The sequence below is a fragment of the Lipophrys pholis genome, assembly GCF_963383615.2.
Source record: "Lipophrys pholis genome assembly, chromosome: 5".
Classification (NCBI taxonomy): Eukaryota; Metazoa; Chordata; class Actinopteri; order Blenniiformes; family Blenniidae; genus Lipophrys; species Lipophrys pholis.
In genome coordinates, this window is record NC_137628.1 from 13,866,159 (window position 1) to 14,009,160 (window position 143,002).

At 41.9% G+C, this 143,002-nt stretch overlaps 2 protein-coding genes across 8 annotated transcripts in view; both read left to right on the forward strand.

Moving 5' to 3' along the window:
• Nucleotides 1–20,732, forward strand: part of tab1 (TGF-beta activated kinase 1/MAP3K7 binding protein 1) — a 20,740-nt gene extending 8 nt beyond the window's left edge. Inside the window, exons 1-11 of one of the 6 annotated variants that reach the window (XM_080463768.1) lie at nt 1–138; nt 1,971–2,104; nt 2,806–2,959; nt 4,331–4,426; nt 4,799–4,937; nt 10,292–10,408; nt 12,233–12,344; nt 13,792–13,936; nt 14,625–14,838; nt 16,567–16,720; nt 19,090–20,732. The exon at nt 1–138 is cut by the window's left edge and continues 8 nt beyond it. In XM_080463768.1, coding sequence (XP_080319894.1) covers nt 112–138; nt 1,971–2,104; nt 2,806–2,959; nt 4,331–4,426; nt 4,799–4,937; nt 10,292–10,408; nt 12,233–12,344; nt 13,792–13,936; nt 14,625–14,838; nt 16,567–16,720; nt 19,090–19,312 — 1,515 coding nt within the window. In that variant the 5' untranslated portion in view covers nt 1–111 and the 3' untranslated portion in view covers nt 19,313–20,732. Of the gene's footprint in view, nt 145–1,970; nt 2,105–2,805; nt 2,960–4,330; nt 4,427–4,798; nt 4,938–10,291; nt 10,409–12,232; nt 12,345–13,791; nt 13,937–14,624; nt 14,839–16,566; nt 16,721–19,086 lie in introns of all 6 variants that reach the window. The other 5 variants (XM_080463769.1, XM_080463770.1, XM_080463767.1 and 2 more) reach the window with 5 other exon arrangements.
• A 5,288-nt stretch (nt 20,733–26,020) lies between these two features.
• On the forward strand, nt 26,021–114,769 carry mgat3b (beta-1,4-mannosyl-glycoprotein 4-beta-N-acetylglucosaminyltransferase b). 2 transcript variants are annotated; one of them, XM_080463772.1, is made up of 6 exons: nt 26,282–26,374; nt 37,274–37,655; nt 102,280–102,730; nt 106,378–107,045; nt 109,507–109,789; nt 110,613–114,769. In XM_080463772.1, the coding sequence occupies exons 3-6, from the start codon at nt 102,281–102,283 to the stop codon at nt 111,108–111,110; spliced, it is 1,899 nt and encodes a 632-aa protein (XP_080319898.1). In that variant the 5' UTR covers nt 26,282–26,374; nt 37,274–37,655; nt 102,280; the 3' UTR covers nt 111,111–114,769. The 2 variants fall into 2 exon arrangements, with proteins under 2 accessions (XP_080319897.1, XP_080319898.1); XM_080463771.1 differs by lacking the exon at nt 37,274–37,655 and having other exon boundaries at nt 26,021–26,374.
• Nucleotides 114,770–143,002: the final 28,233 nt, after the last annotated feature.

Sequence of the window (143,002 nt, forward strand, 5' to 3'; positions counted from 1 at the left end):
GATTGTTTAAGAAATCCTATCAATAATAGCCGCTAAATCTGAGATTGCGTTCTAGAGTTTATAAAGTACGACGTTTACAGTGAATCATGAACGCAACACGTCCCGTCCAACATGGCGGCGCAGCGCAGGAATTTGATGGTAAGTGTAAGTTTTCTCTTTATTTCTGATTTCTCACTTCAATTATCACTCTTGCATCTCTTATGGAGGTTGATCTAGTCTCGGTTATCCCTCCTGCTGGTCACGTTGGCCTCTTCAGTTTCCGTCCATGTTGAATAGCGTCTATCTGTGATGCTAACGCTAGCTGGTTTACTTGAGCACATTAGGTGCTGTTAGCTGTTAGCCGGCTAGCATCACTTTAAAATGAGTCAAAACAACAATTGATGTGTGAAACTTTCGCCTGTGAGTCACGAAAGAAAGTCGAAGGTGTTTAGGGAACCTTGCTGATAGTCATCCAGAGGCAGATGTGAGGAAGTGTAGCTGAGGAGATTCAGAAGTGAAGGAGTGCTTATTCTGCAAACAAACTAACCACATTAAGGTGTTAAAAGATACTTTCCACCTTCACCCAGGCTCTCATCTGCCTCATCAAACACACTGTTGTCCTCCAGACAGGCTGTCAGCTGTTCAAACTCTAGTAGTAGACAGGTTAAAATCACTAAAAGTTTATCAACTCGTCTCTGTGAAGCTTTGCTCTTCTACAGATTTTAGAGAAGCGAATGACAACACGAGTGAGAGAAACACACCTCACAGAATCTTCTATATTAACTCAGTGAATCCCAGCTGACTGTGGGTGAAGGCAAAGCACATCCAGGACTGGTCATCAGCCCTCCACAGGGCAATCACAAATAGCATGTAAAAGAAACGGTATAAGTTTGGTGACAACTATGGACAGTATTTAAACAAGTACTAGTGCAAAATTAGGTAATGAAGTACAAATGATGAAATAGGATTAATAAGAAACATCATTTTAAGAGACATTTAGAAGTGATAACCTCATTCAGGATGATCCGTTTTAAACTTTTTCAATCATATTTTTCTTCTAAAAAAAAAAAAAAAAAAAAAGCAGATTCAGATCATTTGAAACGTTTGCTGTTAAGTAGGTTATTTCAGTTGTTCTTACCGGAGAGATTATGCTTGATATTAACTCCCACACCGAGCTGCATTTCTTTTGTACGAGAAGCTCGTCGTCATTCAACATTTTAATTAAATGACTTAAATAAAACCTACTATTTCTTGTTTTGGGCATTGAGTCAACCTAAATCTGAATTATAAGAATTAATTGAGGACTTTTCAATTCAGTTTCATTCATCAAATTGGAGTCATACTTTTTGGATGATGGTACAGCCCTTCTGTTACGGTAATATTGATGAATGTGGTTTTCTTTTGTCGGTAAGATTTAGCTTTCTAAAGAGAAGTACTACCAGCTGCAACATTTACAGTTTTATTTATCAATGTTTGGACACTAGGTATATTCACACCCAAATACACACATCTTATATGTGCTTTTTAAAGGACCAAAATACACCGAATTTGCAATTTGACTCATGATCAGATCAGTTTACAACATTTGTTAGCCAATCCTGACTGTGCATGGGGAAGTACTAATGTCTGCTATTGAAATGAGGTTAACACATACAAAACATAGAAAACAAAAACAACAAATTAAACACATTGAGAGCATAAAGATTGATCAATTGTTTTAGTATATAAAACTATATATTAGTTTTACAACGCAATGAGTGTTTAGTCTGATTATGTTTATATTTGTGATTGTTGGTTATAATATTTATCTCTTTGATTAAAGAAAAATGGGGAAAATGGCACTCTTAAGGTAAAACAAATCATCATTTTTTTTTTATAATTTAAAGGGATTATTTTACTGGATTATTTAATGAAAACTTGTCTCTGTCTGATCCACAGTTCACAGATTATGATTTCTTTAATCTTGACTGTTTGTTCTTTGTGCTCCTCAGCAGCATCAGAGCTGGACGGACGACCTGCCTCTGTGTCAGATGTGCGGCGTCGGCACGGCGCCCAACTGCGTGTACGGGCCCGATGGCAAGGGAACTCAGAGTCACCCCAACGAGGACGGACACCTCCGGTTCAGGTAAGAACGGTCGGGGATCAAATCAAAACCGTAAAAATAAGAAAGCCGTGACAAATCTGGAAGTGTGCAAGAATTCATTCCTCTTATTCTTTGACATTTGTGCTGAATTTACCCAAACAAAACTGATTTTTTTTCTGCTTAAGAGCCAGAAAATGACATCAAAATGTCAAATTAGGACACCACGCATGGAAAGATTCTATTAATATCGAAATTTCAATGTTTATTTTTGTTTCATGCAGCAGATTGTAGTAATTCAAAATGACCGCTAGATGGCGCCATATGTCCTTTAATCGTGCAGAACAGATGCATTTTGAATACTAAATATCAGTGAAAATAAATAATTTCTGGACAAATCGCATCAAATAAAGGTATTTTTAGGATTTCAATAATGATTCAAGCACTGGTGTAATGTTATATATACATGAATCACATTGTGATAATTGTGAAAACAAAAACATTTCTATAAGTTTAAATGCCTGTAAAAAAAATATTTATATGTCACTAACATTTCAAGTCATTATTAAAAAATAATTAAATGTGTGTGTATATACATATATATAAACCCTGCATGTTTAGTCCTTAGCTCTTTTGCACCACCTCTCATGTCCCCTCTGTTCTGCTCTGAATGTCCCAGCTAATAAAACATGTTGTGATATTCACTGATAAAGGATGTTTTATCATTTTGTCCCTTTTCCCCTCAGAGGCGAGGACGGCTGCTTCCTGTACGGAGTCTTTAACGGTTATGACGGGAACAGAGTTGCCATCTTCGCCTCACAGCGTCTGACGGCCGAGCTGCTGCTGGGGCAGCTGAAGTCCAGCCACACGGACAGCGACGTCCGCAAGATCCTCACACAGGTCAGAGAGGGAGCAAAGCAAAATGTTTCAATGTCTCACATTTAGAATGAAGAAAAATGCAGCTACTTCAGTCAGAAATGGGCTCTTAACTTCTCCCTGTGCCAGTCGAAGCATTTCTCCGCACAGTGACTGTTGCATTCAACTCCTTTTTTTACTTCATCGTGACGAAAATAATTCTGCTGCTCAAAGTCATTTCTTAAAAGTCTTGTGCAAACAGCCAGAAATAGACATGTTAATTTGATTGATATCCTTTGTTTTACCTGGAATCCTTTCTTTTTCCAAGGACATATGCGGCGTGCTTGTTGCACTACAAAAGAGGGAGATACAGGCCTTGTTTACAAAACAGAGTTTCGTGTGGAAATGAATCATTTTAACATTTTAGTTCCAGACAAGTTTTGCGTTTACGCAGCAATGTTCTGAAAACGATATCTGTTTCCATAGAAATGGCAGAAAAGCTGAAATCAATGTAGTTCACTTGTCAGGACACGACTTGGTGCTGTTCTCTCTTTTTTTTTTTTTGTCCTTCATTTTTTTTTGTCATGAAACCTCACATGCATGCGCACAGAGAACAATACATTATAAACATTAACAATGGCGAGTTCAAGGACGTTCGCCTGGACAAACCATGAAGTTGGATTGTTATTCCAGGTGACTCTCAAATATAAAACTACCAAGTCCCAGGAGAATATGGGACTGGGAGTTATGGCACTCTAGAGGCTGTTGTTGTTGTTGTTGTCCATCTACTTGCACATGTGCAGAAGAACTATTTACTATAGCCGGAGTGCCAAGTAGCAGCACAACTGAAAAGTTGTGTTTTCCACTGAGACCGAGTCGGAGCGATTTCAAGAAATCGCATTTTCCTGGTTTTCACGGAGCTGAAGTCGGAACATTGTTGAATAGTTGCGTTTTCCCCTGTTGCCACGGCGATGACGTCAGAGCCGGAGCATTTTTGAAAATGTGCGATTTCAGGGCCTCTGAGCACCGTCATGTATGCTGACCCTGCTGTGACTCCAGCAAAAAGGCTTCTTTTTTTCCAAGTTCAAAGTGGATGTTGGACATCTGATGTGATGTGAGGACGACATGAGTTGCCACAGATGAAGGGAAAATGTTCTCAATGTGGCGCTATTGTGAATGAATTCAAACCAGGGCTGTTGTCTCAGTGAAGACAGTTTGTCTTTGATTCATTCGTTCATCAGTAGCCCCTTAATGCAAAACACTACAAGCTTTTTTCTGTCGTCTCATTAGTTTTACTCCTCGTGCTCGGTAAAAGACAGTTTGTCATGAATCTAGATGCTGATTTGATGATAGCACTTTAGTATTTCCTGATTTTTGTGTTTGCGATTGTTTATAGTGTGTTGTTGACCTTTTCAGGCCTTCGACGTGGTGGAGAAGAGTTACTTTGAAACAATCGACGACGCTCTGGCTGAGAAAGCTCACCTGTCCAACTATGTCCTACCACACAATGAGGTATACACACACGCACACACATTGACAGATCGAGATGAAATTTGAGAACAGACGATCCTCTTGGTTTCCATAGCAACAGCAGATTTGGGCGTCGGTGTGAGCGAATGCTCAGCCGTCAGAGAATGAACTGGTTTAGGTTTTAATTGGTCTCATCAGCCTGTTTGATTGAATAAGACAGCCTCAGGTTTCTCTTCATGCTTCTCTGCTGCACTTCCTCCTCCTTTTCACCTTTTCTCTTTCTTCTTTCAGACTCTGTTTTCCTCCCCGTTTGTTTTCTTCCCAGTTTCTTTCACGCTCATGCTTTGACCTCTCGTCTCGCGGTTCCTGTACTTCTTCCTCACCATCGTCCCGTCTCTCCCGCCCTCTTCCCAGAACGTGTCGTTCCACCAGCTCTCCCCTCAGAATCAGAAGGTGCAGGAGCGGCTGAAGGAGCTGGAGCAGGAGGTGTCGGGAGGAGCCACGGCCGTGGTGGCGCTCATCCTCAACAACAAGCTCTACATCGCCAACGTCGGTACGGAGACGCACACGCTCACGCCGTCGCTATTTGACTTGACAGTCAAATAAGGGTTTTGATCATCATCCGACTGTTAATCTGTTGTTTTTTGTTGTTTTTTTTTCAATAGTGCCATCCGAGCCTTTAAATTTCAACTTTAAAGTTTTTCTTTGTAGACGGAAAGTGACTACATTCTCAACATAAACCAAATTGTATTGAAACCTTCTGTTGCAAAACACAGAGAAATGTCCACAAAGCTTCTTCTATAGCTGTTGCATTATACGTGTATACGTGTACAAACTGGCCTTGGCAGCATGACTTTGAGGCTGATGCCAGTTTGCTATCTTTGATGGCAGCATCACTGATATCTCAGATCTGGTTGTGCTACTCTGTAGAGATTTATTCAAACATCTGTGTTTTCAGTAAAATGTTCACGATTTTGTTGGTGGTTTGGCCGGATTGGAGCCTCTTGTGGGCAGATGTTGACCCTCAGGCCTTCTGTTTGACACCTCTGGTTGAAAATGTCTTGTGAATAGAATAAGGGTGAAACCCGAGCTTCAGGTCGGTGAGAGCAAACGGGTCAATCTCATTAAAGTCTTTTATCATTTTGTAACTTAAAGGTGCAGTACATAGAATTTAAACGATGCCACTTCTGTGCAATGCAATAGTGAGCACTCGGTTTGTCTGGAGCCTTTTGTAATTTCTTCTATTGTGTTTATGAATAGAACATGGACGGACTGCAGCTTGCTGGTTAAATAGAAACTAAACCATGATACAATTAAATAACATCCTGCTTCCTATATATTACACACTGTACCTTTAAGCTCCAGCTATTTCCGTCCAATTATTGACTCGTTTTTCTTTCCCTTTGCTCTTCCACTGTGGTTACCGTGAAACATTCTGAACCAATTAGTCTAATTGTGTTTCTAACCGGGTCGCTTTCTCTCTCAATCAAACAAATGACTTTTAAATTATACGATTCTTCCATTATCCAGAAATGTTATTTTAATTGATATTCATTCACCCTCTCACTGTTTCAAATACAGGCTGTTGTAAACAATAGTTATATAACAAAGGAAGGCAGAAAGAGATGAAAGCTGGTGTTGCTCTGTTGAGTTTCTAAAGGACGTCGATGTGAAAATCCCACACGAAGACCGAGTCGACTCGAATATCTACAAACTCCACAAATGGCTTTGCCTCCAATGATGCTGCAAACTGCTACGTGACGTCATCCGTGCTGCCGAGCTTCTGTTCTCAGGCCATGCAGACTCTTCGGAGGACACGGAGGCTATTTTTAGTGACTCATCGGCCTCGGGCAATATGACCAGTCCACTTCTTTTCTTCTTATTTATTCTTTTCAAATCGTAACTTTCTCTCGTCAAAATACAGCTTGTAGAATTCTTGCTTCTTGCGTCTTGAAATAACATGGTGACATACGTACATTGTGTTTCATGTCATCCTCATTCTTGCTGCTTCCGATTCACATTTTGTCGGTATGAACAAACGTCTCCTGACCAACCCTCTAAAGTCAGATTTTAACTTTTTTTTCTTATTGTACAGTGTCGATCTTAAAGGAAAACCTGCTTCCAAAAGACTTGGGACTGATGTGGAGGTTCGATCTTTCAGATTTGAATATCGGCCAATACTTTTGTGGTTTGATATTCGCATTGCTCTTCCGAATATACTTATTGTATATTATTTATTATGAATTATTGTAAAGCTCACTTACAGCATCTAAATTCTTCTCAGTTATGTCAGAACTTATTTCCATTTTCCTCAGTCACAGAAAAGAAAAATCACCCTGTCTTCTACAGAAGAGATCGTATTTATTTGGAATCTCTGTTATAAACAACTTCATCTGAATTGTGACAAGAAATTAAAATGAAGAAGCATGAATCCCACTTAAAAGTGAAACAGAATAAAATACGAAATGGATGCAAAGGGGTAGGATGAAATAAGTTAATACTTCTTTCTACCTCTTTTTGATCATGTAAATACAGATTAGCACATATCAAAGATAGATTGTTGTCTTTTCTTTTGTTTTTTTAATTCTGTTTTTAACATGTTCGAAAGAAAAAAAGATAAACCACTCTTTCAAAAACTTTAATAAACTACAACATAAACAGTATTCAGTAAAACCAATCAAAACATCCCAAATCCACTCCAAAGTGCCTTAAACAGGTTGGCTTGAAAAGAAAAGTGCAAATGGAATCCACACAGTGCTGGAGCCCTTGCTGCACACACCCCGTTCCTCCATTGCCCTCTTCATATTCTCTGCGTTGACACGTACAATTGAGTTTTTGCTTGTAAATGAGGCCTAAGTGAGACAAAGTTAACCATGAAGTATCAGATTCATTTAAGAAGAAAAAAAATCAGGTTTTAGTTCGTAACCCTGACTATATTTACTCTTTTAAAACACTGCGGGCCGGGGAAATGCATAACAAATACAGTGAATCCACTCAGAACACACCAGAGGAAAATGTGTCATGTATGGGTAATATGGAGTTGAAATGAAGCTATGATTGCTTAATTATTCATATATTTTCATCTTGCTCAGGCTTTCAGCAGAATCTCTTGAGATCCAACGTAAACATAAGTAGCTTTATCTTTGCAAATATGCAACAATTATTTTCGAAAATCGATGCGTCTAATGGAGTGGAACGACTCTCAAACATTTGAGAAGCATAGCCCCTTTTTTTTTTTTTACAATGACCACATCTCAGACACTGCTGCAGATATAACCTTCAGAATCTGCACAGAAGTGGGTTGGTACAATCGTTTTAGTTCAAGTGTCCAGCGATTGGGGAAAATGTCCTCACAGTAAGAGGTGGTTATATTGTGAGATTATTCTTTATATAGCTCATTGTTAGAAGTCCAGGTTAAAGCTGTTAGAAACGGAGTCCAGACAGCTCGCTTTGTGTTTTCAAGGGAAGAAGGAGGAAAAAAAATAGGAACAACAGTCGGCCTAAAGATGGTCAGCAGATGTGTTCTACATACTGCACAGAAAGTTTCTCTCGAAAGAAACGTGTTCCTGAGGGCGGTGCTTCCTGTGGCCCTCCGACAAATATTGGAACGCTCCCAACTCTACTAATTTGAAACATGACGTGCGTTTGTCTCCTTAATATTCCACCACACAAACCCGAAAAGTAATTATGGAGGCAGTGGGAGACGTCGGATATTCCTTCGAAGAATCATCAGAGCTCTTTCCAAGAAAAGTTATTTATTTATTATTTTTTTTTTTTTAAAGAAACAGGCTTTTTTGATATTTTTTATTATAATTTTGAACTTTATATTCTCATCTTATTTCATCAGTAATCAGAGGTCTTGTGGAGCACTCGTACATAAATCCTTCCTTAAACATCTTTTTAGGTGTTGACATTACTTACATGTTACTAAGGAAATGGGGGGGGGGGGGGTGCTGAGGGATTCGGGGGAGTAACTATTAATGCGCTGAAAGGTGTCCCGTGAGGGAGGTCAGAAGTTCAGTGTTGAGTCGTAGAGAGATTCCAACATGAGAGTAGTAAGTGATCAGGGCTAAAGCGCTCCCAGCTGTGTGTTGATGTGTGTATTTGACAGGACCTTGAGCTGGGGGGGCACCATTGTGTGGGGGGATATATATATATATATATATATATCTTGCTCATTGTCTGTGATGGTATCTTTGCAAACCAGGAGATTTTTTTTTGGTCTGTTGTGCTCATTGCCAGAATGTTTTCACTCCTCAAAAACAACGTCGCAGCTTGACAGAAGCAAAGACCAACTTTCTTTTGGGCCCCATTGAAACACAACTTTACCAACGAACATGTTTTTCCCCTGTTTTTGTTTTCTTCTTGTTTTTCTCTACGGGCCTGGTATAAATAGTGCAGTATTTTTAGTGGTTTTGTGTGGATAACTACATTTCTTAATCTCTCGAGAGTCCTTTTCTAAGAATCTGGCTTTGAGTTAGAAATGCCTGTAATTTGACACCAGCACCACACTTGGTCAAAACAAGATGACTATATATAGACATTTGTGATGTTCAGACTATAAAGCCTTGTTTATACGCTTTAAGTTGACTATGCAAAACGTTCATTGTGTTTTGGGTGTCCATTTGCACAACGGTGCTGTGAGACGCAACTTCAGACTAAATAGTTCTTCTGCACCATGTGAGCAGAAAACATCCATCAGAACAGAAATTTGGGCCTAATGACGCAGCGGAATAAGAAACAATGATAATATTGATTGCCTCCAGAGTTAATGACTCCAGGTCCATATTCTCCTGTATACCATCCTTTCCTCCAGAAGTTGCGTGTTGCACCGCCGTTGTGTTATTTAAGAATGTCTGAGAATTGTAGCCACTAATTAATGAAAATGTCTTCGAAGACCTCGTCTTGCAACACACCACCATTGGTGTGTGAATGGGTTAATGTGACGTTATAAAGTAAAGCCCTTTGGGATTGCTCAAGCAGAAGAGAAGCGCTATATAAATGAAATCCATATATCATTTACCATATGCATTTAGAAATTAAAATGTGTTGAGTTTAACCATATTTAGGGGAAACTATCGTAGCAATTGATTTTGGGTTCAGATCTGTTTGATCAGGAAGAGGACAAAATGTGTCACAAGTGCTCTGTATAATGTTAATAATATTCTGTATTATCGTGCGTTATGTGCAAAGCCTGCAGAGTCATGACGTTGATAGATTCAGACCGGGTCTTGTATTGAGCTTATTGTGCATCTGTGTAACATTTAGCTGCTCAATTCGAACTCTCTGCAGTGAACCCCTTTCCGTATTTATGACACTATTGGAGACATGCTGACTCTGCGCTGTGGTTGTATTTGTGCCGTTATTGAAGTGTTTGTCACATTCCTCTCGTTTCGAAATGGAGCAGTTAAAACACTAGAATCAGCGTTCAGCATAATCCAGCCCCAATAAACCCTAACTGAATGTGAATCACTAAACCGAACGTCAATAAAAGACGAGGACATTTAGCTGGGTTTGTTAATGACAATGGTGCTGTTTCTGCTGAGGTGTTGCAGTTGTAAAACCTCATAAAATCTTGTTAATTTTGGCCAGATTGCATTAAAATGTTTCTGAATTGTGCATCATTTCTACAAATTCAATTGTATAGTTTGCAGCGTTGTCGAACACATAGTTCAGGGGTCACAGTGTCATCTTGAGTGGGCTGGATCGGTAAAACAACGCCGTAATAACCGTTTAAATTTAAACTTTAAAAGTTTATCTGTGTTGTGGTGAACAGCATACGTGATGGAAATGAAAAACAATTACTACCTAAAATGACTACAATCTCAATTTTAATGAAACTGTCTGGTGCAAAATACAGTCAAATGTCCAAAAGACAATCACGGTTTGTTTCTCCGTCATCATCAGGGACCAACCGGGCTTTACTGTGCAAGTCCACCAGCGACGGACAGAACCAGGTTCTTCAGATCGGGCGACCACACAGCACGGACAACGAGGACGAGCTGCAGAGGCTGGCTGCTCTGGGTGAGACGCTCACAAAATGAAGACGGGATACGTGTTTATATACAGGGAAACCAACTGCTCAAGTTTACACACACACACACACACAGGTCATTTTCAGAACTGTGAAACATAAAATAAATAAAGTGAAGAAATAATGTGAAAGCTGAGGTTAATCAGGATGAGCTTCTGACAAAGCGAGAGCACAGCTCATGACTACTCGCTCTGCGTGCTTCATCAGATGTTGTTTGCTTGATAATTATTTCAGGAACTAATAGTTGATTTAGTAAATTATGCATTGGTTCATCTGCTAAATTACTTTATTCAACACGTGGAGGGCTGGAGCTGTTCCCACTGGCGATGGGTGAAAGCAGGGTGCACCTCTGAGTCCATCACAGGCGGAGACACAAAGAGACACGCATACATTTTCACATAGAAGCATCAATGGATCGCTGTACCTGGAGAAAGCCTACGCAAAGGCAGTGTTCGCACAGTCATGAAAAACCTGGAAACATTGTGAATTTATATTCTTTGTTTAAGGTTTTGGAAGAGGTATGGGGAATGCATATGCCATAATAGAAACAAAGAGTAGATGTAATTAGCATTTTCAAATATAATTGTTTGTCAGTCAGTCACGATATGTCAGCGATGCACGAGAAGCACATTCGGTGATTTCCTCCTCCGGTGTCGTGGGAAAAATGGTGCACGGTCAAAATGGGTCCAATTTCTATTTCTGAACCTGAACAATGACGCAAATTTATGGATTTTTACAGGCAACGAGGTTCATGCCGCTCATACATAGGTGATGCGTTCAGGTGCATCACGTAACTCCAACCTTTCTTTTTTTTTCCCTTTTTTAATTTGTTGGGTCTGGCTTATATGCTCAAATTACAGTACATACTAAGATTTAAAAAATGTTTTTGAATGAATGTTATCTTTGAAAAGTTTACAATTTGCTTGGTGGTTTGGCCGGTTTTGGCCCATGGGTTTAGAACCATTACTACATTGAGCTGTTTTTAAAGATGCACATGTTCCCGTTTGGACCAGCGTAATTAGTATTTTCAGATTTTTTATTTTTTTTTTTTTTATAAGCCCTAACCATGGAAAGTAATTGTGTCTAATAAATACAAACACTAAAGTTCATCTTCATCTGTTTTTAAATATCTTGTCTCCCATTCCTTTTCCAAGCAAGTTTTGTAAGTTTTATGACGGATAAATAAACAATCATTCCTTCCAAGTGTCAAATTAGCATGATGGCAGATATACCTTTCCTTCTAATTTGGGCTCGACAGTGACGTGGCCATTATCGCAGAGGAACTGCCAGCGGGCCGCGCTCGCAGCCATCCATCCACGGTGGACAGCCACGCTAATGGTCCAGTAATGAGGGCTGCGCATGCAGCAGAAAATGCATACATTGTGATTAGCTCTGCAGAGCGAGCATTAGGGGCATCCTGGCACCTGTAATGGATATAATGGAGCATCGGCTACACTATTCCTCAGTGTTCCAGGCCGCGACCATTAGAGGAGACGGGGCTCTGTGTCTTTGTTCTCTCTCTCTCTCTCTCTCCCTCCTCCCCTGCTCTTGTTTCCAGTCGGGAGTCAAATCATTATTCTGTTGTCTGGGTCCGTTTCTGAATGATTTAAAAGGAATGACAGTCATTCCATTAACCCAGACCAAGGTGACCTTTTCCCCCCGGTGCTTTCACGCAGCCTCACATTCTCCGCCCACCCCAGTGCTCTCGTCTTTATTACTTTATCCTCCACTGCCCTTTCTCCTCCTCCCGCTGTAATAAAGCCCCACTCCTCTCTGTTCTGACTTCACGTCTCCTCCTCCTCCTCCTCCGCCAGGTGTGGATTCCACTCGTGTGCGGCAAGCGGCGCAGATCGCGGGGCAGAGCAGCACACGGAGGCTCGGGGACTACCCCGTCAAATTCAACTACAACGAGATTGACGTGCTCAGGTGAAGCCACAAGAGACACTGTTGTGTGAACCGCACCACAGATCTCACAATTCACTGCGTCGTTGGGTTTATTACTTGATCTTGGTTCCGGATCTTGTTGTGCAGCAGCAACACCGGAAATAAATCAGATCTTGGAGGGGAAAAAAGAAAAACGTCATGAAGAGGGAAAAAGTTTTTAAAGAACGAAAGTAACTTTAGAAAACTTCTTCACTGGATTGTTGTGGTAAAGCCAGCGCTGAGTGCTGGTTGATCTCCAACTTATGGTTATGTAGTTTCAGTCATGATCAAAACAAAAACATCTCATACACGAGCAGCTGAAATGAGTTTTCTCTTCAGGGTGGTGGGCTTTACTTTTCATGAAGCGTTTTTCTCACTCAAGAGAGACTCGACATCCTCTCCACACTGAGAGGAGCCAGTTTATGTGGTTCGGGGATCTGATTAGAATCACTTCCCGTTAGAGTTTTGCCAGATGCATTGAACCGAGAGGAGGCCTCAAGGTCGGCTCAGATCCTCCCGCAGAGATTCTATCTCTAGTTTGCTCCTTTAAAAACCGGCTTTGGGGCCCGTCACAGGAGGAGGCAGGCATGTCTTTGCATTGTACGCTGGCACAGTGACGCCACCAAAAGTAAACAACACGAAACACTGTGTCTCGATGGAAGATAGTACGAGTGACAAGGCTGTAGCATAGTCCTGTGTTCTGTCTGTTTCACTTCTTGAGGCTCAACGCAGTAGATAAAACACGTTCATAAAATTTAAAGGAAGATTTTTTTATTATTTTTTCACTTTAAACAAACAGTTTAGCTGTTCCTAGAGTCTTTATGTTGAGATAAGATACTTCAGATGTCTGATTAAGCTTCGAAGATGCACAGGAGGGTTTTTATCAGTGCTCTCGTGTCTCTCAGGCGAGGAAACTCTCGAATGGCGCGTTCCTCTTTGAGCTGTTTTCATCACGTCTCCTCTTCTACCTGGACTGTGACAGCTCCATTTCCAGCATCATCAGATTGACTCATGTACAGCCTGACTTGAAGTTACAAGATTTTCGAGGGTGCCGTCCCTCCCACACTCCTCATTTTCTGTCCTCATCCGCTTGTCCAGGCCAGACGTATCACTCTTAAGATCTTCTCTGAGTCAGTCCAATTATAAGGCGCACTCTGATCTCTGCAGATTTTCCTTCTTTGGTGCCTTCAAAGAGAGTGCCGAAAATTTGATGGGAAATTCTAATTGATTCTCTGAACGTTTGAGGTTATTACACGTAGATCAGATGCACTCACGTCTCCTTGTCGTCTCCGGTACGTCCCTTTCTTCCTCCCTCCACGTCGTCCCCTTGTGGTCTCGAGCACACTCGGCTCTCTTTCATCTCAATGTCAATGATTTGCTTCCATCTTACCGTCCTGCCTCCTCGGTTTGATGTGAACTTGTTCCATGATGTCTCACCTTGTCCTCTCAGTGCCGCCAAGACGACTCCCGTCATCGCCGAGCCGGAGATCCACGGCAGCCAGTCCCTGGATGGAGTGACGGGCTTCTTACTGCTGATGTCAGAGGGTCTGATGAACGCTCTGGAGTCGGCCCATGGCCCGGAGCAGGCCAATCAGGTCAGAGGACTCATTTATTCTGAAACACTACTTCTGCACAGGTGCGTCTGTCCAATACGGATGTCCATGTACGCCAAAGTTAACAAAAAGCATTCACATAAGAAAAGAAGTGAGTATGGTATATGTGAAGAAAATGTCTATTTTTACAAAACCAAACAATTACTACCAAAAATGACTGCAATCTCAACATAAAGCCAATTTTAATTAAACTTTCTTGTGCAAAAACAGTGAAATGTCCAAAAATCTATGTTTTCTGTGGAATTTTGACAATTTGCTGGGTGGATTGACAGGCCGGATCGGAGCCTCTTGCTGGCTGGTTTTAGCCAGCTTGGTATATACTGATCCTGATAATTAAATTAAAAAAAAATAAAAGTTTTTTAGTTAATGTGCATGTTGTTAAAACAAAATGCTGTTAAATCAAAACGGCTGCACAGTCTGGATTCCTCCATAGTTCTGTTCATTGATTTGCTGTGTACAAAAAGACTTCGGCTGAAAAAACTGAACTTTAGTTGTTTTGTTCAAAGACCGACATCACTGTGTTTATAAAAGTGACATTTTTATTAACTCCCACTGTTTTACTCATGTTTACTCACACAATGAAAGTTTACTGTTTTTACTTGAATATGGTGTACAGGTCCCGGGTTTGCTTCTCCTCCTCAGTGCGTTAACATCTCTCTCTCTATGGTAGGAGATCGTTGCCATGGTAGCAGCCGAGCTGGCCCAGCAGAGCAGCCTGGAGGCCGTGGCTCAGTCGGTGGTGGAGCGGGTGAAGCGGATCCACCACGACGTCTTTGCATCGGGCCGTCAGAGGGCCACACTGTGTTCCCGGCACGAAGACATGACCCTGCTTATCCGCACGCTCAACTACCCGCTGGCCGACGCAGCGCTCACGCCCACGCAGGGTAGGGAAATCGGCGTTCTGGGATTGATTTCCAGTTTGGAGGATCAGTACTTCCACCGACACAATGTGCCTCATTTATATTTATGAGAAATTAAAAGCTTGCATACAGAAACTTTGCGAAAATGTTGAACTCTGTCCGAGAGAGGAGTGCCAGTCATTACTTTGTGTGTTTCTACTGGATACTTCTTAAACAATTGGGTGGATGGAATGTTTTGGCTGCAGCTGGTATGTCGGATAAAAATGAAAACAACATTATTGGGTTATGGTCAGTTCACTGGGTAACGGCTTTCATGAGCTTCAGGAACTCAATTACAAAGACCAACTGATGAAACTGGAACATCACGGAGGCGCCGCCGACGTCACGTATGAACTCCTTTTGACCAAAGTGCTGCAGAGGTTCAACAATTATAAATCTACTTTACAATCCAGCATGAGAAAATCCAATAGAGTCAATAGAAGATGACAAAGGTGAAACAGGAACGCCTGGACCCAGAAGCAGTGGATTATTGTTTTGAACTGATCACTGCTCTAACTCGATCTGTCCAAAGCTCCGAGGGCAGCAACAGAAGATGCTTGATCACCTCAGGTTAGTTTTAAACTGGATCTCGGCATGAGAGCAGTGCATTGTCTCTTTTGGTTCTGGCATTGAAGTGACAGTGAGTGAGGTTTTCCTCTGGCTTTGCTGAGCGTCTGAAAGTAAACATAGCCCATGCTTCATGTAGTGATGCTCCGTCAATCACCGAAGTCCTTCATGTACCGGTTAAATTCTCAGTTGATATTAAAAAGCTGAAGAACGCCTCAGGCGGTACACACTGTGAAGGGTTTAAGAAACTCGACAGTCGATCATTTCCTGAAGTCACTATCGTCAATATTTCAAAAGTGCTGATTTGACAATGTTTTTCTTTATGAGCCGGATCATTTATTTTAAAACCTCCACATCTTGGCACAAAGGTTATTGGGTACATATAGTGGCTTGACTGTTTTCTCCTTTTTTTCTTTCTTTTGTTTGACAGTTCAAACAAACCAAAAGAAGGAGAAAGTTCAGTTGTGACAACATCTTTTAATCTACTGCAACTACAACACTTTTGTAACTGAAGAGACAAAAAGTATTTGAAGTATTTTTCTATCACTTTTCAATGACATATGAATGTAATATCCATCATTTCATTTGCAATGATATATTATTCTCCATTGGGTAAGCATTAGGATGGATTATTAGTACCAACATGTATAAATGGACACAAAGTTAGAGGGTGTATCTTGAAGGGGATAGAACTGAAAAGTTAGGTTGTGTTGGTCAGTTCTACCCTCAGATATTACTTATACTTATTATAACGACTTGAAATCTTTCAGTTTATCTATTAAATGTAAAGTATAAGGAAGTTTAAGCCTCAGAAAGACGTCCGACTCTGATTTATTATGTCATTTATATCATGTTTCTCATGTTTTCAGATTAATGGAGCATGACTCGTGGATAAAATTCAAACCCGATGGTTAAATTTAAAACTCCACACGGTGCAGGACTTCTCTTTGTAAACATGTCGACGGTGTCCTTGACGTTTAATCCTTTGGATTACAGTGAATTGTTTTGATCCGTTTGGCAGCTGTTGATTCAAAGCGGCGTTTGTCTGAAAGTGTAAGCCGTTCAGATAAGAGTGAAACTTGACATGCAGTTAACTTCTTATCGAACCTTTCCCAGGTAAATCTGAGCTCTGATTTCCTCCTCCAGGTGGTCGTATCTACCCCGTGTCGGTGCCCTACTCCAACAGCCAGAGCACCAGTAAAACCAGCGTGACGCTCTCGCTGGTCATGCCCTCCCAGAGCACGCTCACCAACGGAACCAACACGGCCTCCACCCTGGAGGAGGGCACCCCGACGCCAGGGTGAGCTTTCCATCCTCCACCTGCTCCTGCCGCTGTGTTTGCTTAGCGGGAGCCGGGTGGCTCCCTCCTGACACTCCTCCACACTCTATTCCGGGAGTGCTTTTAAAAACGAGCCAGGTTTCCCACTCCCTCGTCTTCTCCCCGACCTAACATTTATTCAAGCTAATCTTCCCGTTTCGCCTCCTCCCTCGTCCGCTGCTGTGCTTATTCTCTTTTTCCACACATATTGATCAGGTGCAGCTGGAGGAGTATTTTAATGTTTCACGTCCACATGCGCTTAAGAATTCCTTCACCTCCTCTGCTGAGGAAGAAAAGAGAAGGAATTCAAAAGTTGGGTTGTTTTTACTGATTGCAGGCCCCGTTGACACGAAGTGAAATTGCGTCGTTTTTGCATTTTCCTTTCAGAAAAGTTTCGTTTTACGATGACGACATTTTGACAACAATATAGCTGGCGTGCCACAAGTTGCTCTGAACTGGAGTCTATTCACAAAGATGACATTTAACACTCAAGACTGTTCACTACGGTCCAGGTGAATAAACTAGTGATGTGCGATGACCTTCCAATCAATATTTGGTGTGCAAAAAAGGCTTATTGGAATTTTCTCATAAAAAGACACTAAAGCAAACGATTCTTTCTTATTCTTAATCTCAGGCTAAAAACACAACCGTGTCCGTAGTCCCACGCCATCTGAAGACATCCCAGAATTCTATATATATACATTTGTGTAAAATCGATCACGACAACGTAATTATCAATATTTTAGCGTGAGACTTGATCCCATCGTAGCGTCGTAAGCTGGTATGAATCACTAACTGTGGTTGCATGGTCACTTCTTTTTTTTTTATCGATGTAATTGGATTCTTTCAGTGATCAGATTGATGTGCACCAACAATATCCTCCCCATCAATCCCATAATCCTTTGCACTGACAACTGCATCACTAAGCAAGTAATCTCCTCTGCTTTACTCGTGTTAAAACTAATTGATTCAGGTTTTTAAAAAAAACATCTGAACGTGTTAAATTGTAGATATTTTCACATTTTGTCCGACAAGCTTGTTTGTTGTAGGTCTGAAAAAGTCTGAGTTCTCTCCGCGTCACTTCCAAGTTTATCGAACCTGTGTCAAAGGCATGAAGTAGAAATACCATGCGGTCACTATTAATCAGGACTACAAGGCAGGACTGATTCAACTTCCTTGGAATCACCTTGTCCCTGCAGCTTTCAGTTCAGCAAAACACTGAAGCCCGGTTTACATGACGACGTTTTCAAGCGAAAACGGAGAACTTTTTTTTGTGTTTTGGGTGTTTGTTTACAGGACAACGGTGATTGGAGCCTCTGAAAACAACTTTCTGAAAACACTAAAACTCTGTCTCTGTGGAGGGGAAATACAGGCTTTAGTAGATAAAAGCTTTTTCAAAATGCTGCTGTGTAAACGCGAAAAAGCTTTTGAGCTGAAGCGTTGTTGCGTAAACGGGGCTCGTGCGGATGCGGCCTTAGGCTCCTTTCACTCTGCAGGCAAAAACAAAAAACAAACGCCACACGGTCACAAACCAGATGGCATCTGAGTCCGTTGTGAGCAGATAAGTGAACCTTAAAATGAGGATTTTAAAGGCCTCCATCACATGTGGTCCAAAAGCGGCTCTGGATCTGAGGACTTTCAAAGCAACTGCTGTCCGAACAGTCAAGTCTTATGTATGCGTCTTCCACGTCATTGACGTGAACCTGAGTCACGAATCTCCACCAGAGGAAGCGGCTCCGCCAAAATGTTAAAAGCTGTGCTTTTTTAAAAAAAAATAAAAAATTGTCTGCTTTTATTGCACAACCACTTACAAATGGATGTAAACGCGCAGTCTGATGGAGGTCACGTTTAGAATTTCTTCAAAACGATCAGGCAAAGAAATCAGATCTCGGCAAGAAACCTGAATTGAGTGCCGAGACCTGAAACGTGAAACTAGTAACTTCTTCACGTTACCAGCTGGTTAAAACTCTGCATGCAATCTGCTGCGCTCCTTTTCAACCCCCTTCGTTTGATCTTTCCTCCGCCACTCACCGTCTGACTCACGTCTATATTTCTCTCCTTCGATGGCCCCCTCCTCCGCCCCCCTGGTGTGCTACGCTCTCTCTCCTCCTCTTCTTCTTCTTGCACTCCTTCAGTCCGTCCCACCCCGCCACCTGCCACGCCTCCGTCGACATCCTGCAGCCTATTATTGAACTCCCTCTCTCCCCTCTCCCCGTCCTCCCCGTCTCCACCTCCCTCTTCTCCCTGTCCACCACCCCTCCTCCTCCCCGCCCACTCCCCCTCTCCACCTCCCTCCTCTGCCTCTCCGCACGCTCCCCCTCCCCCTCCTCCTCCGTCCACCCCCCCAGCAGCCAGAGCCCCACGGCCACCCTCCAGTCCACCAACACCCAGACGCAGAGCTCCAGCTCCAGCTCGGGGGACGGCAGCCTGTTCCGGCAGCGGGGGAGCCAGGCGGCGCAGCCCGATGAGACGGGCCGCGTTCCGCCCTACGTGGACTTCAGCCAGTTTTACCGCCTGTGGGGGAGCGACCACAGCGACGGCCACAGCACCCAGGGGGGGCTGGGACCCCAGTGAGGAGGGAGTCGGACTGGATTTTGTCATATTGGTTGTGAAGAGGTTAAAGAGTTCGCCTGATACGCTCTTAATGTATCTCATTGAGAAATAAGTGGCCTGAAGGTGCATGGGGAATGACGAAGCAATGGAGTTCTGTGGGCAGTGAAATGACGTCTTGACACCCAGAATACATTTTGCCCTTCTGTGATAGACAAAGGGCAACAGAGTGAATATATATATATATATAATCCAGATAGCAGAATCTATTGTCACATGTACAAAGAGGACCTGGGAGTCTTGAATAATGACCAACTGTAAGGCCTTATGATGGAATGAATGAAAGTACTTTTTTAAATTTGTGATGAAAATATAGCTGTGGTTTAAGTGATAAGTTTTCTGACGTCCCTCCATACGAACCTCAGCTCGGCTTTCGCACCGTAAAATGTCCCAAATCTCTCTCCTGAAAGCGTTCATTCTGCAGACCGTTCGGGAGTGAGAAGTGCTCGGTACATCTCCGTGTATTGGTATAATCCACTGCATATTGGAGCGTTTCAATAACTCCTCAGTTTGAGGTGACGCATGTAGATCATCACTAAGCATTTCCACTGAAAGCAGAATCACTGAACGCCCACCACATCAGAATGAGTCACCTGAAATTAAGCGTTTTAATGGGAGATTTAAAACAAGGGATTTCTCTCAGAAATGACACTTTTATTCACCAATATTTCAGACGGATCAAGACATAATTGCACATAGGTTCTAGACAAAAACTTTAGAAACGTGTTTCTCCACTACATGGGGCCTTGAAATAAATCTGTCACAGCTTAGTTAAAATGCTTTGAAGAAACTGTTGGCATAAGCAAACGACGCACCATTCCCATAAATAAAACTTGTGTGCGTTATGAGGTCACGTTTATGAGACGTTTCAAGCGAAAACGCATCCGTTTTTTCGTTTTGTTTCAGAACAGTTTTGGGTTTTCAGGGCAGGGTTTTGAAAACAAGTCGGGTTACACGAGCACGGCAGAAATGCTGAAAACGATGTCGTGGGCGTGCTGGGGCCATGAGTTGGCGCTGTTTGTTTTTGTGATGAAACCGCACACACACGCGCGCAGAGAACAATACGCTATGAACCTTCAGTGTTTACAGCGTATTTCAAAAAAGTTGCATTTTCCCCAGTTCCCACGGAGATGAGGCGTTTTTCAAAACGTCGGGTTTTACCCGGTTTCCATGGAGACGGGAGACTGAGCATTTTCAAAACATTCCATTTTTAGGGGCTCCGAGCCCTGCTGCTGTGTAAGCGCACCCCCCAAAAACAAAAATGAACGTCTTCAGTTTTCACGGAGGCGACGCGTCGGGTCTTTTCATGCTGTAAATGTCCTCGATTGATGCTCCTCCTTTGTTTCACTGCAAAGAAATACAAGTCCACGTAACCTGTCGACAAACCATCTTCTATATTCATGACACGTGGTTTCTCTTTTATGTTTGTTGCAGTTCCTTGTGCAAAGGTGTCTCTTTTTATTTATTTATTCATTTTTTTTAAATGTCCGATACTCTCTGAGACAGCCAGCCTTCAGCATGCCGTTTTTATTATTTTTTTTAAACAGCATCTCTTTCACAGTACACTCATCACGAGTAATAAACAAGCCACTCTTACCAAAACAGTTCCGGCTTCAGAAAAAGAGCCAGAAACATTTATTTTTATTATCTGTATTGAAATTCTGTCCTGCTGGCTGGATTGGACCCTCTGACATGCCGTATCCCCCCCCGGTAAAAACATGTCACATTACAGCCATGTTAATAATGGAACTCGGGGTCCTTTACCCTCAGAATACTAATAATTAATTGCTCTGCGGCAGATTTCCGAAGGTCTGATTCAGCTGCAAAGTGGCAATAAAGTGATGACTTCAGTAGAAGAACTCTAAATTTAGCTCTCGGTGTGAAATTTCAATGGCAAAGTGCCTCTTTTATGTGGACTGGCTATCTGACGTTACCGTCCACAAAGCCCAACCTTGAGCCTTTCAGCGACCCACGATGACGAGGTTTTACCGCATGATGCGAGCTCAGCCTCTTCGCCGGAGGAGTGCGACCTGCGTGTGACGGCCACAGGTTCGCATCCTCGGCGGTGACGCGCAGTCAGCTGAGGTGCGAAAAGAACGAAGGAAGAAACCTGCTGACGTTGATGGATGATGTGCGCGGGGACTGGAGCTCCAGCGGACTGTGTTCATAACCCAGTGAAGTCGGGACTATAATCGGCGGCCGTGCGAGGGTGGGGCGCTGGAGCAAATGGAGCCATCTATCAACGTCGAGCCGAACCGTCGCCTGAACTCTCTCACGTCGATGCTTTGAGTCTCGACATACGAGCGAGTGTGACCTCCTCTTTTTCTAACTTATTGGCAGACATCAGCTGTTATCCTGCAGCGTCGTCTTTGCGGATACCCCCCCCCCCCCCCCCCCGCTCCCCCCCCACCCCCCCTCCAGTGTCGGATGTAGAGCGGGAACGGTGCCGTGGGAAAGCGTCTCGATAATAGAAAAACTTCCAGCTGTTGCACTCTGAGAAGTTTTGACGTGATGCCACATTGTGAGCTTGAAAGTATTTCCGTTCTCTCTCTTACCCTTCTCCCTTTGAAGTTAAGATACGATCGTATGTCTCCAATTAGCTTCACACTGTTATGAAACTGTAATTGCTGTAATCAGGAAAGGAATTAGAAAACACAAAGGACTAATAAATGGAAGTGAGTGGGGGGGGGGGGGAATAAAAAAAAAATCCTTGTCACGTTCAAACCCTGGCACTCACCAATTGGAACTATGCGGTAACGTGGGGCTGTTTGGTATCAAAGCAGATCCAGGAATATCGCTAATTGCCTGTTGAGGAGGTAATTGGTTCTTTTCTGTTCCTGCTGAGGCTGTCGCATAACTCTTTTGAAAAGTGACTTCAGTTAATTTCATTGTGTCTCGTAGATAACTAAAGGGGAATACCAAGGTGAGGTGATTAGAGTTGAGTCTGTTTCTTCACGATTATTGGAAGTCGGGAAGTCGGATCAATGTCAAAGCCGCCGTCCCAAGTCAGCAAATTTCAACTCTGCATCCGGGTCCTGTCGATGAAAACCCATCAGACGGTCAAATCCAGCTTAGAAAAACGTCTTTATGATGGTACAATACATTGGTTTATGTACAGTCTCGTGCCTGATATACTTCTAGTATGGATGCAAAAGTGCAACTAAGACATTTTACTCTGAAGGGATTGTAATTCAGAAAGTGTCAAAGTCATGAAATTGGAGGAAAATCATTGTCAAGAGGGCAGCCGGACATCTGGAAACATGGAAAAATCTTTAATTATTGTTGCTTTAAATGAACTGAAAAGTTTAAAAGAAGTTTTCACTGGCGGAGAAAGGCACTCTTTCTGCATGGATCCTGTTGATTGTTGGACAAAAGGAAGCGATATCGACGTGGCCTCTCATGAGTCAGACCCACATGAGAAGGTACAGTTAGTAAATATACGTCATGAACGTCCAAAACAAAAAGACTGAATGCTTAAAAATTTAAATCACCTGGGGTTTGGGAGCCCTCTTTGGAAGTTAATGAGTTTATCCATAAAAAGGACTGAAAGACCTTGAAAAAAAATAATCTTCACAGAACGCTCAGGTCATTATGAACGATGCATCAGCCTTTTGCTTCATAAAATAAAAATATTAGCTCACAACTTAACTCAATTTATGCAATTTACTGAATCCTAAACTCATAATTGACGCACGAGGGCCTCTTTCTGTTCAGCTCACAAACTCAATTTTTCATGGATTCCACAAGAAAACTCAATCTGAGATTGCATCACTTCATGTTGACGCGATTGCATCAGATCTAATCCATCTTTTATTGGGTTTTATCCGCGCAGTCGGACTCACACTTTCTGTGTTGTCGTAATCAACATTGAGGGAAAAATGCATTTCTTCTTTTCTAAATCGGTTCGTTTTTCTCTCTCTCGAGCGTCTCCATGAAAATGTGGGAACAAAACAGAAGCTGTGGCATGTATTCTGGGATGCAACTTCCACAGTTGCCACGTTGTTCTGAAGCGCTGGAGGCCCACGAAGATGTACCGTGTGTGTAACGGCGTCAGAACAGCACAGGGTTTCCTGAGCCTACCTGCAAGGGTGCAGCAACTCTGTACCAGCCACATCCTGCGTGAGAGCTGTTGAAACATACGCACATGTTAAGTTAGGACTGAAGTCAGACTCGTTTTCAGAAAAGTTCTGCATTTACAAAAGCAACAATTTGAAAATGATCTTCTCCCACTCCATTTTTCTGCACAAGGTATTACCAAATCGGTTTCCTTCACCGTCTGTGTCCATCATGCAGGTCAGACCCTCCCTCCTTCATTAAACGGGGCCCCGGCGTTCATCTGATACGCTCCATCAATCGGCTGCTTGTCGATAGTTGTGTCTCTACCCTTGAGCAAGTGAGCGCTTTACCAAAGGGGCTTTCATCAAATGACGAAAATCACTTTTCTGCTCACTTTTCGACTCATTCTAGCGATTGAAGGACTTTGGATGCGACTCAAAGGTAAGATTGGTGCCATTGGTTAGAAACCCTGGTGGATTCCACTGATATTTCCCACACGTGGGTAAAAATGGACAATGAGAAAGTGGTTGAATCCTCACACGCACAAAGAATGTCTTCATTTGAATCAAGATCAGAGTGTCCTTGATCAATGCTAGTCGCCTCCAATAGGCCCTGAGGCCTCATTTGGCTCTTAACAAAACCATTATCCAGTTTATACACCGTTCACTTCAAGTCATTAGCTGTGGTGTGAGATGTCCAGCGGGGTAATTAACTTTCGCTTCAATCATATGGGTTTCTTTAAAATGCTCTTTAAAAAGTGCAATCATCGAACACAGCTGATCCAGACTTGCGATATCACCCTGCACCACAAGGTGGTGCAGTGAGTAACTTAAGTCCTCGGAGAAGACGCAGTCGTGGACATGAAGGCATTGAACGCCCCACCGGCTGCTGAAGGTTCCCAGTGAAAAGCAAGCTGATAAAACTACAGTGACTCAACAGTAATACAGCAGCGGTAATTAAATCTTTAATACCGTTCTATTAAAGCTACCAACAGGGTGGAGCGGCGCTTCCAAAGCAATGAAAGTTAATTCCATGATCAGTTCCTTGATATGTCTGACTTTCATCTCCTTCCTTTAACTCATGATTTATGCATTTATATGCTTCACACTGTGCCAAAACTACTAAATCTCTGCTGCATGCTGTGAGGCAGATACCAGTGCCTCGCTAAGATTAAAAAAAAAAATAAAAAAAGTATCAGAGACGAGAGTCTTTCAGTCCTGGTCCTATAAAACATGTCATGTAAAACACGAAGCATATGGGGTTGCTGCTGCAGGCGCAGCGTTAGATCGGAAGAAATGTAACTCTTAATTTCCCCTCCGTTTCACTTGTCGCCCGTGTAACAGGTGTCAGACTGAGAACCTGGGGTCGGACAAGGTTCCTATGAAACAAGGAATAATGACACAGGCGAGCGTTGCTTCTGTACCGTTTAACTTCTCTCAGCAGAGTTTATTTGCAAATATACGAAATATCTCTTTTCCTGTGTTATGTCTTTCCACATTCAAATGTCATTTCAGCAGAACATCCTCCAAACTATATCAGGAACAAAGCCAAAATACACACAGAATAATTACAGCACACCTCTCTTGTTTCCAAATAAAACACATATTTTCCACTTCTTAATAAAGATTAATCCTCAGTTCTGTGTACTACTGTCTAAATACATTCTCATTCAGTCAATTAACCTCGCCACCGTTTAGTTTGCAACTACTGGAGGCAATAACATGCGATATAAAAAGTGTGGATCCTCACATGTTCCCTCGTTTAACTTCCCTCGCCATGCAAATGAACAGACGCCAGCCAATTGCCCTGAGTGACCGGGTTCAGGAGGAGAGGGCGCGTGAGCTGAAACTTTGCGAGGTTTAAGGACGGTGGTCCTTCCAGGACGAAGGAGGGTACCACAAGACACCCGTCCCATGACCTCGAATGGCAAACCACAGCACGCACACACCTCTAGGAACACCACAGGACGTAGACCCTGACGCCCCGCGGGCGACCAAACCCCAACCGTGGCCACTGTGACATCAAAGCCGGTGCGAGTGGATCCAACCCCACCAATGCAAACACACAGATGAATATTCCTGAACATTCAAATACACATTCCCAGACCCATTAGTGTCTCCCCGCAGCCACATGAAATGCCTTGTCTCGTCAAAGCCTGTTGACATAAGGAGTGGCATTTTTTGCATATATCAAATCGTTTGAATCGCTGGTTCACTTTGCAGCAGAGTGTAAGTTTTCTTTACAGCAGCTGAGTGAATAAAGAAGCACCCAGGTCCGCTGACAATTACTGTATTCCCATTTGTCAATCATTGCGTGTCTTTATACAGCCTTCTTATTCCCAACATTCTTAATGTGGGCAAAAAGCACACGGACCACTTTGCTTTAGCAGTGTGGACCTCAGAAATTGTGTTTTTTTTTTATCTTCCTGAGAAAACAGTCTGTCTTTCTTCTTCCCGGTGTGCCAGGTCACTGAAGGCATCGTTACAGTTTTGACTGCCTGTCTCTGAGTGGATGTTCCTGTTTGTTTCCAGCAGTCCATCAGGTGGCATTGTGGAGCTACATTTTGTCAGATCTGTCCCCGAGTAATCTTCCAGGAGCAGCCCGCAACAGCTTCCTGTAGCCTGAAGGGTGTGTGCCCTAATACCACCATGCCAAACTGCTTTTCTCACCCTATGGTACGTGACGCTAAATGGAATTTGAACCAGTATTTTTCTGCAGTCATCGCAAGATAGAATTAGTTAAAAACAACTTTCTGAACGAGATGTGCAACTGTGGATAATACATTTTGTAGACACACAAATGGGATTGTGGGTTATCACCCGGGAGACCATGAACAAGTTTGCACTCACCTGATCAGCCTCTCCTTCCTCGCTGATTGCAGTCAGGTCAGGACAGGACTGAGACCAGGAGCGAGCGAGGCAAGGACTCCTGACTTTGGCTGGAAACACACCCAAACATGAGATTCATAAGGTAAAAAGATTTGAATTTTTATAACGTTGCTTGTTTGAAATAGCATGCAGAGTGAAGGCGCGACAGAAAATACTGGTTGTGTCACAAAAAACCTGCTGTCTTTGTCTTTGTATTGTCAACTGTTTTATTTTTTTTCAAAGTCTTGTTGTGACTTTCATGAAGCTTGATGCTCTGTCTCTGAGGGCTTTATCTATGGATTTATTGTTTCTGCACAATTCCTTTCCAAAATCACAGTACATATTAATATGATTTATAAAATCACAGTAAACATTGTATGATCAAACAAAATGAAAGATAATATACTGTAAACAAAAACAAATACTACTGTAAAATCAGTAGAAATTACTAATACTGTACAAAATCAATGTAAAGATGAATATTCTGTCAAAAAAAAATCTGATTACTATTACTGTATGAAATATGAATATACTGTAAAAAGTCAAAGGAGCGATTAGTAATACTATATAAATACTATATAAAAATTAATGAAGATGAATAATATAAAATCACAGTTATACTTATTATGCTGGAAGATTAATAATACTGCATGAAATCAATGTAAATCTAAATATGCTGTAAGAAGTCAAAGTAGAGATTAATAGTACTGTAAAAAATCACAATAAAAAATTGTTTTGTTAAAAAAATACAGTTTTATCTAATATAAGAAAATCACAATTAAAATTAGTATGCTGTAAAAAAAATCATAGAAATGATTAATAATGCTGTATACAATCATAATAAAGATTTATATAATATGGTTAAATCATAGTTTACAATATGCTTTACAAAGATTACAGTGAAGGTTAAAACTACTGTAGGACATAAAGCAAAGCTCAATAAACTGTAAAAACAAAGTCGCAGTAAAGACAAACATAGTGTGCTAAAATCATATAAAAGAATGACACAGAATCACAGTAATAGTAACAATAAACATCCATTTAAAAAACCCGGAAATATTGATGGTCGGAAAAAAGGTTGCAATACAAAAAAAATAAGATTACAAACGAATGAATATAAATGCACTGCAAAGTTACACTAGATTACCAGTGAAGATTAAGGTATTTTTTAGAAAAAAGAACTATACTGACATAACACTGGCAGTGTTGCACCTTCACCTCACCGCAGAAATTCTTTGTTGCAATTTACAACCTCTGTGTTTTTCCACAGTCCGGAAAGCCTGTGAGGTTAATGAATGACCCTTTCCACCTCATGCTGTAAACGGCACCATAGACAAGCCAGCATAACGCGCTTTGCAGCACATTTATCTCTTTGCTTTATAAGATGAAGTGAGCTACATGTTGGAAAATCAAGGAGCATAAAAGCAGAAAGTGGAATACTCAAGTTCCTGTGAGGATTCTGGGAAATACTTGAAGTAAACTAATTATTTGTAGAAAACAATTTGTTGTTGACACACTCACACAGTGCTTGTTTAGTCCATAATACCATAATAAACATTTATTGGCAACTTATTAGCAAAGAAAAATACAAAAACGTTTTTTTTTTTAAAGTTATACATTTGAATAAAACTGGAACAAGTCACATATTTAAATGGCAATAATAAGTAATAAATGATTACATAATACTAGACTTGCCTTTCACCAGGACATAGGAATAGACATTTAGATCTGCCATCAGCCACAAAGTCTTTTAGCTGTACGAAGTACAATCATCAATGCTTATCTGCTGATAAAGCTTGAACACAGGGGATTAGGTCAGAGAGAAGAACATAGAAACTTCAAGAAACCCCTGTTTCCAAAAACTGTGTGCAACTGGCAGCTCAGACTAAGATTACTAAAATACTGTTTACACCATGTTTCAAGTGAAAATCATCAGTTGCCCATTATATTAAGTACAACTCGTGCATCAAGACGTTCCAGTGATTTCCATGTATGACCATTGGTTGGCTTTAATAGTTCATAGTTTATCTTTCCTTACAGCTCATGTATTGCTGGGACAGAGGATGCTGTAAACTATATTTCACTGCAGTAAACACTGTGAGGATTGATTTTTATTATTATTCTTTTTTTACTCTACCTCCAGTTCTTCCTGCAAGTTTTGACCCTTTGAAAATGTTGTTTTGTTGTATGGCTACTACTTTAAAAAAAAAAAAAAAAACCTCCACCCAGTCTATTTCCATTGATTAAAACAACACATTGATTTTTATTCCAAGAAGGTTTGTGTAGCTATAATTTTAGCTTACTACTTTGGAATGGTCCAATGATTTGTTTTGGAATATCATGCACCAATCAGCAAAACTAGCTTTGCCAACATGACCAGTTTGTATTTATTCTTCGGAGACTGGGATTGATGTGAGAAACTGATGGTTAAATTTAAGGCTCAAAAAAGCTGTCGGAGCCTTCAGGAATTTGGAACGTTTTCAGTGAGTTTACAGATGTGCAGCAAATAGAGTAATACCAGTGTTGACCTGCGGGGGCAGTATATGGCAATATAAGGGATGCATGGGAGTTTGACTGGATGAAAGCGTGTTAGAGCCTGATATGTAAAAATGAGCCAAAATGTAACAAAATATGATGCAATAAAAGCCAAAATGGAATAACTGGTCGATAATGTAACATGACCCTGAGCCCAACCGTTAAAACTTATATTACAATATGGGGCAGGCAAAAAATATTTCCCTTAGTATTATAAGAATTTTATTACATCAAAGTGAGTCAGTGATTCGGCGATTGAACTTGGAACTTGAACTGCTTCAATTTGAATAACATGTGATCATGTACGATTGCTGTTGTCCAAGTCATTAGTAGTCTTCTGTTCTCTATAATCTGTGATCTATTTCTCCAATCATCAGTACAAAGTAAAGTATAACATTAAACATATAAAGATCACATTTAAATTCTTGTGAAATCTTTTTACAGTATCAACCGGTTATTACCTTTTGGATTTTAATACATTATATTCTATAACGATTCGGGTCGTTACATTTTGGGTCATTGTTAAATATCAGGCTCTAACAAGGCATGTTTGAAACAGCTGTAGCAATTTGCATGTGTAAAGGAAGCATATTTTGGCCTTTAAGCTGAATCAAAAATCTTTTCTAAAAACAAAATGTGGAAGATCTGGATTAGGACTGCACAACAAAGTCACGCTATCGCAAGTAATCATATTACAAAACACTGACAGAATAGTGACATTATGTTGCCATGCACACAGAAGCTAAATAAATAAATAAAGAATAGCAACAAAGTCAACAAGCTACTTCGCTCCTGAAACGGTGCTGATGGGAACTAGAGATGTACAAGTGGAAAAAAAAAAAAAAACTGCTGGTGAAAATAAGGGGCAAGAGAAAGAGTACTGTTATTTGGCACCCAAAAAATCAGCAGCATATTCCTAAATAAATCGAGTGGTTGCTCTTTTAGGTGTTGTTTTGGAAGTCAGTTTGAATGAAATCCAATAAATTCTATTTGATATATAGTGTATATGATTAAAAACATATTACTGCAAAACTGACTGGGAACATTTTTCATTTCATAGCTTGAAGGTAATTAAAAAAACAACAACAATGAATAAGATTCTTAGAAGAAACGAGGAAAAACGATCCCCAAAAGCTTGATCACAAATCACAATCGTTTTCACGGCAGTTGACAAATTTCTCACATATTTATTTGATGTTGTGCGGTTCTACTCGCATAATAAAACGTCGTACAACACGGTAGAGAGAAGAGGTGTAATATCTAGTCTAGGTTACTATTTGCAATTTTTTAATACATTCGGTTTTTTTCTGCTGTTTTCAGTCTCTTTTTCGAGCAGTAACTTCACAGTGCAAACAGCCTTTCCTGAAATTCTCAGCAGCGTAGCTCCGACCACGATGACGCTCTGACACCTGGCTTTTGTTCTTGCAAGTTCAGGTTTTTTTTTTTTTTTTTTTTTTTTTTGGTCCACTTATGACCAAAACACACTTTGTTATCACGCTTTATGACACCATCCCTCATTTTGAGGTTCTCTGTCACGCCCACTCTGGCTGGTGCAGACAGGCTAATATCAATATTTGATTAAAGGCAGAAACAGTGCGAGACGCAGGTCTTTATGCGGCACTCTGTCGGCTGCTGCTCGCTCAGAGGGGGAACAAACGCCGGCTTTGAGGTTGGAGATCTCAGGCTGACATGGGGGATGTTGCTCTCCAGGAGGCACGCCGTTCAGCTGCATTTCCTGGAAACCTAACGAGCTGCGCTGCCGCCAACGTCGCGACGCTCATTAGGAAATAGTCGGCGGTCAGAGGCTGAGTGGCGGGACTGCTGCCAAATAATGAGCACCTGGACTTCTTGTTTGCATGAGTGAACAGTTGAATCCTGCTGTGAGGCTTAGGAACAGTAACCCCTATGGTAGCCTGGTACGAACCCCGCGACGGGTTCAGTCACAAATTAGAGCAAAGAAAATCAAATCATATATTCATTTGATGTGAACTTCATCGAGACAACTGGAAAACGATACGGTGCCGACAATACAGCGAGCGGGGAAACATGAAAAAGTGCTTCTGTGGAGAGCTTGTTTAGTGTGAAGGAGAGGCGCAGAGGCCGTGTTGTGAAACAAATGACCTGGAGCTGCTTCAGCTACAGCATCAAAACTGCACAAATTATAACAACCTTTATAGCAGACGAACATTCGTCTTCACCAACTGTCAAAGGCTTGGAAACCTTCCCAGACCCATGAATCTGAGGCTGTGTGGTGCATGACCGGGGTCCATACCAAAGGTGAAAAATGAGAAAGAGAACTTATTTTTGGTGTGGGTCTGGTATATTTACCATCAAACTGAAATGTGCCTAAAACTGTATGACCTCTGGTTTAAAGCATTGGGATCATGCACCAAAATCACCCCCATGGTTTTGGACAGTACGGTCTTCATATTTCAAAACATCTAGACTTGGTGGGAAAGGGTATTTGAACACACTATAATTTCATGCAACTGCAACCCTATAATGCCAGGGCTGCACAGTGGCTGTCATTTGGAATGGGTTAAATGCAGGAAATGACACTGTACATTTGACATACATATGAAAAATGTAATATTCTTCATCTTCTTCTGAGCCTCAGCCTGAGGAAACATCATGGTTACTCACTGTCTCTACTAGCACATAGTGTTGTAGTCAAGACCACCTAACCTAAGACCGAGTCAAGGCCACGACCAGAGCATCCAAAGACCAAGATAAGACCAAACAAGTTAAAGATCTGAGACTGAGTCAAGACCAAGACGAGACCAATACTTTAAGGGGTCAAGACCAACCAGAGGCTTGGATCAGTCAAGTCAAGACCAAGAGCTTTAAAATGGCCACTCTCAAGTAAAACGTTGTCATTCTGAGCAGCAGCGTCCAGCTCCTGCTGAACTTCCTCCTCCCCCGTTACAGAGAGGAGCGCTTCATCCGAAGACCAGGGTGCAGTGTCGCGCCGACATTTCAAGAAAGCTGAAAAGCTAAAAAGAACCAGTTAAGTTGTACTAGATACCTCTACGGAGAGGTGACAAAAAAATTGGAACCGATGGTTAGGGGTTCTTTCGCTGACCTGCCCCGCCCGGCATATACTGCTCAGTGGGACCGCAGTGAAAGCGACTGATTTTGGAAACAGTTGCCCTTTTTCACGACAAGCCTAGAAAAGTTTTCTCTCTTTGAGATTGTCGACTTGAAAGACAATTTCATGGGCTCGTTTACACCTGGCATTACCATCCGATCTCTGTAAGCTTTGCAGTGTAATAATCATGAATGTGTACTGGGACAGTGGCGTTGCAGAAAAATACATCACACGTAATATGTAAACGTAAACAGTGCGCACTGGGTTTTCGTTTAAGAGAATGCGCCGATCTAAGTTGTACAGTCTTTAAAAATGTACAACTTTCCAAAGAAACTTTGGAAAAGAACATGGACGTGCATGCCTGGGGGTCACGAGAGACGAGTGCCTTATAGCGACTGAGGCAGAGGATACCGTCCAGTCAAGCTGGATGACTCATATCGCAACCGGGCTATTTAGTGGAAGAGAGATGGAGGGAGTAACGCAATATGAACTTAAGTGGTTAGTTCAAAACGTATGATCCAGACAAGTGTCTGTATCAGGGCAGTGATCCGATCAACCAAAATGCATGTTAATGCCAGGTGTGAATGGACCCAGAGAAGTTCTACAAGACTAGGCAGCAATTTTCAGTTAGTCTTGCTGAAACTGATACGAAAATCTGTGATTGAGATGACAGGTGATACAACAGACCCCCCCCCCCCCCCCATCCAGTACTTTATTTCCTGAATGATGTCACTTTTGAAAAATACTAAACACATTTATTAGAGAAGATAGTATTAGTAGTAGCTTTCATGATTGCGCCTTCCAGTCCCTCAGATTACAATCAATTATTGCTCCAGATTACGAGAAACCTCTAAAGAGCTTTTTAGAAAGTGAGAGGCAATTCAAACTCCCACCTCTCTGGTCTTGTGCCCTCTTTGCTGTTGAGTTGAGCACTGTCATCATTTTGTTAAGGCCTCACAATCTGTGCGGAGCACAGGTCGCCAATGAGAGATTGCCACTCTGCCCTTTTCCTGATCCAGTACCTTCATCTGCCACCACGAGTAGCAGCTTGTAAAAAGTGAGGTGATTTATGGGCTGGTCTGCTGTCACATTTTACACACACATTTTGTTCTCAGCAGTGCTGGAGTGCTCACTCCGCTCAGACATTAGACTACGTGCGTTATCCCTATTGCCACTTTTGGGGGGGGGGGGGGGGGGGGATTTTGTTTTCTAGGTCTTCAAGTGAAAATGGTGAACTGTTGTTGTTCTTCGCTGTACAAATAATCCCACAATAATCCACATGCAAAATGCCAGTATATGCACAAGGTGAGTTACTGTAAAGTGACCAGCAAACAAAAGCACAAAGTGCCTTCGACCTGGCTGATGATGGTTGGGATGAATCGAGGTCAGTTGTTGCCAACCTTGTGTCTAGGAAGTCTTTGGGTTTGCGCCAGATCGTTGACACAGTGCTGCTAAGCCATTTGAATTTTGCATCGCTTTCAACAAATTTAAACCTCTTTGTGTATTAATACGAGGAAATAAAATCCCAATTTTTTTCAAATGCACAAAAAAAAGGAAACATTGAGTTTAAACTTCTTTAAAATTTGTAAAATTACATTGTGTAATCTAATCAAACACATAGGTTTTCCTCTATTTATGTATAGCACATATGTGTACATGTGTAGACTTAGTGTCTTTAACGTGCATCAATCAGCTACAGCAGTTAAATTACTTAGAATAGGCACCTGACCATGATCCATCCATCAACCCCATCCAATTGTGTGGCAGAGAGGTGATTAAACCCCTGATGGGAATCAGGTGTGCTGCCTCACCCCGCTGCCCATAAAGGAGGAGCCAGCCGGACAGGCGGGAGACACACACTGGAGCAAAGCCTGCAAGAGGAGCTGTGTGAGTCTGGTGTTTCAGTTTAGTTTAGTTTAGTTTAAAAATCTTGATAGTGATAACCTCTGACTCCATGCCACTGTGGGTGAACTCGGCGGTGGTGTGCTCCACTGCCACACCTTGGTTCAACAATGACATGCAGTAAGACAGGTTTCAAATAAGATCTATCCTTCCACCGTCACGCAAACACAAATGGGGCATAAATGCAACAGAGGTGTGGTTGTGTGTGCACTGCCGTGGTTGTACCTGTTGACGCCTGACACATGCCGATTCATTTAGGGGTTTAACTTTGACACCTGGCGAGCGAGATGTGATGGTGTTAAGACACAGTTACACAGATCAACTTGTCTAATCAGTCTGCCCTCTGCAGATCATTTCCACCCTTAAGTTGTTCCAGCTTTGCTTTGCTGCGACAGGTTGGCGGGGAAAAGTGAAGCGAGAGGAGCAAGAGAATCGACTCCAGCGAAAGCCATTATTTTAACGTGATCGGTTATTTGTTCTTAACTTTCTACATTTGTTACAGCCATCAACTATCTAATATCAATCAATTTCAGTCAATCTTGACATCTTGTTCTGATCCTTATGTAACATATGCCATTCTGCTATGCGTTGACGCCGCTGAAATTGTGAATTTCTTAATGGATAGTACCCAACCAGTAATATACTATATTTCGTAACTCCTCCGTTCAGGCACCGAGCACATCTGTACGGTTCCATAAGGAGGAGCTACAACACAGCCGTCTACTGATTGGTCAGTGACAGTCGTCACCCTCGACAAGCTACAATATTGAAATAGCTCATCGGCTGCAGAAACCCGAATGTGTTCCACGCTGGGCCTGCGTTGACGGTAATGATGTCGCATACCTGCGCTGTTGCGCGGCCATTCGCAGCCCTGCCTACATTTTAGCCAAACTCTCTGCAGTGGAACCGCGCCACAGATTGGGTGCGCTTTGCCTTACCGTACTGTACTGTTCACTGGAAACAAGGCTTGAGTGTACCAGGCCCTTCTTGGCTTGGTTCCCTCCTACTTATGTACTCTTCTCCAGAGAAGCAACAGCCATTACTCCATACGCTCCGGAGACATTTTTTATCTGCATGTTCCTTGTGTTTGGACTGAACTAGAAACGCAAGCTTAGTTTCTCTGCCTCTGATTGGAAATCCCTCCAAATAGAAACCCAAATGTGTGAATTGGCTTCTTTGAATCATTTTATTATTTATTATGCATCGACGAGCTCGCTTTCATTAGTCAGTGTTTGTCATTTTTAAGTCTTTTACAGTGAACGAGTGCACCTAACATCTAACCATTGCACTTTAGTCCAACCTGTTTTACGTGATCTGCATTTTATCTTTTTAACTGTTGTATACTGTTAAATTGATTGGTTTTGTAAACATGATAATGTGACATGTTCTGCGTACCTCTTGGCCAGGTCACCATTGAAAAGGAAATGTTGATCTCAATGTTTTTTTTGTTGTTTTTTAAAAAATTTCTTCCTGGTTAAAAAAAAACAAACCAGAACAACAACTTGAGGGCATTTTGAATCTGGATTGCCTATTCCTAGTATGTACGCTATTGACCTTATTCGGCGACGCCATATTGCATCATTTTGTCTAACAACTTCCGGTGGGCGGGACTACTGTTGTGTTGTGGTGTTGCTCGTAGTAGCAGCACGTTCTGTACGGTGAACGGGATTGACAATATATCTCTGTATTAAGAGTTTTAAACATGGCTAATGTGGATCGACGCTCTGTGGCTTGACAGTTGGCTGTGCTTGGATCGGTGCATCGTGTCTAGCCGCGGCAATCTTTCTGATTTGATGCTCCAGTGCTCCGTAGCTCGCCGTGGCTAACTGCCGCTAGCCGCCTGTCGCCGCTCCGGTCCTCTATGGCTGGCCGCGGCTGGCTGTGTTGGTTGCTGCTCTGTGGCTAACCGCAGCTAGCATTACATGCTCTGTGTGGAGCTGTCATAATGACTAGATACTGAGGGGAAAGCAGCTCAAACAGCAACGTTCTGAAGGAGAGACAGGACTGTTGTGGAGCAGCATATGAATTGTGGGTTTGTGCAGCACTGTGTAACCTTTAAAGCAACATAATCTCTGATGTAGAAGACGAGTTAGTGCAGTTACAAAAAATAAATAGTGCCGAGTTGTCCACATCTCACTGTGTACAGCTCACGGTGGTAATAAAGAATAACAAGTTTGAAAGGACCTTGGTTTATTTCATATGAGATTCAAACCTTCCCCAATACTGAAGCTGTAGGAACAGCTGGTTCCTCTGCTTCACCCACTCTGAGGGGTGAGCATGGGGGCTAGCACCAGGTGACCGGCTGGGACTCAATTCTGCCTTTACAATGTGAATTCTCTGTCTCTGGATGACAGCACATGGCCTTTCCACTATGTAGATACTGGTATGCCTCAGTACTCTTAAAGTTTATCATAGCTGCTTCAAGAGCTGCTAATGACAGGACGAAGATGCCACCACAGTCCACTTTCTATGTCGTCCTCTCAGGTCAAAATTAAGGAAGGATGAGGCAACAAGATGCCAGTTTTCATGTGTTCCCACTTCAATATCCTGGTAGCAGCGTTGTTTGTTATATTTTATGGTAGTTTTAGAGATGTGATTAAAAAAAAAAAAAAAACTAGGCTGCCATCCACCACAATGTAATGTTCAGTAACAGGAAACACAAAGACAGAATACTGAAGAGCAGAGAATTAAAAGTGGGCGGAGCGGAAAAAGGTCAATTGAGGCTGCTCAGTTGTATCTCCTTCTCCAGCCTGCTGCCCCTCTGGCGCCGCCTGCAGGCCGTTTTCTGCACGGCCTCAAAGCTGCACGTGAGGCTCTCCAAATAGCACGGCGGAGACTCTGCACGTTGCATGCATGCAGAGACTTTTTATAGCAGCGATGGAAACTGTGCAGCTGAGAGTTAGCAGTCCTCAGAGGTGACACCCTGCACCTTCTCTCATGTTTCCAGCTTTTATATCTGCTCTCTCACCTCGCTCGTCCCGCTGAAAAGCAGCAGCAGCATACGGAGGAGGAGCTCGCTCCGTGGCGGCTCCTCCTTCATTCGCCCCCCCCCCCTCTATACACATCGTCTCCTCCTCCTGCCCCGATCGCGAGTGGAAAGATGATGAAAAAGACGTATAAAGCGAGGCGATAAGAGAGAGAGGAGGGGGGCGTTATTTATTTTTTTTAACCCACGAGCGGAAAAAGCGTCACGGCGCGCGCAAGAGCGCAGCGCGTAGGACTGAAAGGCCGACGCATCACCGGCAGAGAGAGGAGGCGACAGCAGCTCGTAAACACGACGGATAGGACGGCAGGCAGCGGCGACCACCCCTCCTCCTACACACACACACTGACACACACACACACACACACACACTGCCACCTCCCGCGTCCCTTCTCATCCCTCCATCTCCATCCTTCTGTTTTGGGCACCGTCCGGACTCGACTCTGGGTTTTGCACATCTTTCTACCGTGCGCCTTTTCTTCTTTGAATCGTAGTATCAACACGAGAGAGGAGGCTGAGGCATCACCACCGACAGGATCTTCTCCTCCTCTTCCTCCTCCTCCTCCTCGTCCTCCCCCTCCTCCGGTAAGGTCCCGTCCGGGACGGTCATCCACGCATCCGATCCTCCGGTTAGAACCGGAGAAGCGGGGGGGGAGATCACTGTGGAGTAACCCGGCCGAGACGCACTGAGAGAGAGAGAAGCGAGAGATAGAGCCCCCCCTCCCTCCCACCTCTCCACCACCCCCAAGAGTCTTCAGCATCACCAATGCGATGGCATAGCGGCTCCTGCAGCAAAACGCAAAGACGAGCCTCGGATCAGCAGGGCTGCAATCCACCATGAACCTCTGAAAAGGCATCCGACGCAGGCACGGATGGGTAAGACGCTCCTATCGTCTGCTCGCTGGGTCTTTCTCCTCCTTTCTGCTTTTTGATGATGTTAAACTGTGTGTTTGTGTGTGTGTGTGTGTGTGGAGGAGAGGAGAGGAGCAGGGCGGCTTGACGTGAAGACCCCTGCCATTGCATCTTGCACTGTAAACCTGTAAGGCTGCCTGTTCTTGTGTGGTGATAATGATGGTACAGTCGCTTTTCAGAAATGGGAAGATAGATGCGTTTCACTACGAAGTTGTGTGTGTAAGACTTGGTTTTGAAGACTCACGTTGGGGGACTGCTGTGTTTTCATTTGCAGCAATGTCACAAAAAGACACAAAAGCACAAAGATACAGATACAATTGACAAACTACCCGATTGTATGTATTTGAAGTTCAGATTGGCTCTCTGGATGATGTTGAGGTTTCAATCTACCTATATTACATCCCCAGAGACTGCTGCCCTGCATTGCTCCCTCCTGATCCAATACAGCCGACTCTAGCAAGTATACAGCTCCACATCCGTTTTCACACAGGTTCAGTTTGGTGAAGTCAGTCGTGTGACTACTCAGTTTTGGCTTTTCTATTTTTGCGTGTGTGAAACATGTCATCTGGACCGGGCGCACAACAATCAAGCAGAGCCAGACCTTCTTTCTTTTTTCTTTTCTTTTTTTTTATAGAAAAGGTTCTTGAGCTGCTTTCAAAACAAACTCTGACATGGTTTGGTTCAAATCTGAGACTGACAGATAAGATCAGCTGAAAGCAGGAAGTGACGGGGACCAGTGCCTTGCAGCAGAGCTTTGTTTCTGAGGCCGTTTCGTCTTTTTACATACATTCTCTCCATTGTATTGAATGTTTTGTAGAGTATTTTATCCGAAAAGTGTCCATGAGGCTGTCTAACACACAGCTTTTGTGTGTACACAAAGTCGGACAAAAACATTGCAGTGTATCTCTCAAAAATGAACAAAAAAATCTTTGTTTTAATTTTTTTTATTTATTTTGATTGCAAACAGTTCCAGGAATTGGTCTTATATGGTGTTTTGTTTCATATACTGTCTTGTTTTGAATCGGTGGTATTAACTAAACATATGGTACATTTTACCTCAAGATAAAAAAAATATTTGGCTGCATTCTAAGGAACTGCTGTACAAATAGGAAAGCACGCTGCGTTCCAGTTGTGTCAGAAGTAATAGGTTATAAGTTGGAGTGAGGCTACTTCCTTGAGAAAACAAGTATACACCTTGAGTTGATCACATTGTGGGGCAGGAAACAATCTGTTTGTCACCATTTGTACTTGGAAATGATCGAATCATTAAATTGTTCAAATTAAGTGCTATAATAACAATGTTGGGACATTCAGGTTTATTGGAATCTTGATTCTAAGGCTCCATTTACTCAACAATGTTGTCAAGGGTGTCCGGTTACGTGACAACGGTGCTCGGAGCCGCTGAAAACAAAGCTTTTTCACAACGGCTCCCAAGGTGGAACTTTTTGACAATGCTGGAAATGTAACTTTTATGAAGCGCTGCTACTGCGCATGCGTACTCTGCATTTCTAATATGCTCCCAGTGGATGGACTGAGTGCCTTGTATGGCGTCTGCCTCCATTGGTGTGTAAAATGGGTGAATGTGATTGACAGTGTGAAGCGCGTTGGGGACTGCTCACACAGTGGAAAAGCGCTATATAAGTGAAATTCATTTACCATTCACAGCATATTGTTCCCTGCGCGCGTGTGGTTTCATTCCAAAAACAACCAACAGTGCCAACTGGTGGCCTGGCATGCTCGCTACATAGTTTTTAGCGTTTCTGCAATGTCTGTGTAAAGAGACTTTTTTTTTTTTTTTTCCAAAACATTGCTGTGTAAACACAAAACTTTTCTGAAATGAAAACGCACAAATTATTGTTTCCTTTGAAACGCTGTTGCGTAAGCTCAGTAATCAAAGTTTTTCAAGTTCAAATCCAAAATTCCATCATTAGTGGTTATGAAATTCTACCTACAGTATCTTGTCCTTATATTTTCATTAGGCTCTACACACGGATGTTGGTGGAATTTGTGGATTGATGCAGGCTTTGTTGCCCAGCATGATTTCTATTCTAGCCTCACGTAAAGTGTCACCTGCTGTTGCCACATTGGGCATCTTTGCACCAATAGGTGTTGTTAAGTCTCGTCCGTGCTATGGAGAAAGCATCCACCACGCGCCACTTCATGTCTGAATCACCGTCCTCCGGGTGGCTGTCTTCTACATGCGCTGACCGCAGGCCTCTCTGACAATGACTATTTTCATCTGATGTCTCATCAAACTGAAACAAGCCCCTAAAAAAAGAAGAAAAAAACCTCCACTACTACCCCGCAGAATCCATTTCTAATTTCCCAGGAGAGCGGGCTCCGGCTCTCCTGGCGAGTGCCAGAGGGTCTCGTATTGATCCAAGGCTCCAGAGGGGGTTGCAGTTGTTGCGAGGGGTTGAGTAAGCCGATCCCCGATAGGCAGTTGGGTGCAGTTTTTGTGCAAATGAAAGACGGGGTGGCTGAAGCGGTGGCCTGTAGGTTGCAGAGAAGCAGTTTCAACGCAGTGGGGGGCATCTCGCCACGGAGCACCAACCTCCTCCTCCTGCTCTCTCCCTTGACATGTTGCCCTTGAGCATTGCAATTAATCAGGAGTAACTCCATTAGTGCTGCTCAGTGGCGCAACAGTAGCAGACTGTAATACCTGACAGCTCCCAGGTGTTGAGCGTGTGAAGCAGGGCATCGCCGATGAGCATGCTCAGTGCTATCCCGTATGGATGGATGCAGTTTTCTTTCTAAAGCTGCACAGGCAGCGGGGAAATAATGAGACCGTGAGGTTGCTCGGTGGGGGTGGGCATGCTTGGTTTCTGTGTATGTGCGATTGTGATGGGTGACATTTCTGAAATGCCATTCTTCCTATTTTTGGTTCTGACAAGGTTTTGACATGAAACTGCATCTTAAAGTACATGTGACATGAGCGCAGGGAGCATTCCATAGATATGAACCATTTACTAAGGCCGTGATGTCATCTGACAGCGGTGTGCGCTGGACAGGTTACTACTCCGTCACATGTATAAAACACAGAGATGGAACAAACACCAGCAGGCACTTTCAGAAACCCCAATGTACACAACGCGAGTTATTCAAGCCCAGTTTACATGACAACGCTTTCAAAGGAAAACTCTAAACGTTCGTCACATTTGGGGTGTCTGTTTTCACGACAACGGTGTAAGACTTTTGAGTATTCTCACTTTCTACCATTGGCATAGGTTGATTTGACTCTTTTAATGATTCAGAGAGCAACCTCCATGGCCCTGCTGTTTTTATTTTTGCTGGTGTAACCATTTTCACATATTTCTGCTCGAAGCTGACGTTGTGTTTTTTTGACAAAATCGGAGAGAAAGTGAGTACGAGAGGAAAGATGGACAATGGATTGAAAATTCACCACCATTGCAATATATCCGCATTCACAATCATACAAATAAGAAAAATCGGACTGAATTGCAATAAATTACGTTTTCGTTCATTCTCTACATGTCACCATATTTGGCCAGTGAGATGCAGCGCGACATTGTGATCACAACAAATCTTATTTTGCACAATATGAGGGACTGAAAACAACTGAGTCGTGGAGTTTGGCTAAAGTTGAGTCTAAGAAGAGAGTTTAAATATACTATCTCATCATGATTGCAGTACTTAATAATATTTTGTCACATTGCAAGTTTAACTAATAACCTGCAGCTCTCGTACTGTGGCACCATTGTTGCTTCGATAATCATCCTTTGTTTTGAAACGGTCCACGGACAACAGTGTCAGCGAAGACCATGTCTCATGGGGACGCTGGTCTTTTTGCTTCACGGTGATGCTGATAGGGCGGGAGGTGGCTGCTTGAGTGCGCGTGTTGGGATGACAAAAAGTAGAATAAAACTTGGGAAATGCTTCACTTGAACATGCTTGAGTTGAGTTGTAAGATCCCGCGGCTCAGATAAAGATGGAGGAAATGAGTGATTGGAGAATAACAGCCGGATTAGATGGAATGAGTAGGCTACTGGGGGAGGGGATATATGGACGTTTTCTTGTCATCTGCATGAAAAGGCACATGGGCTCTGGATGTCCACCTGAGCCCCACAGCTGAAATCATTCGTCTTCAGCCAGATTTGATTAGGAACACACTCTGTGACTTCTCCCTCTGTCTTTCTTTCACTCTCAGTTCTCCGTTTCAGACATGAGGTGTTCATTTGTGTTTGCGAAGCACAAAGGAAAGAAAGAAATGCATCAAGGAAACAGATCCAATGAGTGCTTGTAGAGAAAAGGTGGTGGTGGGGGTTTCAGGCTTCTTTTACATAATTTTTTTGCACAGTTGATCATCACAAGCACATTAGTGCGTTGGTAAAATAGATTTTTTTTTCTTGAAACTGCTTTGATTTTTCTTTCTATGCTTTGAATCAAATTGAAAATCTTGAGCTTATTATTGTTGTTAGGGCTTATAAACACAAGCTGAATCTGATTTTTATCCATGACGTCTGGTTTTCTACCGTCTCCTTCACTATGTGAATACAGGCCGATTCATACTCCATAAGAACAAAAAGAAAGTTCGGCACACCGGGGTCCTGCCAAACCCAAATTTTCAAATCAGAAATTTGGTTCGGCAGTGCCATATGTCTGGGCCGAAGTATGTAGGTGCTGCCGGTGCTCCGCATGCGTGTTCCAGCTCGGTACTGGCTGCATCAGTCATATTTTTGTCCTGTTTAGCATGTAGCCTTGCTACTGAATGAGCTACCTCAGCTCGTTAATATGTGGGAGGGCGGACTTATGTGATGCACCTGAACGCATCACTCAAAACCTGCAGTTAAAACCAGACCAACATCGCGGCTCGGACACAAACTTCCTCTTCTATTACTGAAACAGTTCAGCGAAATGTATTTCAGTCGTGTGACGACTCGGTTTCGGCTTTTCTATTTTTGCGCGTGTGAAACATGCCATCTGGACCGGGCGCACAACAATCAAGCAGAGCCAGACCCTTTTTTTTTTTTTTTTTTTTTTGATAGAAAAGGTTCTTCAGCTGCTTTCAAAACAAACTCTGACATGGTTTGGTTCAAATCTGAGTGGACTGACAGATAAGATCAGCTGAAAGCGGGAAGTGTGGCTGCTGTGAGGGGGCGTGGCCTGCGAGCTCGACAGCTTCTCGGCGTATGAACAGTCCTGCCCAACAAGCATTTTTTTTCGGCAGCTGGCTGGCGTCACTGCCGAACTCTTCTTGTTCTTACGGGTTGTTATGGGAGTATGCAGGGGCCTTACCGCTATAATGCAGAGCTATTCATTTTAAAGTATTTTTCACCACTGCACTGTAGGGTCTCTACATTAGGCCCCATTTACAACATTTCAGCAAAAAATGTAACCCTTTTCCGTTTTTCACCGAAAACGATATAGTCTTCATTTTTGGCCACTAGTGGGTGCTGTTGTTTGTTCTTGTAATAAAACCACAGACACATGCACACAGAGAACAAAATGCTATAAACATTACCAATGGCGAGAACACGGACATTGGTATGGACAGACGGCAAAGTTGGATTGCTATCACAGTGACTCTCCTATAAAACTACCAAGAATATGGACTGGGAGTCATCTCACTCTGGAGGTCGCCGTTGTTGTTTTTATCCATCTACTTGCACGTGTACAAAAGAAGTATTTACTAAGGCTGTGATGTGGCTGTGCACTAGCAGTGTTTCCGCTGGGTACATGGCTGCAGAGCCCAAGCATTTTCAGAAAGTTGCATTTTCCACCTGTTTCCACTGAGATGTTCTGGTAGCGTTTTCAAAAAGTCACAGCTTGGGAGCCGTTTTCGAAAAGTTGCATTTTCAATGGACGCCCAAACCATGACACAAGTTTTCCATTTTCACTTAAAAACTAATTCTCTGGAAAAATACTGATCGTATATTTATTTTGGCAAATTCTGGCAGTGTCTTGTTTTATTGTGTGACTAGAAAGTTGCAGAATATTGTTACTTTGGGTAACAAACAGATTTTCACAAATTGATAGATTTTGGTTGCGGTTGTTGTAATATGTTGTGCCGTCGACAGGCATGTACAGTGAGCACAGGAAAAGACGATTTAGTTTTGATGTCTCGGTTAACCTCAGGTGGCGTCGCCTTGCACAACATGCACTCTCACAACAGTGCATGTTGTGAGAGTTTTTCAGAACTGATCATTTGCCGTTACTGTTACTGCTTTGAACATTTATCCTAATTCTATTTTGAAAATGGTACTTAACGACACTGAGAGTGGAATGAAGCCCCGCTGCCCTCTGGGTATCTAATACACTGAACTGTCTGTTGTAGCTTTATTTGATCTGTCCTGGAACAAAAAGTGCAAAAGTGTATCTGAGGAGAGCAATTCAGTTTGGTTGTCAAAATGGAAGTTCTCATTTTTTCTCGCTAGACGAGAGTCATTTTCCTCCAACTCTCGACAAACTGGATCAGTGCCCGATGATAAGGTGACGTGTCGTTCATCCCATGTCTGTGCTGTTGGTAGCGGAGAGTCTGTCCACTCAGACAAAACGAAGCCTTTCATCCTCAGACAGGGTGTCTCGATCACAACAAAACTTTGATCACATAGTTCTAAAATTTTCCATGCAGCTCCTCCACCTTCCTGCCTCTTTCATCAATGGGCAGAATCTTTCACTCCTCCGTCGGCTCTTTCATTATGTCGCTGCTCTATTCACTGCCCGCGACTCGAGTTGCCGGATTGAAACAAATCGCTCTTGCTTGCAAGCAGAGGGGCCGTTGGTTCGTGTTGCCAGAGGTGAGCCGGGTACACGGCAGCCTCTTCCTTTTCGACAGCTTCCTGTTTTTGCATGGCACCTCGCCGGATCGCCAGTCAGCCATCGGGCGAACATCGCGTGACCTCGATATTAATGTCGCTCTCTGCAGTCAGATCAAGAATGTTTAGAAAATGTTGGTTCTTCGAGGAAAGAGTCGACCTCCCAGGCTTTCTGGAGAGCGAGAATGTCGGCAGGAAGCGACCACGAACCAGACTTGTTGTTGCAAGCAGACAGAGGCGGACATCTGATATCCTGCAGTGTGTGAACACCAGTGGACAGCGCAGGGCAGCCGGTACAGCAGTCGTCCAATTCAAACTGAAGAAGGTACTTGTAACCAGAGAGGCTGGAGGGATTGTAAATAAGCTAAATGAAATACTTACCATTTCCTTCTCGAGCAGGCCAGAAAAAAACCCCACAAGTACCTTTCAACTTCACTTCAAATATTTACGACTTTACCTACTTACAACGATACTTTGGATCTTTCCTGGACGGAAAAGTGTTGAACTTGTTGTCACTGTCATTGGATACAGACTTTCAGACCAGATAGCTTTCTGTTCTTCATCTGGTCTGCTCATGTTGGATCATTGGGTTTCTCTGCTATGTGGTTATTGGCACGATATATATAAAATCAAATTACTTCCATACTCCTTTCCTTGATGGACTAAAAACTAAAGTGACTCACTGCATCATCTGGTGGTAAATAGAGGTGCTGCAAGACTTTGTAGAGGTTCTGTCATCTTTAGGATATTTTAAGATTTTGTTAATGAAATTCTGACACATAACATATTTGGTATGATGTTAAACTATAACTGGTTTTATTCAGATAAGCAGACATTCTGGTAAAAGGGAAGCACAATGAAAGAGGAAGTGCTGCTTCCTCAATGGTATCCACGTGCTATTTATTCTACTGGTATTCTACAGAACAAAGGGATGAATGGATTTTTCACTGCTCAAACAGATGTGCGAAAACCCTAGTGGGAATTAAAGCAATTACAAGACATAGCTCAGTGGAGAGAGAGAGGAAGAGAGACACACTGCAACATGGAAGAAAAACTGGAAAACAATCTGTTTCTCAGCACTTTCTCTTCCCGCTCCTGTGCACCTTTTGTTTGACTTGAATCATACAGCAGAACCGAGCTGCTCGTGCATCATTAGTGGTGTGTGTGTGTGTGTGTGTGTGTGTGTGTGTGTGTGTGTGTGTGTGTGTGTGTGTGTGTGTGTGTGTGTGTGTGTGTGTGTGTGTGTGTGTGTGTGTGTGTGTGTGTGTGTGTGTGTGTGTGTGTGTGTGTGTGTGTGTGTGTGTGTGTGTGTGTGTGTGTGTGTGTGTGTGTGTGTGTGTGTGTGTGTGTGTGTGTGTGTGTGTGTGTGTGTGTGTGTGTGTGTGTGTGTGTGTGTGTGTGTGTGTGTGTGTGTCTCAGCTGTGCATGTGGGGTCGTCCCAGGCTCCAGGAAGTCCAGTCACCAACAACAGGTTATGTACAGCCAAGCGCGGCCTGCTGCTGCAGGGAGAATTAAGCTGTGCTAGACCTCTGATCCTGCATCTGTTGAAGCACACACACACACACACACTGCTTGGCCACAGGCTGTGTTCAAACTATTCCTGGAGAGAGAGAGAGAGAGAGAGAGGGAGGGAGGGAGGGAGTCAGACATACATACATCTTTCCTTCTTTTGACATTTATTTCACGTAGTGTGTATGAATTCCGGCGTGACTCCTCAGTCTCCCTGTGGTGAAGTTCTCCATTACCTTCCCGCCGCCTCGTCAACACGCGCTCCATCTCCTGCTCATACCCGCAACACGATCCCCTCGGTGTGCACGCGCATGCTGCAAATCCTGTGTTGACTTTAAATGAAGCAATGGGCTCCATCCATTGCGCGTTTCCCTTCTTCCCTGGACTTGGAGTTGATGGTTCAAAGCCCTCATTAGTCAGTTGGAAAGTGTTTGTGCGCGTCGCCAACCTGTGAGATAAAAATATCATGAAAGGCAGCACGCTGAACTTCTGTGACACTCGTATCTCACTGCAGCCTGTCTGGGAAGTCGGCGTGTCGGCTGCACTCGCGTTTCTGTTCCTCTGAGCAAGCTATTTAATGCAGCGATGATGTACAAAGTGTCAAAAGGGTCATTCTTTTTGATTTTTTTTTTTTCTTTTGGAGTATACAAGCCAGCACCTCCATCCATTTGGCAGCTAGTTATTTCACGTTAAATCAGGGACTTCAGACTTTTGTTTCATTTCTGAATGACAGCAGAGTTTGATGTGTAATGACAGTGACGCAGCCTCCGCAGCTGCACTCATGATTATTGATATTTATGGGCTATTTTTAAATGGATGTTCAAACTTAACTATTTAGAAGCACTTTCAAAGTCCATGTCAAGATAATCTTTCATGAAGAGCACAATGATCTGTTGTGTTTTCAGTCTTTTTTTTTATTTTTATTTTAAATGGCTTCAAACTCTCAGATATACAGTTTCTTTTCAAAAAACGAATCATTCTGAAGCTTGTGTTGCAAGATTTTCTTTCTCAACAGTGGTGTATAAACCAAAAATTCCAAGCAACTTAAAGAAATTATAAAGAATGAAACACAGAAGGCTTAAAATATTTTAGAATATGTTGAATAAATCTAAAAGTTTTATGGAAATCTGTAACGTTGCCCATTTCTGTTCCCTATTCTACAATTAGGTCAGAGTTCACCATCATGATTCACAGTTAAAAATGTCAAGTCATGCTAATACAAGTCACACCAGGCTTCTCTTTAATCTACATCAGGCTTTTGTAGCTCCTCACTGATGGTCGAGGTTTGAGCACACATGTCATTCGTAAGTACTGATCTTTGTGTCCTTTAGCATCATGTGCTTGTTATTTGACACCAGCCTCATGTCTGGGGTAAATGAACCCCAAAAAGAAATTTGGGACAAAATGCTACCATATTGTGCAAAGGTGCTTATTAATGAGCATTCACACTTTAAATTCTGATGATTCTAATGACCACATTTGATGTGGACGTGCAGCTATAATGTAGAAAATGATCAAAAGTAAAAACCTTATTCTTTCTTTTATCTGGAAGATTTGCCGACTTTTGCTTAATGACAAACCAGGATTGAACTTCCTCAAGATAATCTAGGAAAGTATGGAAATACACTACAAGCTTCCTTTCTTTTTTTTTTTTTAATTTGAACAGTAATCAGCATTTTGTTTTAGGTGCAACTTTTCTTATATAAATGTATTTGTTCTAGTTATCTATCACAATGGTAAGGTTTGCAATTGTGTATCAAATTCTAAAAACGGTGACTTTATTTGATTTGATAAATCTTTTGGTTCCCTGAAGGGCTATCATATCGTCTTCTTGGCAATTCATGTCAAGGACCCGTTTTCATTTTTAAGCCAAGACGGAAAAAATCCCATCTCATTGTTCTGCAGGATTTCCTGAATTTTATTTCCCTTAAGTGATGCGATGTGCTGTGTTGTTCAAATTATTAAACTATATTGTCATATTTTGCATCACTTCTGTATATATCTGTTACATAGCCCAAATGATCATTTCTTTACACCTCGTGCATTGAAAAAAAAAAAAGGCAACCTTAATTTCCATCAGTCAACATCAGTTTGTTAGTTGAGCCAGTTTGGTGATTGTTGATGTGGATTCATTTTTCTATTCATGTCACAATTTGATCACATTCATATGCGAAACCTGGTCCAGAGCTTACACCCCAGTTACCGTCATTACTCAACTTTTTGAAAAGTAACAGCTGCTGAACACACATCACAGTGTGTACGCTTGTTTGCGTGTATTTGCTATGGTTTTTATAGCAGCGTTTACCAACCTTTGCCCCAGCTGTGACTTCCCCTGAGTGTAATTTGCACGATTCTAAAGCTCCGAGCTTCTGCAAATGTAAACATTGTAAAACTTGTCATAACAGTCCTGCAGGTGACCACACTCTCATTGCGTACAAACATGGCTCCTCTTGCTACACTCATAACGGATATGGGGTGTTTCTGCTGTGTGATCTTGCCCCTGTTGTGGTCTATGCATACCGGTGCTGTGTATCTACTGGAGGACTTGTGGTCTATGCATACTGGTGCTGTGTATCTACTGGAGGACTAAAACTCTCCAAACTCTCACAGACATGCTCAAGCAGAGTGGATCTCAGAGGCAGGGTCTAGAGGGGGCAGTTGTTGTGATGATTAAGTATGGATTTCTGCTCCTGCAGGTCCTCCTTGGTGTAGCAGGGCTTTTCGCAGGGTGTGATGGTGGTGGTGGTGGTGGTGGTTGGGGGGGATCACAGCTCGCACTGTGAAGCACGGGGCCTGACCATCAAACGCATTGTCGCTGAGTCTGCTGCGTCTACTCTCTGCCCTCTGCGCTCACGCTGTTCTGCCGGGTGCTCCTCTTTTCCAAATTAGGCACTTTCTCCCGCCGTGTCCACACACACACACACACACACACACACACACACACACACACACAGCCACTATGTTGTGCTGCTGTCAGGCAGCCAGGCCGAGTTTACCACCAGGCCAAAATAGAAGTTGTCTGCCCTTGAAGGATGTAGCTCTGGCTTCCCCTTTCTTTCAGCACCCCTCTCTCTCTCTCTCTCTCTCTCTCTCTCTCTGTCCGGGTCACCTCAGTGTCACCTTACAGTCTCGTACTGCCTTGAACACCTCAGGAGACTCGCCGGGCAGAGAAAACGGTCCTGACCTGTGCTCGACCCGGCATGTGTGTTTATCGAGGCTGTGTTCCTGGAATGTACCACTCACCACAATTTATAGGGGTGTGTGTTTGTGTGTGTCTGGTGCCAGGCGGAATTGCAGCACGAGTCACGCCCAGGGCTAAAATGAATATGCAGATATTTAGTGTGTGCGTGTGTGTGTGGTGTACCAGATGGCTTGTGTTTGCCAGAACCAAATGCTTAAAAGGGCAAAGCACGAAGTGATGAAACATGGTTTATGGTTTCACAGTGTGGTGTGTGTTTAGGTGAAAACTGTTGCAGTTTGCTTGTGTACGATTCGCATGTCAACACCTGTTCAGCATTGGTGAGTTCAAAACACAATGAAATTAACTCTTTTTTTCAGTTGTGTCCACAGATATTTGTAAGGATAGACGACCAAGTTTGATTTCTATTCTTGGTGACTCAACTATAAAACTACCAAGTCCCAGGAGAATAGGGACTTGGAGTCACTCTGGGGGCTGCCATTGTTGTTATTGTCCATCGAGTCTCACACGTGCAGAAGAACTATTTAATACTGTCTTGGTGCTCATGTGCAATAGTAGTGTTTCCGAAAAGCTGCGTTTTCTCCCATTTCCACGGAGATGGAGTTTGAGCGTTTTCCAAAAAGGTCCACCTTGGGAGCCCTTTTCAGACAATTGTGTTGTCAGTGGCACTGAGCACCGTTGTCAGGTGAACGGACACCTAAAACGCAGCAAAGGTTTTCCCTTTTCACAGAAAAATGTCATGTTAACAGGACTTCACTCTTGTGTGAGTCGTCATTTGACACCAGTCTCGTGTATCCGTGGCTCCTGCTGTCCACCGTGAGTTTTTTTTTTTTTTGTGCCTCGAAGTAATCTTATTGTTTGGAATCCTGGCCATGGTGGACCATAAATACTTGACATTTTCATGTGTTTTGATTTGCAAATGGTCACTGAGGGTGTTGACAGTCTTGGCAGCAAAACGTGTTTTCATGCTGTTAATCTAATACTTCTTAATTTAATAGACGTTGGTGCCAAAGCACCCTGAGAATTATTCACTATGGGTTTTCTGGCCAAATCACATGACGCTCTTAAGTGAATTTATTGTGGGGACCAGAAGAATGGAGGTCAGTGTGACATTGCAGAGGATGCTAAGCAATGGGGCCGATCCCCCTATTGTGTTTCTTTCCATTGTTGTCGTTTTGAATCTGCATCTGATTGCCTTGAAGGTTGTCTCGATGCAATGTGTGCTTCTTTTCCAACACACGTACTTTATTACATCCTGCGGGCCCACAGCATACCCCGAAATGACTTGCTGCCTTAAAATAGCAGGCGATGCTTGCTCTGTTTCTGAGCACAATAGTTAAAAACACACTTCTCATACTTGTCAAATCCAGCATGTTGTTAAGAACAAAGTGTTTTTTTCTTTTTTTTATCAAAGCACTGACATCTGGTGTCAGTGCCGAGCATAGAGGGGCTTTATGGCAGAGATTCTTCATTTTGCCGGGTTTTATTGCATCCACTAGAAAGATTGAGCTAAAGAAAGATGAGCGAAGAGAGTAAAAGCAAGTGTGGACAAATTGGTAGAGGCCAAGGTAAATGATTCAGAAAGCAAATTAATGAACAAAGTCCGGGAAGGGCTTGTGATTAACTTTAAGTGGCCAAAAAAACGACAAAAGACATTGGACGCAATTTGTCAGAATAACAATGGCGCACAGTTATCACATCAGTTTTCTTCTTAGCGATTGATGCAGAAGTCAGTGAGGGGGCTGTCGCTGTCGGTACGAGGGAGGTGCGACGCGAACACAGGTGGAGGAGGAAGAGCAAGGCCAAGTGTGACATGGCTGGATGGAGGGTAAGAGAGGAGGCGGCGGAGGAAAGATATTTTCATCAGGATTATCCTGCTGCAGAGAATCTCATCTGGGAAAGTGGCCCAGCGCTTAATACGCACACACACTCACAAACATAAGCCGCCTCAGGAGTCTGCAAAAAGTGGAAAAAATCTCTGCTTCCCCTCAGTTTGCACAGGAAAGCCCATCTTTAAGGCGGCGAGCGCCACCGTGGTCCTTCCAGAAAGACACTGTCTAACACAGTGTATAATGCTGCAAATGTATGTGTGTGTGTGTAAGTGTGTGTGCGGTTTTTATTCATCTATTCTCCGTGTTGAATCTGAGTGGATGTCCTCCCACTTGATTACACTGTTTATTCACTGTGCGTCCCCAAACTCCTGCCCACCAACAGGCTACAGCCAGGAGGAAAAGCCTCGATAGCAGCGCGGCGCTTTGTATTCCACAGCTGTACTCACACATGGAGACTCCGGGCCAGGCGTGTTAAACTCTTCTGGGAATCAAGAGCACATTTAGACAGTGGCACAATCACAAGAACACTCTCGTGAAGTCAGATCCTGTACCATCCTCTATTCGTAAGTTGGGCTTCTGCCGTGTTGCCACTGTAAGGTTTTCGTCTGACTGTAGGCTACAGTTCGGTACTAGTTCGTCCGTCCCTACTAAATGTTTCTGCTTGCAGAGGTTGACTCTGACACATTAAGGATCGTCTCCAGGGCTCGATTGAGCTCTGGTCCTTGCAGTCTGTCAGGAACTTGTGGTAAACATCCCTGAGCCGTGGAAGCTCCACGGACTCCTGCTGATATTTCCTCACTTGACTTCACCCTGTTCCCACTTCTGGGCATTTGTAGGGCTGTAAAGAGCTCTCTCTCTCTCTCTCTCTGTCTCTCTCTCTGTCTCTCTCTCTCTCTCTGTCTCTCTCTCTCTCTTTCTGTCTCTCTCTGTCTCTCTCTCGCTCTCTGCTGCGACTGGTTTGGTTTTGGCGGTGATGATGATGCCTTCCACTTGCCCTCAGCTTTGCACTCTCATAATTTGCCTCCTGCTTCTGCATCAGGGCGGCACTCCTCGTTCACACTCACAAGCTCACCATCCACTCCATCACGCCATTCCATTTTATTGCTTTTAGCCATAACTCTGCCGTAGCTCTTGGTCCTGCTGGATGTTCCTTTGTTTCCTTCACTAATTCTTTCATTTTTTTGTAAGACTACTAAAAAAACAGCCAAATTTTCACGCTCTTATCACAGTCAAAGACACTTAATTCACTCCTTTACTTGGATCAGCCCGTCACTGTTTACTTGCTAGTCTTTTATCTGCCGGAATTTTTACCAGGACCACAAATATTGAGTTTTTTTTCCAGCATTGGATTATTTTTAAACATTGAACATTAAACCTCATACACTAATGCATCATGCATTTATTCTCTTTTTTTGACATGGATTACTTTGTATTTGAAATAGGCTTGGTTAGATTTTTCATGTTCGTGTATCTGTATTGCATCATGACTCGGCGCATTCAGGCCCAAAGTCACATTTTAGTGAGTTATGCAAAGTATATCTTGGTGGCGTATTTTCATAAGCTATAGTATTATTTAACATCAGGATTTAACAATGTCAAACTAGTCTGAGCAGCAACTGTCATTACCAAAGAAAACTGCCATTGAACCGGGTAACATTATTACATTTAACCTTTCGGCTGACTACTCAGACACATCCTTACTCTGAAGGACTGTCCATTGTCTGAAGCATAAGCTGGCAAATGGCACAAGAACAATTACCCTCCACTTAAATGCCAGGACTCAACTTTTTACAAAACTTTTTTCACACAGAGTAGCCATCCTCTACCCACGTGAATAACACACATGCACCCGATGAACCAAATGTTAAAGAAAAAAAGTGATTCATCAGACCAGGACCCAGTCCTCTGTTCCCTATTCTCAATGCTCAATAGCCATTATAAGGCTTTGGTGATGGACGATGGTCGGCATGGACATCCTGACCCCAAATGCAGCAAGTTATAATGCCCTGCTTGTTCAGACACATTTCTGTCATAGCCAGCACTCAGGATCTCAGCAATTTGACCCAACAATAGTTCTTCTGTTGGATCCGACCCCACAGGCTGAGGCTTCATTTTCACAAGCAGCAGTGGGCCTTGGCCACTCTGGCGGTCTGTTCCTGAGTTTTCCCTTCCTTCCTTTCTCCCTTTGTCTAATTTACATTCCTTGGACCACGTTTGGTGGGTACAAACCATTGCGCACCAGAAACACACCCTCACAAGCAAGACCAAGTGTGTTTACAACGTTGTGTCATTTACCCATCACAGTCCTGCCCTGTCAGAGTGGCTCAGATCATTCTGCTCGTCCGTTTTTCCTGCTTCCGGCAAGATCAACTTCAAGTACTCACGGTTCACTCGCTGCCTCATGATGCTTATTTGTATACTTGACCCTGTGATTGCCCTGGGTTTCTGTGTCGAAAGTGTGAATTGGGTGATTTTGCCTTTGCTCTTTCAGATTCGATACCTCCTACCATGCATTCCTCGTGGACTCCACGTTTACCCTTTAAAGTGGCTGTTTTTATGAACAGGAGCCTAGAAGAGCTTGCCAGTGTTCTTCATAGCTTTCTGCATGAATATTTTAGGTTTCTCTGGCTCCAGCCAGATATGAAAAAAAAGTCAAAGTCTCCCTCTCTGCCATGTTTTAATGAAGATTCAAGCGATAAGAAGGCGATTCCCGAAGAAAGGCCCTGCTGCTTCTTACAGCTGATCACTAAGCAGCGTTGTAATTGCTGGAGTCCTTCTTCAAGCCGTCGACGGTGTGTTCGGACCCCCTACCTGGGTAGCAGGTTTAATGTTTCTTCATTAGATTTAATATTGGGACATTAATGCAGTACTCAGCGAGCTCCATATTGACTCCTGCTCTTCTCAAACACTAACTCTCTTCAGTGAAATCCCTGTTAACCCGAGAATACACTCTAAAAGTCATCCAGCACTCCTTCAGCCTGCATGCCCTTTTCAGTTATAAACCAGGCTCTTGAATGGTCTGTCCAAAATGTTTTTTTTTTTTTTAACCGTTTCTTTTCGCAGGCATTCATTTCATTTTGGAGAAATCTCAAAGCATAGTCGCATGTCGTCGCATAACGTTTCGCAAATCAGTGGCTGGAGTGTTTTTTTCTAGCACGCCGGCCGAAAACGTTACACACTTCAATTCTCACCAGTGTTGGTGACTTCATCACCTTCCACACTGAAGGAAAGTGAATTCCAGTGAGATTACTGTGTCTATGACCTCAGACATGTTAAAACATCTGTGCCTCACAATAATTAAGGCGTGTAGGCATTGGCAAATATCCCAGTGTGCAAATAGATGAGTGGTCTCTACTCAGTTACATTTTGGAACCAACAACATTGTGTATTTTAGGACTCTGTCTTCAAAAGAGTATTAAAACTATTTGACTTAGTTTCTTTTTTAATTCGGCACACATGTATTCTCACTCTCAAACCATTGTGACCTCATTTCAATGCATTATTCTGGGAAATCATTCACACTATTATTAAATTACTCAACAATCGTCACTAACCAGACACTTGATTAGGTAGATAACTGCTCTGCAATGATTTGCTTTATCAGTTTGGATTGAGTTATCAAGTAAACGCATAGCTTCCAATAAAATAGTAATTGGCAAAAATAGAGTACATTTGGACATTTTGAATCTAATAAGCCAAAAAAGTTTAAGAACTTGCAAATAGTGTGATAAATGTTGGAAGCAATATAGTAACACTCAATAACACTGTTATTGGCATGTTACTACATCACTGGAATAGCATGAGAAGTGGTTTAAAAATGTAGTAACCACAGCCATTAATTTGATAATGCATAAGTAAGACAGAATGTTGGGGAAATGCACGTTTTTGAGGCTGTTTTTATGCATTTGGCCTTTCACAATACAGTGAATGAGGTGGTCATTTTATCCATTGAGGACACAAGATTATCTTTCATAAAGAAGTATTTTTAGTTGCCATAACTACTGAGGTACATGACTGCTTTCAAAAAGTATTACCTTAAATCAATCTTTCTCCCACTATAACTCTTTCCCTACATGCCTGGTCGTGTATTAGATCACCAATTGGATGATGGAGGCATACAACCACAAGTGGTTAATTAAGTAAATTAAGTTTGATTTCCTGATCATCCTTGAAACTGTTTATTATTAAAAAAAAATGTGGCTCTGCAAACAGACAAAGATGAACCTTTAGGAGGGTTTTGAGATCGACGTCAGCATATATAAGATGTATACACTTATTTTGCCGGGCTGTATAATACATTGATCTCGATCCATTAATCCGCAAATTGCACACAGTGACTCAGAGTAAATTAATAAGCCTAATGCATGACTCTGCCATGAACTCTCGACAAGCACAGGAGTGCTTTCAATATAACGTGAAGCAGTGTCATTGAAAAGATGCATTGAAGTAAGGTACGGTCTTTTGAATAGTAAAAAGTAATACAATAGACACTACTACAACTTTAGCAGTGGACATCAAAGCCCTGCCTTTGCAACTTCATGACCTAGACTTTGCTGACGATTCTCCCACTCTCACCGGCATGCACAAACAAACGTCTAGTTACTAGCTTCAACGGCAAAGGTCTTAACATCTAAAGGAGCAAGACAAAGGTTAGAATCAACAACTCCGGCCATAATCCCATCTCCTTGGAAAATGAAGCTCTTGAAGGCCCGAGGCAGCTTGATTTCTACTCATGGTGACTCTGGAAAAGATGCTCAGGCAAGAATCGGTAAAGCTAGATCTGCTTTTCATTTGCGAAGACCAATAAGGACATTCAGAAAATTAAGCCATAAAACAAGCTGATGGTTTTCAGTTGCAACATCAAAGCTATCTTACTTTACTGTGCTGAGACCTTGACAGTGACCAAAAACATCCCTGCCAAGGTTCGGTTGTTTAACTGGTGTTTGCATTCCTTCCTAGGAATCCGATGGGCTTTAGTAATATGTAATGAAGATCTATGGGAGATTACCAACCAGGAAAGAATGGCCACAAAAAGAGGTGGAATCCATCAGGAAATAAAAAACAGGGCTGTCCCAGTCTGAGCTGGAAATGATCAGCGGAACGGGAACAGCGTCAAACTGGGTCACTGATATAAGATTGTTCACAGTCGCATATTTTTGTAGCTCTCCTATCCTCCGCCGAGGGCCGATGGGGTTATTGTGTAAAGCCTGATTTTGGCTACATGTTTCAGGATGGAGATCTGATGGTGCAGTTCGTCCGCCCCCATGTCACTCGGTCAGATTTCCATCCTCTCCTGCATTTCCCAGCCGAAACAATGAGACCCATGTAAGAGCAGGGTGGCTTCCTGCCCTCCTGCTTCACAGTCAAATTTTGAATATAGTGTTTCTGTTTGACGTTTCACTCCGCCGGTGGCTCATTGTTCCTCAAAGGTTGGGTAAGCGGACACCGCTCCCCGTGCATTCTATTGCATTTTGTAGGTACCTGAGAGACAATGGAGAGCTAAGTTGGTGCGAGTGAGCCATCTGACAGAGACTACCCGATGACGGATTGTGAGAAAAGGTCGTGCGAGGGATCAGGTGTGTTTAGGGCTGTTTTGTACTCCTGCAGCATTTAGGGCGCTCGCTACAAAACAAGAGCTGGTTCGCATTTACCAGCTGTGTGAGATAACGGGTCAGTCTCACACGCCTTGTATGCACTGTCTGTAACCCAAGATGCTGCTTTTTGATCAGTGATTACTCAGACAAAGTAAACACGCTTCAAAAGGACATCGTCCCATGGGAATATTATGTGTCCATCCAACACCTTTGGGGACATTTAAGGCAACAAACAATGCAGATTTAGTCATCTAGAGCATCTAATTTTACGCTTGTTGTTTGTAAAGGAGAAAATATGAGATTTATGAGCTAGACGATGCTCTAAGGAACCTAAAGAACGTCACAAAATGGGACAGTTAGGTAATCCTTTTTTTTTTTTTTGGAAGTTCTCACGTGTAACTAAATACTTCTTTACGTTACAGCTTTATGTTATTCTTGCTCATGTATTAATGCAACAGTGTTGTGCTTAGTTGAGGTGGAGTTTTAAGCCCTGTTCACACAACATTTCAAGTTAAAATGCATTGCTTTTGGGTTCTAATTTTAGAAGGTGCACGTTTGCATGGCAACATTTAAAAAAAAATAAATAAAATTGGGGATTTACACAGAAATGGCAAAAACGCTGGCAATAGAGCTTTCATTTGTGGCATAAGTGTATTTTGCTGGTTCCAGAATAACACAATTTTTTATTTTTTAAATGTCATATCATTGTTTTTATATTATATCATTTAACTGTTTCTCCTCCTATGGGTTTGTTGGTCTCACGACAAGGCTTAACCAGACAGATTGGTGGCACATAAAATGCAATTTTAATTTACTACTCACATTTACTGAAATGCTCTTAAGCTGAGGTAACTGGGCAGAGTTAACCTCAAAAATCCAGTCTTAAAAGGATCATAGGGATATAGATAAATGTTTATGTTCTGTTTCGTACATTTCCTCCTCCTCATGCCAGCTTTGATATTATTTTGTATTACACTATGAGAGAGACTGAAGTATCCATAAAGCAGGTTGTCACCGAGGTTACAGCCTCAGCGTTATAGCCTAACATGGAATCATGCCTTGTGTCATGTTTTAATATGTCAAAAAGAGTATTAATGTATGATCATCCATCTGTGAGCTTTAAGGGGCATTAAGCGGCATTGTGCCCGTTCAAACGTGGACTTTGATTACATGATGAAGGTCTTTGCTTAATGTGATTCTCGGGCTGACGTGCCACTCCTCCGTCACATTTGCTCACCAGGGCTTGAAATCAACATAATGGCAAAGCAAATTTGACTGTATTGAGGGATTATGCCTGTCTGTGTGTGTGTGTGTGTGAGCCAGGCTCACTGATATAGACATGCATGCTTCCATACTCACGCACACTCCCTCCGTAGCAGAAGCTGTGATGCAGCACTATTCTCGAGACAGGAGGCGTGCACAGAGTTGAATGGGCTTCATTGTGTTCCAGCAGTACTGTCTTGGAGACAAGCCCACGGGCCAGCAGAGAGAGAGAGAGACACATATACACACACACACACACATACACCTATCGTTACGGGGCCCACCTATCAACATAATGCATTCCTCAGTCTCTGACTCAAACCTTAACCATCACAGCTAAGTAGCTAAAACTGTCCAACCTGAGCCCAAGTGGGTCCCCACACCTTCAGAGGACTAATTTTCACACCTCACAAAGAAGCTAAAACAAGACGGACCACACACGTGCACATGAACTCACAATGAGAAGATCTCGGCTAGAAGACACCGTAAGCCTAGTCTTTCAATATTTGATAAGTGTTTGTCACATTAGCTCTGGCTCATCTTTAAAAAAAATCTGTGTACATCTAAAAATCCACCCTTGGTGTGTTTCAAGAAGTAACGCACAGACAAGGGAACTGTTTCAGAGAACATTAACCCAGATACAAAGAGAGCTCGAGATAAATTAAAGTGCTGGTTCGTTACTACTGTAACTCACTCCCTCGGCATAGCCTGAGTAAAAGCTTCTCACAAGCGCCTCGTCAACTCGACTGAGATGAAAAAGCTTATTTCCATATTTAACCTGTTTATGTTGAAATTCACTCAAGCCTGTGTGGTAAAACAATGTTGTGGGAGATCAAATGTCATGAGCATCGCACACCACATTGAAAGAAAAGTTTTTCTTCGCACTTGTTTGAGTACCAAAAGGTAATCAGTATCTCATTGTAATGTTTATCTTTGCGCTTACCTTTTATTGTTTGATTCATGTCATGCTCCCGAGTAACTTGGAGCAAGAACATTTTATGCTAACATGGTCAAACTGGGAACTTCCCACCCAGAGAGTGGGAATGTTTTGTGAGAAACAATATTGATGTTGTACTCAACATGACTCATGCACCCTGTAAATAACCTGCTGGCTAAATCCAAAATACCCAGGATTTCTTCATGTATGGTGTGCACAGTTTACTTTGAAAATAAAATGAAACCGCACCAATTATATGTGTCGAGGCACAGGGCACAAAAGATGATTGATGGTAGTTTTCCGAGTTCCTTGCATGATGAACTTCTGTCCAGTGTGATGCTCACTTTGTGAAATTTACCTGCTAAAATATTATATCTACACAAACCTTGAAATCATGCAGGAGACAAATATTGTTGAGAGTGACTTATTTAATCTCTGCTCATTAATGAAGTCTCACTGAGATCTGAGGGGAGAGTCGCAAACTAATTACAAAGTCTGTACGCTAAACAAATCATCAGAAATAGAATCTTTGAAAGCTTTAAAGTTCCTCAGATGAATGGACGTCTCTAATTGCAAGCTGTGCTCTGGCTCAGTCCAACAATAAGAAGCACAGAAGCAGAAATAACTCCGCATTACCTCTAACCTGGTTTGTAATGCTTGTGACCAGGGGAGAGGAGGGAACAATCAGAAAGTAATATGAATCAAGCAAACACACTGATCTTTATGTTCAGCGGTTTTACCCGAGGGACTTACAAGCAATAAAGACAGCTCTTTACCTTCTTCGTTAACCAAGGCAGGTGATGGGTCTTATGATCCGGGAGTCACGTGTAAAGTTTTTTTTTTTCCCCAACGTCATGGAGGGAGTTTCCGATTGATTTTCTGCTCAGGATGAGATCTGCTGACCTTCCATGCAAGATCAGGCCTGCTGTTTGGCCCGCCACCATTTCTAACCCTGATTGAAAATGTCTTCTGCCATAAACCTTAAACATAGACCGTCACTTTCAGGAGGAGTTATTGATGTCTTTTGTCTTGAGTTTTTAATGGGCCACCACCGGGTTAAAGGGTTCCAGACGCCCAATGTTTTTTCAATGTTATACGGCCTTGCCAGAATGACTCGCACGTCTATCAGGCTCAGCTCTAGTTTTTTTTCCTGCTACTTATCAAATGTTGGCACGGTCGCCTGACAAACACAGAGAATCGATGTTACCCACTAACCTATCTCACTATGATCTAATCCCAGCTCGCATTCCCTGTTAGTGGGTGAATAATCCAACGCTTAGTGAATTCTGCTTCTCAATGATAGAAGAGCTGACGACGGAGGATCTAAAAAAGACCTCGCTATGAACGCTTTGCCACCGCAAGCCAGTTATCCCTGTGGTAACTTTTCTATCACCTCCTGCTTAAAACCCAGAAAGTCAGAAGAAGCTCTCGCTCTCGCTATATATATATATATATATATATTCAAACCTAATATCAAGAGCAATAAATCCTTAAATATTGTTAAGCTGAATGCATTTAAGTGTGAATTTATAAAATGTACTCCTTGTTTCAGTGAGCTTCATTTATAGCCATTCAGTTTGCTCTTCACATTAACTGATCGGTTGGAATCCGACCAGCTCCATGATCAAAGTTGCTCCTTCCTGCCTTACAGGGACTTCCTTTGGGCCCACGAACCTTTGGAAACCCCTCGTCTACTATATTATTCACCAATAAAATTTTGCATGGTGTAATTACAGTCATACATTACAAAGTTTAAGTTCCCGAAAGAAAGCTCTTCATAAATAATGGAATCAATAATCACAACAACACTCCTCTGTATCATCAGCATCCCCCCGTTTCGGAGCGTTATGGTTTGTTGCAGGTGCGAACTAAGTAGGCTCGTACCGTTTCTGAATGGGTGGCGTCAAACACACTAACTCATCTGCTGCTGTGTGCTTCTTACATAAGGTTGTTTAAAACAAATTGGGGTGAAATTAAAACAGCATGTGGCTGCAGATTTAGATAGGTGCAAAGTAATAAGGGAAACCGCAAGAACACTGATGACTTCAAATTTGCCACCACACTCTGCAGTAGAGGTGTTTTTAGCCGAACCGCTGCGCTCATTTTTACATGCAAACTGCCGCGTTCGCAATGCAACTCATTGCGTCGACTTAATTTAATTACTTGAGAATTATAGTTGCATTCGCTGTACTGACAACTTAAAAGCTTTCCACCAACGCTCTTGCAACCACATGTACACAAGACTCTGCTTTGTGTTGACCACGAACAGGAGAGACCGGAGACTGATGAAAAAAGACGACGCAGAAATGTGACCAAGTATCACAGCGAGGGCCGCAACACGTGCACGCTTGTCGGCTGCCTCTTGCACGCACACATGCTGTGAGATCTGTCTTCTCTCTCGCGCACATATGCCGTGACGCGTCCAGATCTGTGCCGCGCTCCAAAAACACAAGCTCCTCTCTGTGCAGCACCATCAGTGGCTGTATGACACAGCAGCGCGACACTCGAATATAAATCAGCCAGCGGGAGACAAAAGCCCGCAGACAGGTGGAGGTGCTCACGCTGACTGTATCAACATGAGTAAATCACATGCATAATTGTTCTGCACACGGGCCGATGCAGCGCGGGAGCGACAGCTCAAACACGCATGTGTTACGCCTGTCGTCTTCAAGGCTCCATATATAGTTTTTCTTTACCCTTGTAACACGCTAATACAGTTTTCTTCAACGTGCGCAAGGCTGAGAGGGTTTCAAACACATAGCTGTCCCCCTTAACTGTTAGGCCCCGTTCACGCGACAACATTGTCAAGTGAAAAATCTTTTGTTGTATTCTGGCTGTTTGTTTACACAATGGTGCTCAGAGTCACTAAAAACATTTTGAAAATGGTTCCCAAGGAGGAACTTTTTAAAAAATACTTTGTGGAAACGGGGGAAAATGCTACTTTTCTAAAATGCTGCTACTGTGCACGTACACCACGGCTCTAGTAAAAGGTTCTTCTGCACATGCATGAGTAGATGGACAATAAGAACCATGCTTGCCTCTTATAGTTGAGTCACCAGAGTAGCATTGCAACTTTATTGTCTGTTCATACTAACTCACCATTGTTAGTGTTCATAGCATATTGCTCTCTTATGGCATACTCACTCAATCATTTGCAGTATTTTTGCTCTTTCTGTTTAAACAGACTTAGTTTTCAAAACATTGCTTTGTAAACGCAAAATTTTTCTACGACAGAAACGATGCATTTTCACTTGAAATGTTGTGGTTTAATCAGGGCCTTACTCTACACATACTTTGTCATACCCCAATTACAAATTGTTTGGTTGAAAGGCAAACAGAGGGGTTTTCACATCATAAGATACAATTGTTTTAGACAGTCTTTTATATAGTCTGCAACTGTCACTGCAGCCACATATTTTGAAAACCATTGTATTCATTCATTTTGTCAAAGCCATGTTCATTGAGTCATTTAAAAATGGCTGGACGTGCATTTTTATTTCTCACGTAAATATTTGACAATTATTGGGTTCACTAACATTCCCACCTGACATTTACTGTTAGATGCAGCTTTTGTTGTGCGATAGCAGTATTTGTGACTCAATAACTCAGTAACGCCCAGTCCTTCGCAAAGCTGCCCTCAATCTTTCAGTTAGTGGGCTTTTTTCTTTCTTTTTTTAAATCACTTCCTCTGCATTCCTGCTATGAAAAGAATTGCAATTTGAAAGCCTGTAGTTCAATCTCAAGGTTAAACCTTCAGTGATGTGTTCAGGAAACTCAAAGAATAAAAATAACAGATACTGGCACATACATTTATGTATTCTGAGCAGTATATTCTACCTTAATATTTCAGTCTCCCTTTAATTTCTTTCATCAGGAAGGGATTTGTCAGACTTTCAACATAAGGTGCTTGGAGAAAAGCTTTAAACTATCAAGCGGATGTTCTTTCTTATTCATGTAAGTGAACGGGCAAACAGGTACATGCTGTGTTGGCTTGTATATTATGCTTCCCAGAGCTCAGTTGACCAAATGGGTCGTCTTCCACACACAAGGTATGAGGGCCGATCCACGATCTCTCTCGGTCTTTGTTCCTCCACTAATAGGGAAAGCGAGCTGGGATTAGACCGTCGTGAGTCAGGTTAGTTTTATCCTACTGATGATATGTTGTTGCAATAGAAATCTTTTCCCACCACTCCGGAGGCCGCCATTGTTATTATTGTTGACGAACGTTGCGTTTAAGAAAAGGTGCATTTTCCCTCGTTTCCACAGACATCGACTCAGAGCATCTTCAAAAAGTTCCAGGTTGAAGCCATTTTCAGAAGGTCAAGCTTTCAGTGGCTCCGAAAATCGTTGTCTTGTGAACTGACACTCAAAACACAACAAAAGTTGTGTTTTCACGTTGTCGTGTAAACCGAGTCTAATTAAATCGCATTGATCATTTATTAGCTCGAAAGCTGTCTCGGCTAATCTCATTTCTTGGCGAGTGAGACAGGCTCGAGTTAATAAAGTCGAGTTAATAAAATACACCAAAAGACTGTTTCCTTGAACCTCTTGGATCAGTTGATGCTGGTGAAGAGATTTCATTCCAGTGAAATTTAGTAAACTGAAAAAAAAAAAAAGATTTAATGCTCACAAGCTTTTGGATCTAATTAGAGGAGTTTGTTCACATTGTAACACTGAGTTTCCATTCCCTTTTTCTGATTCCTCATCACCCCCTACCTCTCTTTCTCTACCTATTTTTGTCCTCCTCCTCCTCCTTTCAGACTGTTGCTGTTTGGTGTCATGCTGCTTCTCTGCAGGTCCCCTGCCATTACTGCCAATCTAGCATCAGTGTTTTTCATCTCAGAGTTAAATTACTATGAAAGGCTACAGAGAGAGAGTGTCAGTAATACATCCATGAATACCTGTGGCTTTAAATGACCCGGGACTAAATAACACCCTGGGTAGTGCAATTAGGGTCTTTTTCCCTGAACAGTATTGTAGTTTCCAAATGTCAGAAATCGTGCTAAAATCACTGACGGACTTCACTTCAGGCTGCAACAGATTTTCTTCGGGCTTTTTTGTTATGGTGTGTCTGTCGTTTTGCTGGATGAAGCATTCTGACAACTTCATTCAATTCCAAACCGGCCTGTCCAACTCGTCCACGCTGCTTCATTTCTCATTGCTCCGATGACTTAATGTGCTTTATAGGACAGTTGGTGCTTCACGCTAAACTGGTACTTTGAACATAGAAAACTGAGTAAAAGTGACTGTCATCTGAGAGAAACAACATATTTAAATGAACATTCATAGCACAAGTACGTTTGTGGCTGAGGTTTTTGTTTGTTGAACACATCTATCACATCCCTGTTGAGTGCAGAGCGCTGCTTTGTAAAATGGCGGCAGGAAGCTAGCGAAGGTCTGCTTTGCAGCGAGTGTGAGCTAAAACGCTGACACTGAAGCAGAATAGAGGATTGTTTGTTGATATACCTTGTGTATTCTGCTGATGGTTCACGATTAAATCCCATCAAACCTTCTGTGGTTTACCACCTCTGGAAATCTGTTTACCACGTTAACATTGATGAGACAAATTCATCTGCTGAGGTAGAAATCGCTGACATTCAAAAAAAACTATTTGTTTTCGATAAATAATTTTGCATATTTGAACTGTTTTGCGTAGCTGTGGTGCTTTTGTTGACATCCACAGCTGCACTGAGCTGCAGTCGGATAAACAAGAGTATGTGTTCAACTTCCCTTTCTGGCTTTTGCCATTCATTTCCTGAGAAACGAGACTTTAAGTGAGAGCTGTTTGCCTGTGCAGTCACACCAACGCGTGTGCTCATTCGAACGTCAATAATTTGCTTTTAAAGACTCATTGACGAGGCTCGAATTCGGAGAATAGCACATTGACTGTTTGGCACCCCTCGCTGTCGCAGGGAACATAATGCAGTGTTTTATACGAAAAGAGAAAGGGAGGTTGTTTTGTGCGTCTAAGTGTCCCAATTTATCTATTTGAGCATACAGCTGTGTTTGTGTTCAAATCGTACCACCGTTTAACCAGATGAGATGTCTCACCGTCTCGAGCTACGATCCGGAATTTGTTGTTGTGTGTCAGTTCAAGTCGTTCTTTGTCCATTAATGGGACACTTAATTTAGAATGTTTCAAGAAATACAATGAACATTTGATCAGCGTACGCAACAATGGAACACGCTACACCTAACAATGGTTGCTGGATGGCTGGTTCACCTTTGCCAAGAGACGGAACGCCCTGGACTGCAAACTCATCACGTTAAGAATAACCTCACGTCACCCTTCTGAATAACATTCGCTCTACTGCATTGTCCTCCTCTGCTCACACTAATTACCCTCATTAAAGGGGTCCACCTTCTTCCTCTCACTCCTCCTGAGTCTATTTCTAACATGATCCATTTTAGGTCAGAGGAATTTTGTCCCGTCCCCCCCCCCCCCCCCCCCCCCCAAGCCACTCCTGCTTTTGATTGAAGCAGAAGTGATCCAGGAAATGAAGCTTTCTCTCCTCTTGATGCCAAAAAAAATGTAAGCAATGCACAGAGCAGGAAATTGACTGAGCAGTCAAGTGGGGGGCTGCCGGGGTAATACCCTGATGAAGCTTTGCAGAAGGTCCGCTGTCAGTCCGGAGAGTTGCAATGGCTCAGAACTGTGGTTTGTTGGATTTTGGTGTTTCCAGACAGAGGTGTAGGTCAATGAGTTGCAAAGAATTCAAAATATAGATACATATATTTCCACATACTCGATGATTTTATTCAATCACAATGCTAAGACATTAAGTAGCTTTGTTTTTTTTTTTTCATCTTCTATCCATCTACCCTGAAACAGAAGCTCAAATCCAAGAAGCTACTGAGTAACACAGCGTGAGGCTTCTTCTTTTTAGTCTTTCATATCTCTACATGGCTCCATATGCAGGGTTTATTGCCAGAACCTTCAGGCTTGAAAAGTTACTTTGGAACAGATGGTGTACAGATGGCAAATGAAGACCAGGAGCAACAAATTTCAGCCTTAAAATGTCTAAGAATATTTAATAGAAGCAGAGGCAGGTGTTTGGTTCGGGGCACTGGACAGGTCTCTCCAACATGGATTCAAAACTTGAATCGTGGGGGACACTTACAAAAAAAATAATGCTATTAATAGTCAGAATGTAGTAGTTGCTGTAGTAGTGCTGGGACTAAAATAGATAGATAACTTTATTGTCATCAATCATTAACTACATCAAATGAGACCATATAACAGGCAAGAAGCACGTCTTCAGGGTTCAAGTTCATTACTCCTTTTCTTGGGAAGACCAACTTAGACCCAGGCCTCAGACTTGGAAGAATTTCTGTCGACTGGCCGCAGGTATTGATTTTCAATCAAAGCTTTCATTTTATTGGCCAAACATCATTGCAACAAAAGAATACATCAAGGACATTTCCTGAAATTTTCCATGAAGGTTAGCAAATGACTCATGGATGAATCAAAGACCGAGGTCACGGTGGCCTCACATTCATCTCCCAGTCCTGATCAAGACATCTCACTGACGTCTTGAACTTTTGGCCGTCGAGTTTTCTGTGATTTTATGAAAAGTGGCATCACCCCGACTGTTGCCACTCATTCATTCATTTAAGCTGGTCCCAGATAACATTGGGCAAATCGCAGTGTGCACCCTGGACTGGACCAACTGACATGGATCCACAGGGGAAACATGCGAGTTCAGTCTAGATCCAAACCTCTGTTTCATCGTGAATTGAACAACTATCCTACTCTAACTCTGAATGGGCTTTTTTTACCGTTCAGTGAAGATGTTCTTAAGGAGAAAACATGTTTTTTCAATGATACTAAACATATTCGTCATGAGTCTGGAAACACATTAATGTCAGTGAGACACGTGTCGTGCAGAAACCCAAATGTTTTAGAAGCAGCCATTAGAACATCATAAAATTAAAAAAAAAACGACATATCCTTGAAATCTGCCAGAGCTCAAACCGCTGTAGCTATTTTCGGCTCCACAGCTCTTAAATTGCAGTTTGACCTTTTTTGTCCCTCATCTGCAAACAGAGAAAAGGCGGGGCAAACATTGCTGCTTTATATTAATTACTCAACATAAAGGCAGTTGCTAGAACTTGTGCAGAAATGCCCAGTTTACCAAGGACGGCACATGTGTGATCAGGCGTCGGCCCCAGATGTGCGCCTGTTTTTAAAACAGCTCCCCGGGGGAGTCCGGCAGTACAACAGCCATTAGCAGGGAACTCTCACTCTCTCTCTCTCTCTCTCATATTCTGCCATCATGAGGAGGACAAGGGCTTAAAATCACTAACAGGCCCTCTGTAATTGTATGTGTCAGCCTACGTGTGTGGCTGATTGAATACTGAAGAGAGAGGATGAGAAGTGGACAGATGTAGCTGAATTGCCGGTATCTCAACAAGACGTCATTGCTTTATGGGGATGATGCCGTGGTGTGTCTGAGCGTCCTCACATGCGGACGTGAGTTTCGATGACCCAAAGAAGCCATGTTGATAAGTTGTGTGCTTTGCCCATCAGTGTGTATTCTTGTCAGATTTATTTGTGTTTACGGTCACTCCCGTGCATTCTAATAGCAGGGGTAAGATGCTCGCCGAGTGTCGCACTCACCCACTGCCTGCATTATTAACAACCTGTCTTGTAGTGTATAATGAGCTGCCAGTCTCTCGTCCGTCCTCTCACATTCACCTGAGGAGACAGCCAGAGAGGCTTGATGGGACTGGTGCTCATTTGATAATTTTTCAATTTCGTGAGTCCACCATTTGTCTCCAGGCAGCCCGATTCGTGTCCGTGTGACTTCAACCAGGGCCGGTATTTACCTTAACAACAAGGTGGCAGCTATTCATTAGAAACAGGATGAGATTTACCTTTATTTTTTTATAGCATAATAACAGCAACAGGGTCTTAAAAGGACAAAAGACTGTTTCTCAGGAAATACAAAGCATTACTGATTCATCATGCTGACTATCATTAGACTGCACTCCATTTATGTAAGCTTTTCCTCTTCTACATGATGCAGTCTTTTTTAAAATATCTGATGAAGCCTATTGTAGTTTGTCCCTTGTGACATTGATTTAAATGAGTTTAAAACACCACCGGCGAAAACTTTTCGATCCAAATCGATTTTTCCGTTATTTCTAGGAAACGGTCAGAATCAGTAATAATGGTTTCAGCCTGAAAATACTGCCTTAATTTATGCCTCAGAGCCAGAGACAACTATAGATTGGAGGAATCACTGGATGCCTCACTTTTTCAATGGTACAAAAATATGTGTGGTGATATTCTTTGAGTTTCTTGCTTCAAAATCATTTGGTCACTGTAAATCCTGTCAAGGTTTTTTTTTTTTTAAGGTATACAAATATATAAATATTACAGATTATGATATATATATATATATATATATATATATATATATATATATATGATTATGTGACTTTCTATTTAACCCCAATTAGGCCGAATTTAGATGTATATCTTGGAAGATCGTTGTGTTTCCTCCCTCAGAGGATTTGGCTTTTTTTTCTATATCACCTTGATCAGGAGTTTTTAAATGGAAGCGCTCTTGTTACGTCCTCCCCCAAACAAAGGTATGCCAATGCGATTCAAGATCTTAAAATCTGAATTGCAAAGGATTAGTAACACATACTTGTTATTGTATCGTTGCAGTCCCTAATTTTGTGGTCTGAAGGTTAATAGCAGGCGGTCCAAAACTCTCCTTGTCGCTGGCTATGTAATTTGAGTGTAATATTCCTCAAGGCGACCCGTGTGACCAGCGCTGGTGAGATGTACAGCCGCTCGGCATCATTAGTGACTCAAAAGACCAACAAACAATGACAGATTTCCATGAAGCGTCGGCAGGGTTTGCAAAGTTCATGCAAAACTGAAATTTGAATGTATAACTAAAAGCAAATAAAGCTGCCTCTGGTTCTCCGTGTGTTGTTAACACTGCTTTCAGCTTGTGTGTTAAAGCTGCAATGAAAACCTACACACTTTTCATACCTGTGAGTATACAATCAGATTAAAAGCAGTGTTGTACTGTTTTCAACAAGAAGAGTCAATTTGTGGATGTTAATTTCTCATTTGTTTTTACGGACCTTTAAGTTCCCAGAAGAAAAAAATTAATATAGGACAATCGCGTGCCTACTTTCTCTGCCTCATCGTTAGACGAGGCTTTACAGAAGCAATTGAGTGTCTGAGGTTTTATTCAAAGACACGTTGTGTTTATTTGATGGACCCCCCTCCAAACTTGCTCTCGCGCTCACTTCTCTAAAGCACAAAAAACCCACATAAAAAGTGGTGAATGTATTTACATTTTGAAATGTTCCATTCGTTTTCATTCAGCGAAGCCACAAGAGAAGCTTCGAGTAGCTCATCAAAACCACTTCAACCCATCAGCTCCACTTTGATTCGGGAGGCTCGACCAAAAAAAAAAAAAGGAGTAATCAGCAGCAAACATGTAGGCTAGATGACTTTTAGGAATCCTTTGTCGAAAGTTGTTGCTTTTCAGGAATATATTCAAAAATCTAAATGTCCTTCAGCTTCATATTCTCCGACTTTTGTCATTACTGTGAAAGGTGTTTCCGCAATCAACATTTCCATGCTGTGAGCATGAAGGCTCATTGATTTAATGCTAACAAAAATGTATATTTATCTATTGTTCATTATTGCCAGCATGAAATTCACCTGTCGGATGACATCGTGTCTCTTCATAACTTGTATTTCTAGTTGATCTCCACTTTCCCTCATCATTTGGCATGTCATCAACCACAAAGGCTAAAATGAAATGGATCTTGCTATGGTTTTTGGGTCAAGATTAGATTTTTCTATTCACGCAGTTGTTTCGGGATCTTTGTGATGGGAATTTTCATGCATGCAATGCGTAGACTTTCAAGAATCTGTTAAACCAATTCAATTATAATGGGAAGGTTAACATTTGCTATATAATTGCACGTTAATGATACTCTAATTCGTCATTTCAAATCGGTTTCCGTCAACATCCAAATATGTAACATTTTGTGCCACTTGAAGGACACTGACTGTTGTTGTCAAAGAAAAATCAAAGTGCTTTCTTTGTTTGACCCTTGAATGGCGTGTTTTACCGTCAGCCAAGCTCCAGCGATTAGTAGACTTTGCCACATAGCAAGCAATGGCTGATCTGATACATTCAGTGAATATGGTGATGGGCATGACGAGGCATTTACTTGGTTAGATGGTCGACCCCTCACTAGTTAGCACCAGATATGTTGTTTGGCTATTGTTTGCTTAACCGTCATACAACCTCTTGCCCGTAGTCAGAGTTATAGCTGCAGCAGACGGCCTCCACGCAGCATTAACCCGAGGAACTTTAAAACAGAGTTGGGAAAACAAAGAAATGTCATCTAGCTAAACCAGAGCCGTTTGTTTGAGTTTTCATTTAGAAATGAATAGAAGTTAGCATGTTGGCTGAGTCAGATAAAAGCTAGCGACTCTCAGGCCCTGATTACACAACAATGTTTCGCGTTTAAGCAGCATAGTTTTGAAAACGAGGACTATTGACACAGAAACAGCAGAAACGCGGAAAACAGTATAGTTAGCATGTTAGGCCGCCATCAGGCACCATTGGTTGTTTTTGTAATGAAACCACGCATGCGCCCAGAGAAAAATACTCCATAATCATTAACAGTGACGAGTACCTGGACATTTGTAAGGACAGACGACAAGTTAGATTGCTATTACAGTGACTGCCGACAATAAAACCCCAGAGAATATGGACTGGGAGTCATGTCACTCTGGAGGCTGCCATTGCTGTTAATCTCCATCTACTTGTGCATCTGCTATTTACTATGGCCAAGGTGCGCATGTGCAGTAGCAGTGTTTCAGTAAAGTTGTGTTTTCCGCTATCTACACAAAAACAGCATTGCAGTGTTTTTAAAAAGTTCCACCTTGGGAGCCATTCTCAAAAAGTTGCTTTTTCAGAACTCCAAGCACTGTTGTCATGTAAACGTTGCCTCAGGCTAGATCAACATTGTTTAAGATCTTATCCCGCCTGGTCTGAGACGATAGATGTTCTTCCAATTAACTTGAAGGTGAAAGAATACGAGTATACTGACTTACACTTCAGTAGCATTTTAAATTAATTTAGTTGTTGAAGATTGTGATTATAGGCATCAAATTGGTACGCACAATATATTTCAGGGACATTTTTAAAATCCCTAATTAGAAATTCCACAAAACCTTGACTGTTGACTAAAAAAAAAATATTGAATGAAGGATTGAGTCAACAGTGAAATTAACAGCCTGCAACACGAGATAAATCCAACTGTAAATTTGAAAGCCATGCAATGATTCAAGAATCTGATGCACTGTGGATAATGTGATGCATACAGATCAAATGTGATTTTGGTTTAAATGACCTGCAGCTTTGTTTTGTTTTCCTGGAGATCTCCTGCCTTGGTGTGAATAATAGCAGCCTTTGAAGATCTGTGGCGCCATGACAACAGAGCGAGCTCCATCTGTTGAGGAGGATCTTGTGACACTGATAGAAAGGCTCTGGAGGTGTTTCTAATCAGACTTTGTAGAATCGCTCACGGCTTTGATCAAGACTTCTTCATCTATCACACACGTTTACGGCTGGAGGTTGCTGCTCTGGCAGAGAACAACACGGTTGATACCCTCAGCGGTTCTGTATCCTGCAGTGTAAAATTCACACCTTACACCTCAAGGCGACGTGGCTGGCCGTTCCACTGAAACCAACAAATGTTAAAGATATCCGACAATCACATTTTCACATTGTGACTTGATCACTAACATATTTTTTCAGGTTCATGTGAAGGTCTGGTCAGATTTGCTGAAAAATAGGAATTGCTGCAAATTTTTAATTCTACAGCGACACACTAATTTAACCCAATGGCGTGATCTGCTGTTGTGTGTCAAGTTCATTAGTCAACTCCATGGATCTTGTTTCCCCTCATGGGTTGGTCGTCATTTTACATGGCTGTGTTAATACAATGTGTTCCACCTTTCAGCCCGTTGTCATGTCACTCACTGATTAGAGCTATGCTAATGAAGGACGTGTCATTTCGATGTAACGCTCCGCTTTGCTAGGAGCTCCTGCGACTAAAAGCAGAGGCGAATGGGAGTGTGAGCAGCAGTGGAGAAGCTTCAAATTGTAGGGAAAAAAAACCTCTTTTCCATTCTGTGTCGGCTCATTGTGACAAGTGTGGCGAAAGCTGTTCAGATCTCATTTTTGTGCTTTGAAAACCCAGAGTGGAGATGATGATGAAGACCGAGAGTAGAAGTCAGTGGGGGTAGATGGGTAGAGGAAAGAGAGAATCACGGCCGAGATGTCAGCGAGAGGGAAACTGGAAACGGTGAGACGAGGTATTAGCCGCGTGCACGCACACACGCCTGTGTGAAGATTAGCATGAGCGCTAGCAGGGGAAAGAGCACAGCAAACAGCCCTGGGTTATTTACCAAGCTGTCGGAGGGAGCGGACATGCTAGCACGCCACCTCCCCAACACACATCCTGCCGACAAGTAGCTCTGGGGGTGCCTGACATTTTCCCTTTTTTTTTTTAACCCCCCCCCCTCCTCTTGTTTTCTTTTCCCTCTACATTACTGACCTTTCCATTCGGTGCTGGTCACGCTGGTAGGGCTTGTGCTGTCAGAGAGGAAGAAGGGTCGGCAGAGATAAGAGCACTTGAGATGCCAGTCGGTTAGCCGGGCTTGCCAAGCGGTCAAGGTGGACACTGCTGGCAGGGAAACATGAGCTGAATGTAGAGCTACAGTGATTCAATGAATGTTTGTTGTTGTGCTTGAGCATCCAAACAAAAAATACATGAATGATCCCAACACTGACGGATCTGCTCGCCTGTGTCCCCCCCCCCCCCCCCCCCCCCACCCCAAAAAAGAAAAGCAAAGGAAAACACATGTTCTCGCCTCCTTTTGTGGTATGCAGCCTGCCAGTTATTCAAAGCTCAATTCTCACAAGTCTTGAGAGATTTCTCTGTCCCAACAAATACGACAGAGCTGGAAAGACTGTGTGGCGCTTACATCGCACCATTGAAGGCTGTTTAGAAGATAGTGTTCTCAATCAGAAGTCATCACTGAGGTAGTTGCTTTTTTGCCAAATTTGCACTCGTGCAAGCAGCATTTTCATCTATATTCCTTTATGATTGTTCCCTTCAAGAGTTGGACATGATGTAGCTTATATGCATGTCAAACTGAAGAGATCATACAGTATATATATATATACACATATATATATATATATATATATATATATATATATATATACATTCAACAATGCTTTTTAAGGAAAATGTGTTGCATAACAATGGCTCAAATAATTAAGTGATAACAAAAGGTGTTATTGAAAGAACAGCAGAAGCTATGATGAAAATGGCCAAACTTTAAATGTCGACTAAATTCTACTGATGTCTGTGCAGTGGCGTGTCCTTTAACAAGGTACTAAACTAAAGTTTCTAGGATTCAAAGATCAAATCCTTCTATTCTCTGTCACCATCAGGCTTTCCTGAAATTTAAAAAAGAAGTGAAAGCCATACTCCAGCCATATTCCTATTTGTGCTCAAAAATTGACACTTCAGTGAAACCGCTATATGAAGCTCTGTATCCACAGTTACAACTGCTTTGACCTGTTAATGACCAAAACAAAGAAACAGATGTACAGAAAATTTATGAAATGTCATGATAAAATAAACAATACATCCCAAGCTTCATTTCATCCCCCTCTGAGTTTGATGTATGACATAATGGTATTGTTTGTCTCTTTTCTGGACTCTGACAGCAGCGATAAAGCGACACAGCTGGAGGCGGACATGCTGCTTGTTTGTTGTTGTCATGTGAACGCTGTGATCTCTGAAGTGGAGTCTTCTTAGCTGGGAACTATACCGGATTCTCAGCTACATGAAGGAAGCATAAGAGATGAAATTCCTCCAAATGACGAAACTGCTTTCTCAAATTCTTGAAATACTTGGTGAAGTCATGAGAAAACCATGAATGCTTTGGAAAGGTTTTGACCTCCTACTGATCAAGACGTGTGGCAAAACTAAAGACACTTGTGAAATGTGTAATTTTATATTTTGTATTGAAAATACTAGTGTATACTGATTTCGATTGGTTGGTGAGCAGCTGCGGGTATTACCTGTGGGAAGTACTGAGTTGACAGTCGTGAGTTTTCTGCCACTGTCAGAAGAGTTTTGCAGGTCATTGGTGGTCACACGACCGTAAAGGAATCTCACTGTAGTACACAAGACCACAGATTGTTACTATTGTCCTTCTCAGTCTGAAAATGGCCAAAATGACTAAGAAAATGTGTATTTCTTGTACTACATCTAATTTGTTTTGTTGCAGCTTATTTAGCCGAACCTGAATCATCCAGCCTGAGCCTCAGAGTGCTGACAGATCAGCTCATGTGTCACAGCAACACTACAATAATAGGAAGTGCCTGTTTTCCTGGCTCATCTTGTTAGGATTACACAGTCACATGACAGTTATTGAGACCAGTTTGTTCTAAGCAAAAGGAGCTTTACTATCAAACATCAGCACGGTAGTGAACCCATTGGGTTAGGTAGATACTTCCATTATGTTTACACCAAATTCTGATCCTATCACCTGAATGTGGCAGCAGAAAGTCCAAACTCATCCCCTCAGGAAGCATTTCCAATCTCCTATTGTCCAGTTTTGATGAACCTGTGTGAACTATAGCCTTAGTTTCCTGTTCTTAGCGGATGGCAGTGACACCCAGTGTGGTCCTCTGCTGCTGTGGCCCCATTAGCTTTAAGAAATAATCTTCATACCCTTGGTTATTTGAGGTACTTTCCATTATCTCAAATCACTCTGGCCATTCTCCTCTGACCTCTGGCATCAACAAGGCGTTTTCAATCAGAGACTTGGTGCTCACTATATACTTTCTCTAGATGTATATAGTGATGGTTTCTCTATGGTTGTGTGTGAAAATCCCAGTACATGAGCAGTTTTTGAAATGCTTTCTTTACCGTCCTCATGCTTGGTTTGAACTTCCAACAGCTCATCCTAACCACATTTGCATGAATGAATACATCGAGTTCCTGATATGTGATTGACTGGTTATTTGTACTATTGCAGCTCAGTGTGATAGTCAGCTTGCCATTTTCAGGATTTTCTGTCTCAATTTCATTCATCTTGTGCTGAAATTTCAGGAGAACTCAAAAGCCTTAAAACTGTCAGAAGCAGTACAGTTTTTTTCTCTGTATGTTGTGTAATGGGTGAGGAGCCGTGCGCCTGACTTGAGGAACGGCTGGTAACAGACAAAGTCTCCCTCACACTGCAATTGAAGCGTTTCCAGACTGCAGCCTCTCAGCTGGCAGCTAAAAGCTTAAAAAGTGTATTAGTCAGTCTGTTTCTTCCACTTTCCTGTGCCGGCTTTATCACTGTAATGCTGCTATCTCAGAGTGAAGCGGCTCCGACTCTGACAGCGACGGCTGTCCACACAACACACTGCAGCCACTGTGACCTCTCTATCAGCTCGGGGATAATACAGTTCCTGTGGCCTGCGCATGTGAGCCACCACCTGCTGCACACATTATCTTTCCTGTCTCTTTTCACATTGTTTGTATTTGAATCTGCTGTCATTGTGTCCTCTTATCACTTTTACTGAGCTCTACTTTACCTGAATTATTATTTCCTCTAACGGAAGCTTAGAGGTGCTCGAAATATTCCATTTGATGCATCCAAATTGTTTTCAGCTTATTATTCAGTCTGAAATTGCTTGTTCGCTATTCAGTTACTGTAATTATTCTCCTCCCCCCCTCTGTCGCACCATGCTGCTTCTGCAGCTATTTGGGTTATTACATAACAGCTCCGAGGTCAAGGACAGCAGCATTAATTTTATTTTTTTTTTCTTCCCACCGAGCAATTAACGAACTCTTCACCCCCGGGGGTCCCATCGAGCAGCCCCTTTTAAAAACGCCTGAGCTGGATGGTTCGGGGCTGCAGATTGAAAATAGAATGAGTGATGTACGTCAGTAGTTTTCTCCCAGGCTTCTATGGCAACACCGCAGGAAGCAGATCTGAGGTGTCGCCACGAGTGGCTTTCGAATTGCACCAGTGCTGCTTGTAGTGTCGCAAGATCTTTTCCTGTGTTTCACTACCTGCTTTGTATTTTAACTTGCCACCCCTTAGAATTTGTAAAATTGTTGAAATAAAAATCAGATTGAAATTTGGTTAGATCATTTTTCATGTGAAATGTTGATTTTCATGCATAATCCTCAAAATCTGATTCACGACATTCCCGTGACACTTTCTGTACAGACGTATTCATTAATCAACATTAACATATTTTTTCCTTGAAGGCTTCAAGTGTTTATCAAAATTGGTGAAACTCTAAGTATTCTGAGAAGTCAATCAATAAGGCACTTTTGTGCTTTTATGTGTAGCAGCAAATACTACACAGTCAGTGCTCATCACCGTGACATCATTAATAAAATATCTTTATATTAAAGAACTAAACAGTTGTTCTGTGGACTAAAAACACAGACGCATCAAGCAGAGCTTTTGAGGCCCTGTTTGTACGATTACATTATCAAGTTTATTTGTCCTCCCAAGTCTGCCATTGAGTGGTGACGATCATCAGACGTCTACATCATACTTCAATAAAGTCATTCTCTCTTCTACTATCCAGTCTCTGAAGTTGTTGATGCTACTTTAACTTGAGCAAGACAAAGAAATAAAGTCACAACTTGCAGCGTCAACCTTTTAGGCTGGAGCGTTGATCAGTCGCTCACAGACTGTTTACATGAGCGGCCGCGCTGCTGCTGCTAAGCCAAATGTAGCATTCCTGGTTGGGGTTTACTAGCGCGGCATCCTGTACTTCAAATATTCACAGATTTAAATCTCTCAGGAAGTTTGTACGACCTGAAATAGGCCAGCGGTCAGAACTTATCCACAACATGCCAGATTCTTTTTTTTTCCTTCAGATTGACTGTTGATTCTTCAACATTTAGAACAGCTCGCGGAGAAGTTTGACAAACTTGTGGCTGCAAGCTCATTCCCAGGCAGCTGCTGTTTTTCAAAAGATCCTTTTTACGCTCAGACGGGGTCGCGGCGAGGTTAAGAGGGGAGGTTGAGACTCCAGTGCAGCTCAATTTGTTGACGTTCTACTTCCTGGTTTTGTTTTTCTTATTGTGGTGGCTGTATTTGCTGCGGTGCTTTCCATCTGCTTTGCATCCCTTTTCTGTCCATAACAAAAACTTTCCCAAAGACCGAAAGTGAGACAGGGTGTGGTGAGACAGCTTTCAGATAGCAGTAACACATAAAGAACTGTTCTTGTTCAGCAGACATGTACTTGCTTGTGCAGGGAACAGGCGCACACAGGACGCCTTATATTCCTACCCCCCCCCCCCCCCCCACACACACACACACACACACTTACTAACAGCTTTAAGGTCCCAGCGTGCACAGCGCTTCCTGAGCTGTGCCTGTAACAGATAAGTGAGCGGCGGCGCGCGGCGATGGGACCCGCGATCTCACTTGGCACAGGAGCTGCCAAAGTCCATTGGACACTGTCGCTGCTGATCAGCCTGTGACAGTGCCGGAGTAACTCTCCCCGCCGGACAGGGAAAAGAGCTGTGGAGAGTGGGCAGGAAACAGGGAAGTTTTAGTGAGGGCGTTTGTCAGTCATGCAGGTCTGGATGTGTTTGTCAGGGTTGCGTGAGGTGAGGCGAAGTGCTCACAGGATGAGTCAACACTTATTGATGCCTGAAGCCTGCAGGCCATGAAAACAGCTTAAACTGTTCACCTTTAAATGCAATGGAGACATCATAAATGGGCCTAATTAATTTACAACCACAAAGAAAGATTATGGTTTTGAATTTGCTTCAATTCAACTTAATTTAATAGCTGCAAAAACAACACAGTCATTTCGAGGCACTTTTACAGAGAAAAGCCCAACAATTTGCCAGTAATAAGCATAAGTGACGGTGCAGAGGAAAAACTCCCTGTTAACCGAAAGAAACCTGCCGAACCTGTCCTCAGAGGACATTTCGGAGTGTCTTTCTTAACGCACAATGAAATGCAAGTTGCGTATGTTTAGACTCACATGTCCAACATAACTTGCAGTCCGAGAAAGTACAAATCAGCAGGAAGTTAGTCACCCCTCTTTTTTTTTTCTTTATTTTGACAGAATGGCAAAAAAAAAAAAAAAAACTTTTGTGTGTGGATATGTTAGGAAACACTGCAGGTTTTACTTATTGATGCTCAGTGCTGGTTTGGCTTGTGGAAGTAGAAATAAAATGTTCCGGTAATAGCAGATATAGCAAATGAAATATAAATTAATGGTTAAACATGCAGATTACTGCCAGCTACGTGGAGCGACACATAAATCAATTCAAAACAGCTTTCATATCTGTGGGGAAACTCTAGCATGCCACACTTCCTTCTTGGCAAGGCTGAGGGGATTATCTGATGCTATCTGTTCATTTGCATCTTTAAGGGTGAGTCATAGTGCAGAAATGTCTAGTTATAGTGTTGACCACAGGTTTCGTGGAAACTCAGGCTTCGGCTTGCTGTGTGTGTTTGTTTTAAAGTGATGGTTCGCTAACACCCAACGTTTCATGAATGCGATGCCATTCCATCTTTGTGGCACACACAAGATACAACACTTCAGATACAAAGGAGAAAACACCTTAGATGGCAGAAATGATGCTTGGTATCATTGTTGTAAAATGCAAAACTGGACCTACACAAATTCTATCCTTCTGTGCACTGTGCGTTCATGCTCTGCACATCGGCATAATTTCACTTCATCGTTTCAATATTGTCTCATACCTGGTGATAATAGGCCAGAAATCAGGAGCGCAAAAGTACACATAACAAAGACAAATTAGGAAAAATGGTGAAAAAGGCAACAAACTAGAAAATGCTGTTGATGGTTGCGTCTGTTTAAAACCTGCGTTCACAAAAAAACGAAGAGCATTTCATATGGAAGTACTAACCCCTAACAACAGCATCACTGTTCGACACTGGCGTTTATGTATAGTTTGAATGACGTAATTTCAGCCTTTAAGACATTGAGGCTGGTGTCAAATTACAAACACTGGGTGCTTAGCATTGAAATGGCAGTGCTATTAAAAGGTTCCATGTTGCTTAAAGGAGGGATTTCAACACAGTATCTACATGGTTCTTTTCAAGTGGGGATTGTACAAAGGGGGATGTAAGACAGATACTCAAACCAGTCTAGTTGAGTTAAAAATCACCTGATAGTAAGGATAACGGGATTCGCAGGATAAGCTACTTGTTCTGTGCAATAGTCATATTCTCTTGCCTTCAAAAAGCTATTTGAAAAAAAAAAGTACTTTCATTTGCTAAAAGAGAGAAAAATGTGTAGTTTTTTATATACACAGAATCATTATTACATCATTGACAATTTAATGCCTTTGTAACTTCTTTTTCAGAAAAATCTGGCTTTAAATTAGATATAGAAGCATAATATAGTTAAGTTTAAGAATTTGCTAATATAATTGGGTCAATTTTAAATGTGACAATTTACAAGTAGAAGACTTTTGCCAGGGTGTTTGTTTCTGCTAAATTAGAATAGAATAGAAATTCTTTATTAATCCCAGAGGGAACTATAAGAGAGAGATCCTTCAGCACACAGTGACTTGTTGGTTTTTGCATGCGAGACACTCTGGCTCTGTTTACTCACCCCAAATGGAGCCTTAAGCTATGAGCTAATTCCTCAGATCTGTTACATTTTCAGTAACATTTCATCTCCTTGTGTGTTAAAGCCTCAGTATGTGTTCCTGTTTAGATGATGTAAGTTGGGGTGTTCATACCGCGAAAGCACTTTGTTTAGAGACAGAATGTTGCAAAATCCCTGAAATGAGGAATTACTACACAGTCGTAGAGCGTTCGCTATCAGAAAGTAGAAACACAGGAAGATGTAGCAGGTGATTACCTCCGCTGCCTATCACAGGGTCCATACAACACCGTTACATGAAAACACCTCGAGCTAATGTTTTGTCTGAGCGCGTATCAGAGGTGACAGGAAGTGCTTTCAGGCCACTTTCTCTCGACGCATATGGCAGCGCACCTTTAAACCAGGCGCTAATGACCCAACCGCTCTGCTTTTTTTTTTATTTTTTTTTTTACTATCCGTTGACAAAGCCTTACCTGATCCTCGATTTAGTCTATTGTCCAACACTTCTGTCTTAATGCGGCGCTCTGCCTCCACCATCTCATTCCCTTTCAGAGTCACTCGCTGTGTTTACTTTCATTTTAATAATTTGATTAGAGCCAGTGGGGTGATATTGCATCTGTCAGATAAACCCCCTTTAGAGTTATCTTACTCGCATTAAGGTTGTAATCTCGGAGGCAGAACTCGATTAACTCAGCTGGATTACTCGGAGTCCTCTCGGCACCTATACAGCTTAGTGATTTCTTTCTCCGGGGGGAAAATGTCATCGCAAGCAGCGATAGTGGGAGAGTAGTTTTTAGGAGTGAGATGACATGTATTTTTTGGGTTTACTGAGCTTGTGTTGAAGGTTCATTTCAGTAAAAGAAGCACCACAGAATATAATCCAAGTCGTCATTTATTGTAGCTGTATTGCAATAACTGAGCCACGGCTCCGAAAGTTAGCTTGAAACATTCGAAAATAACAGTCATGAAGTCCTACACTGCAGCAGTACCTACTTCATGACTTTTGTTATTTATTTTCGAATGTTTCAAGCTAACTTTCAGAACCATGGTTCAGTTATTGCAATACGGTGACAATAAATGATAAGTAAAGACTATATTGTCACCCAATATATGAAAGTGGCATCATATAAAGCTTACAAACTACAACTACAACGACATACTGTGTGTCCATGTGTATTCTGATTCGTTCAGTTGAATCAGATCAGTTTGATGGCTTCATCCGTTCATGTTGTTTCTCCTGATTAGGCTGGCTGAAGTCTAATTTATACTCCATACGCCAGGGGTCTGCAACCTTTATGACCAAAAGAGACTTTTTTGCAATTTTCCACGAAATGTAATTTGTCCTGAGCCACAAAACCTGCAAACATAAACAAACAAAAATGTAGTTGGTAATTTACACTGTCATAAATAGATTATAGATAAAGAGGTTTTTCCTTGGGTCTTGCCTATTTGAACCACTTTAGCTATTTAACTATTTATGGAGGCTGTGCATTTCCTTGTGGTTATAGAGTAGTTTTAGCTATACTAGACATTTTATTTTCTCCCCTTTTTTCCTTTTAACCATTTCTCTTCTTTTTTTGCCTTTTCCCCTTTCCCTTCTTTTCCATTTTTCCTTTTTACCATTAGCTTTTTTCTTTTTTTCTTTTCCTGGAAAGAAAACCATCTGCACTATATTATTATTATTCGAGTAGTTTTTTTCTGGGGGTGGGTGGGGGGGATTCCAGCTATTCTAGCCATTTATGAAAATTAGTGTGGTATGCAAACAAAATAAAAATGTAAGCTAAATCTTTATACAACAAAATTTCAGAAAATGTCAGGGAGCTGTTGCAGGGGGACTGAAGAGCCAAATGTAGCTGCAGAGCTGCAGGTTGCAGGCCTCTGACATACGCAGGTGATATGTTATGGCTATGCGTCGTCGCAAACCACGTCCAACAGCTTCTAAACTACGTGTTTGACGCGGCACAGAATGCAAGGAGAAATGATTGGTCCAGTCTATTACGTCATGTGATCCACATGATGGTGTAGTAATTGTGCACTTTCTTGGACAAGCGCTGTTGAATTCAACGTGTGTGAACGGCACACAATGCAAAGGGCAGGACAGAACAAAGTGCTCTGTAAAACCCTTGCATTATTATGATTATTATAAACATTTTATGCAAACAGGCGCAGTTTGCTCAAAAAAGAGGCTTCCCAAAAGATGGCAAATTAGGGTAATTTGCCCAAATCCAGGAAGTATTTAAAGAAACAGAAACCGTTTGTTACAGACAGCGGTGACGTGAAGGGCCATCTGTCTTTGTCCACTTTGTCCAACTGTAGGATTGATCCCATCCAGACAGGTTGACAGTTCTTCACAGGGCAAACACAGAGAGATGCTGACAGTCACATTCACACCTACAGAGACACTAATTAACCTGAAATGCATGTTTCTGGACTGTGTGAGGAAACTGGAATAGCACACATGCAAACTCCACATAGAGAAGCAACCACAAGCCCAGAGTCGGGGATGGTATTGAGGCGAGAGTGCTGACCAAGCGAAGGGCCACTATCAATCAAGTAAATCCTTTTTTCAATTGTTATTCATTAAAAGCGTGCGTGCGCTTATTTTTATATATATATATATATTATATCAAACTTTTATCTATTTTTATATACTGATGAGAACGTCGGACTGATTGTGCCCTTGTCCTCCATGAGGAAAAGCCTTTTTTTTTGTAATAGATGATAACATGTTTTACGGTATGGATGTAATTTGTTTAGGTTAAATTCAGAGTTACTTTTAGGGTGCAGGAAACTAATCAATGGAAAACTCAATGTACAGTCTCCATAAAGCATAAACAATAAATTGGTGTCCTCACCAAAACCTTTGTGACATGATTATGCAGAGTGTGTGGTTTTATCTCATCTTGCCGAATCCACTGTGGTGCTTCACTCTTCCTGTGATCATGATCACACACAGCTTCTGGCTTTTTTCTTTCCTCAGTTCTGCTATCGCATTCCTCCCCCGCATCTCTCTGCCTCACTCTCTATTTCTGTCTCTTACTCACTCACTCACTCACTCACTCACTCACTCACTCACGTCTCAAGCCACAGTTTCCTGCTGCACTGACCTGCCTCTACCTCCCTGACACTCCCATAGCTAACCCTCCCTAACCCACTCATGCTTTCAGTTCAGTCGGCCCACCCTTTACTCTTGCTCTCTCTCTCGCTCTCTCTCTCTCGCTCTCTTCAACCCTCTAGCTATTTCTTTCTTAATTTTCCCTCCACACGTCCCCTCTCTCTGATCATTGCCTCCTCCCTCTTCTCTTTGTTTCATCTCTCTCCTTCTCTTGAGTTCAGATGGCCTGTAATTAAAAGTTGTTATCCAGGCCGAATGGGCTACGTTTCAGGTGTAACGCTTGACTGTTCCTAAATGCGCCACCAGCGTCAGATTGCCTGTTTACCCGAACCGGGAACAGTTCATAGAATGCTGAATAAAACATACATACGGTATGTGCGGTTGTCAATTTTATGACTGCTGCTTGTTGCTTTTTAAACCAGCTTCTCTGCATTTAGTATCGGTGTTATGCACATTACAGCACAATACAAGACACAAAGGCGCCATTCTCTGGATCCATCAGGCCTGATTCTGTCCGTGCAGCAGAAACTGGCTGGACTGTGGACTAATGCAAACACCATAAGGCTTAACCACAGCCAAAGTGGAACCTTTTCTAATAGCTTCCATTTCCCTCTTTCCATAACAACAATGGCACAGCCTCAGACAATAGGAGTGTCAGTGAATCCCCAGCATGGTGTTTTTTGGGTGTTGACCTACTTTAGTTAATCCCAGGCCCTGTGTGCACGCTTTGTGAGTTATGTTTGGCTCAATCTACAAGTAAGCAGTTTTAATGGGAGTGTCTTTGTGACGAAGCGGGCTAGCACCTTGACCCTGCGGACTGTCTCGATCGATAGATGGCTGTCTGTTTTTTCTAAGTTGTAAGGCTGACGGCTTGAGCGAATGCAATGAGAGGACGAAAAGGCAACAAGTACGAGGCCGCCTTGCGCAAGGATTTGTACTCCCACGGGTAAACAAGCACTCAGACAAATCTGCAGAAAAACCCCACTCGCCGTTTCCTTCTGCCCCCACGTGGCTATGACAGAATGAGCCCCATGTGTTCTATCACCACAGCTCATACACCCAGATATCCACTCCTAAGACCCTTGTCACCCCGCAAACCTACTCGCCCAGACACAAAGTTAATGACTTCAGTGTTTCAGACGTGGGGAGTCCTCGCTGCAAACAATTCTCACAATCGGCGGGCATTTCGGAAGAAGAGAGGAGGGTGGGATGGAAACAAGAAAAGAAAAGAAAAAAAAAAACTTGACAGAATTGGTGTTTTCATCTTGTCTTGAAAATAATGACACACCTGGGGAAAGCTTTACTACACAGAGAGCGTCTCTGTTTACTGTCAAGTTGATCTGCAGGGTCCTGTCATTACCACTGATGTTAAACAAAAACAGTAGCGTGAGTCAGTGGGTCCAGCGTTCGACCACAATGTGGAACGGTAACGAGCTAACGGCGTCCTCGTTATAGCGCTTGGCCTTCAAGCCTCTTGTTGAGCAGAATTGAGTGGGCGTGGCAAAGAGAAAAGGATGAATATGCTGCAAATGAGTAAAGAAGTGAATCACTGCAGTGGAGCTGCTGGTGGAGAGAGTGGGGGTTCATTAGCAGAGCTCCACGGATCTCCACGGCTGTGTGGAGAATATGGGAAATGAAAGTAGACACAAGAAAGGTGAACCAAGAAACCAAGCCAGGGCAGGACTGGAGAGCACTGAGAAGGTGTTGATGATGATGATGATGATGATCACGATGATGATGATCACGATGATGATGATCACGATGATGATGATCACGATGATGAATGGGCGCTACATTCCCAGTGCCTTCTCTTTACATGAGACAGAACTGTGTGGATCCCCCTGCGAGCCTCGCTTCCTGTCAGTTTTTTCATCAGGAGGGTTTTTTTTTTGCAAACGCTTCTCATCCCGACATTTCACGGTGCTTGGCTTTTCAATCACGACCGGCCCCCTTAAAATATGCAAGACGTCTTATATAACAGCACTAACGCTAGCTGACAAGTGCTGCACAAGTGAATTATGGGAAGTCCTGTTTTTTGTCTTGGCCCTCTAGTTGAAATTCCGAAGACAAAAGTGTGAACCTTGTTTTACTCTCGCATCTCTTCATGATTTGATACAGTTACAAGTTCTCACATTCCACTTCATTATTGAGCTCATAGCTTTGCTCTAATCAAAGTTTAAGATCCATTATCTGGAGACTTCAACTTGCTTTTACGGTATTCTAAGCTGAAGACATGAGTATAAAATCGATGATGATGAAGATCTTTACCGATTTGTCGGGGTTATAAATGAAGAAGGTAACTACTTTTTGTTAAATGTTCTGGAGAAAGTAAATCTCTTGTTTTTTTTATTATTATAAACCAGAGAAATAGCACATAAGTGCTTTATTGATCTGCGTGGTGTGATTTATATTTTGTATTTGAAACAACTTCTGCAAACACACAGTCTAGGACACTAGGGCAATTTGTTTTGCACTAACAAAGTATTTACTTGAATTTCTTAGCTGTAGGGAAAAACTGAAACCCTTGAAAGACTGGACTCTGTTTACCTTTGTCCTAATGAGCTCAATCCAATGCGAGTTCATAACATAATACACCTGACTGATAACCAGCAACTGTTAGAAAATATAATAGTTTGACAAAGAGGAGAATGTCTTTATGTGGATAAGTCTTTTGTGTATAAGTAATAAAAGCTGACTTTGGGAAAGATTTGCAATGGATAGATGACTTGGTCATAGGACCTCAGAAACACAAGGTTTAGTGTTTTTTTTCTTTTGTAATAGGCAGTTTGTACCAAGTAAAAGCAGTAAAGAATAAAAGGAACTGCTGGACACCTTCACATTGGCTCTGCACTCATTACAACTAATTTTATACTTGGACTGGCCAGAGAGGCCATGGTAACTCTAGTTCATCACTGAAAGTGTCTCCACTCGACAAATGGCTCATGCAGTTACATGGGAAGGTGGGATGATTTGATGAATGGTACTTTCTTTTATGTCATGTGGACAGCCGAGTGCATGCGGTTTACCCGGGAGGGAGATAGCAGCAGGAAGCTCCATGAAAAGCAGGCAAAGTGCCACAGTCAGTGTGAGGCTGTGGGCCACTTCTGTTTGGAAATATTGGGTCGCACCTTCCTAAACGGTGTTGCACTCTCCCATTGCAACAGTCTGTCTTTCAGCAGAATAATGCTGTCTGCCATCCGACTGAAATGATTTGGGGGAGACTTGAGAAAGGTGAGAATAAGTTCAAATTGTCTAGTTGACATCTTGAGCTGTAACAGAAGAAAGATATTTTCCATCACACAGGCAGCCCGAGATTATCTTCAGACAGCTTCAGTAATTTAGGACAGCCATCTCAACACCTATTTTATTGTGACTGCAAATACAACCAACCAGTTTAAAAGATTTCCATTTAAGCTAAAACAATACTCGCTTATCAATTTTCTTCTTGAGGTGTTTTAGTGTACATCAATGTTAAAAAAAACAAAAACGATTCTCTCTCGGTGAGCTTCCTTTGTTCTTTTGTTAATTTCCTGAACGACGTTTCTCTGTTTTGGTTTTTTTATTGTAGAAAATAGCAGTCATTACCTCCGATTGATCGAAGGAAAGATTTATGTAGTTTGCACAAGAAATCTTGTTCTGGTTGCTAAGTTTATCTGAACCACATTGCTCAGTGTAGCATGTGATTAACTTGTGCAATTTCTTACCTTGCAGTTTGTGGGAGGCATAAATTCCTCCGATAGTATTTGGATCGGGCTTCTGTGGGATGTTTTGGACAAATAAGTCATTCTTGGAGACCACACTTTGCAACAACTAAAACATAAAGCATCTAATGCTAAAGTCCTAGTGTGGGATGCCTTTAAAAGTCTGGTGGATTCCAGGCTGCAAGGGATATACATAGTGGCGGAACTGGCTGGTCTTCTGCCCTGGGCAACCCCCCCCCCCCATAACTATTTGAAAACGACTGTAGTAATTAGTTAATCTGCCACATGCACGAGTAGACCGACGATAACCAAAATGGTGGCCTCCAGAATGGCATGGCTCCCAGTCCATATTCCTGGGAATTGGTAGCTTTATAGTGGAGTCACCTGCAAAAGGTTTCTTTACAAAAACAAACAGCGCCCACTAATGACCCAACATGGAAACACCGTTTTCAGCGTTTCTGCCATTGCCATGTAAACGGACAATCCTTTTTAAAATGCTGCCGTGAAAACGGGAAATTTTTCGGAAACAAAAACACAAAAATGATAGGTTTTTGCTTGAAACATTGCTGTGTAGGATCTTGGACCAGTTGCTCTAATTGAAGTACAACTGCAAAGTAACACTTTTTTTTTTCTTATTAGACATTCATATTAAATAGGTTTTGATTGTATTTCATATTTCAAATGTGGATACTTCTAACGAACCCTTACCTTAAACTCAGTAGTATTGTCATCTGGACATCAAACCATCAGCAATGACTGAAGTACAGTTATTACCCATGATCCATCAAACGCTTCTCCTAAAAATAGCTAGCTTCATAATAAATCATTGCTTGACATCGCTTGACAGCCTTTTGAACAGCATCAGTCAGAGTTGTAATCACTGCAGTCTGCGGGAAGAGGTGACCTTTAAGTGGGAGCAGTGCGATTGTGGAAAGAGGCGGTGACGAGGACGGTGTGCCATTACAGTAAGAGCTACCTTCTCTGCAGGAACAAGACACTGCAGACACAGAATCTAATAACAAGGGGGAATTATTCAGTTGAGCTGAGGGGGAGATTGAGATCAAGTCAACTGGTGGTGTCAGAATGTTTCAGGATTAGACGGAAAGGTTGGAGGTAAACAGCGAGAACGACGGAATTAGATGCGACGAATGGCAGGGAAGAAGACTTCAGCTTAAACAAGCGTTTGGTGTCCCTGACACACGAGCAAAGCAAAAACCAGTTCAGCTGAAATGAGTACTGCTCACGCTGGAGTCATTAGTCATCGTTTTCCCATTAAAGCTGCTGCGACTCTTATTAGTCTGTTTACCGTCCACAAATAAAACACAGGAGTTCCTTTCACAGCATTTGTGTAAAAGTCTGTGGTGATTCAGATAAGGGTTTTTTTTGGTGGGGAGTTGTTGAAAATTACTCAAGCAAAAACCACTTCAGTAATCTTGTTGTCAGTTTGGCGATTAGGGATCTTTATTTGGAGGACTGGGGTAACAAACACAGTGTGTGAAGTTGGAAATGTTTGGCCACAGGATACTAATGATTTGAAATTGTTTGGAAAAGCCAAGATTCAATGTTGGTTGCATACACGGAACAAACCCAATATTGAAGGCCTGCTTTTGCTTTAAATCTCTCTCTTGAACTCCCTAATATAACCTTGTATAAATTATATTCTGTTTGAGTGCTCGAAGGATACATGCATAACAAGACCAGGCTTTATTCGTAGCAATAGCTTGTGTAACATTTGCAGTGCCCATTTCAAGGTGTTTTGATTTGCATTGTGTACTGTGAGCTGTGAGTACAACAAAACATGGAAACCAAAGGTTCAAGAAAATTAGCCTTCATTGAAAAAGTACAATGTTTCACCTTTTATTTAAGTGCATGGACGTTAGAAATCTCAACTACAGGGTGTTGTTAATGGATAGTTTAAGGTCAGTACAAGTTACTATATTACTTTAGTGACTTGTGCTTTTAAGTGAAAATGTACCATTAAATTTATATGTACCATGTACATTTATCGATGAGAAAACCAGTTGGAAAGACAGAAACTGACCAAGAACTCTTTATTATTAGTTTTCAGAGGGTTGTGATTTTCCCGATTTACAAGTGGACAGAGTTGGAGCATTGGCAGTCGTTTTCAAAAAGTTGCATTTTCAGTGGCTCTGAGCATCATTGTAAAGTAAACAGACAACCAAACTGAAACAAAAGTTTTGCGGTTTCACTTGAAAACAGGGTCGTGCAAACCTGGCCTTAAGCATTCTCATTAATAAAGTTGTGCATATTCTATATTTGAACAGGGCACTTGTTAAACGGGGACACACGGCAGAGCGTTTTGAGCTCAGGATGACTTCATCCACTGAAACTCACCAAGCTGCTGCAGCTCATAGCTGCTCGCCCTCTGGAGAGATAGTGGTAGAGGTGGATATATAGATGGGGAAAGACGGTGAGATGTAGCCTGGAACACTTGTCTCCACCTTCAGTAAGGAAGGGCGAATGGAGAGGGGGGAACGAGAGAAAGACCTCATGGACCGCTTCAGCCTTGAATTATAGATGAGGTCGGTGGGATGGAGGCACTCCGCTGACTTTTCCCATTCTCGCACTTCAAATCACCGTGCACTCTCATGCACACAAGCACGTACACACTAAATCACACCTACTACACCCGATACAATATTTCTCACCTGCACAGGGCCTTTCTGGAGCGGTGGTGCGTGCTCATATGGCAGCCTCAGCTCCCTGTTTCCCCGATTTGAATGCACAGCTAGATCTTGGTTGTATTGCAACACACAGTTGTGATACAACACACAGACACACACACACAGACACACACCCACACACTTTCTAAGGCCCTCACAGAGCCTGCATTATTGAAACCCACTTAGCGAGCTGGCTTTCTCCTGACGTCTGTCTCACCAAGCCGGTGACCCGTGAGCCCAAAGAGGAAGAAGAATTCCCCATTTCTGCAGTAAAAGAGACAAGAGAAGCCGTGTGTGTCTCTGCAAGTGTTCAAAGAGAATGGCTCTGGTGCTGATGTTGCTGGAAGGACAATAGGACACACTGTGGGGGAATTTGAGGGATTCTCAAACTTGCTTAATTAGGTAAAGTTTGGCAGTAAGTTTACAAAGTGTGAAAATACACAAAAGAAAACCGTGTGTGTGTGTGTGTGTGTGTGTGTGTGTGTGTGTGTGTGTGTGTGTGTGTGTGTGTGTGTGTGTGTGTGTGTGTGTGTGTGTGTGTGTGTGTGTGTGTGTGTGTGTGTGTGTGTGTGTGTGTGTGTGTGTGTGTGTGTGTGTGTGTGTGTGTGTGTGTGTGTGTGTGTGTGTGTGTGTGTGTGTGTGTGTGTGTGTGTGTGTGTGTGTGTGTGTGTGTGTGTGTGTGTGTGTGTGTGTGTGTGTGTGTGTGTGTGTGTGTGTGTGTGTGTGTGTGTGTGTGTGTGTGTGTGTGTGTGTGTGTGTGTGTGTGTGTGTGTGTGTGTGTGTGTGTGTGTGTGTGTGTGTGTGTGTGCGCGCGCGCGCGCGTCAGGTCTTGTGCTACACACCAACTTCCAAAAACGGCATGGCATCCATCCATGTGGCATTAATCCAGAAACAACAGCTCAAACCGGCACATACTGTATATTCAGAAACAGCTTATCGCACTTTGGTGGCTTTGGAGCCGTGCGGACCGCACTGTACGCCTTCAATCAAGCGTGGCAGTCTTCCAAATGGATGCGAAAAAAGGCTCAAAATGGACCGGGCACTAAAGTAAAGGCTGATAGAACTTTTGAAAGCTTTCAACTACATTGATGTTTTGATAACTTGGTGTGTGTCTGGTCAGAGAACAACAACAAAAAAAAAAAAGGTTTTCTTTTCTTCTCAAGTATTAGTGTCTCGTCATTGCCTCCTTTTGTTTTCACTCAGTGGGTGACTGATCCGAGGTAGCAGAATTGAGATTGTTCAGGTTGTGACCGTGATGAAGGAACTTCACCAGGCTTTGTCTTGGTAAAAGGTAAATGGACTTGTAGTTCTATTGTGAAAACATGGAGGAAAAATTGAGGGAAAAAACTACTTTGGAAGATAAGTTCAAAATCATCTCAAATAAAAAAAAGGAAGCCTTTAAATTTTAACTCTGAACTAAACTCAGACTTCTTAAACCTCATAGTCTTGAAATTAGCTGGACCAAACTTTTGTCCAGGGTGGGAAAGGGTCAAACAGTGTCTGGATGTTTATGACTGTCTGGTAACATGCTGAGCAGCAACCCGGTCCACTCAACCATTATTGAATACTCAGTCAAGGTCTGGTTGTGGCATCTGTTGTGCACGATCAAAACCCAACAACTCGTGTTGCTGCACATTAGTTGTCGGGTACAATGACATACATAAATTATGGAGCAAGGCCTCGGCGGCCAGTCAGAGGGTCTTGGTTGAGTTCACTTGGAATGACCCAGCTGTTGACGGCACTCCTGTATGTGTGAGGTAATTCGAGAACACAGCCAGTCAGTTCTGCACAGGAAAGATGAGGCAGCAGTGTCATGGTTGTGAACCCAGACGCTGTTTTGAAGCGGGGTATCGAGTTGTAGAGCGTTTCGGAAGGAAATGTTGTCATGTAAACGGGGTCTGAGTCTAGACCTTGAGTTCTCGGGACCGTTTATTGTAAAAACTATTAGCAAGTTTCAATGACTTGCGATGACGACCACCGTACAACACTCAGCATCTGAAGAGGTCACATTGTTTGATGCGTCTTTATAGTTGTTTTTCATGCTAAGCATTAAAAAGAAGTGTGATAAGGCTAATGACTTCATGTTTGGTTGAAAATAGTGAAAGAAATTCTGTTTTTGTTTTTTTTGTTTTCCTGAGGTCAGGAGGAAAATACAGACGAGTAGCCTCATCCTCAACCTGACACCTCATGCACACTGGGTTTTTAGTTACTAGTCTGTGACCTTGTGTGAAGGTATATATGATCACAGGCTGTTTGTTAGTGTATGCACCCCCTTTGTGTCCGTAGTATTGTCCCTTACCCTTCCACATGAAACCGAACCTCTGTTTTTATTGTGAGACTCATTAGGTTTTATTTCAGCGTGTCTTCAACTTTCATGATTGTCTTGCTCAAGTAAAGAAAAACACAATGTTGTGAAGGTCGAGGAAACATTTTGAGGTCATTTCGACTTGGACAATTTCAGTTTAGAGCAATTAAGAGTTTCTTTCTGGAGCTCCAGGTGCAGCGACACTTAACAAAGGACTGGACCGAGCCTTGTACCGTCTGGTTGGTCTTCTAACTGCTTTGTTTTGTTGTGATGTCCCACCCCTGGGTGCTTGTTAGGTGAGGCCAGCCGAACGGTCAGAGACTGCACGCCGTGCTGAATGAGCCCGACCTTTGTAGTCCAGATGGGACAAAAACAAAGCATCTCCCATGTCGGGGAAGATGTTTGTGAGCTTTTTTTTTTTTAATGTTACTTGTGTTGTTGTTATTTTTTCTCCCCATCTTTTTGTGCTTAAAAATAAGAAAAAGGGGGGTTTGGATGAGGTGGCTCACTCCTCCCAGAGTGCGCTCACACAGAGGACTTTTACCACGTCGTGTTCTGCTAAAACAAAGGCCTTTAAGCACTTTGGAAAGGCGGCGCATCATTTATCATTCCACCGATGAAACAGTTTTGCTGACGTGGAAAATAAAATTTAAGCTGCAAACCACCGAGCGTGAGCTGGTGTGTGTCAGAGTGTATCCGCCGTACAAGCATTGCTGCTTGTATGTAAGCACACTCATACTTTTGCTGTAGTCAGGTCCATGGCTGCATATTGAATACCTGTCCTATTTGAGGTGCAGTTTTATGGGCTTGTAGCAGCTTCTCTGTGGGTTGCAGCTCTGGGGCACCATCTCAAAAACTCATTTGATCTAATTTTCATCTTTGTATATGTAAACATTTTTTCAGAAAACAGAATTGGAAAAGTAATTTAACTGTCTCTCAGTAAGAATGATGTGCACGGGTCTGTGAAGGGCACGCATTTCTGTCTTTGGCGTTCTTGTTTATTGCCCATTAATAAAAGAACTTTTTGTACTGCACACACCCTACTACTTACAAAAGTGGTATTTATAATGAAGAAAACATTTTACTGCGTTATTAAGTTCATTGGGGTGATCAACTGTGTTAATGGCAAGATTACTGGAGTTACACAAACATGTTACATTATGATGTGCCCAACCATACTACAAGGCTTAACTTGATAATTGTTAACTCATTTCACAGGAAGACATTTCACACACACATTTCAAGTAGAATATATATCATTTCGGTGCTTGGTACCAACATTTTATCAAAGCTTGCGAGCGATTGTTTGTTAGATCAGAACGGAGTATTTTTTTTAATGCCCGCACATGATGTATTCATTCCCCTCCCTCTTCACTGCATATACAGTGCTGAGGAAAAAATGTTCCTATGGACCAGAGGTGTCAAACATAAGGTCAGTGGGCTAAAACCGGCACGCAAGAGGCCCCAATCCGGCCGCCAAGCCACCAAAAAAATGGTAAAAATCTCAAAGAAAGCATTGATTTTAAAAGAAGTTTCTCGAGAGTAGCGCACACAACACAACAGTGAGACCCGAGCTGAGAAAAATGGTAAATGGACTCACTTATTTTAGCTGACAACAGCCCCAAAGCGCTTTACATAGCTCATCACGTTCACCCATTCACACACACATTCACACACCATTGAAGGCTGCAGCCGTGCAAGGCGCTGTCACTCCAACGATATCAGTGAAGTTGTCATGAAAGATAGCAAACTAGCTTTCGTTTCAAAGCCATGTTGTCAGGGTGTTTGTAAACACATCATTGTTTGGTTTTGTGAAAACATTTTCATCTCCTATACTCTGTGCCACAACAAAGAAGAACTTTGAATTTAAAGGTTTCCATGGCACTATTCTACCAGTATGACCCGCGCAAGATGAAATTAGACTTTATGTGGCCCATGAACTAAAATATGAAGTCCTGCTACAGAAAAAAAATATAAAATGCTAAAGATCATAACACACAAATATAAAAATGTATTATTTCATGTCTTTATAGACCATTTTCATATACAATTCTCACAACCGGTGGGAAATAGTGAGTAAACTATATGGCTAATAGCTTTTTGTTGTTTGTTAATTGGAGTCACTCGTTTGCAAATATACAACAGTGTTGACTTAGAAAAACACTCGACTGTGCTATTCACAAGAAGCATCTCCAAGAACAAGACTTAAACTTCTCAAATACTTTCACCAGTTCAAAGTTAGACAAATGGAGAGTAATCTTTTGACATGAGTTATAGGTTGTTTGAAGTTAGTTTCTATCATCCAAATGATGTTGGAGTCATGCGATTTGACACATTGTCCATGAGTAAAGTCAATAAATATTGAGAAACATCAAACCTGATAAATCATTCCATATGCTGCCGTTTCTACTCAAGTTATGGAAACAGACAGACTCCCATGACCCCCAGGCCTGAATCCAGGCCAAGGTCAATGTGAAATTTGTTAACCAGGTCATCAGTGGCAAGATGCACACACACACACACACACACACACACACACACACACACACACACACACACACACATCAATTTAGTAGCAGTTAACTTGGAGCGTTCCTGCCCTTGGCACGTAGACGCTCTCTCTGTGGTTGTTTATCTCTTGGATCGGCCTCTCGGCCTCCAAACCAAATGTTTGGACTATGTTTGTCAACCCACAGTCAAGGCATTTCTGCACTCGTAGCAACGTGTGCAGTCCAAAAACACTCGCCTGTACCTTTTTCCCCTCTTTGTTGACAGACGGATATTTTGTTTCTGAGCTCCGCAGATGAACCCAATTACCCGTCGTGTTGATCATTTCCTGCCCAAGCATCCCCTTGAGGGTTTCTAAACGTATTCAAGGGCTTCCTGAAGTATTGTGTGTAGTATGTGACCATGATAATCAGGAATAACTCAGAAAGATTATGTGAGCATCCGTTCAGTTGTTTTGAGACATTTTACAAATTTTTGCACCACAAGGTTTCATTAAAATTGGCTTTATGTTGAGATTGTCATTATTATCGTTAGTATTTTTTGGGACATTTTCATCACATATACTCTGTGTCACAACAAAGAAAAAATTCAAATTGAAAGGTTATTATGGCACAATTTTACCAGTTCAGCACACTCAAAGTGAAATTGAGCTGAACGTGGTCTCCGAACTAAAATGTGTTTCACACCCATGCTTCACTCCTTTCACCCTTGAAAGTCCTGCCTCAAGGTTGTATGTGCCGCAAAGTAGTTCTCCGCCATAACGATTGGTCACGAAACCACATGAAACTCGTTGGTCGTGTTTGTTTTCCGATCGTCATGAGCCATTTGGCACCAAGATCGGCAGTGCAAATTCTAGTTTCCGGTGCAAGTCAGCAAGCGCTAGCAGCGAGCTACACGCTAGCCAAATGCATGATCTCGTCAATATTGTGGGAAGTGTGTGAAACGTTGTGGATGGCACTCCAACCAGAACTTTTTTTGCCCTGCCTCCGTGCTGTTCCCTCTTGAATTTAACAGCTCTCAATAAAATGCACATTCACTACACGATCATCAAATATCACATGTAGAGTTTCTTAAACGCGCCCCCAGTAACGCAGAGCCTTTACGTGTCCTTTGCGTTAGGCTTTAGTCTGGTTTTTGTCTTTGTCAGACAAGAGTTTGGACTACTACTATACACAAATACTTAACAACGTTACCAGCACTCTGCTCAGTTGAGCCCGTTTTCAACTTGTCACAGAACTCAATATCCATGATGGATGAATTCTTTGGCTCCGTGATTCATTCAAAATGGGTTTTCTTTTTCTTGAATCAGATTTCAAAAGTGCTTTTGCTCCATTGAAGTTCCAGACGGCCTTTATTGCACCATTGCAGGCAAACATCAATTTCATCTCATCAGGAAATCTACATATGCAAGTGTTTAGCAACTAAAAATAAGACGGCCCTTTCTCAGATTTTCTCAGTGCATAAAACTGCTTGTTTTCTCCACCTCTTTGCCTCTTTTCACAAGGAGAATCAGCGAGAGAAACACGGGCTTAGTTTTTCTGAGCATAGGAGGGGTGTGAAATCTAGGACAAATAAACAGTATTTCAGTGAATAGCAGCCGTTCCTCCACCTTGTCTGATATCAAACTGTCCTCAAATAAAAGCTTTCAGTTGTATAAACACAGGAACTGAAGCCGGCCAGAATGAAAATACACATAAAGCGGGGTTTTTTTTCTGAAAATGTCCTCTTCCTTCAGTTCAAGGCGTTCCAGCTCTGAACTCGTGCCCAGTTTTAATTTGCTTGGCTTATCGCCCGAGAAAAGGGTGGCGCCTTGCACATTAGTCGGGCAGATTTTTAAAGTGACTTCCCCCAAAACAGGTTTGTCACAAAGTTTAATCTGAAGTAATTTATCTAAATTTAACCACTCCTACTCAAAGGAACCAGGCCACGTCTGGTTCTAACAACTCAGCCGGCGAGACTGCCAAGTCAATAAAAAGACCACCGTAGTACAACTGCGCCTGGAATAGTAGAAACATTTGTTTGCTGCAACTTTGCCGGATCAGACTGAGTTCAGTGTCGCTCTGGGAAAATGAAAACAAAAAGGACAAAGATGTGTTATAGTTGTGCTATTTATCTCTAGTTTACATTGTATAGCTGTGTCGAGTCGACCCGAGAGGAACAGAAGCACCGTTTCTCCCTGTAAATATAAAATTGGGACACATGTTCACTCTCTGTGCGATTCGTCGCTGAAGGTCAAGGTTGTCATGAATTTATGTCCCATTTAATGAAGGCAGTATCTTGAAGACTCAATACATTTTATTATATTTTTACAGTCCTCAAAACATCCTGGCAGATTGATTTTCACTTCAACCTCTGGTGAGGTTGCTCCAGACCCGAAGCACCTGGTTAGGTCAGGTTACAGGAAAAAGGCTCCATAGATGGTTTCTGTGCGTTAAACCTTCCTGGGGGGTCGTTGGCGCCCCATCATGGTTTACGATGTGCTTGTTGTAGGGAGTGAAATAATCTGAAAAAAATGTTTTTTCTTTCAGAGTTTCATGTTTCGATCTAACTAATCGTATTTTATCCTCCTGATGTATCCATTCTCTGTCTCATCAGGGCCTGCAGACGATTAGACTATACAAAAAAAACCACAATTCTTTACCAGCTTACAATAGCTACACTCACATGTTTTTGTGTTACACTAACATCTGTTTAAACAAGGGCGATCTGCTGGGAATGGTATCAGTTTTTTTTATTTGCATTTTTTGTAATGTAACTACACATTTAAGCACACAGAATAGTAATTGCGCTCTCTTCATTGCACAGTATCTAATGCATGTGAGGAAATAGGTCTCTGCAGTTCTAGATGTTGCTGTATTGAAATAGGTTGAAGTAATGCTTTACATTTCCAAAACATCTACCGTTTGTTCAAACTACTCATGCTTGTGTAGAAAACCTATCATTTGCAACCTCGGTGCGAATGTGCGAGAAACATTGTGTTTTCCTGGTTCAGACGGAGCCAAGGCCATTTATAAAACATTGCACTGGGGATGCTGTTCTCAAAAGATTTTATTTTCAGAGACTTGCAGCACCAGTGTGGAACGAAAAGCCGAAATCCAAGGAAAGTTGACGTTTTTTTCTTGAAAATGTCGTGTTAACAGAGTCCGAATATGTCGTTCTGAATTCTTCCGGATCGAGTTAAGATCATTTCCATTGAAAAAAGAAATGCATCTCTGAGATGTTTTGTATCAACACCTTGATTCACCCTACCTCAGTAACATTATTAGGGCAGTCTCCAGCCTGCTTTTGGCGCCGTTTACACAACGTTCCGAGTGAAAAGGCATTGATTTTGCATTTTTGTATCAGAAAAGTTTCTCATTTTGAAAATGATGGCAGAAACGTGGAAAACAATGTAGTTTTCATGTTTGGCCACTAGTTGTTGCTGTTGGTTTTTTTTGTAATGAAACCACACACACATCCGTGCAGAAAGCAATACGCTATAAACATTAACAATGGCAAATACATGGACATCCGTAGAGAGATGAAGACTCTGAGATGTTTTGTACCAAGACCCGGGAGAAAATGAACTGGGAGTGATGACACTCTGGAGGAAACACTGTTTTTACTCTCCATCTTCTCACTATTGTGCAGAAAAGCTATTTAGGCTACTACAGTCATGGTGTGCATGCACAGAGGCACTGTTTTTGAAAAGTTGGTTTTCCCTGTTTACACATAGACAAATTCGGAGCGTTTTCAAAAAGTCAGATTGTTTTGAAAAAGTTCCAGCTTGGTAGTGGTTTTCCAAACATTGCGTTTTCAATGGCTCAGAGCACCATTGTAGTAGGAAAGGTTTCCGTTTTCACTTCGAGTAAACGGGGCCTTCGTGTCCACCTCTGGGTTTAAACATTTTGCTGTATAGTCACCATTATGTCAGCCATTGTATTTACCTTTTTATCCACTTGTGTCAAGATTTGACGCTTCTTCTGTTTAGTTGGTAGCTAACAGGGTCAAGTTCGTTTGGTAAATAATGTAGGTGTCAGCAAGAGATGGGAGCGCTTTGAGATTACGTGGACACATACTGCCAATTATAGTCCATATTATGGTATTACCGAAAAATAAATCTAAGTTGATAGCAAATTTTAAAACCGTTTTCAACTTGATTATTTGGTATAACTTTGGTTTAACTTCATCTCACTCACAGGTCTAGGAGCTGAGTTCTTCATCACCTGTAGTAGGCCGTCATGTACATCATCATACACCTTTACACTTGCGATGACTCCTATTGTGCTCTGATTTGATCTCAAAGTCTGACATGTAGAATCTGTTTGATCTTCACAGCTGAATTTTATCCAGGCGGACGCCCCCCGTCGCTTCCCTCTGTCACAGTTCCTTTCGTTTTCTTTGTGTGCTGGTGGGTAAAAAGAGAGAGACGAGCCTTCACTCCTCACTTCCTCGCTCTTTGTATTCCATAGCGCGCAGGGGAGCGGAGTGAAGGCGGGAGGGAGCGAACGTGAAGGGGAATTAGAGATGACAAATAAAGTGGGGAATGGAGAGTGTGGGGGGGAAGACGAGGTGGCGCAGTGCCTTGGTAATGTGGCAAACACCACCTCCTCTCTACACCCCAGTCGTCTCTTCCCTTCCCTCTCCTCCTCCCCGCTACTCTCTTTCATGTATAATTGCATTCATGCCAGCTGAGAAGCTATGTATTCATCATTTGTATTTTGAAGCTGCGACATACTGTCTGAGTGAGGAGATGGAGTCGTTTCACAGCAGAGTGCATCTCCATCCAACTATACTGTCTCTGTGTTTTCCTGTCAGAGTGTCTGCAGCATCAGGGCTGGTTGAAAACAGACGAAGAGTCTGGAGAAGACCCCCCCCCCCCCCCGAAGATTTCCTCAAAACAGCAACATCTTATTTAGAGTTGCTCTTTTTTCTTTTGTCCTTGAATGACTTCAGGATTTAGGGAGGAAGCAGCTCTTAGTGACAGTCTGTCTTTAGACATTCTTGACAGATGTGACTTTAAATTTAACCTTTGTACCATTTGTTTATTAAGATTCACTTTTGAAATCATAGTGTGTGCAGATTTCAAGCAGAGAATCAGATATAGTATTCCTTTGGGAGTTGGCGTTCAGGCGTCCCAGTGTCACTGCTTCATCAATCAGCCAGAACCACCATGAGGCAAAGATTATTTTTGGAGATTTTAGTTTAAAAAAAAAAAAGAAAAAAGAAGGTTATTTACAAAGAAATGATTGTGAGCTGTGTGATCTGGAGGCTAAAACCCTTCAAGAAAAACTACTTGTATGCGGAAAGGTGTTATTGGCATTGCAAACCAGGAGACTTGTAAATATGCCTTATTTACCGCTGCTATTTCAATGTGATCTTTATCTGTATGGCTGTTCAGTATTCAGTACGTGGGTGGCTGCATTTACACATGATGATCTGGATTATGTCCACATTTTGATCGAGGTCCAGGCTATAGATTGGTTACAGAGCTGTCTGACTTGTCAACAAACATGTTGAAGGTCAAAGGAAAGTAATGTTGTTTTATGGTCTTGGGTTGGCAGAAAGAAGCAATGTCAGATGAGCTTTCCGCTTGCTGGGTGGTGGGGTTTTCATCTAGTATGTACATTCAGGTGAAGTCTGCACTTCCTTTGGATTCTGGTCAACAGCTATATGAAAGTTTTTTTTTCATGATAATGACATCAGACAGCTATGGACCTTATTTTGACTTGGGAATTATGACATGAGCTTCATTTCTGAGTGTCTTTTTACCAGTCAAGGTATATTCTTGAGGAGAATTACGTGCGTAATGGAATTTTTTTAATTCTCTATCTAAGTCAGTAAGGATCAGACCGTGGCAGTTGTGTTAAAACTCAATAGCGTTGGCATTGGTGCAGCTCGTTCAGTGTGTTTGCTTCATTCCTTTTGTATTGATTGATGCAGTTTGCTAACTTTGGTAATTGGCCATGTGTCATTTATGTTAGACTTGTAACTGCACCTTGCAACTTTACCTTGAATACCGAGCCATTATCAGGCCATTATCAGGCCACGCCGAGCTATTATCACTGATTAACCAGTCCCAGTCAACTTTAACTGGTTTTCATAACCTGCAATGAGTTGAGTTGATATGATCTGAACTACAGAAAGGTTCATCAAAATCAGCACTTAGAAAAACACAGCATTTATTTTCTTTTTTAAAAAAACCATGCACTGTTGGTATGCCAGCATCATGTACGGACCATCTAGTTGGAAGTTTTGAGCTAAACATCGAAACCCTGACTTAGGTCCCATTGACTTAGGCCCTGTTCACACAACATTTTCAAGTAAAGACACCAAACTTTTTTTTGTGTCTTGTCAAAGCACAAAACTGTTTGCACTATATCTCCATGTAATTGGTGGGAAAACGCAACTTTTTGAAAATGCTCGGTCTCTGTCTCCACTAAGAAGACAGAAACAGTTGGACCGTTTGTTTGTAGCGTATTGTTCTCTGCGTGCATGTGTATGTTCCATTACAAAAACAAAACAACTGCACCCACTAGTGGCCCAATGTAAAAACTACATAGTTTGCCGTGCTTTTGCCGTTTTCTTCTAAACAGACATCGATTTCAAAACGATTAATTTTCACTTCATTGTGTTATTGTCTAAACGAGGCCTTAGATCTTCATAGCAGAACTGGACGCTTGCAACCAAATTTTCCCAATGTCAGAAAACAAAATTTTCCAAATGTAAAGGTTGAATATTCCTACACGTAATGTGACCTGATACCATCTTGGTTACCCTTCTTTAGTTATTTGGACTGACAACACTCCCATTTCTCCGCCTGTTATAAAGTTTTTCTCCATATCTTTTTTTCTTTTTTTACAGAACCTGTTCCCCAGTGTCTCTCACTTCCTTTGTCATTTCCGTCCTGACATTTGCTTAGCTCAGCTCATACTCGCGCATCATTCATAGGCTGAGGCGAGCACGATTCTTCATTTCGCCTTTCACCCTCTCTTCCTGTTCATGCCCCCCCCCCCCCGTCTTTATCCGGAGCTCCCCCTCCCCACACCACCACCCCACTCTTCCTTACACCGGCTTCACACCTTGTCGGGGGTCCGTGCTGAACAAGCTACTTCAGATTGATGTGCTTCATTGCTGGGAGGTTGCTGGCAGACTTGACTTCCCCAACTTTGGTGTTTTGTTCCTTATCCCCTTGAACACGGTCTGCTTAATGTGTCCGGATGTCCAACGTTTTTTTCCTTTCTTTTTTTCTTTTCTTTTCTGATGAATTCAAGTGTGAAAATAGAAACTTGCTGATTAGGTGCGGTTATCCCGTTTTTTGTGCTGGGCTACAAAGAAAATCCCACTTAATAGCAGAGACAGGTGTTCACAGTCCAAAGCTTTGAGAATATTGTAAACATCTGTATGAAGGTTAAACCCGTTTCCGATTAGGGCTGCACGATACATCGCGCTCAAGCACAAAGTAATGTTTAAAAAAGAATAAATGTGTTATTTGAGAGAACAAATCCCAAAGCACAAAGGTAATACCATCATCCACTTCAGATAAAGAATATAAATATAAACAGCTATAAGCTTTATTGTAAGAATCAAATAATTTTATCGGTGCGGTGTTCAGCAGGAATACAAGTACAGGGACGTCTAATGAAAACATCTCTGATGCCCACTCCAGCTAATTAGTTGATGTTTTTCAAGATCTGCCTGCTCTCATGTTGCCAGAATTAGATGTGCAAATGTTTAAAAAAAAAAGAAAAGAAAATGAATAATTTGTAAAAACTAGAGCAGCAATGCTTTTCACAGCTCCTTTTTTTTTTTTTATATTGATAAAAATGGGTGTGTCCATTAGAGTGTGGCTAAGAGAGGGTCTGCAAACCTTTTTAAGGCTCCGCTTATACGACAACATGTGAAAACTGGAAAACCTCATTTTGAGGGTCTGTTTACACAACGACGTTGCTCGGAGCCACTGAAAACACAAGTATTTGAGAAGAGCTCCCAAGATGGAACTTTTTGAAACCGCTCTGTCTCCGTCTCCGTGGAAACAAGGGAAAACAATACTTTTTGAAATCGCCCTATTTTGTCTCCATGGAAACAGGAGAAAACACTCAAACTCCGTCTCCATGGAAATGAGGGGAAAATGCAACTTTTTAAAAATGCTCTGACTCCGTAGAAACGCGAGAAAACACAACTTTTTGAAAACGCTGCAACTGCACGTGCGCTGCTTTCTTTACAAAAATAACCAACATTGCCAACTTTTGGCCTGACATGCTACCGACATAGTTCTCAGCATTTCTAGAGTTTCCATTGCAACTGAAAACGCAACAACGATGTAAACTTGACTTTAGAGGTAACCTGGAGGGGTCTCAAGAGAAAAATGGTCAGGAAACACTGATCTGTACAAATGTTCATGTGAAATGCACCGATTGATAGTGTGGTACGTGGTTTTTTTGCATTAATTTTGGTTTAGGGGTCTCTCTAACGCCATATCTCCGTCTGATTATTCTCCAGGATGAAAATGCGGCGGCACAGGGTGTTCCTGCTGTGCACGGTGGGTCTGTGCGTCATATCCTTCCTCCACTACTACAAGGCCCTCCACTACGTCTCCCTGCTGCGTGAGCTCTCTGCCCCATACCCCAACATCAAGTCCTTCATCATGGTCACCGGCTTCTTCTGGCGAGAGAAGGACGCAGGGGCCACCCCGCTCAGCCCCGCCTCTCCCGAAGAGGCCCCTCCCCTGCCGGTCCTCCGCCAGTCAGACACCAAAGCCAGAGGCGCGGTGGGCCCTGTGGGAGGCGGGGGAGGGGCGGCCGGGTTAGGGCTGGAGACGGGCCCGGTCGTGGTCGGAGGTCCTGGGATCGCCGGCCTCCCAGGGATGGAGATGAGGCTGAGGGAGGAGCCGGCGCCTCCTCACCCGTGGGAGAAACCAGAGGAAAATCAGCTGGGAGACGCACAGAATGAGGTATCAAGAGAAAACTATCAAGCATGACAGCTCTCCTTTAAGACTGATGTGGTGTTTTATTGGTGCAACACTTTTATTTTCTTTCTCTCTCTCCAAGAAAGATGAGATGGATTTCGCACACTAATGAGGCTGCGCTCAGCTGCAATGATTTAAAAAAAAAAAAAAAAAAAAATAAGTGTTATCTTCTTGCTGTGGTTCTTAACCTGGAGCATCTCACAGCGGGTCTCAGTAAGGGTGCTAAAATAAGTTAATATGAGGAGGAATAATGCAGAGCATGCTGTGGACTGATAAACACGTTAAAAACCGGTTGAAGCAGTGATTCACAGTAGAAACGAGGACAGACTCCAGTCAACAATTGCCTCTCAATCATATGTGCAGCAGCGTTAATGGAGACGGTACAAGCATTTCATCAAGCAGCTGAACCAGTTCAACCAAAGTGAAGTAGTCAATTGTTTACCACGAGGCCACTGTGCAGTATCTCATGGATCAAGCTTTGTGAAGTGCGAAGAAGTGTGACGTACATTTTGAAAATGCTTGCGGTTTTCAACAAACCTTCCCAGTGCAGTATGATTTCATGCCAAAATGATTTTTGTTTACTTGCACCATCTTGCTGCAAAAAGTCATTTAGTTTTGGAGTGTTGTTTTGCCTGTTAATCTCACAGTGCAACCTCAGTTGTCCTCTTTTAATTTTTACACAAATACAGGCCAGATTGGACCCACTGTCAGGCCGTATGACAACCCTGCTGTACAGATATACTACTATTGAAAAAATAGAGATGCGGAAATGTATTTATGCCAAACACAGAAAAAGAATTATCTTGCATGCAAGTGTATTATTCATAAAAGTCGCATTACTAACGGGTATTCTTTTGAATCCCCAACTTGTTTCTGCTTCTGTCAAAATGTCATACCGTCCAAAAGAGACTTTAAAGTGGTGCTGAAAGTTACAAGAAGAACAAATTATTCAGATCCCCGAAAAAATAATGAGCCAATGGAAATGTGTTGAATCAAGCCTGTCAGATGACGTTAAAACAAATGACAAAGACATGAAGTGTAGTCGTTCAATAAAAGTACCTGCAGTTCTCAATTTGTCCACTGGGGTCTAGTTCACTCAGGCCGTTTTAAGTGAAAATGCCTCGTTTCAGCAGAAACACAGAAAAAGACATAGTTAGCATGTAGGGCCACCAGAGGGGGCTGTTGAATGTTTTTGCCAACACACGAGCACAGAGAACGTGCGCTATGAACATTCAACATTGGAGAGTACATGGACATCCGTATGGACAATTGACAAAGTTGGATTGTTATTACAGTTGACTCCCGAGTCCCGGGAGAATATGGAAGCCGCCATTGTTGTTGTTGTCCATCTACTCGCACATGTGCCAAATAACAATTTACTACAGCCGTGGTGCACAGTAGCAACGCTTTCAAAAAGTTGTGTGTTCACTTGTTTACATGGAGCATTTTTGAAAAATGTTACTTTTTCAGGTTGTTCATAGTAGATTGATTAGTGTTTTTGGCCTAAAAACCTGCAGGTTGCAGTAAGCAGAGCTGCATAGGTCCGTATAAAACGCCTTTTGAGCTGTATGCCAGTGTGATTCGTCTCACACCTTATCGATCGCATCCCTTTTTTCATCTTTACCTCTTATTGACTTTCATCACCCTGGAAGTAATTACGTCCGTTCAGCATATTTCCCACGTTTATTTCACGTAGCCTCAGAGACAAAGACTCCATGGTCTCTCAGCAGAGAGGTTGCTCAATGATTTACTGGGACTTGTAGGGGGGAAAATTGACTCTGAAAGCATCGCTCAAGAAGTACGTAGAGTCTCAACAGTGGTGCGAAGATGAGGGATAATATCTTTGGTGCAAACTTAGAAACACTGGAGTTCCTTTTTCATATCTGACTTTCATGTAAAAGTGGCGAGACAAAATAGTGATCTGATTATCCTTTACAGAAGCAGTTATGCTTTGTTAGACTTTGTGTGGTCAGTTGTGCGATGTAATCAGAAATATTTACTGAGCTACATATTTATTCATACCACAATGTCGTAAATAGTCGATCTTGTGATTTAAGTGTTTCGTTTCCAAAAGTTTCATATTCCGTTTGAAATAAAAATCAATGCATTTCCACTTATTTGACTTGGGTCCCCTTTACATAACAACATTAAAGTGAAAACGCGTGTTTTTTCCATTCATGCGTACATGGCTGAAACGCTGTTGGTTGTTCTTGTAATGAAACCCCGTGCCCAGAAATAGCAAAATGCCATAAACATTAACAATTGCGAGTACGCGGACATTCATCTGGACATATAATGAAGGTGACTCTCAAATAGTGTGGATCTACTTTTCCCTGGGTTGCATGGAGATGGAGTCGGAGTGTTCTAAAACTAGCGTTTTCAGTGGCTCTGAGGACTGTTCCCTTATAAACAGACACCCAATAAAAGCTTTCTATTTTCACTTGAAAACTTTAGAGGGATCTTATGTTGTTTCGTGCTCATTTCATGTAATAAAAACCCATGAATTATTCTATTTCTGACTTATTTTTGGAGTATTCTCACAAGTTAATCATGCCGGCTTTAGTTTAACTGATTTCCTCAGCTGCTGCAACTGTGCAGCCGTGTGTGTATCAAAGTGGAAATCAAACATTTCTATTGGTTGCAGAATTAGAAAACGTCTTTAAATTCAAGATGAGTCATCGGAGGTTGAACTACTATATCATGAATAAACAAAAACCACAGTTTATTTCTACCTTTAAACATTCTAACCCGCATTAGTTTTTCAGTTTGCTTCAGTGCTTTTAGGAATTGTTTCCCTCACTGTCCATCACTTGTGAGAAAGCACCGCTATGGTTCCGATCAGTCAGTAAACCAGGCAGATAAACATGAAGTGCATCCACAGCGTTCTTCGTCTGAACCACAGCGCGGTTGTTTTCTTCAAGCACTATCATCAGCCCATCTTTGAAATCACTCTCAAGGTGCCGAGAGCACCTCTCAATTTTCTATCCACAGTGAGGAGACACAACTCTCATATCCTTTTGTTCAACAAGTGCATTTTTATAAACCTTAAGAAATCTTCTCACGGGGTCAGACACTGTTTTTGAAGTTGGAGACTGATCTGTGCGTGATAGGATCAGGCTGCCTTTCTCATATGAGGGTGAAATAAATGTAAGTTTAAGCAAACAGAAATTTTACAAATAGCAAGTGAAAAAACATCCAATTTGTCACTGAAAAATAAATTGAAGCTGCTTTGTTATACATTTACTGATTTTATATGGTGTAATAGCAGCATTTAATAGTTATTAGTTAATTTTAGTTTAATAGTAAATACACAAATTTTGCAAAAAAATGTGTTTTAATTATTTGACCCATAATGCACATTTTCTATGGAAAGTAACAATAATAGACATTGTAATTACATTACTACTGCCTCTTAAAATACCTCATACATTCACAAATTGACAGTAATAGATTGAGGCCCCATTTACATGACAATGTTTTCATGTGACTGGATCCCGAAAATGCCGTAAAAGTTTTCCTTTTTTATCGGGAAAACATTGTCAGTGTATGTCTGAAATACTCACTGACGCTGAAGTAGCCTGTTATTTTAAAGGAAACATATCATAACTCTTCTGTCTGTTGTTCTATCCTAGAGGAGAGCTGAAGACCATCTACAGAACGCCAACCATCCAGACCAGTCTGCGGAGCCAGAGCTCCCACAAGCACCATTCGTGGGAAAAGAGCACCGTGTGGTGTTCCTCAAGAATCAACAGCTGGAGCCTTTGGAATCTATGGGAGATCTCAATACTCGCATTCACCAGCTGCAACATGACAAAACGCCGTACTTTGTCCGCACCAAAGCCGGAGCCCTTTGCTTCAGGCAAGGGACGGAGGTTGCTACCCAGAAGGAGTACTCTGGAAAATTAGGAGGTACTGTGGCTAATAGAGCTGGTGAAGGAGCACGGGCTGGCGCTGCAGGGCAGCGGAAACTTTTGGAGCTTCATCAGCAACAGCAGACCTCCAGTCCTCCCAAAGCCAAGGCCAAGTCCAGGGGTAGCGGGAAGCGTCTGGTCAAGTGTGTTTGTCGGCCAGGCTGGCACGGACCTTACTGTGGGGTTCCCACCATGGTGTACCACTCCAATCTGCCAACCAAGGAGCGGCTGACACCCAGGGAAACCCCGCGGAGGGTGATCAACGCCATCAACGTTAACCATGAATTCGACTTGCTGCACGTTCGCTTTCATGAGCTGGCTCAGGCCGTGGATCTGTTCCTCATATGTGAATCCAATTTTACTGCCTATGGAGAGAGACGGCCTCTGAGGTATGATCCAGAGTTTATTAATGCTGCAATATGTAATGTTCTTGTTGCTGGTTTACTACCAACATCAGCAATTTTCCCAATTCGCTGCAGCTCATTTAGTCTTGTAGTGCAAGTTTGTGCCACAAGATGGTGTTTTGAGTCACTTAAAAAAAAGTAGCAGGGGGAATATAAAAGCTCTTTGTACACCACTGCATTCAATCTTGACCAGTGCAATAAACAATGAAAAAGAAAAGGAAAAGAGCTAAAACAATTAATGCCAGAGAAATACTGACTGATGCCTAAATATTTCAACACTGCCACCTAATGCACAGCAAAGGAATTACTTCAATTTTACATTCTTCCTCCTTTAAGTTCAGGATGTATTGAATCAAAATCAAAACATCACTCAGTTGCCCTTTGTATCAGTAGATCAGTCTTTGTGAAGATATATTATTGTAAAATTGAAGCACAGCATCATACAGGAGGGCGCAAATAACAGGTGTATGTCATTTGTTTTGAGCATAGGTAAGCTGATGCTCTGTTCGTGTGACATTTTTTTAAATGTTCCAACAACTTTCTTTTGGCTACCTTTCTTTTGGTTTTCTCAGTGTAGGTATTTTTGGGGAGGCACAGAACACATTATAGGGAACCCAAATGGTAGAAGAATTCATCTTGAGTCATACTATACACATCATTTTACAAGGTGCATATAATTCGAATTTCTTTCTGAGCTTTGACAGCGGCAGTGCCAAGTGTACTTACCGTTAAAAATCTTTGTTTACAGCCAACCTTCATGCTTCCTGGGTATCAGTGTGCTGAATAACAATTACACAGAGCTTCCTTTGGCAACAACATGAGATGCCTCTAGAGCAATTTTACAGAAGATTACGACAAGGGAGACATGATTGACTCTGCGTGTAGCCTTGAAGCGAGAGATTGGTGTGTTCAATCATAAAATGTGACACTGCATGAAAGCGGCTGTATTCGGCAAACACTGTCTTTTGCTATGCATATCAACAGGTTAATTGAGTTGTTCTTCCAGTCACTTCGGTGTATTGAGCGCCGGTTTTCCGTGCTGAAAGGCCTCATTTGTCAAACAAGCGTCTTTCTGACCGGTGGGTCTTCATCTCCCGAGCAATTTTTTACAACATTGTGCGAAATGGAAATATTTTTTTATCACAGCTCTGCACAGCACTGGTTTCTACTGTCTGATTAAGGGTGTGGACATCAGTGAGTAGCCTTTGGTAACGTCATTTATGTAAGTCATTATGGTGAAGGCTCAGTTTTTCCTTGTCAAACTTCTTGTGTCCTTGTTAATACGGTCTTTCATCAGTATCTATTAATATTACTAATCAGTGATTCAATTTCATCTTAATCATTGAAATAATTTCATGAGTAAAACAGAAACCCAAACAACTTGTTAATACATCAATTCATGGCTACACAAGAACAGATGTATATTGTGACATTGTTTAGGTGGAAGCTAGCTTGTCAAGTCAGGAATTCATTGCAGCATAAAAAAATCCAATTTAAAATAATATATTGCTCAAGGCCTTTATTCTTCAATAGCAGGCTTTTTTCTTTTCTTCTGATGTACAGTATTTGTTCTTTGTAATATTACGAGGTACTGTTACTCAACAATGTATATGGAAAAATCCAAATGGTGAATTTAAAAAAAAAAACTTTTGTGAGGCAACTTTGCTAATGTCAACATTTGTCCATATATCAAAATAATAACTTTTGTAAGTTTAGGTTCTGCAATTCTTCTCAAAACAATATAATGAACACCAGCTTAAAATCACTGGAATTCAAAAATTCAATATCTTTTTTTCATGATTTTGAATTCCTTGTAAAATCTTTTTATTTTATTTTTTTTTTGAAAATTGTGAATTGTTGAGGATGATTGGATTTGTATTCATTTATAAGCTATTTGCTATTTAGTTAATATCGGAGTTTGATGTAGACTGGTTGGACACTTCACAAGGCTTCGTCTCAGGCAAGGTCACGCCTTTATTACCATGACTCTAGGGATGCACTGATACCAGGATCTGGTATCAGGCCCGATACTGGACCGAATTAATTTAACTGCTCCGTGAATCCAGGAGGATTTTACTCCGAGCCGTGCTACATGCTAAAACTTTTCTGGGTGTAGATGCTACGCACCGCCCAATGCTTACTGTAGACGCAGTAGTAATCTGGAGCCTTCAAGGCTGTTGAACGTGTGCGTAGCGTCGACACAGAGGCTGTGCAGAGGTGTTTCACAGCAACGCATAGCCTTCGTGTATCATTTGCATATGGTGTATGAATTAGACTTAATGGCATTTAAAGAGTACTTGTGTCAGTACTCGGATATACGATACTTAGGTTAAATACACCAGAATATGTTGTTGCAATCTTGTTAAACCTTTGTCAGCTGAACATATTGAAAGCACCAGATGTTCGAATGAAAGAAGCCACTAAATTACTCCTGTTGTCTCCCCAGTTTTCTGAGGCTCCTTCTCAACGGTACGTACGACTACATTCGTCACAAGATCCTGTACGTGTTCCTGGACCACTTCCCAGAGGGAGGCCGGCAGGACGGCTGGATCGCCGACGACTACTTGCGAACCTTCCTGACGCATAACGGCATGTCCAGGGTGGTCGGAGCGAGACCAGATGACGTCTTCGTCATCAACGACGCCGATGAAATCCCCGCGCGCGAAGGCCTACTTTTCCTCAAGCTGTTCGATGGCTGGACGGAACCTTTCGCCATTCACATGCGCAAGGTATTAGAAAATGAAAACTGTGGGTCGTGTTGGAATTCCCTTTTTTTAAATTCTTCAGCAGTTCCACACCACTTAAAATTTTTTGTCAGGATCAAACTTTTCACTCATACGCATGCACAAAAGATGACTGTTGCTATCCAGTGGCACTCAAATATCCATTAGGAGTAATTTCGGGTTCAGTGTCTCGCTCAAGGACAATTTGATTCATGGAAGGAGGAAGATGGAGGGTTGAACCTGCATCATAGCTATTGAGAGACCACCCAGTCTATCATTTACTTCATTTACAATAAATGATGATGATTTATTTAAGATAAATGTTTCAACGTAGTATCAGCAGTCATCAATGTTACATTTCAACTTGTGTGGCTATAATTTCACATTGCTATTTGAATATGCTTATATCATATAATCAAAATTGTGTTTTGTCTACGTTCTTTTATATTTATAATGTGGCCTTAATCTGCCATCATAGTAATCACCAATTCAAATTTAGAATGCGGGATACTGATACCAGTATCGAGTATTGGGTCCGATACTGCATGGAGTACTTATTTTTGTACTCGCATACTGGAGCTTCAAGGCTGTGCGAAGGTAGTTTGCAGCCACGCATACCCTTCACGCATCATTTGGGATTGGAGTATAACTTAGGCTTGATGGCATTTACCAAGTGCTTCTGTTGGTACTCGGTATTAGCAAGTAGCTAAAGGTTAGTACTCGTACTTGTGCTTGCCCTTTAAAAAAAAAATATCAGTGCATCCCTATATTCATTCATTGAGCCAGATTTCTAATTTTAATCCTGTTTTCTTCTCTTCTCTCCGTCCAGTCTTTGTATGGTTTTTTCTGGAAGCAGTTTGGCTCTCTGGAGGTGGTGTCAGGCTGCACACTGGGGATGCTTCGCGATGTCTATGACGGCGACGGTATCAAGTTGCGCCGTCGAGAATACTACACGATGTCTGGTTTCCGCAAGTATGAGAATGACACGGGCCACATCCTGGTGCAGTGGTCGGTGGGCAGCCCCTTCCACTTCGCTGGGTGGCATTGCTCTTGGTGCTTCACCCCCGAAGGGATCTACTTCAAGCTGGTGTCAGCACAGAACGGAGACTTTCCACGGTGGGGCGACTATGAGGACAAACGTGACCTCAACTACATCCGCGATTTGATCCGGACAGGGGGCTGGTTCGATGGCTCCCTGCAGGAATATCCCCCTGTGGACCCCAAAGAGCATATGTACGCCCCCAAGTACATGCTGGAGCACTACGACAGGTACCGCTACCTCCTGGAGAACCCTTATAGCAAAGTGTCCAGACTAAATGAGCGCTAGGCGTTCCATTGGGGAAAAAAAACTAAAAACATGTCAAATAACCAATAGGGCCTCATTAAGTCCGTGGCACTGAGTTAAGAGGTCTGGAATGGTACTGATGAACTCTTCTTGGAACAAAACTTAATGTATCTCCACCAGGCAGCACTGATGTTGCAGGGATTTGAAATCTCTTTAAACAAAAAAAAAAAAAAACAACAAAAAAAAAAAATCATTATTTTGGGCAAAAAAGGGAACACTGAGTCACATTCATCTTGGACTTAAAGCGAGAGCATTGAGAGGATACAACCACTGGATGAACAAGATGATAGATTTCCTCATCCTTTCCTTTTCGAGGGAGAGACCAAGCTATCTCTGTATTCGTCACCCCACCCCTGTCCTCCCTTTCTTCACCCGCCAATTTGACATGCCTGTTCTCTGAGAGAAAGGGGCAGCTTCAAAGCAAAGCCAGGGATTTTTCATGGGCGCATGGAGCCTGTGGAGATGAGAAACTTTAAAGTGAAGGACAGTTTTTTTTGTTTTTTTGTTTGTTTGTTTGTTTGTTTGTTTCCGTCTACTAAACGTTTACAAACCGGCTGGTGTTTCCCGCTTCACTCCCCACCTTTCAGATGTCTTCCTGTCGTATCTGGTGACCTCACTTCCAGAATCAGACTCATGTTCAGATTCCTACAGTGTTGTGTCTCAGTAGAAATCCATTTGAACCCCCCACAGCAGGAGTACCCGCCCCCAAATGGGAAGGAAGGACTATGCAGGAGTTGTTTCAGCTCATACGTATACTCTCATTCATCTACGGACACATTAGACCCAACTGGGTGTTTGTGTAATACAAAAGGGTGTGCGTGGTCTGCCTCCATATCGTGTTGTGAGGTTCTGTGGGCTTGAAAACCGACAGCGAGATCGAGACAGAAGGCGAGACAGAAAGGAGGGTAATGAGGTGGGAAGAGAGCGGTGATGAAAAGGACTAAGAAGCTGACGCACGAGTATCACAGGGATGAGTGTGCAGAGTGTGTGCGTGCGTGTGAACGTGTGTTTCCCAGAGCCGACATGCAGCTCTGAATAAATCACGCCCTGCTGATGGCATCCGGCGTTCATTGACGTTATCGTTTCGTCCAATCCTAGAACAATCGGGTCTGGTGGCCGGGGTAAGACCGTCCTCTCTAAATTTTCCTCTCTCCCTCTCATCCAGCTGAGAGAACTTTGGGGTTTCAATGTTCAGGCAAGGTGGACCGCAGTTGGGCTAAATATTCTACCTTCTTCTCACAAGCCAATCGCAGACTGCTTGAACTCTTATTATTTTCCGCTCTGTTTTTACCCAGGTATGTCTTTGTTTCCTTTTGTTCCGCATCAATAGTTGGGTCATTGTTGGGTTTCTCTACACATTCCATCATGTCAAAGTTGGTCAAATCGTCCTCCAAACTCACCCACACACTCACACTGGCTCGCTCCTTCCAACGTGTATCTATTTCCTGTTAATCCTCCCAAGAATGCTCCCATTTCATTAGCAGGAGTCTGTCTAGCAGCACTTTGGCCTGGTTTCTTCTCTTCCTCTCCTTCGTCTCAACAGGGTAGGTCGGTCGTTACCTATCAATGCCTTCCCTTCGCCCACAGATCTCAATCATCTGAACATTTAGGCGTGAGCGCCCAGGCCTCACATCTTGGGCTCACACCGTCATAAACAGCTGTCGATGTGGCGAGATGCCTGAATCCCCACCCCATATCCTTTTGGCAGAAGTCTGCGATGTTGCGGACGATTTGGCAGGCCTCGCTTTACGTCTGTGGGTGTGTGTGTTAGCCCGTGTGTAATGTGGGTTTGAGGTCAGCGGGGAGCCTTGCCACGTTCTCGTCAAGGGCAGGCAAATCATAGCAGCAACATTTACTGTGCTATGGAGCGGTTAGCAAGGCGATACATGGAGCAGACAAGAAATGATCAAACAACAGCAAATGCATTGATTTTTCTTTGGACTGCAGATTGACTGGAGCCGCCATCTGCTTTTTCAACACCTGCCTGGGCTTTACACATGCTTGTTTACCTCAGCTTCAGGCATGGTGCTGATTGAAGGAGAAGAACTCCAGAGGAACGAAAAGTTTCAGGGAAGAAACGCTTGCTTAGGGATCAGGAAAGATGGTGAAAATAAATCAGATCCTTTTAGATAAAAAATTTTGAGGTAGTCGCTTTAATTTCACGAGACATTGACGGTGATCATCTCAATACATAAAAAAAAAAACTTTCTTTTTTTCAATTTTCCACCTCGTTTAAAGTGTCCTTGAGTTACAACTTCCACATCCTCCTCATTTGTTCTGTTCCTGTTGACTTTGTCTCCTAAAGGCCTCATTAATCAGACTCATTTATTTGTTACTGCCACAGTACAGCTCAGATTTTCCCTCTTGCAACTGCGACTGCACACAGTCTTGATTTAATCGAAAATAACTCACGAAAAAATGGCTTCACGGCAAGACTTTTGGCAAAAACTCTTCAAAAATGTATTAGAGTACTATAGAAACATCACCAGTACAGAAGTCAGGATCTCAAAAGAGAGTCTATGTAGGCTCAATGATTTCGAGAAGGAAACACACCAACACAACAGTCTCTCGTGAAAAACGAAGCAGTCCTCCATAGGAACAAGTAAACTCCCTTTTTGCACAATGAATGGTATTTTTTAACTTTAGGATGGTACATCCACGTTATCCAACAACGAGACCACAAACCTTGAAAAACTTTGAAAGCTTACCGAGCAGTGCAGACTTAAATCTGCGGAAACATTGTCAATATTGTCAACATTGACTAAACCGCGCCCCTGCAACTGGGTGCGCCTGGTTTGTTAATAATCCTTTACAATATGAAGACTTTGTCCTACCTGTGAGGCCTTTCTGCCTCACAGTTCGTCACATCGCTTGTTCCTTGTGGCTGTATGCTCACAGAGTTGAAAATGAGATTAGCCAGCAGGCCGCTGGCAGTTGTGCTGGGTCTGTCCTGCTGCACTCAGTGGCAGCTGTTAGGGGTTTGAGGTCGGTGTCTAAGCGCCAGACTTCAATCTAAACCTGGAGGGGCTGAGGAGAAATGAGCTTTTAATAGGACTTGACGTGAGACAACAAAAAAGAGAACGAGCATGCTTTATGAGATGGTTTTTGAACACTTCTATAGCAGATTTAGAGTCTTCTGAACAGGTGAATATGGGTGGTTGCCTTGGTCCTGGGGTAAACATTCTGACATGCGTTAGAGATGTTAAATTATGAGTTGATACATTGAGTTATTTGAATCAAAGCCAAATCTCTCTAGGTTGTACCTTTTTGATGTTTTTTTCACAGAAGTGCAACCACCGGGGCTTCAAACCCATCAAGACACCGTGTTTGTGAGTTTGTGGTAAAGTCTTGCCTAAAGACATCTTTCCAAAGTTAACTCTAAACTCTCAGCCTGAGGCACTTCTGGAGAGCAGTGAGCCTGTCGACAGACAGGAGAGGCTAAAAGACAAGACATGGTTATTTCACATTGCCGTGGAAATGACCCCCCTGGTGGCTTCATGAGAACGTTGACAGCCTGGGGTCATCAGGCCAAGGAATGGGGGTTAGGTAGTGCACAATAAGGACACACAAGGAAAACTTTTGGAGGGGCAGAAACCAAAACAAAAGGAATTTAAAGAAACATTTCCAGCATTTTGAACCCCATCCTCAAATAAAAAAGAAAGAAAGATGAGTTGCTTGTTTTAAAAATTTCGTCAAACATTTCACTTCTTGACTTCAAACCTAAGCTCCTCTATATTGGAATAAATCTCGTGTGGCTCTATAACAAGCCAGTGTAACTGCTTAAGAACATGTTCTCTTCAACATTTAGACTGCAATATGTTTAGCTGGAGTTGGTTGGACGTACGGCGGTTTTTCATAAAGGTCAGTATCTGAAGTAAACCTTTGTGACACTGGTTTTCCAACCCAAAGCATGTTTTCTTTTTATGCAATTTCAAACATTTCAAGCCAACATAACAACCATTTTTAATGTTTAGGAACCAAGACTGGTTGGTTAAGAAAGTTCTCAAAGACTGATCCAAGTGGTTTGTGAGCCTCAACCTAACCAAAACATTGTGTTTGTCACAGTAAAATACATTAAATTTAGTCAATACATACAGAAACTGTGCATAGCACAAGCCAGTTTCCCTCCCAGATGTGTTTGGCTCCTGACCAGAGTCAAACATGTAAAATGTCTAATTGCACATTTATTTTCTGCAAATGTCACAGAGTAAAATGACACAAGCACGCACACACATGCAGTGTAATACTTAAAAATAACTTTGACTGAGTCATCACAGCACCCAGACATATTTGCATGAGGGGCAGAACAGGTGGACAGAAATTCATTTTTTTTTTTTTTTTAAGCTCAACATGAAAAACAAGAGGTTGTTCTGAGTGGATAGCAATCCAGAAAGAGATATTTCAGAAATAATCCCTCCACCACGGTTCCCGGTGTCGGTCTCAGCTGACAAAGCTGGAGAGGTAATAAGCCGGACCGCACTGCTTTGATTTTTCACTTTGATGAGGCGGAGTCATCCGGGTGATAAAAGGAAAACCATCCAAACGAGGGGAGCGGCTCATCATTCCCCCGTAAAAGAACATCTATAAACTGGCGACGGTTTAAGTGAAGATGAGTTGTAATGTTGAGGGAACGGAGTGCCTTTGCTGTGCATTTAAAAGAGGCCGATAGTCTGTGTTGCTCAAGGACACATCAGATTGCGGCCACTCAGCGGGTTTTCAAGCACTGATGCTTTACGAGTGCATGGTGCTAATCCTTGGTACACAGTGTTTCCCCAATTATCTTCCATAGGTTTTAAATGTCTCCCTGCAACACCACATGGTCCCTCCAATATTTCAAGCCTCTGCAGGGGCCAGAGGGAGATACCTGAATCATGCAAACAAAACTCAATAAAGCAATAATCATGGCTGTTATGGAGGTTAAATGTGCATTAGTGCCCTTTACAGATCTAAAAGAGTTTATGCTGTGAGAGCAATAAAACGAGGCTCCCTCTATAAGTTCCGTCAACTAAGTTTCATCTTGGTTTCTGTTGTAACAGTGCTCTAATATCCTCCATCTCGGCACCATATTATCTCAGATTGGCCACGAATCTTCCATCCACAATGGCGAGATTTGACGAGACCCTTCTGAGCTTTTTGTAAATACTGCAAGAGCCGTTTTCATGGCGGGGGAAATGATTTGCAGTACAGAGGACAGGCACATGAGGGGAGAGGAGACAGAACAAAGCAAAGAAAATCCAAGTCCAACTGTGAGATTTAAGGGAGCAGCTTCAGATAGGCTGAGAAAACCTTTAAAGTATAGCTTGTTCATATTTGAAGACCCAATCTGAATCCGACCGAGAACCAAAGTGGGAAAAATAATGCAACTCTTCAAACTTCCAAACGAATCACACGATGCAAATTCACTGTCATTCATTTGTCTGTCCACAGTGTGACAGGGGTACGGTTTATCGATGCAGCTGAGAGATGGTAGAATTGGACAAATATCAGTCACATTTCATACCCATTATATATACACCCAGAACAAAGCAACATTCCACTCACATCACATGTGATGGAGGCAGTTGTCTCAAGGCACTCAGACACGCAAAAGTTCTCTAAGATCCTACTTCAAACTTATCTAATATATATTATAATCTCGTGCCGTTCAATTAAAATCCAATTAAAGTCTGAACGCATCATGGAGCAACAAGTCATAAGAAAACCAAACACAGGATTCAGAGGACTTTAAAAGTATTTTATCATAGTATATCAAATATAGACTATTAGTGAGTTTTTAGCTGGTAAGAAATCCCACCGCAATATTTGAACATGCATTGTGTTTGAATTGAGCCCAGCACATACCACTGGTGTGTGTGTTGTATATCAGAATTTATCTCACAGATGATGATCAGCATATTTCATGTTTGATTTCCGTCTTTTGGTCCAACTGTAAAAATGTCAATAATGTGGAAAGGCACATTTCTCTCTCTTTTAAACACTGCTAAAATGATAAAAGATTAAAGGCTGTCATCTTGAAACAGCGAGTAACACTTTGCTAAAACTGACTGTTTAGGACATCCAGCATTTTGTAGAATTGCAATTTGTTTGTTATTCACTGTAGCACCTACCTCTAAGAGAATATAAACACTGGTGCAGACGCAGCTAGTGCCCACATGTGAACTCATAACACACTTCTGGAGTGTCCTCTGTGTCTTTGAATGACAAAGACATGATCCATCAGGCTTACCCTGTGGTTGTCTTTTGCTTTTTCATGCCAAAATGTAACCAATTTGATGAATTCGGACAATAGATATTAACCAGTTAAAGGGTACTCCTTGATTGTTGACAGGATTTTTAAAAACCCAACATTACTAAGATGAAAAGAACGCCTCAAAACCTCACGAACATGTCGACCTTGTGAAATAATTGACAAAACTGTACTCTCTGCATTTCTGAACTCACATGATTGTACTTGAAAACTGAGTTTGTAATTGTAGAATTGCTTTGGAGGTCAGTTTGGTTGAGGATGCAGGGTTAGTAATGACGGATGCAGATGTTGTTGGGTCACAGGCATCAGTCATGGAGCCTGCTTCTTCTAGGCCCGCGATACATGAAACTAGGTTTGCCCACATGTTAGTTATGACTTCAGTAATTACAGTTTTCAGTATTTGCCTCAGACATTTTTTGCCATAGATGCGAGTTTTGACTTTTTAATTCGATCCGGCTTCTTGGGCAACCGTCCAACAAATAATGTGCAATAAACACAGCTGCTTGCTGGAGTTGATTGGAACAGAGGGAATAAATTAAGTGTAAAATGCAGAACTGTAAAGGAGACAGAGCGATGCCGCTGCAGACAGGTTTGGAGATGTGTTGCTAGGAAACAGCTCGGTGCAGGCTGCTTTTTTTTCTTTCTTTCTTTCTTTTTTTTTTTTTCTGCTGGTGTTTTCAGTTTCTGATAACAGGAAATAACCCATTTGGAAGGTTTGTGTGTGAAAGTGAAGTGGTCCGGACTGAAGATATAAGTGCTGTCAGTGGATGTTTTCTCAAGAAATATTTACATCATTCGGTCTGCCGGTTGTCTGCTTCACTTCAGTGTATCAGGTCACTATCTGGCCTGGGTTGACACTTGAGTATCAGCCAGTTACTCCCTCCGGTTTAGCAACATTTTATTGCACAACTTATCAGTGCTTTGCTGTCTTTCTCTCTAAACGCTTAAACCCCCACTGATTTAATATTACACTCCTACAAAGTCAGGAATGTACATCATCTACACTGTATAGTACAGGGGTGTCAAACACAAGGCGCCTGGGCCAAAACTGGCCTGTAAGGGGCTCCAGTCTGGCACAATCACAAAGAAAATGGTAAAAATGTCAAAGAAAACATAGATCAAACTAGCCTCAAAGCCAAGCTGTCAGGGGGAGTTTGTAAAAATATGCATGATGCAACAGCTATAGATACGCTTTTTGGACATTTTACCGTATTTTTCACCAGAAGTTTCCATTAAAATTGGATTCATGTCCAGATTCATTGTCCACCCTGAACTAAAACATGTTTTACACCTTTGCTATAGTGTTTTTTTATTTTTATGCCTTCGTGGAGAATTGAGCTCAGACTAACTTCTTTTCCTTCCAAACCCAGCGTTAACCTCAAAAGGCTCATTATATCAAAAAAGAAAAGAAAAGTTCTAGGCGAAATTCAACTTTCAGTGGTCAACAATTGGATTCATCAAGTAAAATAGAAATTATTGTTCCTGCATCTTTGTATTGATGCATTTAAAGCGCACGTGTTTCTGCAGGGCCGTGTTTCCCAGCCACCAACACCACTACCACTACTGCCCCCCCCCCCCCCCCCATCTGTTGTTGTGCTCACCGAGTAGCTGACTGGCTGCCTGTCTATGAGGCTTACATGCCTTCACGGTCCTGGACCCCCTCCAGCCCTGTGGCTTCCACCAATTGATCTTTTCCAAGAAATCTTAGCAGCGAGCAGGCCGGAAATCAAAGAGAGGAGGGCATGAGGGGGGTTACGAGTGGAGTGAAGGACTGCTCGTTTTACTAGAGCTGTTCAAGTATTTTTCTTTTCCTGCCGTGATAGTTCCGGCGGTGGGTCTGGAAAAGTGTGGGAACTTTAGAAGTGTGGAAGAGGCTTAGGTGTGCAGGAAAAAAAAAAAGGAACTAGTGTATGCATCCAATCAGCGCTGTAAACATGTCATTATGCAAGCAAATGAATGACTTCACATTCCACAAACTGCGCATTTACTCCCAACAGCTGCACCGATGTGTCACCACTGATTGGAAAGTACTCGGTCTTAGACCGAGTGACGCATCCGAACAAGTGTGAGTCTCGAGAATGATTTTCAAACCTAATTGGTCCTTCAGGCTTGAATTTGGTCAGAATAAACTGGTCTCTACTACTCCCTGATTGCCTTGAAGGGTCCGCACACTTAATCAACAAAAAAAACTAGCCTCTTAAAAAGAAATTATGAAAAATACATTCTTGCATCCAAACGTCTAAATTTCTGCCTAATATCAACAAATTTTCTGCTATGAGCGAGCAGCTACTATACTTTCTACTAAAAATAATCTTGAAGACTGACTTTTAAAGAGAAGCGGCAGTGATCATCTGCACAGAAATTGCAGCTGCTATCTCAAAATGGAAAGAAATTAAGGATACCACTGAAGGTGAGCGGGGAAAAGTTGATCAACTCACCCGTTAAAGCAATCAAAACTAGCTCCCCTCTCAGTTGGTAAAACCTTCCTTTATTAATCATCTTGTTAATAACTCCATCAGTTGGCTGCCGTCTTTATCTCATCATAAAAGGAGTCTGATGAAAGTGCGAGGAAAATAATTCACGCAGTGACGAGGCATCGCCTGAGCAGCAAAACACATTAAATTAAGCAGCAGCAGTTAGGAGCAGCTTCAAATGTGAAAACATAGAAACATCAGTATCGATGACTGAGAGACGCCGTCCGAACTCGCCTGGAATATGTAGGAGAGGTGTGCGTGCGTGGGAGCTGGGCGTACGTGTCTCTAAGTCAGGAGTCATAACACTTGTGTTCCAGGCACAGATTGTTGGCTTCGGGGAGGACGTGGGACGAGTCTGGACCGGGAGTCCATATGTTGGGAGGCGTCAGATCAAAAAGATGAAAGTCAGTGGGTCGCCGCCGAGACAGATGGGCGCAGTGACACTTAACATTCACAGGAAAGAGTCGGGGAGGCAGACGGGCCGACACCTGGCTGCAGATCCAACACCATCAGGAACTGGGACGGGATGGGGTGGGGGGGCAAGTGTTTGTGTGACAGACTAAACTACATGTCCAAAATGTAAACAAATGTTCCTGTCAACACACTTGTTTTGGTGGATCAGTGTGGATTTCTAAGTTTCTAAGCCAGATCCTTTGGTTTGGGGCGATGGTTGGCTAGAGGCTTGAGAATGCACTTAGGATTGGGAGATTGCAGGTTTGATTCCCACGGCTTCCTGAGCAAGACCATTGACCCCCATCAGCTCTCCGTATTGTGGCTGCCCACCGCATCCCAGAATCAGGATGGGTAAAAGGAATTTTCTCAAAGGGATTTTTAGGTATGATCAGTTTAGTTCGTTTTTAGTTTAGTTTATGCCACGAATGATCCACTCAAACAAGCACAAGTTTCTCTAATGGGTTTCAGTTTTGAGCCCCAACATCCTGATATCATGTTCTGACTTCAGATCCTAACATAGATTTAACATGAAGACGTCATGAGGTCGACTCTATTAAGAAGTTATCTCAAAAATCAAAAACCTAAATGCGAAATGACCAAAACTAAACCAGATTATATTAAAGTGCCTTTGTGCCTCTTCCTTCAAACATCAAAGAACATTGGGGAAAATTGAAGATTAGGGGGAGAAGGTTAATATCATGTTAATTTATTTGAGCTCCACAAGCTTAACATGAATCAGAATCCAAAAGAAATCAGCTGGTTCTTCATCCGACTCTTCAGCCCACTTATTTCTCTCTATACCACCCCCTATCTTCCTACTTGAAAGCCCACTTTGTTCTGATTGGCCATCGTCCAGGCAGCTTCTGTTTCAGCTGTGCCTAGCTTGCCAACGGCCAGCGTCAAGTTCTTGTAATTTGACACCGACCTCATTGTTTTGTCAGGCACCGCTGCGTCTGGAGGAGATGAACGAACATGTGGAGAAAATCTGTGCCGGAAACCTGGCCCAAACCAAATGTTTACAGCACTTTGATACCTGAGAGTCCACATTTGGAAAGAGTTGATTGTTTCACGATCTGATCATGTTTTAATGGGAACAGCAAAACATTTAGACATCGTATTTATCCCCTTATGTAGTTCCCCTGTTGCTTCAGACTGTATATTTACAGCTCACCTTCTAATGTTTAAAAGTCAACAACTTCCTGACCATGTTGAACTCCACAGCTTCGCCCCGACATGTGCGGCTTGTTGTCATGTCGCCAACCTCGACAGCTCGTACTTGAATTCCCCCGCAATCATCAGAACTAGGGAGAGAGACGGAGAGAGAGAGGCCGTGATCCCATCCCCACCATCACCCATGTTCCACCTTTATCGTCTCGGTTTGTGCTTTTCTTTTTTTTTTTTCTTCTTTTTTTTTTTTTTTTATGTGAAGTCAATCGACGTGTCTTTTCCTTTTCAAAAATGTTTAATATTGTTTTAGGACGAAGTCTCAACAAAAAAAACAGAGGGAAAGGCAACGCTTCTCTGTTTTTCTATTTAACTTTATTTTTGTACTTCGTTTTTGGAAACTTCATCCACTTGGCAGCTTTGTGTGTGTGTGTGTGTGTGTGTGTGTGTGTGTGTGTGTGTGTGTGTGTGTGTGTGTGTGTGTGTGTGTGTGTGTGTGTGTGTGTGTGTGTGTGTGTGTGTGTGTGTGTGTGTGTGTGTGTGTGTGTGTGTGTGTGTGTGTGTGTGTGTGTGTGTGTGTGTGTGTGTGTGTGTGTGTGTGTGTGTGTGTGTGTGTGTGTGTGTGTGTGTGTGCGCGCGCTACTGCTACAAAACACGTCCACTTCACCTCCCAGGTTGGTTTCTTTTACCTGCTCTAATGCCGTGAAGGGGACTTTGTACTGTGGCAACCGTCTGGGTCGTATCTCTGGGACTGTTGTGTTGTTCGTCAACGACACCATCTTTCCTTATGACCTTAACACCATATCATAACCGCTCGATTTCATTCGTTTATTTGTTTCAAATGGGGAGGGGTTTTCTTAATCATAAAGAGGTTGTTTACACATAGCAGACACACACACACATGCTCACAAAAACAACTGTAAACTGTAGTTCTGTCCTCTGCTGGTCAAACAGTCCGACCACTGTAGGCGCTCTGTTTGTGCCCTCTCTGTTATGTGATCGCTATGAAGGCTCACCATTGTGTGAGCAAAACATTTCATCCTTCTTCTTTTTTTTTTTTTTTTTTTTTAAATCATCGCTCAGCCATTCAGAACCGGCTTTGGCCAGAGTCCTGACCCCAGAGCGACCCAGGAAACAGACAAAAAATACAAAGAAATTTTCATGTTCTGTATGGTTGTTTGTTCATTTTACTTCTTTTATCACTGGTTTTCTGTTAGTTTTTTTTGTCCACCTCTAAATTGACAAACATGTCAAAAAAATGTATTTAAATGAAAAAAATTATTTTTTTTTTTGTTCGAGTTGCATGCTGAAATACTGACAGTACTTCTGCCTGTTCAACTATGAATTGCACCTTATTTGTGGTTTTGTTTTAACCTCATGCATACTGTAACTCATCTAGTCAGACAATGTATGTATCTTAAAACAGGGTTTTATTTATTTTTTTAAAAATTGCCTGGTTTTTACATAACTGACTGAGTCACTGTTGTTTGTTGGAGGACGGCTTCACGAAGCAGCATCAGAAACAGAGCCGGAGAGCATAATGCATACAAATCTTCTGCAGGTTTTCCCCAAAATCTTTTACCATTTTGTGATCACGCTATATGAAAATGTTTATATTTTTTGATGACATTCACAGACTAAAGGCCTTCACACACCAGAGGAAACAATCTCCCATCACAAATATCCCATCTTTTATTCCCATTTCCCCAAAACAATAACTTTTTGATCTATTTACTATGGTTGTGGTGCGCAATGGCAGCATTTCACAAAGGTTCAGTTCTCCCCCATTAACAGGGACAGAGTTGGAGCATTATAAGAAAAGTTGCATTGTGTCCCGTTTCGATGGAGATGGTGTCGTAGGGTTTTTGAAAAACTTTCCCCTGTTTCCATAGAGACAAAGTATTTTTAAAAGTTCCACCTTGGGAATCGGTCTTAAAAAAAAAAATTGCCAGTTCAACGGCTCTGAGCACGGCTATCAAGACAGCGAACACTCAAAACGCAACAAAAGTTTTCCATTCTCAATTGTAAACGTCGTGTAAACGGGGCCTCAGCGACTCAGAAAGACCAGCTTAACTTGTAGCCTCAATACTGTTAATTCATTTTTCATTAACTGGAACACTACTACATGGTTCAAGAAGCCATGTCATTCTATGAGGGAAAACTGGAGGCAATTGGAAAGCACCATTAATTGTTAATTAAAACATTGTCTTGGGTAAAAAAAAAAAAAAAAAGTTGCTTTATACTCACCAATATTAGCATCTTTGCTAAAATTACATAAACTGATGTTTATGATTATCCGGCTCTTTTCTGCTGCTCAGTAAAGCATCGTCTGCATATACTCTAACTCTCACACCGGCCAGTGTCCATCACATACTCTTATTCCTGCCGACCAACTGGTCCTTGGAAAAGCATATAATAACGTTTAAAAAAAAAGATTTGTTGTACGCACACACACATACACGCACACACACACACACTCAAATGACGGCCGTTTGGCATGGCGCCACTGCCACCCAGTCTCACGTCCCCGGGGACGAGCCAGTCTGCAGCCAATTAACCAACAGGGCCGGTTGCCAGGTCCACATCCACTAATCCTCTCCACACTCCCTGCCGCTCAGCACCACACACATATTTGTTGTTAAAGAGAGGAAGACAATGTATATTTTACAATTTGAGGAAGATAAGTACTTTTTGGGGGGATATTTTACTCATTGAGACTAAATGGGTTGACAGCACCTTTTCATGAGAAATCTTTTTTGTTTTACACACAAAGGTTACACATGAGCATATCCTGTTACCTATTGTGACACCATAACTCCTCCTGAACTGCCCCTGCCCCTGTGCACTGATAATGATTGTAAATGGTTGCATAGTTTTATTTTTTATATCATCGTCGGGGCTTGGTTTTGTTTCTGGGTTTATATTTCTTATGTTTTGATTGTTTTGAACGGGTTGACGGGGAGAATTGCGTATGCGTTTGTTTCGCTTGTGTGTGAGAAACTGGAGAAAAAGTTCAGTGGCTCCATGTTCAGCCCCCCTCCGACACTCATCAGCCTTTCTACCTGTGTTTCTTCATTGCCGGTGCATTCAAGTGTTCCCTTTGCCTCAACATCCATTCATCCAAATGGAGAGAAATAGAGTGGGAGATGAGGAGGAGGAGGAGGTCGAAGGCCTTTTCCTTCACAGGAGCAAAAAAATACAAAAGTGAGATGCTTTTTTTGGGGGCGAAAAAATGATATTTTTCTCCTCTGAGCAGTCACAAAAAAGTGTAAATTTCTAAGTTAATTGAAAATGATGAATTAAAAAAAAAAAAAACTAAGCTCATTTGTTCTCTATATGAATGGCTGTATGTTAACCATGAACAAAAAGTACTGAGTTCTATGACAAAGACATATAATAAATTAATTTTAAAATTTTACGTGTGTGTGTGTGTGTGTGTGTGTGTGTGTGTGTGTGTGTGTGTGTGTGTGTGTGTGTGTGTGTGTGTGTGTGTGTGTGTGTGTGTGTGTGTGTGTGTGTGTGTGTGTGAGAGAGAGAGAGAGAGAGCGTGAGTGTGTGCGCGCGCGCGCTGGATTGCTGTGATTTGCATCATCCATGGCTCATCTCACTAGAGGGCAGCACTGCAACACACATCATTACATCTCATTAGGACGCTTCAAGCTACAGAGCTGGATTCACTCTAACCTGCACTGGATTCATTCGAGCATCAAACATTTACCTCCTGATGGGGGCGGGGCGGGGGGTTGATGGGTTTCAATAACCCAAGATAAACATTTACTCTGTTGTTGGAGAGAAAACTCAAACCTAAGTTTACACCAGTGTAGCAGAATTAACCTGGTGACCTGGTAAAAAGGTGTTGATAGATATATTTTGCAGTTATATTACTTACTAACCCTTGATATAATTATTACCTTTACAGCTCTAGAGTGTCTGGTCTGATTAGACAATGGCGGTAATGGAGAAAATAAAACAGTAATGTCCAAGTCAACACTTATTTAATGGTCTGATATAATGTAGTGGGGGGAAAAATCTAAATAAGACTTACCATTGTGCCAAAATGTTTAAGAAGGGTCATACAGTTTTTTTGCTCTTGCAGGCTTGTGTTTTTTTTATACAGCCTAATTCAAAGCATCCACCAGGTGCCCTCACTTGAAGGAAAATACAAGATCTATCTCCACACAATCATGCAAGTTATGGGCAAGTTAACAAATACAATCTCTTCCCAAGAGTTTAAAATGAAGCTTTAACTAAATGAAGTCAGTGTTTTCACATTAGCTGTAGAAAGTGATTAGTTAGAGTCCCAACTCTACAAAACAATGGCCTTTCCAAGTTATCCCCTCCAGAATCACACCCACAGACATAACAGGTGAAATCATGCTCACTTCCTTTTGTATGAGAATAAATTAGCTCACTGTCAGATTTGAGAAAGGACTTCTTGAAGCGGTGCGCATTTTGTTAATCTATTAATATAACTGCCATGCGTTTTATGGGTTTATGGGTGCATTCCCCCCCCCCCCCCCCCCCCCCCCCCCTTCAATTAGAGCCTTCAAATGTGCCACTGGTAATCCAGACAACGCAATAAAATTAGGTCGTAAACACCGAGCCAATTTCAGGCCACCTGTTATGGTTTCCATTAAGCTTTTCTTCCAACACTATGAGAATATAAGGTGATGTTTCCTGTGTCTGCGGGTGTGACTGTTAACCAGAAATATGTCGAAAGGAAGAAAGAAAGGCACTTGGTGCCTATTTATGTCTACAACTTCAACCACATCACTCAAAACTTTTCGTCAAATGGGGAAAAAAAAGTTTAGTAAAAGAGTGTCATGGTGAGACATCCATCTGGGAGGGAAAAGCAACCACGTCCAAACATTTAGATAAAGTCCAGCCAAAGAGCCAGAGTGGCCACAGTGATCCGGGCAGCAGCAGCAGCTCTCCAGCCACACTAACCAAAGTATGTGATCCTGCTTTCCTCAAGTGGAGACATTGAGCCGGGAACAAAAGATCTTTAAATGTCTCACAGGAGAGCCCACAGCAGCTCCACACTGATCAAATGAAGAGAAATGCAACCACAAGCCATTCAGAAAAACCTTAGACTCAGTAATAAATAAAGAGTGGAGAGGTTTTGGGAATTAATAAATAGAAACATATACTTCTGAACGTGTGGCAGGAATTAAAAACGTGTCAGGAATAAAAAAAAAAAATACATAGAACAAAAAAAGTCAGTCAAACTACACACATCTAATGTACAAAAGCCTCATCCAAAGTCTTCAAACTGCTTTTCCTCCAACTTTCTTAGCTTGAATTAACTTGTTTACAAGTCCTTTGGCAACACTGACCATGTCAACATGTCGCATCACTGTGCTGTAATTTGATGCCAGCCTCATTTCACAAGCTGCAGCTCAAGAGTATAACTAAAGTTTACAACAAAAATTTAAGTTCAAGTGTTAAAATATTAACTATTCTGTGTCAGTTTGATAAAACTCTAAAAAAAAAGTGCAAGTCATCAAATATGTTTACCAATCTTTTTGAAATCGCTCTGACTCCACCTCCATGTAAACAGTGGAAAAAGCAACTTTCTGAAATGCTGCGACTGCAAAAATCGTACAAAAATACATCTGGAAAAACAGCATATTTTATGTTTATTGGCGCTACAAATGGCAAAATCTGTGTAATTTGGTTACATTTTACACTTGTCAACATATTTTATTACTTAAAAGTGGCTTATAATTCATACATATGCATGCATTTACAGTATCAAGAAGCTCTGCTTTTGAAAATGTCAATTATTTCAATGAGTGCGCTACAGAAATATGCATGAAGGGAATATAAATGTCACAAAGGAGAAATAGGCCCAGATTACAAAAGGTTTTCAAGTGAAAATGGAAAACCTTCAATGTGTTTAGGGGGTCTGTTTCCATGACGATGGTGCTCAGAGTCAATGAAAAGGCAACTTTTTGAAAATGGCTCCCAAGGTGGAACTTTTCAAAAATGCTCCTGGGCAATGTGGGAAAACACAACTTTTCTGAAACACTACCACTGTGCATGCGCTCCAATAGTCGCCATAAGTCTACGGCCGCATGACCACAAGAAAGTTGTTGGTTTGGAAAACATGGATCAGCTGCACTCGGTCGTTGAATTTTCTGACCTCTTCCATCAGACGCTCCTCGACATCATCTACTTTCAGCAACCAGCAAACGGAATACAGAAGAAACCAGCAAAGCGGAGTACCTCCTCACTTGTTTACAGAACCCTGTTTGTACGTGTCGCAGGACGTACTGTCTAAATCAAAGTCACGTTAAATCGCAGGGGTCTGATTAGTTCTAAATGCTCCGTTGGGCTCCATCAGACAGAGTGACATTGACAGGTGTCCCAATCAGTCCACTGCTTTATAATCCATCATGCAGCATTCAGCCGCGTCGCCCGCTGAGTCCTGGCACTTCTTTCCTCGGGAATAACTCTGGTTCTCTTCACAGGTAGCGTCTGAACAGGGGCCCAAACCCAGAAAGTGATATTTGAATCATCACTCAGGGAGATCGTTAGAGAGCCATAGGAATGGCGCCGACTGTGTCATCACTCATGCAGGGAGCTCCTCTTCTGCCATCATAACACATAATTATACATTTACTGTTACACATTTGCACTTTTCCTCGCCGTAATTCACAATGTAGATTTCTCTGTCACAAAGAAAACAATGCATCAGTGCAGTAAACAAGCCATTTTAGTAACTCCTCTCTTTTATCTCTGTTAAACACTTTATTTTCAAAAATGCTTTTTTCCAGGAAACATTCATCAACAAAATCCATCTTTTCACTTTGCGAGGTTCTTTGTGTTTCTCCAAATTGCTAATGACTTACACCAACCATCACAGCTCCTAATGACCATTGAATTAAAATGTTTCCCCCGCCCCAAATTACAGTAAGCGAGCCATGCCTGACAAACAGAGACACATAATTAAATGTACTAGAGTGCTAAATTGAATCATGAAGCAGCAAAATAACCACAAGAGATTTGTCTTTCTCTCTGCTCCGTCTGAAGATGAACAGCAAGGCTGTGATATCTGGCACTTAATATTCCTCTTCTACTGTACAATGTAATGCTCTGTCATGTCACATGCTATAATCCATACATTTTTGTTTTTTAAAAATCTGCTGCTTTATCAACGTTAATGTCGCAGCAGTTGGAGCGTGGCCCGTTTGAGGAGGAACACCACACCACTAACAGATCACACAGATAACTTTACGCATACACAGTCAGACCTAAAGGCAATTCAAGAAACACATTAACATGTGATTAAGGTGTGTCTTTACACCGCAGAAGAAAAGCGATGCACATGGAGAACATGCAATGTCAACACAGAAAAACTCTGATCCTGGAGCTGTGACAACTACAATACAGTCTCGTCATTATAACAGACCATTTTATCAAATAGCTTCATATACCAATACTTACTCATAGTAACTTCACATCTGCTCTATCGTTTTATAGACTGCAGCCTTACCTAAAAATGTGTTTTTGGTCTGGGAAAGAGTCCTCCTGAACCCTGAATCCTGAATCCTGAATCCTGAATCCTGAATCCTGAATCCTGAATCCTCTCCAGGCCTCTCGATGCTGTTGACGGTATTGTTTTTTTATTTACGTTTCAGACAAACAGCCATCAATGTAAATGTTGAGAGTGGACCGGAAAATACTAAAAAGCAATTTACCAAATGTCTCAAGTCAAAAGATTTGGGACATCTGGATTGGAATTTTAGATTCTGGATTATTATTATTATGTTCAAACCTAACTTCAATCAATTCAATTCAACTTTATTTATACAGCACCACATACAACACAGTCAGTTCCAGGTGATTTTAACAGAGAGAAATCCAACAAATCCAACATGAAATATGTCCAGTTGATAATGACTTTAGTAATAGCAAATATCCATCTATAAATAAACTTAGCATAGTATTTACATCATGTCTGTAGTTTATACTGATGTTGGATTTTTGAGGGATTTATGTTTGGATTGCATAAGAATATAAATGAGGTGAACTTTTTCGACTTTCTTAAAATTATTTCTTTAAATAAATCAATTGTTCTATGACGATTTACGTACAGTATTTGAACTTTTTTGATACACATAATGATTACAACTGTTCTGTGATAACTATTGTATTCCGTACAAATATACATGTGGGCACTTCCCCTGGGAATTCATGTCATGTTGTGCCAGGAAAGATTCATTCTTTACATTTATAATATTTAAAGAACATTATACAAATGCTGCGATGCAAAATCGACGTCCTCTTCTAACATTTTTACATGGCGGAATATACACATGTATATAACACAGTAAAAAAAAAAAAAGCTTTTACTCTGTGTCATGTTACTCTGAATGATATAACCTTTTTTTTCTGAAAAATTCTACAATGTAGTAAATTTAGCAGAGACGCCAGATCAAGTACAGAAAAATCAAGCAGGAGCTGGCCAGAGGCTCCGCATGTCAGCATTAATGATACCAACTCTTAAAAACCTCCGGCAGATGGAAAACTCCGGATCGGTGCAGCAGTGCTGGATAGCTGAGATTACAGAGCGGCCCCGGGCCCGATGGATCGGGATTGCTTCAGTATTGCATGGTGCTGCGTGTGTGTGTGTGTGTGTGTGTGTGTGTGTGTGTGTGTGTGTGTGTGTGTGTGTGTGTGTGTGTGTGTGTGTGTGTGTGTGTGTGTGTGTGTGTGTGTGTGTGTGTGTGTGTATGGCTTCTAAGAAAAGCTTGGGGTGGAGTCAGGCTAACTAGGACAACGCAAGTCTGTAATTTACAACCCCAAAAGATGGAGCCAAAGTGGTTTCGTTTGTGAGCGTGTGCACGGTGAAATGAGTACTTGAAGGATTTTGTGTGTGTGTGTGTGCGTGTGTGCTTCATTTAGTCCAGACAGTTGTTGTGGCTGTTTCAGCAATGTTTCTGCCTCAGCAGGACATGAGGTTAGCCTGGACTGGCTGCTAGTTTCGCGGAGGAAAAAAGGAGATGTTTTGAAAAACAATCCACTTCAATTCAGCCTCTCATACACACAGAAAAAAAAGGCAATTTTGTTCAATAAGATGGAAATGATGACTGAAATTACCTGTTCACAGTGGCCACAGACGGACGAACTGATGAAAACTACAAAAGCAAGAAGGGAACGGTTCTAATATTTGGTATTGATCACTTACTACAAAAGGCATTATATCTATCTGCTCACTAAAATGTTTTTGTTAATACTTTAGAGTGTTTGTTGGATCCAAAATGAAATTACCCAGTTATTAGTTTGTACAATATATATATATAACAATTCATAAATAATGTATTAGTTTAAACGATTGTCAGCATTTTGTCTGCAGTCACCGATTCCTCTAAGGCCCTGTCTACACGCCATTTAGAAGTGAAAATGGAAAACTTCTGTTGGGAGTTCCTTTAGGTTAAAAAAAAACTGCTCTTAAGGTGGAACTTTTCGAAAAAGGCCCTGACTCTCTCTCCATCGAAACAAGGCAAAACGCAACTTTTAGAAAATGTTCTGAAATGGGGAAAATGAAACTTTTCTGAAATGCTGCTACAGCACCTTTCCACCTCGGCTCTCGCAAATAGTTCTTCTGCACAGCAGATGAACAGTAGCAACAATGTTTGACTCCAGTGTGTCATGACTCCCAGATTCTCCTGGGACTTGGTAGTTCCATAGTTGAAAGTCACCTGTAATAACAATCTAACTTCATTGAATGTCCATCTGAATGTCTGGGTACTCGCCATTGTCAGTATTTGTCGTGCATTGTTCTCAGATTCGTACAAAAACAACCAACAGCGCCAACTCGTGGCCCAACATGAAAACTACATAGTTCATTTTGAAAAAAAGGATGTGATGAAAAATGGAGATCAGGAATGCGCATGTCCTTCCTCATAAAACACACACATGACATTCAAGATGGTTAAGTGATAGACCAATTTCACAAGTACACTATTGTGAACTTGATACAAATCATACCAAAGCTAAACTGCAGCAGCCAAGAAATAGTCATCTGCCTAGTAAAAACACAACATTTTTTTCAATGTGTACATACATATAGTTACACAACTTGCATGTCTTCACGCTGCTTTTTGGTTTCTTATTGTGTTTACGAGAGATTTCCAGAAAGTGGGAACAGTCACACACTCCATGTCAAGCAAATGTTTTTGTTGCAATCTAGCTGTCACCAATTTCTCAGCCTTGAAGCAGCAGCACAGGGTGGCGGTTAGTTCAGTGTCTGTGGCAGCAGTGAATTGCCCCGCCATGGCAGACGTGTTGCCACCCGAAAAGCAGGTGCATGGAAAAATGCTGCTTTCAGCTTTTTTTTCTCATTCAGTGCTTGGAGGGATGCTTATACGTGTCGAAACTTGTTTACATCCACGTAAAGAAATTTAATTTGCTTGCCTTTAATGTAAATAGCCTGTGAGATGTAGGTATTTGTGTCTCGCTGAGTGCAGAGTATAGACAAACACTGCTTGAGTGCAGGAAGAATTAAGAGGTACATTTACAGAAGGCAACCCGCATAGGCTTAAACAGAGTGGCTGGAAAATTCCTGCTCACTGTGCCTTTATTTTAAACCCAGCTGAGGTCACACAGACTTCTGATCAACCCTGTGGTCTTTGTGTTGCATAACGTATCCCAATATAGCCACAGGAAACCTCCGGGTGTCCTGCAGGAAACAAAATGTTGTGATTAAGAAGAACCGATGGACGAACTGATCGACTCTTTACGACTGTGTTCATCACCCTCTATGTTCATTGATAAACTTGACCCCAACCTCTATTACAGTGAAGTATTCAGGAAGAAAATGGTGGCGGTTCCTACAGGATCTTTCTCAAAAATAAATTCCAGTGGGACTTCAACCTTACAGATTAAAAATGACAAGTTCACACTGGATTTATTTTTTTCTCTGTTCATGCATAAATGTCCCCATATGACCCACACATATACATACCACAAATCTTTGGCAACGCTAGGTAAACATTCAGTCCCAGAAGCAGACCGTGAAACAGAAGAAGTCTGCACATGGACCAGAGAATCAGCCTCCTCCTCCTCCCCCCTCCTCCATAACTCGACACCTCGCACTGTGCCGGGACTAGATAAGAGCTTTGACCTGAGGCGTGTGCTTGGGAGCTGGTGTTTTGTTCTTTAGCCCAGAGAGAGCATAAGGGCAGATCAGGGCCTGGATCAGAGGAGAAAACCTTTCCTTCTCCTTGAGGACTGTCCTCTGAGCTGCTTTCTCCGCCAAATGACTGAATTAGTCTTTGATAGAGAGATAAATCGGTGTGAAAATGATTCTTTTCCCTGCACTCAGTGAATCTGCATCTGTCCTTCAGAAGACCTTGCCTTCATTTTAAGTTACCAGTGGAGTATAGCGGATTGCAGGATAGTAAACAAGGATAAGAGAGATAATGTTTCACGTGGAACATCAGAGTGGTGACCCTTCGACAGAGGGATCAAACCAATGAACTTCGGGCTGCGATCTTTCTTCCCCAACATTGAGTCAGTCACTGCACGGTTAACATTTATAACGTCAAGAGAAGTGGAAGGTTTGGGCCTCGTTTCCATTACGCTGTTTCAAGTGAAAACACATGCCAGGCCATGAGTTGACACTGCTGGTTGTTTTTGTAATGAGACCACACAAACATGTGCACAGAGAACAATTATGATATAAACATCAACAATGATTGCTTTGGGCATCCTTCTGCATTTACAAGGAAAAGGCAGCAACACTGAAAATGATCGAGTTCACATGTTGGGCCACGAGTTGGCATTGTTGTTCGCTTTTGTAATGAAACCTCACACACATGCAAGTACAATATGCTATAAACATTACCAAAGGCAGTACGTGGACATTTGTATGGACAGATGAGGAAGTGGGTTTGCTATTGCAGTTGACTGTCAACTATAACACGATCAAGTTCCAGGAGAATATTCACTGGGAGTCATGACACTCTGGAGGCCACCATGGTTGTTATGGTCCAACTACTTCCGCGTGTGAGGAAGAACTATTTACAATGACTGTGGTGATGGGAAGGAACAGTTACTACTTATATAGGTCGCGATATACATGTACAGGGGCACTGACTGGCTTTAGAAGTGTGTACAATGACTGACTCTGGTACTGGATGAATTCAGGGGATGCCGTACCAAAGGACCAATATCTAAAGCAAACTATTTTCACTTTGACATCTTCCTCATAGTCTACTTCATATTTCTTCAAATTATAGACCTCAAACAATTTAGAATCAGCATTATATAAGTTGAACACAATCTCACAATATTTCCAAACAAGTTTAAATCCCATTCTGCACAGCTGTCCGTTCTCTGTCAAACCATTAACCGGCCTGTTTTTTTCTGGCTCAAGACAAGATTTGGCCTCATTTGTCCTGAACCTGTCAGTCTCTGCTGAACTTGTAACCTTCCCACAAAGATAATACAAAGCCAATGGAGCGTGGAGCAGAGTGTCAGTACCATGTTCACCCTCTCCACCTCCACTTACATCAGATTCACCCAACAGCACTCTGGCAGAGTTCTCCGCAGTGCCATTATCCAATTATTAAGCCGGGAGGTTTTTACAAGGGGAATGGAGACGAGGATGAAGCGAGGGATGATGGATAGACAGAAATGGCAATGGAAAATGTCTGAAGGAGACAGAGAGACAGCAGCCAGGTCCCGGAATGTCCAACTCATTAAAGCGTACTGACAGATGAAGTTACTGCAACTTATATGTAAGTGGACACTTGATTACCGATAAGTAGGAATGCATTTTAAATGGAGATCTCTTATTCAAACAACTCTCATGAATAAAATGCAATCTCGTGTGTTTCATCAAAGAAAAGGTTAAAGTGATTTCTCTCCTGATTTAAATTTCTGTTGTTATGATCTGGTTTAAGCCAGAAAAAGCATTGTTGAGTTACGAACGATGGGACTTGATAGTTTTATAGGTGACAGTCACCCGGAATAGCAAAACAACTTAATCATCTGCATCATTGTTAATGTTTATAGCATTTTATTCTCTGAGTGCATGTTTGTGATTTCATTGCAAAAACAAAACGAGGCCATCTAATGGCCGGGCATGCTCACCACATCGTTTTCAGAGTGTCTGTTGTTTCTGTGTAAACGGAGATCGCTTTTAAAATATTGCCTTGTAAACATTAAACTGTTCTGAAACAAAAATATAAAAACGATTTTGTTTCACTTGAAACATTGTCGTGTAAACGGGGCGTGGGTCTTTTTCACCATTTTCAAGGCAGTTAGAAAGCACAATTCACTGTAATGTTGAGAAAAGGAAGACAGACGTAACTATCAATGCAAAGATAATGATTGAACTACTGACTTTTGTCACCCAGTGACTTTAATTCTATCACCATGATTGAGTTAACATTTTTTTAATATTGTTTGTTAACATGAGTTTTGCTCCTCTGGCTTTAAAGGAGACATATCATGCTTTTAAATCCTTCCTTTTTACGTATAAATCATACAGTTGTGGTCTATACAACGCGAAACTGCAATGCTTGGGTCTGAATTCCTCATTATTATAGCTCCACAGGCCCCTTTTCAACCCCTTTTCTGATGTGCTTCTGAGAGCAACTCGTTTTGGGGCGGTCTCTTCAAATGCAAATGAGACACTTCATACCCCTCCTCCTCTCCAGGTTGCAGAGGTCACACTCGGTTCAACGTCACCCTGTTCGGCCATCTTTGTAGTTTGATAGAACAGATACAATTATCTAGCGGCGCAGAAACTTTATATTCACACATTATTTACAAAATGTCAACAACGGAAGATTTGTCCATCCAGCCATACATGTTGGAGCCAGAGTCGGACCCGGCGGAGCGAGATGAAAATGACGATGATGCACCTACAGAACAACGTCTTCATATGGATGTAACGCAATGGTGTGTTACTATATTTACACTAACTTCTCCATCCATGCCCACTACTACAATACTGCCTGTATTACAACGACTATTTAACACAGAAGTTACATTATAATCTAAAACGAGCACACAGCGCTAACATATGAAGACGGTGCAACTGCTAATGCTAACAAAACAATGACAGGGACGTCTTATCATCACACTTTTTAGCGTTATATACAGCTTACCGAAGTGCTCTGTTCGTCGTCTCCATAGATAGAAGGAACTGACCGCTCAATCAGACGAAGTCTTTCGGCAAATCCTTCTTTATACTGGCGGAGGTTGTTGAAGCAGTCGTCCTTAAAGTGATTCGCGCACACAAAAATGACCTTACCCACAGATGTGGGTACATTTCTGTGAAAAATAAAACTCAACCAGGCACTTCGAAAAGGTTCTGATGCTGGGAGACGGTGTAACGAAGCTTGTGGGTTACTACATCCAACAACCGAACATTTCCACTTATCCTCTCGTAACTTCGGTTGGACTACAAAATCGCAGCGAGAAACAAAAATGGCGGATTGCTCGAAATGTCGATGTCCTAATTTGGCAGTTCCGCTGAGAATACTGTGACGTCATTGTTCAAAAAACGTAATAGAGAATAGAAAAATCGAAACCGATCGCAAAATATGACCAAAACAGAATATAAAGATATCAACGGAGCACCTGAAGAGACTACTTTGAACTTTTCTGTACTTCTAAACACTCTAAATATACAACAAAATGCATTTAAGGGCTAAAAAAGTGGATTTAACATGATATGTCCCCTTTAAATGAGTCACAGTAAAATTTGATGCGGGTTGCCTTTATTTGATACTTTCAGTCTTTACTTCTCGACCTATAATCCCACTGCCTCTGATCATCTCCCAGCCTTTTTATATAATCCAGTGTCTTCCGAGGACAATACATTGACATGAATTCATTCACTGCTAATTTACTTGAAAGTCGATGGTTCTTGCCTACCTTTAACTCTCTGAATAACACAACCTTGAATGTATATGAAATACATGTACTTTTTTCTGCAAATAAATCCTCAATAAACACACAGTTTTGCTGTCAATCTAGACAAATTGAGTAAGTCAGTAAACAACCCCTGTACACTTCAGTCTTTTCTGTCATATCTGCTTCTGTATTCTCATCTTATTGTATTTAATAAACCAACAGGAGTCTGCTGGATTTCTGGGATGCAGTGTGTACACTACTCTCCGTCAGCAACATCAGCACTTTAATTGAACTGTTTATTGTAATACCTAGACTTTGAGCTAAACTTTGTTCTTCCCCAATCATTCCTTATTTACATGACAACGTTTCAAGTGGAAACACATCATTTATGCCTTTTTGTTGCAGAAGCGTTTTGCATTTACACGACAACGTTTTCAAAACAATGTTAATTTACTCGGCGTTGGCAGAAATACTTAAAAACAATGCAGTGAGCATGTTGAGCCACAAGTTGGCGATGTTCTTTTCTTTTGTAATTAAACATTAGTGTGGACAGACAATGAAGTTGGATCGCTATCACAGGTGGCTCTCCAATATCAAACTACCAAGTTCCTGGAGGATATGAACTGTGCCTTCGAGCATCGTTGTCATGTAAAATACAACAAGTTTTCTGTTTTCACTAGAAAATGCCTGGCTTGTTGCAGTATTATTAAAGTAAGAACGGCATTTTGTACAAACTGATTTAAAAGCTCTTTAACAGCCCTGACTGCTTGTAACACAGGAATGTCCCTTTCACTCTTTACCACTAAAGAAACTTCATCTTTGTTTATCTCAGAGAAAATCTACACAACCTCATGAACTTGATTAGGTTTTGGCCAAACAAGCTGCAGATGTTTCCAGCCAGCAGGCTCCTTCCACATCCGACCGAGGGCCGCTTCCTACACGTCTGAAAAGGCAGAAGCTCTTGTCTGGAGGGTTTGAGAAATCCTACACTGAGGATGTCTGGATCGTCTCACTGCCGTGTCTTTGACAAGAAGCCATTTCGGCTTTATGATCAAAGTTTATTCTATTCTTAAGATATCTACTCTTTCATTGGAGTCTTCATCCAAACGGAAGTTTCTGTGACTGCAGGCGTGCTGGAGGTGTCTTTCTATTGAGAAATATGTTTTTCTTTGCTTTTTGTTGTGTTTTCTCTGTTGTAACATCTTTGATAACTGCCGAGGAATTAACCCATGTTTTCTGTATTGAATTCACACTGTAACTTATGACTGAACTATTACTGCCATGGTGAGTCATATTTGCACATATTTTAACCAAATAGAGGAGCATTATTTTATCATTGAATCTCCAGTTTGAACTTTGAAACAGAAGTCTCTACACACCCAGTTTCAGCTCAGAGAAAAAGCCCCATGTGGTTTTAATTTGCAATCACATTTCTACCGTGACCATAATGTCCTGTGTCCTACAGAAAAAAAAATTATGTTTCAGTGAAACATTAAAGTTTATCATCACCCTTCTTACGTATTTATTTCTTAGTTTTTGAAACTTTTATGACTATGTACAAGACTTGTTTTGAAACATACAAACACCAAATTTCAATATTTTTTGGAGTGAAAGTTCAGTTTTGAGAGATCACTAAGCTCCGATATCAAATCTTTGATTTCACCATTTTTTTTTATTTGAAAATGAATTTAATTCCAATATTAATCCCCCAATTTTAAACCTATGTTCCATTACATAATGTAGTTTGTGATTATTATTAATGATGTCATGGTACACATTTAGTTTCTTGTGTTATTTTGATTTTCTGATGCTTTCTCTTGTTTCAGGCTGCTTGACTTCCCCTCCTTCAGTCTGATTACTGTCCTGACGGGTTTCACCTGTGTGAGTCTGCCTGTGTGTGTGATTGTCTGCGCCTCGTGGCACCGGGGTATATATTGAGCATTTTCTTAGGGTTCTGCTTCTTGATTTGTCTCTGTATATGTTTGTGTTTCAGTGTCTTAGCGGGTTTTTCTCCAGGATGTTGTGTTTTGGGATTTTTTGGGTTACGTTTGGAGTTTTGGGGTTTATGTGCTCCGATATAATGACCGCCTGTTCGGCTGCATTTGGCACGTGGAGTCTTCCTCTGAGCCAAATTGTGACAAACCAGCAGATTTAAAACAAAACCACATTTAAACTTCTTAACTTCTTTTACTTTCCACTTTATAAAACTGTTCTATTTGAAAGCATTTTGCTTCTTTATCTGTGTTCCCAGTAATTTTGGAATATTAACATACTTAATCATAATATGTGGAACACTGGGGAGACCTACATCTCTTTTCAACAGATAAACTCATCACATTCTAAAACACAAAAGTTTAAGAATTTCATTCACTGAACACAAAAGTTTGACAAACTGTCGCGGTTCGGTTACTGACAAGACAAAAACAACAATATGTAGAACACGCTTCCCACAAATTGTTTACATTGTACATCAGGGGTTAATTAACCAAAAGATACTTAAAACTGAAGTAAAGAAACTATAAGTGGAAGTTTTCACTGCTGGAGGATGTTAAAGCAATTTAAATGTCCATTTTTGGCCCAAAAATAGACGTGTTTGTTGCAGCTTCAACTTTTAACGAGCATCATATACAATGAAAGACACAGAGTAGGTTTTTAATCATCTATACATGTGACTATTAGACAATATGACATGGAAGTTAATCCTACCCATGTATTTACAAATCAACATGAACATTTTTTTTTTGATAAAAATTCATATCAAATATAAACTGAAGTGAAAAACTGATATCAAATGCATTATTTTACGGCCGTAATGAATAGTTCTATACACATGCACGAGTAGATGGACAACAACCGCAATGGCGGCGCCCATGGTGTCATGGCCCCCATTCCATATTCTCCATGGATTGGTAGTTTTATAGTCCAGAGTCACCCGGAATACCAATCCAACTTCCTCGTCTGTCCATATGAATGTCAGAATACTCACTACTGTTAATGTTTATAGCGTATTGTTCTGTGCGTGCATGTGTGTGAGGCTTCATTAGAAAAACAACCAACAGCGCCAACGCATGGCTTGCCATGCTCACTACTTTTAGGAACTGAGTCGCGTCTTTTCATCTTCCGTACATGTATTTATTTAATTTAATTTAATATAGCATCTATTTCTGCCCTGGAACTTTTCTTTCATTTCTACCTGTTTCCCCCTTCCTCCTCGTCCTCGTCCTGTCACGCTCTGACAGATGAGCCGGTCAGAGGTCATGCGGTTGTGATTAGGAGAGCGCTGCCTCGGCGCTCGGCCCTGCTTCCTGTTCCTAATCTGCAGGAGGACAGGCTGCAGTTCACTCAGGCCTGAAGAACAGCTGTTCGCCTCGGGCTTGGCCTTCAAACTGAAATAAAACTGTCTTCAACCTGGCTTCACAGCCTCATAACATTCATCTTAGTGTTCCCACTGGCTCCGCCCTATGATTTCCATTCACTTACATAAGAGCAGTGTTAAAGAGAGGCAGGAATGCTACGGGGCCTCGCAGCGTTTACTCTGAGCACTGATACTCACTGTATCATCTGAGCTGTAAATCCACCGTCTTTTATAGAGAATTTTTATGAGTCTGTTATTTTTGGATCATCATTTGAGATCAAAGGTGACGCCCCTCTCTTAGGTTTTTTTTTCTTTTTTTTTAAAAAACCATATCCAACATCTTGATGCCTGTCGTTGGCCTGCTTTGCTCTGCAGATGACTCCTCAGGTTTAATCCCTGGAAATGTGTCCAGCTTTCTGTAATTATTTCAACGATCCAATGAGAATCATTTTTGCCTTGATTTTGGCCCTTGTATTTCAGGTTTGAGTCCCAGATTCCTGCCTTGTTTAGATGTTTTGTGTGACATAGAGTCAAGATGAGCACTGGCCTTTAAACTTTCTTCTTGGGGCCAAAAACAATGACCTCAGTTTAATTTTTTTTCTGGCTTGAATTGTAAAAAGTTTTGACACATCCACTCATTCATTTAATTTATGCTCTTACTCCGCAGGTATAAGGGGCTGTGGTCATTCACTGATACTGATATATAGAGCTGTGTGTCACGTGCCATATGTATAATTATGACAGCTGTGGATTGGATAAATGAAGAGAACAAATTTCCGCTTTATGTGTGACAAATAAAGCAGCACCAGAGGTTTTGCATGACTCAGGACCAGCCCATCACTTATAAACAAGATCCTTATTATTTACATCCAATCTGGTTTGTCCACCCAAACATCTTCTCCACTGCTTCTCCCCACAAATACAAAGAGAGACAGACAACCCACCAAATTTATGGATATAAAGTAGCATAGGATGAGAAACAATTTTCCTTATACAAAGAAGGTTTGCGGTTTTAGCTTTTAAAGGAGTTCAGTCTCCGCAGCAGTGGATGATCTGTACATTATGTGGATTGTTCTGCATGTAGAACTGAAATAAATAGCTGCAGTGCCACTATTAACGGAGCACAAACTGATATACGACTGACTCTCTAATGAAAATAATTCTCAGCCAGATTTATACGATACTTATCTAAAATTAAAGTACAAAAAACTTCAAACATGAAACGCTCCATAATGTAATATTCTAGATTTTGATGATATACAAACTCTGGAGCAGTGAAGTGAGGAGAAATCTTTAATTCATGTGAGGTTTTATGTCACCTTATATACTGTATATTTAAATCTTCACTTTAATATTGCCCCTCCTGAGTGGCTTTAATTTACTGACCGCTAAGGACAAGCATATCAAACTATTCATACTTCCTCAGCACATTTTTCATTTAAACATAACTTGGCCGGTGTCACAATGTAATTGGCCGTGTATGTGCTTGGAAAAAAAAAGAAAAAAAAAAAGAGTTGCTGTCTGAATGTAGAAAGACATTTTTCATTAAATTTGTATTAAACTTTCAGAATCCTCGCTGTGCTGGTCCAAAAACAGGGAAACAATTTCCTCAGTGGCTATATCTTATTTGTCTTGTCACATGGATGATTTCCCGGCAAATAAATGGTCCCGAGAAAGATCCCCGAAACGAGCGAAAGCTTTGAACGTGACCTCTGATTTTCTCGTTCACCTGTGAGCAGGTCTGATGATGGATCTGTGTGTTTTCACAGGTTGAGGACAATGCTGCAGGTTTCTGGCTCGATTTCTCACAAAGTCATAATTGTTTTCATTGTTGAGTGTTAACATTCTTCATGTCCTGACATCCTGATTCCGAGGGAACACAAGCTGATGTCTAGCTTTTTAAAAACACTGTGTGGATTTTATTTGAAGTATATATGTGCAAACAGATCTGTGAAACACGACAGCTGTGTTGACTTTTAATTTCCAGTGCAATTCAACAATCCGAGTTTAATTGAAGCACGGACAGTATTGAAATGAATAAAAACCAGACGTATTAACAGAACTCGGGTACATTGACATGAAAAGTATAAAAATAAAAAATAAAAAAATACACAGTATACCAGGATTCTAACAACACCATGCAAATCAAATCCGAATGCTACAAAGGGTTTGATTTTCTAAAGAGTTGTGTATAAAAACAGGCCGAAATGTGATATGGCGTGCACAAACTGTGGAAGATGATCTACTAACGGGGAACCTCTATACAACAACGTTTATGGTGAAAATGCATCGTTTTACATTTTCGTTTCAGCAAAATTTTGCATTTACACTGCAACATTTTGAAAACGATGTCCGTTTACATGGAAACAGCACAAACACTTCAAAATGTGTAGTTCATATGTTGGCACACGAGTTGGTGCCAACTCGTTGTTACTTGTTTTTGTAATGAAACATGTGTGCAAAGAACAATATGCTATAAACATTAACAATGACGAGTCCGCAGACATTTGTGTGGACAGATGACAGCTTGGATTGGTATTTCGGGTGAATGTCAACTATAAAACTATCAAGTCCAAGGAGAATATGGACTGGGAGTAAAGACGCTCTAGAGGCCGCCATTGTTGATATTGTTTAAGTTTTTCCTTTATTGTCACAAAGAGCATATGTGATGAAAATGTCTATATTTTCACAAAATCAACAATTACTACCACAAATGACTACAATTTCAACATGGAGCCAAATTGAACAATACTTTCTGGTGCAAAAGTGAAATGTCCCAAAAACTTCTACAGCTGTTGCATTATGTACTGTGTGTTTTAACAAACACCCTGACAACATGACTTTGCGGTGAGTTCGCCAGCTTTCGTCATTATTGGCAGCATCTGTGATATCTCAGCTTGGGTCTCAGTGTTGTGTTGTGTTGTGTTGTGTTGTGTTCTAAAGAAATTAGTCGAAAAAAAATCTTTTTCTTGGAAATGTTTACCATCAGTTTGGTGTTTTTGTCAGATTAGAGCCTATTGCAGGCCAGTTTTGGCCCACGGGCCTTAACTTTGACACCCCTGGTCTAATGCAACAATACTCTGATTAAAATACTCCTGTCTGCGATGGATGTCACTCATGATGCTATTCTGAATAAATCACTTGAAAAATGCCTGAAAAACTGAAAGCACAATCAGGCCCATCGTCATAAAAGCCAAGGAAAGACGTGTTTTGTTTTTGGTTTTTTTCCAAATGAGAGATGGAGTCCTGCCTAATTTTCAAGGGCAAAGTGTTCCAAAGTTTTGGAGCTGCAACAGCAAAAGTT

Bases quoted from the DNA above. Each gene is read 5' to 3' on its own strand.
- mgat3b (XM_080463771.1), top strand. The intron at 107,046-109,506 runs GTATGATCCAGA...TTGTCTCCCCAG, and splicing joins GGAGAGAGACGGCCTCTGAG to TTTTCTGAGGCTCCTTCTCA. The intron at 109,790-110,612 runs GTATTAGAAAAT...CTCTCCGTCCAG, and splicing joins TCGCCATTCACATGCGCAAG to TCTTTGTATGGTTTTTTCTG.